The sequence below is a fragment of the Coregonus lavaretus genome (assembly GCF_964263955.1).
Source record: "Coregonus lavaretus genome assembly, chromosome: 5".
NCBI classification, from domain to species: domain Eukaryota; kingdom Metazoa; phylum Chordata; class Actinopteri; order Salmoniformes; family Salmonidae; genus Coregonus; species Coregonus lavaretus.
This window is the reverse complement of record NC_139992.1, coordinates 67591965-67718865: the sequence shown is the minus strand read 5'-3', so window position 1 is coordinate 67718865 and position 126901 is coordinate 67591965. Positions and strand designations below refer to the sequence as shown.

The following is a 126901-nucleotide window of genomic DNA, read 5'->3' as shown; positions in this document are numbered from 1 at the left end:
CTCTCTCTCTCTCTTCTCTCTCTCTCTCTCTCTCTCTCTCTCTCTCTCTCTCTCTCTCTCTCTCTCTCTCTCTCCCTCTCTCTCTCTCTCTCTCTCTCTCTCCTCTCTCTCTCTCTCTCCTCCCTCTCCCTCTCACCTCTCCCTCTCCCTCTCCCTCCCTCCCTCCCTCCCCCTCCCTCCCTCTCCCTCTCTCTCTCTCTCTCAATTTAAGGGCTTTATTGGCATGGAAACATATGTTAACATTGCCAACCAGTTTCTTTATTAATGCACTTTTTAGGGAATGTTCCTTTGCACAGAACCCTCAACACATCTGACATCTGTTTGACATTCATGCTTGTCCATTTCTTTGGCATCAATCATTAGCTTGCTAAGAGCATCATAGGTGTTAGGCCTGTGAGGACAGTCTACTAGAGTCTCTGCTGAAATTCTTTAATGCAAAGCTGAACATCTGTATCTCAAAAGGACATAAACTGCATTAAAACAGAGTGTGTCTGCAAAATACTGCTCAAGAAACATTGATATTCAAAAACACTCCCTTTGAACTCAAAGGATATAGAAACAGGACAATGTTGGCCTAATCGTGTTCGCTCTTTGAAGTAAGACATCACTATTAGGTGAAAAAAGGTAAATGTGCTCCCATGGAAAATAAAAGCTTTTCATAATTTGTAAAGGCTGGAGCTCGAGATATCAGAAAGAAGGCGGTAGTATGACACGTGGTTGATATTAATGTTTTTAGGCTGGCTGTAGGTTTAATGAAAACACAGTGTTTGCAGCAACTAGTTAAAATGGCAAGGATAACATCAGTGGTAATATTAACCACATTAAAGGAGTCCTCTGTTGCACCAGATGCAGATAGATTTAATGAGGGAAAAACAAGAGGGAGCTGGGGATTATGAAGAGGTATTAAACAAAACAGTCCTCAATCCTTTACTTAACACACACACACTGAGACCTGCTCTGTCTGGTTGGTGTCCACCTGTCCGTCCAACACCACCATGACTACTTTTCCCATCCATACCATGGTAGACATATTCTAAGCTAAGAACAAACAGTGTAACATTGTTTACCGGATACATAATCAAGTACCTAAGGTTGTTACATCCACGGTTCACCTCCTCTCATATGCTCAGGCAGGCAATCAGCCAGGGGACTTAATTGGCAGAGAGAAAGTAACACCCACTTACAGCACCATAGTCTAACCTTGTTATTAAAACTAAGTAAGCCTATTTGAAATTCCTTTCCATGGTAAAACAGGGCCAAAATAATCAAGGGAGCATGATCACACTTAATTGATTCAGTGTACTTTTAAGACGCACTACAGGGTGCTGTGGTGACCTATTTCAGACGGCTCTTCAGTGGAACGAAATATCCCCAGTAAGGGAGTAATGCACAAGCAGTATTCTAATTACTGTTGGATCCGCCGCTGTACAACCGGAGGTGAAGTGCTTTTGAACTAACTGCACAATCGCCAACACCACATTATACTGAGGCCTTTTTTTGTGTGCAATTTTGCAATTTCCATATGAATCCCTCTCAGTGCAGTGTTGAAATGTAAAATACTGTAATACAATGTAATGCAATGTTTAAATCTCAAAGGGCTTTTCATTTATAAACTTCTCTGGTAGAAAAGGTTTACAATTTGAATAAAAAATTATGCTTTTAGCTTTGACATTAGAGGAACTAAGCAGATCTTATAGGTCCTTGAAATTTGGTCAAATAAGAGTATACTATTTTCTGTAGCTGCCCCTGAACAACGGTAGGGCTTTTCCCAATCAAGACTGGATTCTGCTTTATCAACCACCAATAATCTTGCAATTCACTATTTGTATTTATTAAGGATCCCCATTAGCTGTTTCCAAGGCAGCAACTACTCTTCCTGGGGTCCAGCAACATTAAGGCAGTTATATACAATTTAATATACAGTATTACATGACATTACATTTCATAACACTTTACCCAATACATTTAGTGTGTTCGCTCAGACCACTACTCCACTATCACATATTTACAATACAACATCCATGTGTACGTGCGTGTAGAGTGTGTGTCTTATCATATGTATGTGTGTCTGTGCCTGTGTGTCTCTTCACAGTCCCCGTTGTTCCTTAAGGTGTATTTTTATCCGTTAAAAAAAAATCTGATTCTACTGCTTGCATCAGTTACCTGATGTGGAATAGAGTTCCATGTAGCCATGGCTCTAAGTAGTACTGTGCACCTCCCATAGTCTGTTCTTGACTTGGGGATTGTGAAGAGACCTTTGGTGGCATGTCTTGTGGGGTGTGCATGGGTGTCTGAGCTGTGTGCTAGTAGTTTAAACAGACACCTTGGTGCATTCAGCGTGTCAACACTTCTTACAAAAACAAGTAATGATGAAGTCAATCTCTCCTCCACTTTGAGCCAAAGGAGTATTTACATGCATATTATTAATGTTAGCTCTCCGTGTACATTTAAGGGCCAGCCGTGCTGCCCTGTTCTGAGCCAATTGTAATTTTCTGAGGTCCCTCTTTGTGGCACCTGACCACATGACTGAACAGTAGTCCGGGTGCGACAAAACTAGAGCCTGTAGGACCTGCCTTGTTGATAGTGTTGTTAAAAAGGCAGAGCAGCGCTTTATTATGGACAGACTTCTACCCATCTTAGCTACTGTTTTATCAACATGTTTTGAGCATGACAGTTTACAATCCAGGATTACTCCAAACAGTTTAGTCACCTCAACTTGCTCAATTTCCACATTATATATTACAAGATTTAGTTGAGGTTTAGGGTTTAGTGAATGATTTGTCACAAATACAATGCTTTTAGTTTTATGAAATATTTCATGTTCTGTTAGACAGGTACAGTTGAAGTCGGAAGTTTACATACACTTAGGTTGGAGTCATTAAAACTTGTTTGTCAACCACTCCACAAATTTCTTGTTAACAAACCATAGTTTTGGCAAGTCGGTTAGGACATCTACTTTGTGCATGACACAAGGAATTTTTCCAACAATTGTTTACAGACAGATTATTTCACTTATAATTCACTGTATCACAATTCCAGTGGGTCAGAAGTTTATACACTAAGTTGACTGTGCCTTTAAACAGCTTGGAAAATTCCAGAAAATGATGTCATGGCTTTAGAAGCCTCTGATAGGCTAATTGACATAATTTTAGTCAATTGGTGGTGTACCTGTGGATGTATTTCAAGGCCTACCTTCAAACTCAGTGCCTCTTTGGTAGACATCATGGGAAAATCTAAATAAATCAGCCAAGATCTCAGAAAAAAAGCCGAAGAACACCATCCCAACCGTGAAGCACGGGGGTGGCAGCATCATGCTGTGGGGGTGCTTTGCTGCAGGAGGGACTGGTGCACTTCACAAAATAGATGGCATCATGAGGAAGGAAAATCATGTGGATATAGTGAAGCAACATCTCAAGACATCAGTCAGGAAGTTAAAGCTTGGTCGCAAATTAGTCTTCCAAATGGACAATGACCCCAAGCATACTTCCAAAGTTGTGGCAAAATGGCTTAAGGACAACAAAGTCAAGGTATTGGAGTGGCCATCACAAAGCCCTGACCTCAATCCAATAGAAAATTTGTGGGCAGAACTGGAAAAGCATGTGTGAGCAAGGAGGCCTACAAACCTGACTCTGTTACACCAGCTCTGTCAGGAGGAATGGGCCAAAATTCACCCAACTTATTGTGGGAAGCTTGTGGAAGGCTACTTGAAATGTTTGACCCAAGTTAAACAATTTAAAGGCAATGCTACCAAATACTAATTGAGTGTATGTAAACTTCTGACCCACTGGGAATGTGATGAAAGAAATAAAAGCTGAAATAAATAATTCTCTATACTATTATTCTGACATTTCACATTCTTAAAATAAAGTGGTGATCCTAACTGACCTAAGACAGGCAATTCTTACTAGAATTAAATGTCAGGAAGTTTAAATGTATTTGGCTAAGGTGTATGTAAACTTCCAACTTCAACTGTAACTCTTTATCCACAATATAGCAGGGGGTGTAAAGCCATAACACATACGTTTTTCCATCAGCAGACTATGATCGATGTCAAAAGCCACACTGAAGTCTAACAAAACAGCTCCCACAATCTTTTTATCATTAATTTCTCTCAGCCAATCATCAGTCATTTGTGTAAGCGCCATGCTTGTTCAATGTCCTTCCCTATAAGTGTGCTGAAAGTCTGTTGTCAATTTGTTTACAGTAAAATAGCATTGTATCTGGTCAAGCACAATTTTTCCCAAAAGTCTATGAAGGGTTGGTAACAGGCTGATTGGTCGGCTATTTGAGCCAGTTAAGGGGGCTTTACTATTCTTGGGTAGCGGAATTCCTTTTGCTTCCCTCTAGGCCTGAGGGCACACACTTTCTAGTAGGCTTAGATTGAAGATATGGCAAATAGAATATACGCAGGTATGAATAACATTATTAGTACATATTAGTACAGTATGTCTCACAATGTGAAAGAAAGACATACAACGTGTAAGCTAACCGTTTAAAGTCCCACAAAACCTTAATGCAACTCGACTTAGTCCTGACCCTTATGGTAAGTAGTCTTGCTCTCTGATGGCCACCTAGGGCTTCTGAAAACCCAAAGGAATCAGAGTAGAACCTGGACTGACTGTGGCTGGTCCTGCTATCTAGGCAGAGCTCTAATGTTTTTCCCACTGAGTATGTATAAGGAGGAAGGGATCTTCAGTCATACCACCCTACTCTTCCTATTAAGATCAAAATCTTGGATTGGGCCCTGGGGTGTCAACAAAAGGAGATGCAGTAAATGATATGCAAATTGAAAAAAACCCACTACAAATCAACTTGCCAGCCCCGCATTTCCGACACATCTTAAAAGGAAATTCCTATATTTAGGGTGTAATTCAGAGTTACGACTAGCTCTGTGTCAGTGAAAGACGTTTTTTGGAGAATCTAGTACACAGCATCTAACTATAGAGAACTCCTTGGTATAATGATAACACATAACATATTACAATCATTATTGAATAATTCACTACAAGGGGTTGAATAATTAACTGCAAAGGGTTAAATAATAACATTGACTGTTCACATTACAGTATATCTCTATGCTCTCAATCCAGCTTTTCAGGGAGAAGACTTGATAACATAATTGTTACACTTAATTTAGCATACCACAGTGAACAGATAATTGATACACTTACCATGACACTATTAGTCCTTTCAAACACTAGCCCTGGTCTGCACTGACTGAGGATGATGGGCACCTGTCTAGTTCTCAGAGTCCGGTTCCATGCCAGATTTATAGCTGTACTCTCTATATAGAGCAGTTTTCCTACAGTATCTACTTTGGCTCAAGCTTGCTGTTAGGGGAGTCTTAGTCAGGGTCTATTGTTCAATATTCTGTGACAATGAAACTTTATAGAAAAAAATATTCTTTAATTAGTATTTCCACAAACGTACATTGTCATTGACTTTTAATTTATTGATGCAACATCTGTACCATTTGTCATGATTTTGAAAGACAAATATTTCTTCTAACATCAGTCTCTTGTGTGAACCAGATTTTAAAAAACTAGCCCGAAGAGGAATGAACGACACCATAACTAATCCCTACATTACTGGAGCCTATCTGCTTAAATTGAGAGGTGTGTGGGGGAGGTGTCAATGTACAAGTAACTGCTGATGTAACACATGGTAGCATAACTGTATTCATGAGAAAACCTTGATTGTGGAGTTTATGTTAATCTAAATATACACATACCTGTACATGGGGAGCATCATTAGTCATTCTTAAAAACTAATAGACATTTGCTTTGGTCTCTTGTTGTACATCACTGGTACTTGTAATACATGGTGCATATGGAGGAAATGTTCTTTCAGTGTGTGTCTGGCTAGTGCTCTTTGACTCTTACCGGTTGACAGGGGTTGTAGCTCAGTTCTGACTGAAGAGTGGCCCTCTTGACAGGGCCCCAGTCGAGTAGTCTTCCTCAGGGATTGACTCCACCGTTGACAGTAATTTGTAGTACTCATCCTCTCTGTCTAGCACTTTGATTTGGCTGTGATGTTCAAGACAGGAAGAGTACGAGAGGGAAAATGTTAGACTGCTCTTTTAAAACATTTCAAACAGAAAATGTAGTCAGTTTAATCCCTTTAATAAAAGCAATGATATCTAACATAGATAAGGCAGTGAGGAGTTAAGCCTCTTCTATAGCACATTGACTTGGTAGCCTATAAACCTGGCTTTCAATTACAAATAGTCAAACTGTCAACAATTAAAATTAACATGCTGACAAAGCCTTAATATGTCGCCCTCTCTAATGACTCAAAGGAGCTCGTAAAAATCTTTGTTATTTTCAGCGCTCCATTTACATGATAGGAAAACAAAATCAATTTCTGGATTCTCCTATTACACAAAGGGCCTGCTCTGTTTAGAGTTGCTGTAAGTAGGAAAGCAGTTATTTACCCAAGTTTTCTCGGCTTCCTCTTGCTCCCCTGGTAATCCAGATTTCTCTGTGGAAAGGGCCAAGAGCACACAGTCAAAAGATGAGCAGAGAGTCATACATTTTTAATTCAAAGTGATTTTGTGTTGAATGAGAGCAGATGCTGATAGTATCAGAAGTCACAGCATATTTTTTTTGTTGATCAAAGGGCTCAAGTGAGCCTGATGAAGCATGCATCTTGCTCAGCTTTGATAAACTACATCAATTATTCACCATGAAGGCAGACATCCTGACATGAAAGCAACAGATAAAGAGCATAAGCACATGTTCAAGACAAGAGGCAGAGATGTGTGGGGGTGGAGCTTGAGGGTCTGGCACAGGTAGATTTAATTGTATTATCATCTGGAACCAAAGTCAGACAAAGGGCTTTATCACCACTTTGAACTCACATTTAGCTGGTTGTAATAGAGACAGTCTTCAGGGCTGTTCAGCAGTTTGTGCTGCTGGCCCCGCCGGCGAGGGGTTCGCTGCTGCAGCTTGAGCACTGGACCTGCAACAGAGACAAATCACTGAGACACAGCACAGAGACATGGCACCCAATGGGATCCTCTCACAACAACAACAACAACAAAATCCCACACTGATACACAGTGCTGTAACAGCCCCAATGGATAACCACAGCCACAATGGATAACCACTACACAATGAGATGCATTCAGATTGCACTGGAACAAAATAAAATGAGGTAATAAACCTCACAACAAATCATGAAGGCACAAAAACCATAAAAGTTGAGACAGGGTGAAAAGAAAATATTCCCACAGTTATGTCAATTGAGTTTATTCCCCTCTATGGGACCCAAGAGGAAAACCAAGCTCTCAGCGCTAACTGTGGCAATATGGCACCAGCAGATCAATGACTCAAACTCAGATCCACTTCTTAGAGCAGATGTAGCATTGCCAATTTCATGTTGTTTTCTTTTCATGTTCAAAGCCACATGATTGTAACTATTCATTATTCATAAATACCATAGATGGTGATATAACATGGTAGGCTTTTGCAATAGATAATGAGCAGGCTTACATGATCACCTGATTAATCAAACATAAGACAATTTAGATCATAGTAGACCTTTTCTACAACTGTACATCCAAGTTTCAAGATTGATCAGTTACAAAAATGTGTTTTAAAACTCAGACACCTTTACAACGAAGCATCTATTTTTTATGCCAGATAGCGTTTCATCTTCTACCCTTCATTTTGGGTGAGACAGGACATTCCTTCATCATCTCCTATTACTTCAGCTTCCCAACCTTGACTTAAGCTGCATTTACTTTTTCCAGCTTAACACTACTTTGTACTCACTTTGAACAGACCTCATCACATCTCAATCCTATACATCAAAGCTCAATAGTTTTTTCCTGTGCTCCTTCTGCTTTCTTGATGTTATTCAAACCAGCGTAGATTTACTAAATTCACACAACTTCGAAAATGCCCATGGAGATGCTGTCATTCCTATATGTCTGCACTTCTAATGTGGATCTTTTATTTATCAGGAGCAGTCAGAAAGATTTATTGTCCAAGTGTCAGGGCACACTTTCTTTCCAATGCTACTGCTTCAAGGTATAGAAATAGGCTGGCTAGAACCACCATTATCATTGAAAACAAAACCCTATGCTATTTTTGTCATAAACTCTTAGTTTTATATTTCTAATTAGAATTACATTAGCAATTGTCAAAAGGAAATCCACAAAATACCCGTAGGTCACTGATCTCTTCATGGTTTGATTCTGAATGTGTAGTAGGTCTACTAGTCAACCTCCTTTGCAAATACAACATACAGTGTATCATAGGAAAATGTCATCCTGTCAAATTTTTGGAAAAAGATGAGCTTCAACCACTTGATGCTTATGTCAATACATCACAGTCAATGTGAAAAGATGTGTCACAAGGTTGATGCTTATGTCAATGCATTGCATTCAATGGGAAAAGATGAGTGTCAACCAATTGATGCTTATGTCAATACATTGCATTCAATGGGAAAACATGAGTTTCACAGGGTCGACGCTTATGTCAATACATTGCATTCAATGGGAAAATATGACTGTCACAGGGTTGATGCTTATGTCAATACATTTCCAGTTAATGGGAAAATGGGAAAAGATGAAGAAAAAAAATGCCTTTTGTGAACTAACACCCGCCTTACTATCTTACATCTCCCGAGTGGCGCAGTGGTCTAAGGCACTGCATCGCAGTGCTAGCTGTGCCACTAGAGATCCTGGTTTGAATCCAGGCTCTGTCGTAGCAGGCCGTGACCGGGAGACCCATGGGGCGGCGCACAATTGGCCCAGCGTCGTCCAGGGTAGGGGAGGGAATGGCCGGCAGGGATGTACCTCAGTTGGTAGATCATGGTGTTTGCAACGCCAGGGTTGTGGGTTCGATTCCCACGGGGGGCCAGTATGAAAAAATATATATATAATGTATGCACTCACTAACTGTAAGTCGCTCTGGATAAGAGCGTCTGCTAAATGACTAAAATGTAAATGTTACTAGCTCTGACTTTGCTGATAGCTACTTTATTGAGGAAAAATGTACTTACTATGACTGTGATATGTGGTTCAAATACCCACGTTAACAAGGTGAAATATCTGTTGATGTGCTCTTGAGCAAGGCACTTAACCCTAATTTGTTCTAGGGGTGCTGTACTGCTATGGCTGGCCCTGTAAAACAACACATTTCACTGCACCTATCAGGTGTATGTGACAATAAAACAATGTATTTTTATTTTATTTTATTCTCTCTCGCTCTCCCCTCCCTCCTCCTCTCTCTCTCCCTCCTTCCTTCACCTCTCCCTCTCTCTCCCTCCCTCACCCTCATCTCAATTCAATTTCAATTCAATTTAAGGGCTTTATTGGCATGGGAAACATATGTTAGATAATAAACAAAAGTGAAATATACAATAAAAATGAACAGTAAACATTACACTCACAAAAGTTCCAAAATAATAAAGACATTTCAAATGTCATATTATGTGCAAATAGTTAAAGTACAAAAGGGAAAATAAATAAAACATACATATGGTTTGTATTTACAATGGTGTTCTCTCCCTCTCTCACCTCCCTCCCCTTATCACTCCCCCTCCCTCCTCTCTCCCCCTCCCTCCTTCACCCTCTTCCTTTCTCTCTCTTCCTTTCTCTCTCCCCTCTCTCCCCCTCTCTCACTCTGCCCACTCTCTCTCCCTCCCCCCATTTTCTCTCCCTTCATCTTTCCCTCCCTCCCCTTCTTCTCATCTCTCTTTCCCTCTCCTTCCTCTCTCCCACCTCCACAGACAAGATATCGATGCATAAATATGTGACAAGGGCACTGACACAAGTCAACACATTGCATTCAAGGCAAAAAGGTTGGTGATACAGCTACAATGGGTAAATTGGTGAAAGACAGAGACAGGCAGGCAGGCAGGCAGGCAGACATGCAAACAGAAAGACACACAGACAGACAGACAGTTTCAAGTCTTTTATTAAAATGTTTTACCAATATCCTCTTCAGAATTAATTCTCACAAGGCTCTTAGTTTCTAGAACTGCAAGACCATTGTGTCCAATTGAGGTCAAAACTGCTTTTGGGTCGATTGACTTCAAATTTCATATGCTGGGTCATGATGGACCCCATGTCACAAATATATCAAATTTGGGAAGATTCAACCTCTATAACTCTTCGAACAGCCCATATGACCCCCAATTACGTCACTTCCTGTAATTGCAGGAAGCTGAAATTCAATGTACGGCCTCATGGGGACACTCTTTAACAATGCCCTGAGTTTCAGGCTCTTTACGTTAACAATTGACCATTCTACAGAGGATTCGTTTTTGTGTAACTGCAGGAAGAGAATGAGGAACCATGCTGAGAATGAATTAAGCCATTTCCTGTTACCACAGTAATGCCACAGTAAGCTAAACCTCAACACAGGGCATCCCTATAAGTTCCCGATGGGTTGTGTGGAAGGGCGGTTAGCTAGCTCAATTGCAGTCCACAGATGCGTTTTGGTTATGTGGGGGCTTGAGTCTTCCCAAATTATATATATTTGTAACCGGGGGGACCATCAAATGAAATTTGAAGTCAATTGACCCAAAAGCATTTTTTACCTCAATTGGACACAATGGTCTTGCAGTTCTATAAACTGTCTGTCTGTCTGTCTATCTTTCTGCCTTCGTCTGCCTGCCTGCCTGCCTGCCTGCCTGCCTGCCTGCCTGTCTGTCTGTCTGTCTGTCTGTCTGTCTGTCTGTCTGTCTGTCTGTCTGCGTCAATGTCCTGTCTGTGGAGGTGGGAGAGGAGGGAGATGAGAAAAGGGGGAGTGGAGGGAAAGAAGGAGGGAGAGAATGGAGGGGGGAGGAGGGGGGGAATAGTCTTGGCGTCGACGAAGATGGCGGCCTCGCGACTAGCTCTTAGGAAACTTTGCGGTATTTAGTTTTTATATGTATTATTTTTTACATTATTAGCTCAGAAAGTGTTTTGTATCATAACATACAGCCGGGAAAAACTACTGGATATCAGAGCGGCGGTAACTCACCAGCATTACGACCAGGAATACGACTTTCCCAAAGCAGATCCTTTGTTTGCTCTCCCCAGGGCAATTGAACTGATTCCAGCGGCTGACCCAAAACATCGCTGGCGGAGGAGAGGCACTCGGAGCGGCCTGCTGGTTCGACTTAGGAGGCGCACACACCACCCACCGCTTCCAAGTATACTACTCGCTAATGTTCAGTCTTTGGATAACAAAGTCGACGAGCTCAGGGCAAGGATTTCTTTCCAGAGAGACATCAGGGCCTGTAACATACTTTGTTTCACGGAAACATGGCTCTCTGTGGATATTCTGTCGAAATCGGTCCAGCCAGATGGGTTCTCAGTTCATGGACTTTATGCAAACTGGAAACCACATATCCTGAGGCTGCATTTATTGTAGCCGGAGATTTTAACAAAGCAAATTTGAGGACTAGGCTGCCGAAGTTCTATCAACATATCGACTGTTGTACTCGGGCTGCTAAAATCCTCGACCATTGCTATTCGAACTTCCGGGATGGTTATAAGGCCCTCCCCTGCCCTCCTTTCAGCAAATCTGACCATGACTACATTTTGCTCCTCCCTTCCTATAGGCAGAAACTCAAACAGGAAGTACCCGTGCTAAGGACTATTCAACGCTGGTCTGACCAATCGGAATCCACACTTCAAGATTGTTTTGATCACGCGGACTGGGATATGTTCCGGGTAGCTTGCAAAAATAATTTAGACGAATACACTGAAACGGGACTGAGTTTATCAGGAAGTGTATAGGAGATGTTGTGCCCACTGTGACTATTAAAACCTACCCTAACCAGAAACCATGGATAAATGGCAGCATTTGCGCAAAACTGAAAGCGCGAACCACCGCATTTAACCATGGCAAGGTGACTGGGAATATGGCAGAATACAAACAGTGTAGCTACTCACTCCGCAAGGCAATTAAACTGGCAAAACATCAGTATAGAGACAAAGTGGAGTCAATTCAACGGCTCAGACATGAGACGTATGTGGCAGGGTCTACAGACAATCACGGACTACAAAAGGAAAACCAGCCACGTCACCGACATCTCGCTTCCAGACAAGCTAAACACCTTCTTCGCCTGCTTTGAGGATAACACAGTGCCACCAACGCAGCCCACTACCAAGGACTGTGGGCTCTCCTTCTCTGTGGCCGACGTGAGTAAGACATTTAAGCATGTTAACCCCCCGCAAGGCTGCCGGCCCAGACGGCATCCCTAGCCGCGTCCTCAGAGCATGCGCAGACCAGCTGGCTGGTGTGTTTACGACATATTCAATCTCTCCCTATTCCAGTCTGCTGTCCCCACATGCTTCAAGATGGCCACCATTGTTCCTGTACCCAAGAAAGCAAAAGTAACTGAACTAAATGACTATCGCCCCATAGCACTCACCTCTGTCATCATGAAATGCTTTGAGAGACTAGTCAAGGATCATATCACCTCTACCTTACCTGTCACCCTAGACCCACTTCAATTTGCTTACCGCCCCAATAGATCCACAGACGATGCAATCGCCATCACACTGCACATTGCCCTATCCCATCTGGACAAGAGGAATACCTATGTAAGAATGCTGTTCATTGACTATAGCTCAGCATTCAACACCATAGTACCCTCCAAGCACATCATAAAGCTCGAGGCCCTGGGTCTGAACCCCGCCCTGTGCAACTGGGTCCTGATCCTCAACACTGGGGCCCCATAAGGGTGTGTGCAGAGCCCCCTCCTGTACTCCCTGTTCACCCATGACTGCGTGGCCACACACGCCTCCAACTCAATCATCAAGTTTGCAGACGACACAACAGTAGTAGGCTTGATTACCAACAATGACGAGACAGCCTACAGGGAGGAGGTGAGGGCTCTGGGAGTGTGGTGCCAGGAAAATAACCTCTCACTCAACGTCAACAAAACAAAGGCGATGATCGTGGACTTCAGGAAACAGCAGAGGGTGCACCCCCCTATCCACATCGACAGGACTGCAGTGGAGAATGTGGAAAGCTTCAAGTTCCTTGGCGTACACATCACTGACAAACTGAAATGGTCCACCCACGCAGACAGTGTGGTGAAGAAGGCGCAACAGAGCCTCTTCAACCTCAGGAGGCTGAAGAAATTTGGCTTGGCACCTAAAACCCTCACAAACTTTTACAGATGCACAATTGAGAGCATCCTGTTGGGCTGTATCACTGCCTGGTACGGCAACTGCACCGCCCGCAACCGCAGGGCTCTCCAGAGGATGGTGCGGTCTGCCGAACGCATTACCGGGGGCACACTACCCGCCCTCCTGGACATCTACAGCACCAGATGTCACAGGAGGGCCAAAAAGATCATCAAGGACATCAACCACCCGAGCCACTGCCTGTTCACCCCGCTATCATCCAGAAGGCGATGTCAGTACAGGTGCATCTAAGCTGGGACCGAGATAATGAAAAATAGCTTCTATCTCAAGGCCATCAGACTGTTAAATAGCCATCACTAGCACATTAGAGGCTGCTGCTGCCTATTGAAATCACTGGCCACTTTAAGAAATGGAACACTAGTCACTTTAATAATGTTTACATATCTTGCACTACTCATCTCAAATGTATATACTGTATTCTATAATATTCTACTGTATCTTAGTCCATGCCGCTCTGTCATTGCTTGTCCATATAAGTATATATTCTTAAATTCCATTCCTTACTTAGATTTGTGTGCATTGGGTATATGTTGTGAAATTGTAAGATACTACTTGTTAGATATTACTGCACTGTCGGAGCTAGAAGCACAAGCATTTCGCTACACCGGCAATAACATCTGCTAAACACGTGTATGTGACAAATACAATTTGATTTGATTGATTTGGAAGACAGAAAGGGACAGGGTGAAGGAGAGAGGGGAGAGAGTCAACAGACATACAGAGCTGGGAGAGAGGAGGGAGAGAGGGCGAGAGAGATGAGGAGGGGGAGGGAGGGGAAGAAGGAGGGCGAGATAATGGAGGGGGGAGGGAGAGAAGGGGGAGAGGGTGGGAGGGATGGGGAGAGAGAGGGTGAAGGAGGGAGAGGAGCGAGAGGAGAGAGGGAGAGCGATAGAGAGAGGAGGGAGAAGGAGAGAGAAGGGCGAGAGGGGGATAGGGTGGAGGGGGTGAAAGAAGGGGGAGGGAGAGAAGCGGAGGTAGAGAGAGATGTCTTTCTTTTTTTTCTTTTTTTTGGGGGGGTAGATCAGCTTAATATTGCAGATAGATTGTAACTTCTATCAATGTAATTGTCTGCATCACTTCCAATCGCCCATGTTTTTTATATATATACTCCCCTTTATTACTTTTCAACCCCGCCATCCTTTCCCTACTTGGGGTAAATTAGTGAACAACAATGCCCAGGCCTCTACTTCAAGCCTATACTTACTATCTTCACCTTATGGACACAGTCAATTTTACAATAATTCTATTTTATTTGTTTTTTTTGTTTTTGCTCCTGAACTTCTTCTACTCTCAACCTCTCTGATCATTTTCATGATGTCCATCCGGTTTGCTTCTATATGCCATATCTTTCTAACTGTGCTCTTTCCCAAAAGCTCCCAACATACAACCGATATACTTATTATGGACACAGTATGCTTACATTATTAGTTATCTTGTTATTATTTGTTGTTATTTGTTATTAGTCCCATCCTTCAACTCCATTCAATACCTCCCATCTATCTCTTAACACCATCCATATAGGATTTCTATTTGCCATATATATTTCAACCGTACTGTGATGTTTTACAAAAGTTCTGAACCTTTCTATTCTCATTGCTTCTACAGATTGTGAATTAAAAATAAACATTTTTGCTAAAACTATTATTATATTATTGATCGATTGACTATGACTTTTCAGATCACCCAGTAATGCTATCTGCAAGGTTAGCTCCAGGTAAATATTGCAATCCTTTAGCCATTCCTGGACCTGTGTCCAAAAACAAGCTACAAACAGACAGAACCAAAACAAATGATCTAATGATTCTGTCTCTTCACAGCAAAATCTGCAGAGCTGGGAAGATTGTATCCCCCATATAAATAACATTCTATTGGTAGCAAGAATTGTATATAATAATTTTAATTGAAAGATTCTAATTTTTGAATCCGGTGTCGTTTTGCGTGTCAGTTCATAAACACTATGCCATGGGATCAGTACGTCAAAAGGCTGCAATTATTTGGTTGTAATTTTGGGTAGAGCCGACATTTCCATATGTTTTTGTTAGCTGCATGTGCGACATAACTCCACCAGTCCTACCGATGATATCATTTACAAAGATTATACCTTTTTTAAACATTCTGTCAAAAAATAACGTTTTTTTGTCAATTAGTATATTTGAATTTAACCACAATATTTGTTGCATTATTTGTTCTGTCGTTTCTGGAGGATTAAATTGGGAGAAGGAGAGAGAAGGGCGAGAGGGGGATAGGGTGGAGGGGGTGAAAGAAGGGGGAGGGAGAGAGAAGCGAAGGTAAAGAGAGATGATAAATTCAATCTGGCGTGGCAGAGTGTGCTCAGATTGCGTTCTGGGTGGTCGTAAACTCAGAGCGTTGTCAGATTGTCAGTTCGTAAATTTGAGCATTCAGAGCGCACACTGGCCGCTCTGGCCAAGGAGTAGGGTTGATCAGAACGTTCTGACCTCACAACAGCAGTCAAGCACCCAAGCTAACTGGCGTTGGCTAGCTTGCTAGCTACTTCCAGACAAAAATGAGGGAACAGCTCACTCTGACCATTTTACTCGCCCTAGCAGAGCTGGTTAGGCTGTTTTTATGTTATCCAGAGCACTGGTGACTGCAACTGTGCTGCTGGCAACAATTTAATCACGCTTTTTTGCCAACGTTTACTGACACCGGCCATATTCAACAGGTGTTGAACGTTCGTAAATTCGTCAGTTATTCTGCGCTCTGGCACACTCAGACGAGTGCTCTGAAATCTGAGTAGATAGCCAGAGCGAATTTACCAGCTACTTCTATCGACAGTTGTCGAAGTGACATCATGAACATTCTATTGAAATGGTTACTTGCATAGTGGAGTCTTTTGTTTAGACATGTAGCTAGCTACCTAGCTAGCTAAACAATGAACCATAATCCCAACTCATAACTTTACTACCCTGCATGATTCTGCAGGAAGCTAACCAACTAGGTTCAATTTTAGCTAGCTAGCTAACATTAGGCTATAACTAGCAATGCAAATGGCTCTGAGATACGAATAATATTACTACACAGATCATACACGTAACGTTAGCTAGCGAGCCAGCCAGCTAATGTTAGCTAGCTAGCTAACAGTACGCTTTAACTTGAAATGAAAACGACTTTCTGACTAAATTAGAAACGTGTAATATCTGAAAATGTAGCTAGCTAGACTATCTTACCTGTATACATGGATGGACGCTTCTCCCTCTCTGTCACGGATGCCTTGGTTGCCTTAGTTTGAAGATGTAATCCAGAGACAGTTGTTTTATACAACAGCCTTCTGAGTGTTCTTTTTTCGACTCTGTCTGCATATTTGCAATCAAACGCCAGAATTTTCTCAATTTCCTTTGCTATCATACTCTAATTCCACTCAAACTCGGTCCTCCCCAAAGTGGAGAGCAACACCTTTGCAGATCTACTATGTGATATCTTTCAAAAAAGATGCGTTAGAAAGGATTACCTACACATACTGACCAGCTCATGTTATAGACAGAAGTGTGCTACATGGCAGACCAATCCGAACTCATCTCTCAGAATGTCCAGCCCCCCCATTATCTCAGCCAATCATGGCTAGCGGGAAGGTCCCTGTCTTTTCCTGTGGCTAAACCAACTAGGCTCGTAATTTAACAATTTTATTCGTATTTACAGATGGCATACAAGTTTGTTCTTAAGGCACATGAAAGTTCACATGTTCCAGAAGGCATTTCTGCCAAAAAACGCATTTTGATAAATAAATAAAAGTACGTTCAAATGGCTCTCCTGTGAAGTAGTGACACGCGACATACGACTAGTTTCCTGAAATGAGTCACATATGCTCAATTGTTTGACGCTCATCTTTTCCCAATGGCACCGCAAAGCTTGCTGGGAGCATTGCCAATTGACATAAGCATCAATCGGTTGAAATCTAACTTTTTGAAAAAACGTGACAGGATGACGTTTTGAGGCTGATACTGGGCTGGCAAATAGCATTTTGCAATTTATCTAAACAACCATTAACTCACTGGTTGGAGCGTTGTGCTATCGGTGTGGGAATTGCGGCTTCAACCCCACAAAAATGGAGCATCTACATGAGAACGTTTGATAAAGATTAAACAAATCACCTATTCCAATAAAGCTTTGCACCTTAGGTTTTTACAAAAATATTGTATGTGGGACATTGTTCTGCTAATGATGTCTGAAATGAGTTTGATAAGCACATTTTAATTCCCTTGAAACTGAATCAAAGCACTCAATTAAGAACAATGAATCCTGACAGCCTTGAACAAAGTGTCATAATGTAATCATACTGCAGAATATTGTAACTACAGTACATAGCAGCATGAACAAAACATGTTAAGAAAATAAAAAACAGTAGTTATGCTCTAGATAGCTAGTTAGCTTGGTTGCTGACATGCAATCTTGATCGTTTACATTAATTTTCTAATCAAAATTCCACCCAAGTTCTGTTCAGTCAGATATTCCCCTTTCCTTTAAAACAAAGAAACGAAGGACATCATAGATGTTTATGGCAAAGGAATTATTTCTTTATAGCATTAGATGCCTGAATGGAGGAGATTTATGTTTGGGGTCTGAGGTGAGATGCTTTCTCTATTTACTTTAGACCCTCTATCCTGAGTGAACGGCTGTAACTTGTATACAGCTGGATCCCTGTGTGTCTGTGCAGTCCAGGAGTCAAAACTCACAGTTCCAACATCCCCATTTATCCAGCCTGACCTGCAGTGATTAAAGCATGTAGCAGATCAGAGGACGGGTCAGGCTTCCCATCTAAAGCATGTAGCAGATCAGAGGACGGGTCAGGCTTCCCATCTCCGCCTTTGTTTGGGAAATCACTGCCATTTGATCCAGGCCAGCCCCAGAGGAATGCTGTTCCTGCAGATACCTTACAGGCACTGAGGCTGCCAAACGGACTTCTGGTATGAGAGCATTTTGGAACCAGGTAGGTCTGGGAAGAGGTCAGAGAGTGGCTTACACCAGGCCTGCTAAATTATGGTGGGCACCGTCTGATGTTTGGGGTGGGGAGGATTAATGGTCAACAGAGAATACAGAAGCACTGCAATTCATACAATATTGATTTTCCCTATCAGAAAAAAAGTCCCAGCAGAGTTTGCTGTTCTTTGCAGCAGACTTACATATTGTACATCCTTGCATCTCCAGATAAAAAGGATGAGAATAATTTTTGAGATAGGTACTTCTTTCATTTTCAAAGAGGTTCAGATTATTCATAATACATCTCTACATATTATACCAGTTCTAAATCCCTTGAAAATCAGAATGCTCCTCAATACCAACATAAAGGAGCTGCTAAAAGGGATTTTAGCCGAATAAATTAAGAGACCTATCGATTTACTTCCTGACATGTTGGGATCACCTTACTTCTCCCAGACCACAGTTAACCACTTGGGCTTTGTTTATTCAGATGGAGGGAGCCGAAGCTCCAAAAGGCATGGATTATAAGGAAAAATCATCAGTGGAGTCCTTTGATGTCTAAATGAGGAATGTGCAGCCCAGACCCCTCTCTTTCCCCTGCAAACCCCCTCACACACACACACGAGCACACATGCACGCGCAAACACACAGACACACGCACACACACACACCGTTTATTGCTAACAGAAAGTCCCTGAATAGATAGCCAGCTCTAGTCAAACTTCAAGAGGAGTTCCAGAGCTTTTTAGGACTCCTGTCATTTATTACCAATGTCTTCATTTGGGACATCGTACTTAAATGGTAACCCATGTGCTTTGAATTATAAGGCACACTAGGAAAATCACAAGGTTCTCCAGATTATGCTCCAAAGGGCAGTTCCTGCATCTGTTTTTCACTAATGCAGGCAGAGGATGTTGTTACTTACAACCAATTTTTCACACTGAAATCAATCATTTTCCACTGACGGCAGATTTGGGGCTTGACTCCTGAAGATATCTTAATATGCTGGGAAAATCATTTGTCAATCATTTGTCAGACTTCTGAATGATGTATCAGTGCAGCCCTCCAGGTTAAGCAGTGAGTGCATGTTGGTATGTTGCACAGGGGAAGTCGCACAGTTATTGGGAAACCATCCCATAAAGTGATAAACCAAAGTAACTGAAATGTACTGTGTTGGGTAACACACATTCTTATAACCATTTCTAAAGGACAACAACTTTAACAATCTGGATATCGTACTTAAATGGTAACCCATGTGCTTTGAATTATAAAGGCACACCAGGAAAATCACAAGGTTCTCCAGATTATGCTCCAAAGGGCAGTTCCTGCATCTGTTTTTCACTAATGCAGGCAGAGGATGTTGTTACTTATAACCAATTTTTCACACTGAAATCAATCATTTCCCACTGACGGCAGATTTGGGGCTTGACTCCTGAAGATATCTTAATGTGCTGGGAAAATCATTTGTCAATCATTTGTCAGACTTCTGAATGATGTATCAGTGCAGCCCTCCAGGTTAAGCAGTGAGTGCATGTTGGTATGTCACACAGTCATTGGGAAACCATCCCATAAAGTGATAAACCAAAGTAACTGAAATGTACTGTGTTGGGTAACACACATTCTTATAACCATTTCTAAAGGACAACAACTTCAACAATCTGGATATCCTAAAAGTTCAGATTGCGAAAAAAAATTCAAAACAACCCGAGCCACTTATACGATACTAAAAGAAAAGTTAGAATATAATCTTATACCTTGCTATACTACAGGTATGTTTGAACAGATTGTTCTGTAGAAATTGTGATGAGTAGTTTGGAAGTACATCCTGTTAACTACTCTCACTGGCATTAAGAGGCTCATGCTAGGTAGTGGCAGACAGGAGGAGTCCTTCCTTCCATTAAATTGAGCCTTCCTATCCACTCCAAATCTCGGCTACGCGCCTGTAATTTGCCTAAAACTGAAGAAATGTGTTAGGCATCTGGTTCAGCCTCTATGATGTGTGGAGACAGACAGATAAATCAAAAGGCTAAGAGACTGTGAGAGGGAGGGAGAGCATTTGTCTAAGGAACACGGAGAGGGTGGATCATTTGTCTTGCAGATGTATGTTGATATGGTGGTGGTGGTGGTGGTGAGGGTAGGGGCTGGGCTGGGGGAGTACAGCTAGTGAGAGGACATGTGGTTAGTGGTGTCAGAGTGGTTGGTAATGAGGTAGTTGGATGGTAGGAAAGTGGGATGGATCAGTGAATGTGGGTTGTAGCACATTGCAGCCGGGTAATACCATGGCCTAATACCGGGTTCCCATTCATCACTTACAGTTGCAGCAAAGCTCAGGGTGCCAACCAGATCAATACACATTGACTAGTACACACTATATAGTTGAGGTACAGAACCATAAGTAATAGGAAACCTCAAAGGTACTGAATGTATTACTGCTGATGATATCTGGAAATGTGCATGTACACCCTGGCCCATCTACTGTTGCTATCCCCAATTCTGACTTGTGCTCTGATATCTGCTTCACTGATTTCTGCTCTCGTAAAAGCCTGGGCTTTCTGCACGTTAACACAAGAAGCGTATTACCTAAAATTGATCAATTGAAAGTGTGGGTTCACAGCTTCAATCCAGATCTGTTGGTCATTACTGAGACGTAAGAAAGAGTGTTTTGAACACTGATGTTAACCTTTCTGGTTATAATCTTTTTCGGCAAGACAGATCTTCTAAAGGTGGTGGAGAAGCAGTCTTTACCAAGGAACACCTTCAGTGCTCGGTTGTCTCCACCAAGTCTGTCCCCAAACAAATTGATTTGCTGGTTTTTTAGCATTAAACTTTCAAATAGCTCTTTGTTGACTGTTGCTGGGTGTTATCGTCCACCATCAGCACCGGCCTGTACCCTACCTGCCCTAAGCTCTCTCCTGGCCCCTTACACTAAGTCTGAATTTGTCCTGCTAGGTGACCTAAACTGGGACATGCTTAAACCACCTGACCAAGTCCTAAAGCAAAGGGACTCCCTATATCTTTCTCAGATTATTACCAATCCCACAAGGTATGACTCCAAACACCCAGAAAACGCTAGTCTCCTTGATGTTATCCTCACAAATAATCCTGATAGGTATCAGTCTGGTGTTTTCTGTAATGAACTTAGTGATCACTGTTTTACAGCCTGTGTTCGTAATGGCTGCTCAGTTAAACGACCTGTCCTGACTTGTCATAGATGCTTGCTAAAAAACTTGAATGAGCAAGCCTTCCTTCATGACCTGGCCTCTGTAAATTGGTATAGAATCAGCTTGATCCCCTCTGTCGAAGATGCTTGGACCTTCTTTTTTGATATTTTCAGTGGTATTGTTAACAAACACGCCCCCATAAAGAAAATGAGAATTAAAAACAGGTTCAGCCCCTGGTTCGACCGTGATCTGGCAGAGTTACTCCACCTCAAGAATTCCATTTGGCGAAAGGCTCGGCACACGCTTACTCAGGCTGACTGGCTCTCGTTCAGGCAAATGAGAAATAAGTGCACTCAGGCTATCCGGAAGGCTAAAGCTAGTTACTTTAAGGAGCAGTTCTCTCTCTGTGGGTCTAACCCCAAGAAGTTCTGGAAAACGGTTAAAGACCTGGAGAATAAACCCTCCTCCTCACAGCTGCCTATGTCCCTTAATGTTGATGATGTGGTTGTTTTTGACAAAGAGCACATGGCTGAGCTCTTTAATCACTACTTCATTAAATCAGGATTCCTATTTGACTCAGCCATGCCTCCTTGCCCGTCCAACATTTACTCATCTCAACCATCTTCTAATGTGACTAGCCCCGATGCGCCTCCCTCTTTTTCTCCTGCCCCGCTACAAAGTTTCTCCCTGCAGGTGGTCACGGAGTCCGAGGTGCTAAAGGAGCTCCTTAAACCTGACATGAAAAAAAAACATCTGGGTCAGATGGTTTAGACCCTTTCTTCTTTAAGGTTGCAGCCCCTATCATCGCCAAGCTTGTCCCTGACCTTTTTAACCTGTCTCTCCTCTCTCGGGAGGTTCCCATTGCTTGGAAGGCAGCCACGGTGCATCCTTTATTTAAAGGGGGAGATCAAGCTGATCCTAACTGTTATAGGCCAATTTCTATTTTACCCTGTTTATCAAAAGTGTTAGAAAAACTTGTCAATATTCAGCTGACTGGCTTTCTTGATGTCTATAGTATACTCTCTGGTATGCAATACAAGTTTCCGCTCAGGTTATGGATGTGTCACTGCAACCTTAAAGGTCCTAAATTATGTCACCATTGCCCTTGATTCTAAGCAATGTTGTGCTGCTATTTTTATTGACTTGCCAAAGCTTTTGATACAGTAGACCATTCCATCCTTGTCGGCCGGCTAAGGAGTATTGGTGTCTCTGAGGGGTCTTTGGCCTGGTTTGCTAACTACCTCTCTCAAAGAGTGCAGTGTATAAAGTCAGAACATCTGCTATCTCAGCCACTGCCTGTCACCAAGGGAGTACCCCAAGGATCCTAGGCCCCACGCTCTTCTCAATTTACATCAACAATATAGCTCAGGAAGTAGGAAGCTCTCTCATCCATTTATATGCAGATGATACAGTCTGGCCCCTCCCCGGATTTTGTGTTAAACGCTCTACAACAAAGCTTTCTTAGTGTCCAACAAGCTTTCTCTGCCCTTAACCTTGTTCTGAACACCTCCAAAACAAAGGTAATGTGGTTTGGTAAGAAGAATGCCCCTCTCCCCACTGGTGTGATCACTACCTCGGAGGGTTTAGAGCTTGAGGTAGTCACCTCATACAAGTACTTGGGAGTATGGCTAGACAGTACACTGTCCTTCTCTCAGCACATATCAAAGCAGCAGGCTAAGGTTAAATCTAGACTTGGTTTCCTCTATCTTAATCGTTCCTCTTTCACCCCAGCTGCCAAACTAACCCTGATTCAGATGACCATCCTACCCATGCTAGATTATGGAGATGTCATTTATAGATCGGCAGGTAAGGGTGCTCTCGAGCGGCTAGATGTTCTTTACCATTCGGCCATCAGATTTGCCACCAATGCTCCTTATAGGACATATCACTGCACTCTATACTCCTCTGTAAACTGGTCATCTCTGTATACCCGTCGCAAGTCCCAATGGTTGATGCTTATTTACAAAACCCTCTTAGGCCTCACTCCCCCCTATCTGAGATACCTACTGCAGCCCTCATCCTCCACACACAACACCCGTTCTGCCAGTCGCTTTCTGTTAAAGGTCCCCAAAGCACACACATCCCTGGGTCGCTCCTCTTTCCAGTTCGCTGCAGCTAGCGACTGGAACGAGCTGCAAAAAACACTCAAACTGGACAGTTTTATCTCCATCTCTTCATTCAAAGACTCAATCATGGACACTCTTACTGACAGTTGTGGCTGCGTCGCGTGATGTATTGCTGTGTCTACCTTCTTGCCCTTTGTGCTGTTGTCTGTGCCCAATAATGTTTGTACTATGTATTGTGCTGCTACCATGTTGTGCTGCTGCCATGTTGTGTTGCTACCATGTTGTTTTCATGTTGGGTTGCTACCTTGCTGTGTTGTCGTGTGTTGCTGCCATGCTATGTTGTTGTTTTAGGTCTCTCTTTATGTAGTCTTCTGTTGTCTCTCTTGTTGTGATGTGTGTTTGGTTCTACATTTATATAACTTATATGAAAGGTTAAATACAAATTTTAAAAAAGGTACTGAGCCTTCCTATTTTCTTTTCCATTTCCTACCCTACTCTTCAAAAGACCAGGTTAAGAGTCTTTCCAGACGCAGCGGTAAATGGTCTCTGTGTTGTGACTCCTCTTTATCACTGTCTCACTCCTGACATGTATGTTTACCAGAACTATAATCTTCAAAAAGCCTGTTAACATAAGTAGCTCAGCTTTCATAAACCATCAAGTCAGCCTATGACTGATCCTCAGCACCATCCTGTTTACCACACTGTGGAGCATAAACAGCACTCTGATCATATCGCATGTTGCTCGCAGAGCCTTTCGTCTGCGTGACTCATTTTGAAATATTATTCATATTGTATTCATATTCAGGCCGGTGAGACAGGTAGAGAGAAGTTATGTACTGTAAGTGTTCTGTTTACATGACTGCGCCTCACTGAACTTTCTCGGTGACAAAATGTAGCAAATCAAAGGTTGACACTTAAGACATGTGAGGAACGGCTGTGTCTGTGGAGTGCTTTAATTCCCTCCTTCCCTTCACAAAAGACAGTCCCTTAGCCCAGTGTTAAACATACACTGAAACAGACATCTTTTAAACTGGGAGTATTCTCCTCCTGTCTTGCTTTGTTTGTTTGTTTTGAATCACAAAGGGGGATGGCCTAGCCCACACAGCACAGCTGGGCTACGTCAAATTACTTACTGTAGAAGGGACTTAGCGTCCATCAAACTCAGAGAGAGGTTCCAGGTCGTGCCAAAGAGGTTTTGGCCAAATGCAAAGCGAATTTTAATTTCCTGGGCTAATTTTGAACTTTCTCTGTTGGTGTCCTGAAACACTCCAGGTTCACCTCAGCCCCAGAATATAAGCGATCACCAGGGGCATCAGCAGGATGAGACACAGGAAGAAGTCTGGTCTCCAAACATCTGGCAGGGCCAGGCTTCCATCACTCGCTCAACCTCAGGATAAAAAAGGCCTCAGATCTGCAGGGATCAAAGTGTGCCCTGGGTGCCTGAACCACCATGGCCTCCCTCAACATATTCAAATATGGTTTCCTGAAAGCAACTGGAGCCACAAGCAGACCTCAGAACATAAACGGGGAGGAAAGGGATAATGAATACCTGAAAGTCTGTGTGTTCTCTGCACACATCAGAAGTAAAGCATTAGGAAAGCCCATGGCTTATTGAAAAATTAAAAGTTTTTATCATTGTATTTAGCATTTTACCCAAAAACGGTTCCCCTGCTCTCAGGAGAGGGGAATTTCATGGACCTAGCTAGTTACAATGAATATTTTCCCAAACACTGTTCCCAATTTATAATGGCATTACCGCTTAATTATTTTTGCTATAAAGCAGGGAACTACTACTCCTTCCAGCATTTCCCTTCATATTCATATCACATGTCATGAATTCTTAAAAGCAGTCCCTCGTCAGCGGCAGTGATGCTTCAGAGCGGGGGTCACCTGTATCTGGCATTACCGAATTAGCCACTATCTAACCCAAACCCTGCTGTGGCGTACTGACACTAATCCCACGCTGGAGAGCCCTGTCTATGTTATATTATCATGTCTAATCCCCGTAATCTCCTGACCGCGCTGCTAAACGGTATTCCACCTCTGTCTCTTACCTCAGACTCCTAATAACATTAATGAAGGGCCGAGCCCCCATTACCCAGACAGGCTAGCGGTGGGCTGGGTGACGGCCGTAATCAGCAACTCCCTGCTCAGCCACCCACTCAGCCTCCCAGGCAGCATGAATTAATGGAATTCAGCGCCTTGGGCAAAAAGCAAACCAAACATATGTTCAACAAATCAGGGTTTGTGTTTTTTCTTGTCACCGTTACTATGTGGGTCTATTAGAGACATTGATGGGATCTTTAGTGAATGGCTTGGCGTGTAGGAGAATGAAGCTTTGAAGTGCTTGTGCTTCTAAAACCCCTGTGATGAGACATAGTTTATGATGAGCTGACCCAGCTTATTAAAATACCACAGAAATGATTACTCATAATACTCCATCCCTTTGTTGTCAACAAAAAATGGCAGGAAGGATTGGTAGGGATGAAAGGTTGAAAGGGGTTTTGTATTCAAAATGGCACTTTATCCATTAAAGCAGGATTTCTCCTGTCTCCTTTTGTAATTACCTGCACCTGTCAGCTGTGTGCTCGGGCTTACCTTGTTTACACTGTGTGTCTCGCAGACTGCCTGTCTCCCTGCAAGGCGTCACTACTGTGTCTTCTCTCCCTTTGTCTCTGCTGTCTTCTCTCACTTGTCTATCATGGTTGTCGGGGGAAACCTTTAAAGAAGAGGCATAAACACAGCCAGAAGAATACTGTAAATGGAAACAGAAAATACACAGACAGACAGACAGACAAGTAAAAGCAGGCCGCCTATTTATTATTGGTTCTTAGTCATGTCTTATTGTTTCTTAGTCAGTCACTGGATTCAAATTTTGTATTTACTGTTTTGACAGACACATTTACTAGAACCCATAAATGTGTTTTGCAATGTTAATCACATGCTAATGCAATCGCATAGGCCCCTCTATTACCCCTACCTTCCTGCAAATAGCAGCACACTGACTTAATTGTGAGGGTGAAAATAACAGCACACACAGACATCCTCTCATATTTTTTTTTTTTCTTTGAATAAAAGAGCTATAGGAAAGTATTAATCTGCTTAGCATTTCTAAGTACATCCTCCAAAGGATTTTGCTTTTTTAATCTTACATATGCTCAGCAGAGTTACTGGCAAAAACTGTACGTTTTCCTCATTTCATCCTTTCAACATCAAATGGTGAGCAGCAAAAATTGGATCAGACTTCAAAGACTGTGATGTGCTCCAAGTCTCGGAGTGGCTCTTCTATTTCACATATTGAATTCGAGCAGGATATCAAAGTGGTACCAAAGAACCTCAGGTCTTTACTAAAAAAGGGCTCTTACATCTGTAGAAAGAGGAGCGCAAAGACAAATCACCTCAGGGAACAGCAAGCATTTATTCTCAGCCGTGAATTTCCAGCCTTTTGATTCTTCCATTCCGTACCACCCTGTCTCTCCTCTGAGATGGAGTTTGGAGCAAGAGAAGTCTTTTGTCTCAAGGACTCAAAAAACTCTAACAAATAATCTATGTTCAAGGGGCTTTGTAGAAGTATAGTATTATGAATACATACCTGAAGCCAGAGCCACATGCTAAAAATATTAATTTATCTGATATAAACTTACCTTCTCTCTATGATCATTGAAAATGTGTCTGCCATCATATCTACAAAAGGTGAAAAAGAGAGTTTAGAGGACTCATCCTAAACCCCCTATCACAATAGATGTCATGTGGTACAGTATAATGATATTCAAAGTATTATGTAAGAATAACCATCCTTCATCTTGTCTCACTGTTACAATTTATCCAACTCTTTCATACGATATAGACACACTATTGAACACACAGGAGCAATAGAACAAGGATGGGGAATATTATTCAGGTTGGGCAGTATGATGCGATAGAAACCTTAGGAGATGGACACAAACATAGACAGTGTGCACTGAGGGATATAAAAGCCATAAGACTGCTGAACAATTAATAAAATGTCTACCCGGACTATTGACATTGACCCCCCGCCTGTTTTTATACTGCTGCTACTCGCTATTTATTATCTATGAATAGTCACTTTACCCCTACCTACATGCCCAAATTACCTCGACTAACCTGTACCCCCACACATTGACTCGGTACCGGTACCCCCTGTATATGGCCCTGTGTAGCTCAGTTGGTGGAGCATGGCGCTTGCAAGCCAGGGTTGTGGGTTCGATTCCCACGGGGGGCCAGTATGAAAATGTATGCACTCACTAACTGTAAGTCGCTCTGAATAAGAGCATCTGCTAAATGACTAAAATGTATATAGCCTCGTTATTGTTATTTTATTGTGTTACTTTTTATTTAGTAAATATTTTCTTAACTCTATTTCTTGAACTGCATTGTTGGTTAAGGGCTTGTAAGTAAGCATTTCACGGTAAGGTCTACACCTGTTGTATTCGGCGCATGTGACAAATACAATTTGATTTGATTTGAAAAGGGGAAAGTAAATTGTCTAGGTAAGAGCACACAGATCTTAAAAAGGAGAGAATGTGCCAGATCACGTCAAAATAAATCTATATGGAGCGATTCCAACACTGATTAAACAGAATTGTTAAGTTGAGTTTTGAAGTTTTCTCACCAGGGAATATGATTGTAAACATGGAGAAAAATTCCCAGAAGAAAAACTCAGCCCGGGTATACAACAAGCATAACATTTTCAGATGTAGAAATCTAGTGAGAGTCTGGAGAGATGCATTGCCTTGACCGACAAAGTCAACAAAAGTTGAAATGAATAAAGATTTCAGCTCCTCCATCAAAATGGGGGATCTGTGCAGCAGTTGGCAATATACAGCCAAACCCAACCCACTGGGCACACCACGTCATTTCAACGTGGACATTTGGGTAATATTTGGTTGAGACGTTGATCAATGAGATTTCAACTTTTATCCACCCACTCAAAAAGAACAGCCAGAAATTTTTGTTGAATTCCCAATGTGTTATTACTATGCTTTTGACCATCTAAAAGCACAACCAAATTCCAATGGAAAAACAATGTCAGATTTTTGGAATTAATACATCATCTTAATGTGTTTTCACTGTGCTTCATCTAATAGCACAACCAAATGACCTGGATTGCAGTTGAGATTAAATTATTTTAATTGTACATTAAAAGTACATAGTGCCAGTGATCAATGATGTTCAAGATTCTGTGCAGATTATAGAAATTGTTAATATCTCCACAGACCTGCAACCTTTGCATGCTATGTTGAACATCCACGCTTTCTATGATTACATAAGACATTTATAGTTATAGTAGGCTAACCTCAAAATGTGGCCAGGTATGTGTTACTCATTTTAAGGTTGAATAAATACTGTTACATTAGTTTGTAAGATAGCCTTAACTTTAGGCTATTTACTGTATTACAAAAGTAATATTGAATTGTGTTTGGTTGACAATGCAACCAAATATCAACATTTAAAAGAGATGTATCTAATGCTTGGATAGTTTCATTTGAGCCACTGGCTTAATCTTATTCTTTAACTTGTATTTTTGGTTTAGTTGGAGACGTGAATCCAACATATAATTTGTTAACTTTAATAGGCTATTTACTGTAGGCTATTTACTGTATTGCAAATGTCCAAAGTATTTTCCACTATCACGTTCCCCAGCAAGAAAACCAAAAATGTTGCTCAAGCAGAAGGGGAACTAACAAAGAGTCACTGACAACAACCAAAACGAAACAGGTAGGGTTTTAGGAGTGGTTCTAAAAGACACTCATGGGAGGTGTCCAATGAAAGTTGCATAGCAACAACAACTGGGACCGAAAAAACACCCACCATGAGAACCCACAAAATGTCCCACTAAGAGGCAAACAAAAGAAAAACCCACACCAAACTTTAAAGACAGGAAGCAAACCAAAAAGGTGGAGCAAAACGAAATCAGATAAAGGATTGTTTGTCTAGAACTCAAAATAGGGAGAGCCAACTAAAGGTGTTAACCCTCCGCATCTATCAAAACAACTGGAGCACTGGGCCAGCCACTCTTAAATAGCACCTGGGCCAGCATAGGTGAAACACCTTCCCACTAACGAGATGGCAACCTGCACAGGTGTAACACATACTGACTAACGAGGTGACACCAATCGGTGTGCCCTACGTGCTAACGAGCTACACGTTCTAAAGTCCAACCTCAAAACATAAATGGAAAAACCAAAACCTGTAACACCACGTAAATTCCACATCACAATACGTTGACAAATTACGTTGAAACAACATTGATTCAACCAGTTTGTGCCCAGGGGAAAGTATTGCCTATGTATTTACTTTCAGTTCAGACCCTTAAAGGCCCAGTGCAGTCAAAAACATGATTTTCCTGTGTTTTATATATATTTATACACTATGAGGTTGGAATAATCCTGTGTAATTGTGAAAATGATGATAATGCCCTTATAGTGTAAGAGCTGTTTGAAAAGACCCGCCTGAAATTTCAGCCTGTTATGGTGGAATGGAGTTTTAGCCTGTCTGGTGATATCACCAGGCAGTAAATTAGTTAATAGACCAGTAAGAAAGATAGGGCCAGACCTCTCTGCCAATAACAGCTAGTTTTCAGTTTTCCCCTCCCCACTCAGACCACTCCTGGACAGTCCTAACAAAACTATTGCTTGAGAAATGGCTATTTTTGTTTCTTTTTAAAAAATTTAATCAAAAATAATCATAGTAAGGTACTTAATTGTTACCCAGAAATTATTTGATATTGAGATCAAAACGGCTGCATTGGACCTTTAACATTTGAAGATTATGGAATAAACCAATACTATTCTAAATACTAAGGCAAGAGAGAGTAAATAGTAGACTTGAATGAAAGAACAAGTGTTAAAGGAGAGTGTGAGAGTCAGCTAGGTTGGATTTGCGAGTAGCACTGGCCAGACACCATGTATACTGCTGTTCAGCTGCTGCTCTCCTGCTTCACACATACTTCCTTAATGACTAGCCTGCCATTCGCTGAGTAAACACAAACTGCGTTCAGCTCTTACATCTGGAGACCAGTTCAGAGCCCAGCCCCGTTTGTGGTCAGACAAGTGCACTATCTTGGTGGAAAGATATTTATTACATTTATAAAAAGGAGGGGTGGTGCAAGAGGAGGAGCTTTCTCTAGTGGTTGAAACAACAGTACATTAAAGAGGGGAGGAAAGAAATCTGCCTAGTAGAACTCAAGTTGAGTGACTGGTATGCAAACCCCTTTGCCCCATGACTGTGGTCTCTACCGGAGGTCCTTTTGTAAGAACTTGAGAAAGAGCTTGGCAGGGGTGCACACCAGACTCATATCTAATGACCTTCAAAGGCAGAATATCATCCCTCTATAAGGGACATTGCGGAGGATCCTGCTGTCTGTGTGGCTGAACTTTGGAGCATCCTATTCATTAGGGCCTAACGGATACATAAACACAAGCAGAGATAACTGTTTTAGATGAACGATAACACTGGTAAAGAGATGAAGAAACTGACCCAAAATGCATGTCCTCTGTGTTGTGGCCTCCTGCCCCTGGGTGAGATCTGTGCCTCTGGATTCCATGGTCTTTATGTACTCGATATTATCTGTTATTGAAATTAATTTAGCAACTTAAACTAGATGACACAAAGCAAAAGGACACAATATGTTATTTGGAATAGTTTGAAGAAAAAACACCCATTAGAAAGGTTTGGGCAATTACTGACTGGCAAAAAAGAAAGCCTTCTATTTACAATTGAGTAAACAAAGATGTTATCCAAGTGTAAAAAAATGAAACCAGTTAGTGGTACAAAAGTTACATCCGTTTTTCATCAATACAAAAAGGAGGGTTTACATTTTCAAAACAATATGTGCTTAAAAAGGGGAACCTCAGCTCTAATGGATGGTATTAAATGGAGCATGCCACATTATTCAGTCAAAGGGCTTTGTGTTTTAGTTGTAAAATTACACACAGTGGAAAACAATGTTGCATTACATTGTTGAGCAGTTCTATCTTCCATGGTCTAATCTGATCGATGGTTAGCAGCCCCCCAGGCCCTGTTGAGATCTGAGGAGCCACCAGGCTCATACATTTGAAAGACATCTGTTTATAAAAAAAATGCAAATGCAGCCCACCTCAAAGGCTATAAGTTGCAGTCAACACACAATGTGAGCGTGTTGGAGTGTTCCATCGGGGGGCTGAGGCCCCATTATGTTATGTTGGGCCCTTTCCACAGCCCTCCTGCCCACACACAAACACATCAATGTGCACTTCTACAAAGAGATAGCGAGCGAAGGCAGACAGTGGGGCTTTTCTCACACCAAAAAACCTGTTTACCCATTCCACAATGTTATTTACAAGTGTTTTAATGGAGGACAATTACACAAGGTGTGCAGGCGACTGAGATGCTCTGTGTGCCAGATGAGGGCAGCCCTTAGGAGACACATAAAACAACACCAAGTCTCCTCCCCAAGCCCTCCTCTTCCCTCCTCTCCCCTCCCCCCTTGGCACCCTCCCTTGTCCTCCAGTGAGAGGCTCAAAGGAGTGGGAGAGGCCCACAAAGGTTAATGTGCTCACTTTGATCTTCGTCAAGGCACACTGAGTAAGAATTAATTTACATTTCAGATGAAAAGGTTGACAGTATAAAAGGCATCTTGTTTCTAGTATGTGAGAGCAGTGTAATAGACTGGGAATTTGAGAGAGGAAGTTGTGAGGAAACAGAAGGGATAAGCCCCTCTCTTGCCTTTACTGGGAAAGAGATGAAAGGAAAAAAGGATCTCAATATGCACTGTTCTTCTGAAACATGGAGACCAAATCCTGCCCAAACTTTCAAAAGCCTTTCTTTATACATTATTAATTAATGATTACTGTTTCATGGGATGCTTATTGAGATCAAAAAGGTATTTCATCAAACCTTACGATTTTCAGGCCTTTATTCATTTCTCTTAAAAATATAGAAAGAAACCCCCAAAGCACATAAACTGGACATGGAGAAGTATGTGAAAATTCCAGAAGTGCCCTATTGAGTGAAAATTCAGAAGTGCCCTATTGAGTGAGTTGAGTACTTCTGAGAACAATACAACAATATCTCCAATGCTTTACCTGATTGTATGCAAACAGCTGCATTTTACCTCTTCGTTCTGGTTTGCTTGAGATTATGTCGGGCAGTGTGGTCCCTCCAGAATACAGAGAGAAAAAAGCTACTGATCAACCTCAGTGAAACAACATACAGTGGCTTGCGAAAGTATTCACCCCCTTGGCATTTTTCCTATTTTGTTGCCTTACAACCTGGAATTAAAATTGATTTTTTGAGGGGTTTGTATCATTTGATTTACACAACATGCCTACCACTTTGAAGATGCAAAATATTTTTTATTGTGAAACAAACAAGAAATAAGACAAAAAAACTGAAGACTTGAGCGTGCATAACTACTGGGATTTTTGCCCATTCTTCAAGGCAAAACTGCTCCAGTTCCTTCAAGTTGGATGGGTTCCGCTGGTGTACAGCAATATTTAAGTCATACCACAGATTCTCAATTGGATTGAGGTCTGGGCTTTGACTAGGCCATTCCAAGACATTTAAATGTTTCTCCTTAAACCACTCGAGTGTTGCTTTAGCAGTATGCTTAGGGTCATTGCCCTGCTGGAAGGTGAACCTCCGTCCCAGTCTCAAATCTCTGGAAGACTGAAACAGGTTTCCCTCAAGAATTTCCCTGTATTTAGCGCCATCCATCATTCCTTCAATTCTGACCAGTTTTCCAGTCCCTGCCGATGAAAAACATTACATTTTAGTCATTTAGCAGACGCTCTTATCCAGAGCGACTTACAGTTAGTGCATACATTTTTTTCTTCTTCATACCCCCTGTGGGAATCGAACCCACAACCCTGGCGTTGCAAACGCCATGCTCTATCAACTGAGCTACATCCCTGCCGGCCATTCCCTCCCCTACCCTGGACGACGCTGGGCCAATTGCGCGCCGCCCCATGTGTCTCCCGGTCGCAGCCGGCTACGACAGAGCCTGGATTCGAACCAGGATCTCTAGTGGCACAGCTAGCACTGCGATGCAGTGCCTTAGACCACTGCGCCACTCGGAGGATAAACATCCCCACAGCATGATGCTGCCACCACCATGCTTCACTGTGGGAATGGTGTTCTCAGGGTGATGAGAGGTGTTGGGTTTGCGCCAGACATAGCGTTTTCCTTGATGGCCAAAAAGCTCAATTTTAGTCTCATCTGACCAGAGTACCTTCTTCCATATATTTGGGGAGTCTCCCACATGCCTTTTGGCAAACACCAAACGTGTTTGCTTATTTTTTTCTTTAAGCAATGGCCTTTTTCTGGCCACTCTTTCGTAAAGCCCAGCTCTGTGGAGTGTACGGCTTAAAGTGGTCCTATGGACAGATACACCAATCTCCGCTGTGGAGCTTTGCAGCTCCTTCAGGGTTATCTTTGGTCTCTTTGAGTTTTGGTGGGCGGCCCTCTCTTGGCAGGTTTGTTGTGGTGCCATATTCCTTCCATTTTTTAATAATGGATTTAATGGTGCTCTGTGGGATGTTCAAAGTTTCAGATTTTTTTTAAATAACCCAACCCTGATCTGTGCTTCTCCACAACTTTGTCCCTGACCTGTTTGGAGAACTCCTTGGTCTTCATAGTGCCGCTTGCTTGGTGGTGCCCCTTGCTTAGTGGTGTTGCAGACTCTGGGGCCTTTCAGAACAGGTGTATATATACTGAGATCATGTGACACTTAGATTGCACACAGGTGGACTTTATTTAAGTAATTATGTGACTTCTGAAGGTAATTGGATGCATCAGATCTTATTTAGGGGCTTCATAGCAAAGGGGGTGAAAACATATGCATGCACCACTTTCCGTTATTTATTTATTTTGCATTTTTTGAAACAAGTTCTTTTTTTCATTTCACTTCACCAATTTGGACTATTCTGTGTATGTCCATTACATTAAATCTAAATAAAAATCTATTTAAATTACAGGTTGCAATGCAACAAAATAGGAAAAACGCCAAGGGGGATGAATACTTTTGCAAGGCACTGTAGACAGCACATACAACACGAGATCCCACTTCAAAACACACCACAACCAGGTGGCAATGAGCTAAATCCCTTTGAACTTGCAGAGCTCTTATTGTCTATTCCCTGAAGCATTGCTTTTTTGGCCCCTATAGGTCACAATGTGGTTATCAAACTCATCTCTTTTACGAAGGCTAGACCAGATTAGGCCAGGTGGATGTATACCTGACTGGATGATGATGGCAACATGGTTTCTCTTCTCCTTCTGTCGGCGGTGGCGCCTCACCCCCAGCCAGCCCTTGATGTAGGCCTGCATCACCACCACCCATGCTATCACCTCTCTCAGCAGCAGATTCAGCTGCACCACATGGTAGTACTTCAGGAACACCTGACACCCAGTACACCCACGGAGCTTAACATTGAAGCACCTCAACCCATGGACAAAGTTGAGATGCCATCCATAGGTTTGGAAACAAACATTACTATAATGTATCTGGCTAATCATCATCACTTTACCTTGGTCTTCCCTAATACCCAGTTTTCTGTTTTGGAATGTCATTGTATGCTGTAGCGTTAAGATTTCCCTTCACTGGAACTAAGGGGCCTAGCCCGAACCATGAACCGAACCAACAGCCCCAGACCATTATTCCTACTCCACCAAACTTTATAGTTGGCACTATGCATTGGGGCAGGTAGCGTTCTCCTGGCATCCGCCAAACCCAGATTTGTCCGTCACACTGCCAGATGGTGACGTGTGATTCATCACTCCAGAGAATGCATTTCCACTGCTCCAGAGTCCAATGACGGCGAGATTTACACCACTCCAGCTGACGCTTGGCATTGCACATGGTGATTTTAGGCTTGTGTGCGCCTGCTCGGCCATGGAAACCCATTTCATGAAGCTCCAGACGAACAGTTCTTGTGCTGACGTTGCTTCCAGAGGCAGTTTGAACTCGGTAGTGAGTGTTGCAACCGAGGACAGACGATTTTTACGCGCTCTGCGCTTCAGCACTCGGGTGTGTCTGAAAAGCAGAATCCACTAATTTGAAGTATGTCCACATACTTTTGTATATATAGTGTATATCGTAATCATATGTTTGCTGTGAATTGGTGTTTTCAGACATATCAGAGACTTTTCCTTCACACAAGTTTAAAATAAATATATTTAAATCTAAATTAAATCAATTGCCATGCATGGATCTGAGGCATGGGTCCACCCACAGTGCACAAAGAAAATGAGACTCACTGACACATGAGCCGCTAACAGAGGCCTACTGTCTGAGCTCTTTTGAACGGACTATGCTCTCTTATTTCAATCACTACACAGATGATGCCCATCAGGGCCGATCTGTGTTAATCAGCTCCATTTAATGCCTCTACTTCATTGTCTAAGGCCTTGACCGTCCTGCCTGTCACCGTTTGCAAAACACCAGCATAGGACAGAGCTGATATAACTGTTTGTTCAGGGACATCAAGGCTCCCAAACTGCTGGTTCATTCCTTGTGTTCTGGTGTTGGTCAAAGAAACAATCGAGTTGGAAGAAAAACTTATTTGAACACCAACACCCCATTCCACAGCCTTTCATTCTAATTCCTGTTGATACCTGTTATTTCTTTGATGGCAAATACAAAGCACACTCCTTGGCAACATCAGACAAGCCTTTGATATGAGAGCACACATTTAAATCAGTTTTCCACTAAAGGTGCAGTTTAACTATTGAGTCTGTCAGTATTATTTCTGCCTGGCTTGGATGGGATGGGGTGGACACAATCGCAAGGTTGCAGTCCTGACTGAGAACAGAAAGTCAGGGACATGCTAGAATATGGTCTCCTATGCTCCAAATAATATATAGGTCCATTCCATCCAGTAACACAATAGGACAGCAGCTTTTGAACACTGCTAAACGAGAATCTAGCCACCCTTTACCACATGCACACAGGCACATGCACACACACACACACACATTAATTATATTTGAGGGTTAACAGCCCATTGTCAGGTGATGCACTCTCACGTTTAACACCAAACTATGTGAAGGTAGCCTCACCAACACTGTCCTAGAATCGGGACAAGCAGAAGAACGGCATGTGGTCATTCAAGGTTTTCTGCAAGAAATCATGCTAAATTAAACATACAATCTTTTAAAAGCTCCCCTAGAGCAGCGGAACTAACCAGCCGTCTCACTGCTTTTTACACAGGCTACAAGCCCAAGCTAATTACATTTTATATCGTCTTAAAGCTCCCCATTGGAGGTGCCTGGAATATTTTTCAAAGGATAATTGATCACACGTAGGTTTCCTACGTTTTCCCAAGGACCTAGTCTGAGTATGTATTTTATTCTTGACAGGATTCAGGAAGGTTTAAATACCTGCTTTTGGGGTTTTTTATGTGGATAAAAAAAATCTAAGCTTAATATTTTATTAGGCCATTTCAATTGAATACATTCTTATACCTCTCACATTGGCAGACGTTGCCAGACATTTGGAAAACAAATAAAAACCTTATCTAATATCCTGTATCTAATAAAAAAACTCAGTAACCCAATTTCATCATTCATGATAACCACCCAGGGAATAATGGGCCCCTATGTCAGATATGGACTCTGTCCAGGACACTGAGCATAAAAACAAACCCTTCATGAATAGTAAAGAAATCAATTAAAATGTCTATCCTCAGCCTCAGAATTCTACCCTTATTTCCCAGTAACGTGAAGTGAACCCACCCAGTTAAGAGAGTTGTACAGTCGGCTGTAGTCTTATGCTATCACTAATGACTGCCAATTAGTGAGCCTCTTGCTCTGCTCAAGTTTTGACTCCTTTCCAATTAAGGAAGCCGTGTTTTGTGTGATGTAGCACACACAGTGCACTTGTTCTGCTCTAACTCTGGGGTTGTGTCAGCACTCAGCAGAGTGCACAGTTAGCGCCCGGCGCCCAGTACAGTGCGGTTGTTACGTGTTAACAAACTCTTGAAACAGGATGCGGTGGGAGTAGCCCTGCTGGTGGATGTACACTGTCTCCAAGATCCCAATGTAGCGCAGCTGCACCCTCTCCTTACAGAAACGCAGAGCCTGTCTGTCATCGTTGGGCTTTATGCAGCGCACAAAGTGGGGCTGACCCACCACCACCTTAGACAGCAGATGCATCAGCGAGTACTGCCAACGCAGTGAGGAGACAAAGCAAGGCGACGGGGGCGGAGCAAACAAGAAAACAGGGATTATTATTTGCATTATGCATTATTTCCTACTGTCATTGTGGAATTCACAGATATCGTGCTGATGCTGTTTTTTCATTGTGTCAGCAAAACAATCTTCTTATTCACTGGTGGATATAAATCAACCCAGAAATTAAAACCCTTTTCTATTTCTGTACTGCATTAGAGGTAAATGAAAAACATTGCTGAAATGGAATGGTTGGGTATAGTGATGATGATGGTGAGGGAGATGCATACCCGGAGGTAGGAGGCCACTGTCTGTCTCCTCATGTTGGTGGTTTCCTCAGGGTGCCGCATCATCTCCATGGTGTCCACCTAAACACAAGCTGTCACATTAATTCCTTCCTCACAATGGGATGGACAAGAATACAGTACATTGTTGCTTGTTCGGTGTTGTCTGTTTAGGGCAGCAGCACCATAAACACTTAAAGTCAACAGTGTAGAGAATGGATGTGTACAGCTGAGGGGCATAGGAGAATTGCAGCTAGCGCTGCTCTGTATAATGAGGCTTGCCATCCCAAACCAGATAGTCCTTCTAATAACGGCTTAACGAGGGCACAATATACGAATTTTAATGGTCCTCGCACATCATGGCTTCATCAAAATGTATGACGCAATCAATATTTTATAGTAAGTCTACACAGCAAGGTGCATATCTTCTTACTTTATTTCATCTTAGCAGAGGGGGAAAGGTATGTCAAACATTTTCTGAATAACATGGAGTAATTGGATGTCCTGACAGTTTACTATGTTGAATGCTGTTCAGATAGAAGTACCAGCAATCGTCCAATTTCTGTTCAACTACTTCTGTTCAAGTATTTTAACAAGGTCTGTCCATTCGTCTGCACTAGTTCAATTTGTTTGCAATGATAACTTTTATGAGCTTCTCATCGGTAAACTGTTTCGAACTTTCCACCGACTTTGATTGAGCTAAAGCGAACATGCATTTTACATCAATCATATTTCAGAGTTTGACTAATCGTTACCATGTACTTTCTTCTCGCAGAGCAGGTACAGTAGTGTAGCTCAGTGGTTCCTTTTTCGGTGACTGTACCACCAACTAAATTCTGCTTTGCCCGGAGTACCCCTGAAGTACCCCCTCATGTGCATTTTACCAGTAGACCTATGGTCTCATGAGTCTTCCCAAGTACCCCCTGTGGATAGGCCAAGTACCTACAGGGGTCCTAGTACCCCTGGTTGGGAACCACTGGTGTAGCTCATAAGGTGGTTTGATGCTTTCCAAAGACAGCATGAAAATGTCACAATGTCAAACCACAGCATAAGTGAACCCTCCACATGTTACCTTTAGTCTACCATTAGAAACAGTAAAAATTGGGTTAAAAATGTAAATTGAGACAAATTCAACACTCATGCAAGATGAGGTAGAAGATAAATAAACAACCATAGGCTGTTCTTACCTTCAATCAGTATTTGGGAGACTGAATACAGGAAGTTGTTGTTGAGAAACATGGAAAGAAAGGAAAAGACAAGAAGTAAAGAATCTGAAATCACCTTTTAAGAGATATAACACCAAAAATCATAATGTGAGAAGTATTTTCTTAATATACAATATTTGACAATTGACAAAATCTTAACTGGACATTCTGATTTACTGAATGCTTCCCCTTAAACAAGGTTAGTTCAGACAGTGAGAGTATTATTTGTATAAATCGCTGACAATTACTTTTATGGTACACTAAGAGCAACAGTGAGGGGGAACGTGCAAAAGTCAGGTTTATTACACTAGTTTATAGGTGAGGTATAACACCAGATAGCCCTTTCAGAGGGCTGTAGCAGGATGTAATTGTTCATGGCCTAACTGTGGCCTCACACTGACTAGCGGCCTTTAACATCCATCAAACTTCTACAATTCAACATGTTGTTCTTTACAACAGGAATTGTTAGAGCAAGCTGTATCAACAGTCAGCATTTAAAGCCTCCTTCCTCACCAGCTGTTGATAGAGGGGACCACTGAGATATGCCTCCTTTTACGATGCATCCTTATAGTGCCAGGGGGATCCCAGTTAAAGGTAGAGCATGGTGCATATGGACTCAAATGGTTCTCAATGTTTAAATGATTCAAATCGATCTGCTACAGTGGACTAACAACTCAAGTAAATACGATGTCAGTCATAACTGGCTGAATCTGAACAATACCACTAGACTAGATAGTGTGGAAATAGACAGCAGATGGTGAGATGAATAGCACCACAAGCAAGAAAGTGAGCACAGCCAGTCACAAGCGAATGCTATGTTGTGTTTGATTTCTACTGTTTGTTTTTGATGCAATGCCTGTGAACTCCTATATAGAGTGATATGGTCTCAACTTGGATGAAATAATAGCCACCACCATTATGTTTTTGAGTTGTATAACGGGTTAAGGGAGAGAGAGCTCACCTTGTGGTGTCCTGAGCTGAGCTGGGGTGGCAGTGACCTTGAGGCAGCAGTGACTCTCGCCCTGGAAGTGGCCAGATTTCCTGTTCAAACCAACACAGCAAAGCAACACGTCAATACAATACCACATACAGGTAACTGCCAAAATAATGGAAACTTGAGTAAATGAGGGACATAAAGTATATTGAAAGCAGGTGCTTCCACATAGGTGTGGTTCCTGAGTTAATTAAGCAAATAACATCCCATCATGCTTAGGGTCATGTATAAAAATGCTAGGCAGGCCATTATTTTGGCCATTATATTGGCTACCATGGCTATGCCCCCATAGGATGACAATGTCCCCGTCCACAGGTCAGAAGTGGTCACTGAATGGTTTGATGAGCATGAAAATGATGTAAACCATATGCCATGGCAGTCTCAGTCACCAGATTTCAACCCAATTGAACACTTATGGGAGATTCTAGAGTGGCGCCTGAGCAGGGACGGCCTGTTCAATAGGGCGATATGGGCGACGCACTGCCAAACGGGAAAAGGAAGGGATTTTTTTTCTAATCAATTATATCACGGCAACAGTAGTTATCAGTGTTGTAATCTATACGTCTGATCTGCCACAGTGCCACACTGCCACTAAATGTCGAATCAGGCTAAAGTCGTGCTTCAAATGGCTCCACCCCCTTTTGGGGCGATTTCAGTCAGATTGAAAATCGCCCAGAACTTCTGTCATAGACTCCCATGTAAAATCTATTTTTTTCAAATTTCAGAGCCTTCAATACAATCTCAATGGGTGTCTGTGGGCTTGCACTTACGCGCTTTCGTCATACGTTACGTAACCATGAACGTAACTGAGAAAAGAGTGGATTGTTTGAAAGAAATTCCTTTTTGTCGGCGAACAAATGAAGATAAATTGGCAACGAAACAATTAGGACCTCCCAGACCAAATTTAATAATTCAACAGGTTTCTACTAAAGGCGGAAAGTCCTACACCCGAGGATTTTCCAAAAATTGGTACGAACGAAAAAAGACATTGCCACTCACTCAACTGGATGACGAGGGATACAGGCTAGCTGTCCGCCGCCACAACGATGAGGTTAGTGTTGATAATCACAAGTTTACTGGATGTGGATATGGTGTAATAAAGGCAGTTTATTCAGAGGTAAATATATCTGGAATCGCGTTCACGGACCCGTTCGTCAAACTCTTAGGGAGCTATAAATTAAGCCCCATTACTTACCATATCAGATAAGAGAAATTGCTGCAGCTACATATATTTTACATCCTGGCCCTACATAGTTCACTATTTGCATCACTTACCAAAATATTACATGTGGTCATATATGCTTGGAAAGTGGAGATGCCATAGAACGTCAAAAAAGTAAACATTGCTGGAGACACATTGCCGTTTTGGAGAAGACATCGCGTTTGCTAGCGAAGAGATTTGTTGTGGCAAATGAACTTGGGCTGGGAATTGCCAGGAACCTCACGATAAGATATATGCATCAGCATTGCGAGTCTCATGATTCTATACGTATTGCGATTCGATACTGTGATTTTATTGCGCACCATATGTCTGTTGCAGAGGGATCAGAAAGCCATGAGAACGAGTTTTGATCAGTCATGGAAATAAAAGTGCTGAAAACAAATTGGCTCCCAATGTGAAAAGATTGAGAACAAGCTATGAAGGAACAATAATGGTGTTTTGGTGCAGGTACAGCCAACTAGCGCTAAAATATTGCGATATTGTCAATACAGTATATCGTAAAGTATCACTATGTAACTCGATTTCTTTCACCCCAATCCCTCAAATTAACGGTAAATAACTGAATTGTTTGCCCCACATTTAGCTAAGATGATTAGCTAGCCAGCTAAAATGTTTTAGTTAGTTAGCAGTCGCATCTACAATAGTTTACTGTCAATAACAGTTTACTGTCTCCAAAAATGACGTGGTGTCTCCAATTGTGTTGACATTTTACAATTGCAATGCGCATCCATGAGTATCCACTTTCTGTAGCTCAGCTGGTAGAGCATGGTGCTTGTAACGCCAAGGTAGTGGGTTCGATCCCCGGGACCACCCATACACAAAAATGTATGCACGCATGACTGTAAGTCGCTTTGGATAAAAGCGTCTGCTAAATGGCATATTATTATTATTATTATTATTATCTGAAGAGAGCCCCGAAACATTGTGTGCAGACATTTTATGCAATAAATGAAGTAGGTTCAATCTAGTAGTTCTGATCTTCTGATTGGTCCTGATGAGTTGGGCGAGGTCCCCTGCAGGCTACTGTCACTGTTGCATTGGCTCTGAGTCGGGTTCTCTGTCTTCAAATGTTCAGCCTAAGAGAGGGGATTTTTGTGTGTGTGTGTGTGTGTGTGTGTTTAACAGTGATGATGTGTGTGTGTGTGTGTGTGTTTAACAGTGATGATGTGTGTGTGTGTGTGTTTGTGTGTGTGTGTGTCCTCAGAGCAAGAACTCGTGAGTTGGAAGAACTGAGAGGCCTATGGCGTGGGTGTTGTCCTTGGCCACCTGCTGACAAGGCTGACAAGATAGGACCCTTTTGTCCATTGTTCTTGGATAGGAACAGAACTTATAACCAGCTCCTGACCTAAATAGATCTTAGCACAACATTTTACTCAACATATCATATTCCATATTCACTATAACAAATATATTTACTACGACATTAGCAAGAACCGCCACATCCTCAGCCGGCTAATCCAGTGTGTGAAGTTTTGCGGAGTGTTTGAGTTAGCTTTGCGAGGCAAAGATGAAACTGAGGGCTCCACCAACCCTGGTAAGCCAACACTTTTGAGATCAGTCAATAAATGCTTCTGGTATTGACTTATATGCTGCCCCTGTCTTCATGTTGTTGCTGGACATATCTTTTTTTAAATGTGTGTAGGTCACCTAAATCATCAGAAAAATTGCCCCTCCTGAGAATTTTTTCAGGAGCCGCCACTGCGCCTGAGACAGCGTTTTCCACCACCATCAACAAAACACCAAATGATGGAATTTCTCGTGGAAGAATGGTGTTGCATCCCTGCAATAGAGTTCAAGACACTTGTATAATCACTGCATTGAAGCTGTTCTGGCTCGTGGTGGCCCAACGCCCTATTAAGACACTTTATGTTGGTGTTTCCTTTATTTTGGCAGTTACCTGTATATATACTGTATATTATACAGGGCAATCCTTTCAATAGAAAAAGTCAACCACTGTAACCAGAGTATTACAGCTGCCATAGAGAGGAAAATCAAGTTAACTCCTGCTTTCAACAAGCATGTCTCTGAGAGCAGGCCAGTTCCATTGTGGACCAGTGTGTTGGGTAATCCTTCAGGTAGACAGAAAGGGCAGTTTAGGACCAGTCTGAGCTGGATTTGATGGAATCAGCAGTACAGCTGTCTGCACAGCGGTGCTACAGTCCCTCCAGCACACAGACGAGAGGATATGAACCAAGCATATGCAAGACAGTCTGAAACATTTCAAAGTTTCTGCACAAGATGTCCAAATGTTTTCTCTGGATATATCTTCAGAGGCTAAACTGTGATTAATAGCAGTGAAAGAAGCCTTTGAAGCAGGATTGGTGACATCAAAGTCCTAATCCATGGGTGGCAGGATTTTTATAATGAGTGGGAAGTATCTTAACACATTTCAAAGGGTTTACTCCATGAATAAACAATAGCTGCACAGATGTGACACACACCTTAGAAAAATACGGCTCCAGAAACAGGAAGCAGCATTAACCAGGCTACAGTGTACACTCCGAGGAAAACCTTTGTTTTTCTAGAAGCAAAAGCTGAATTGACAGAGAAAAAATCATCCTGGATTTCATAGACCCGTACTTCAATAGACCAAGATGAAGTCATTCCTTTCACGATAATTACAACACTTTAGGTCAACTCTCAAGGGCTAATAGCTGAGAATGATTAACCTAAAACAGCTATGGCCTTAAATCATACTTTTCTTGTTCCAACGGACAAACAATCAATTTATATTCTACAGTATGACTCATACAGTTTTGCATCTCTGGAGAGATAGAAATCAATTTGCCATGGATTAATTAAAAGTCAGATCACATCTAACTTTAGAACAGGAACGTCCTGCTCTCGCCAAATGCTTCGCTTCAGGCCAAAGGAATGTGTTGTCACATCACACTCACACACACAGCTGTAGTCAAGACAGCCCACAACATATGATTTGAAACAGCATATAGTAATTTCTTCAACGGTAATAACAATGACATTGTGTTTAGGGTCTGACAGTCACACATTTTGCTCTTCATTTTCTGTAATTTTCTGCAACATACACCATATGATATTTTTTTTACTTTCCCTCGTCTAATTCTTAGTGATGCAGTTATGATGGAAATTTCCAAAACTCTTTGTTTGATCAAACAGTGGCGTGTAACCATGGATGCCAAGGGAAGCCAGACTCCCCCCCAAAGAATGTACCACTTATGTGTTTCATAAATGTCCTTCAATTCGCAAGAGGCTAAATGTATCTCACCGGAGAAAGCATCCGAGCAAACGAAACAGTGCCCCTCTGTCTCAGTATGTGTAGCCCAACTACATAACATTTAACATTTTAACATTTAATATGATGCTGTCTGGTCAGAAAGAGTATGACAGTGTTGCCACACGTAGCTAGCATTGAATGCAAGGGAAGCTAGCAAGCATTTGGCCTCCCTTGAAATAAATAAATAATAATAATAATACCCAATCAGCGTTGAGCTAAACATAGTGAGCTCAGCTGTGAATGGTCCTGGCACACCCAAAAAAAGTGTCAAGGGAAGCCAGGTTGGATTTGGCTTCACACCAATCACATCATCAGAATCCAAATGTCATTGACAGAAAAAAATGGAATTGTTGCATCTCGTTGTGTTGTTGTCCTCCGGTGGCTAGCTAGATAGCTAAAATCGTCCCGTTCCTAAATTAGTCATGGATGGAGATAGGGATTTGGATTTGTGGTTTTATTTAATTCTCCATACTGGCCAATGATTATAACAACGATTCTGATCCAATCATAAATGCATACATTGTGCCCTGGCCTGAGAGGATGGAAGTTCAACATGTAACTAGCTGTAGTAGGCTGGTGCATCGTTGCCCATGAAAGGAAGTTAGGCTAGCAAGCAAGTATTTTAGCCAGGTAGCCTAGGACAACAAAAACTAAAAGTGTGTACTGTATGACAGAGTCATAGACATCTTCGTCAACATGAAAAAGAAGAGGATGGCATTGCTGCCGTTTCTCTACAAGTAGGGTGAGTCAACATGTTTTATTTTACTTGCAAGCAAGCACGCACACAAACACACACACACATGCACACGCACACAAACACACACACACACACACACACAGAAATCAGTACCATGGACAGCCACATCATATTTACAGTGGGGGGAAAAAGTATTTAGTCAGCCACCAATTGTGCAAGTTCTCCCACTTAAAAAGATGAGAGAGGCCTGTAAAAGAAAATCCAGAATATCACATTGTAGGATTTTTAATGAATTTATTTTCAAATTATGGTGGAAAATAAGTATTTGGTCACCTACAAACAAGCAAGATTTCTGGCTCTCACAGACCTGTAACTTCTTCTTTAAGAGGCTCCTCTGTCCTCCACTCGTTACCTGTATTAATGGCACCTGTTTGAACTTGTTATCAGTATAAAAGACACCTGTCCACAACCTCAAACAGTCACACTCCAAACTCCACTATGGCCAAGATCAAAGAGCTGTCAAAGGACACCAGAAACAAAATTGTAGACCTGCACCAGGCTGGGAAGACTGAATCTGCAATAGGTAAGCAGCTTGGTTTGAAGAAATCAACTGTGGGAGCAATTATTAGGAAATGGAAGACATACAAGACCACTGATAATCTCCCTCGATCTGGGGCTCCACGCAAGATCTCACCCCGTGGGGACAAAATGATCACAAGAACGGTGAGCAAAAATGAGAACGGTGACCTAGTGAATGACCTGCAGAGAGCTGGGACCAAAGTAACAAAGCCTACCATCAGTAACACACTACGCCGCCAGGGACTCAAATCCTGCAGTGCCAGATGTGTCCCCCTGCTTAAGCCAGTACATGTCCAGGCCCGTCTGAAGTTTGCTAGAGTGCATTTGGATGATCCAGAAGAGGATTGGGAGAATGTCATATGGTCAGATGAAACCAAAATATAATTTTTTGGTAAAAACTCAACTCGTCGTGTTTGGAGGACAAAGAATGCTGAGTTGCATCCAAAGAACACCATACCTACTGTGAAGCATGGGGGTGGAAACATCATGCTTTGGGGCTGTTTTTCTGCAAAGGGACCAGGACGACTGATCCGTGTAAAGGAAAGAATGAATGGGGCCATGTATCGTGACATTTTGAGTGAAAACCTCCTTCCATCAGCAAGGGCATTGAAGATGAAACGTGGCTGGGTCTTTCAGCATGACAATGATCCCAAACACACTGCCCGGGCAACGAAGGAGGGGCTTCGTAAGAAGCATTTCAAGGTCCTGGAGTGGCCTAGCCAGTCTCCAGATCTCAACCCCATAGAAAATCTTTGGAGGGAGTTGAAAGTCCGTGTTGCCCAGCGACAGCCCCAAAACATCACTGCTCTAGAGGAGATCTGCATGGAGGAATGGGCCAAAATACCAGCAACAGTGTGTGAAAACCTTGTGAAGACTTACAGAAAACGTTTGACCTGTGTCATTGCCAACAAAGGGTATATAACAAAGTATTGAGAAACTTTTGTTATTGACCAAATACTTATTTTCCACCATAATTTGCAAATAAATTCATTAAAAATCCTACAATGTGATTTTCTGGAGGAAAAAAAATCTCATTTTGTCTGTCATAGTTGACGTGTACCTATGATGAAAATTACAGGCATCTCTCATCTTTTTAAGTGGGAGAACTTGCACAATTGGTGGCTGACTAAATACTTTTTCCCCCACTGTATATACAGTGGGGAGAACAAGTATTTGATACACTGCCGATTCTGCAGGTTTTCCTACTTACAAAGCATGTAGAGATCTGTACTTTTTATCATAGGTACACTTCAACTGTGAGAGGCGGAATCTAAAACAAAAATCCAGAAAATCACATTGTATGATTTTTAAGTAATAATTTGCATTTTATTGCATGACATAAGTATTTGATCACCTACCAACCAGTAAGAATTCCGGCTCTCACAGACCTGTTAGTTTTTCTTTAAGAAGCCCTCCTGTTCTCCACTCATTACCTGTATTAACTGCACCTGTTTGAACACATTACCTGTTTAAAAGACACCTGTCCACACACTCAATCAAACAGACTCCAACCTCTCCACAATGGCCAAGACCAGAGAGCTGTGTAAGGACATCAGGGATACAATTGTAGACCTGCACAAGGCTGGGATGGGCTACAGGACAATAGGCAAGCAGCTTGGTGAGAAGGCAACAACTGTTGGCGCAATTATTAGAAAATGGAAGAAGTTCAAGATGACGGTCAATCACCCTCGGTCTGGGGCTCCATGCAAGATCTCACCTTGTGGGGCATCAATGATCATGAGGAAGGTGAGGGATCAGCCCAGAACTACACGGCAGGACCTGGTCAATGACCTGAAGAGAGCTGGGACCACAGTCTCAAAGAAAACCATTAGTAACACACTACGCCGTCATGGATTAAAATCCTGCAGCGCACGCAAGGTCCCCCTGCTCAAGCCAGCGCATGTCCAGGCCCGTCTGAAGTTAGCCAATGACCATCTGGATGATCCAGAGGAGGAATGGGAGAAGGTCATGTGGTCTGATGAGACAAAAATAGAGCTTTTTGGTCTAAACTCCACTCGCCGTGTTTGGAGGAAGAAGAAGGATGAGTACAACCCCAAGAACACCATCCCAACCGTGAAGCATGGAGGTGGAAACATCATTCTTTGGGGATGCTTTTCTGCAAAGGGGACAGGACGACTGCACCGTATTGAGGGGAGGATGGATGGGGCCATGTATCGCGAGATCTTGGCCAACAACCTCATTCCCTCAGTAAGAGCATTGAAGATGGGTCGTGGCTGGGTCTTCCAGCATGACAACGACCCAAAACACACAGCCAGGGTAACTAAGGAGTGGCTCCGTAAGAAGCATCTCAAGGTCCTGGAGTGGCCTAGCCAGTCTCCTGACCCGAACCCAATAGAAAATCTTTGGAGGGAGCTGAAAGTCCGTATTGCCCAGCGACAGCCCCAAAACCTGAAGGATCTGGAGAAGATCTGTATGGAGGAGTGGGACAAAATCCCTGCTGCAGTGTGTGCAAACCTGGTCAAGACCTACAGGAAACGTATGATCTCTGTAATTGCAAACAAAGGTTTCTGTACCAAATATTAAGTTCTGCTTTTCTGATGTATCAAATACTTATGTCATGCAATAGAATGCAAATGAATTACTTAAAAATCATACAATGTGATTTTCTGGATTTTTCTCACAGTTGAAGTGTACCTATGATAAAAATTACAGACCTCTACATGCTTTGTAAGTAGGAAAACCTGCAAAATCGGCAGTGTATCACATACTTGTTCTCCCCACTGTAGCTTACATTGATTGCAGTGGAGGCTGCTGAGGGGAGAACGGCTCATAATAATGTCCGGAACGGAGCAAATGGAATGGCATCAAGCAATGTGTTTGATGTATTTGATACCATTCCACTGATTCCGCCCTAGTTGTTACCATGAGCCCATTCTCCCCAATTAAGGTGCCACCAACCTCCTGTGGTTGATTGGACTAAATCGTTTTTGGTATCTTTTAGTTGTCACTGTATTAGACCAAGCATAGGTGATTAGATGATGTTGAAGTTGAAATTGTGCTGGATTAGTGGAGGCATATGAACTAACAGGTTTTAGAGCAAACAACACAATTATCACAACACATAGGTTGTAATATGGCTTTTTTTCCCTGGCTTGGATTCCCCAGTGATTTTACCCATGCACCGCTACTGCAAACAAATAGAAAATGCACAGAAGCATAGTATTGCATAAATTATGAAATCATGCAGCAGCATACCGCCCTGCATCCCACTGCAGGCTTGCCTCTGAAGCTAAGCAGGGTTGGTCCTGGTCGGTCCCTGGTTGGGAGACCAGATGCTGCTGGAAGTGGGGTTTTAGGGCCAGTAGGACGCACTGTTTCCTCTGGTCAATATATATCCCAATGCCCCAGGGCAGTGATTGGGGACATTGCCCTGTGTAAGGTGTCGTCTTTCGGATGGGACGTTAAACAGGTGTCCTGACTCTCTGATGTCACTAAAGATCCCATGGCACTTATTGTAAGAGTAGGGGTGTTAACCCTGGTGTCCTGGCTAAATTCCAAATTTGTCCCTTATACCATCATGGCCACCTAATCATCCCCAGCTTCCAATTGGTTCATTCCTCTCCCCTGTAACTATTCCCTGTAAATGAGACTGTGTTCTCAGTCAACTTACCTGGTAAAATGTAATTTTCATTGTAAACAACCTAAAACAGGGCTAAGAAATGGAATGACAGAAATTACAATTTTATGTCTGACGAAACACATAAGGGACAGTTCGAAATATACTGGGGGGGGGGGCTGGTCCAACTCAAGGTGTCATAAAAAAAATGCACACCATACCCAACGTAAAAAATATCTTCACATGACCCTCCCCTTGTACAGTAAAAAAAAATGCACACCCTCCCCCCTCACATGAACTCAAAATAATGTTTACGACCACAAATAACAATAACTGTAGCAACCATGTGTTTATAAACGTGGATATCAACTTTGTCACTTCAGCATGTTTTTGTGGCACAGTTGATCCCACGCAGGGCTACGGGCCAGAGGGTTGACGGTTCACGACCACCAGGGACGAGCACACTCTCCCTGCCTGTTTCATTTACACTACAATCAGAGCCAGCTGCAGACAATGATCAGCTAGGGGGAAATCTGATTTTCTACATTTTGATGCCATATCAATAATTATATAAAATATATGTAACACAACCAAGAAACAAAGCATACCGACATCGGGCGCTTCAATATCATGGTTTGCGTTTTCAACACCACAATAAATAGACTATGTCAATCTCGACAAACAGAAAATACAAGGCTTGACTTGACAATCTCCAAATGTCATTAAACTTTTTGGTGTTTTGTAACAGATGTATCTTTCCATTCATCAAATGGCCGCTGCACAGTTTGGATTGATCGATTTTATTTATCAGCAAAAAAATATACATACATACACACAGTACAAAGATCTTTAAAAGTGACCAGGATCACACAATAAAGTCAGGGACTTATTTCCATTGTGGTCCCTATTTTTTAAAGACACAATTACATAGATACAGACACAATTACATAGATACTGACACATTACATAGATACAGACACAATTACATAGATACAGACACAATTACATAGATACAGACACAATTACATAGATATAGACACAATTACATAGATACAGACACAATTACATAGATACAGACACAATTACATAGATACAGACACAATTACATAGATACAGACACATGACATAGATACAGACACAATTACATAGATACAGACACATTACATAGATACAGACACATTACATAGATACAGACACATTACATAGATACAGACACAATTACATAGATACAGACACAATTACATAGATACAGACACAATTACATAGATACAGACACAATTACATAGATACCGACACAATTACATAGATACCGACACATTACATAGATACAGACACATGACATAGATACAGACACAATTACATAGATACAGACACAATTACATAGATACAGACACAATTACATAGATACAGACACAATTACATAGATACAGACACATTACAGAGACACAGACAATAAAAGGTTATACTGTTCACACATTTTCACATTCTTTTAAAAAGTGGTTATGGTTGGTATGGCTTTGAGTTGTTGTGGTAGTTTGTTCCTCTCAACAGCGCCGGTATATAAAAATGTGTTCTTACCAGATAGACTCTTATATTTAAAACAGTGAATATTAGAGTCTCTGGCTCTGGTATTATGCTGGTGGAAATCTCGAACAAATGAAATATAGTTGAATAGGTACCTGGGGGCTGAGTCAGTGATAATTCTGTTGATCAGGCCAAGTTTAATTAATACTACTATTCTTTCCACAGATAGCCAGACTAGCTGCTTACAGTAAATGCTCGACCTCCAGATGAGTGCGAGGTGGGAGTTTAAATACAATTCTTACGAGCTTGTTTTGGCTGGTCTGTGTTGGATAAAGGGCAGGATAGACAGACTGGTAGATTATATTGACCTGTGGTATAGTAAATGTTAGTCCACAGAAAAGCATAGTGCATAAGGGCAGTACCAAAACACCTTGATATAGGAGAGGTGCATGCAAGCAGATGAGGAAGTTTGGCTAGGATGTAAGAAATAAAATAGTAAAACCTGCAAAAGACAATGTAAACCAGGGAAAAAACCCACTACCCTCCCCTGTGCCTAATAAAAACCCACACAATCCTTCCCAAAGCCCCACAAAAAGTTTGACAACCTTCCTCTAACCCCCCTCGAACTGTCCCTAACAATATGCATTGAATAAAATACACAAAAAATTAGGCTTAGCTATATAGAGGGAGTACCAGTACCATATCAATGTGCAGGGGTATGAGGTAGTCAGTGGAGGCTCCACAGAGGATGAAGTGGAGGACCATCCTCCTCAGTGAATTTCAGAAAAATATAAAAAATAGTGAAACATTAACAAAGTTATCATTTTTTGAAAAACTATACTAAATATATTCCAGTTACCAAATAATTGATTATATCATACTGTTTTGCAAAGAAGGTCTACAGTAGCTTCAACAGCACTCTGTAGGGTAGCACTATTGTGTAGCCGGAGGACAGCTAGTTTCCGTCCTCCTCTGGGTACATTGTCTTCAACACAAAACCTTGGAAGCTCGTTGTTCTCACCCCTTTCCATAGACTTACTGCATGAACTGACATACTGTACACCAAATCAAAGGATCAGAGAATTAATCTATTACTGAAAGCATAAGCTACAGCTAGCTAGCACTGCAGTGCATACAATTTGGTGAGTAGTTGACTCAAAGAGAGAGAAAGACAGTTGAACAGTTTTTAACTCATTCATTACTTCAAAAATGAAGGAGAAGCAAGAACGAGAGAGAGAGCTAGCTGTATTTCTTATTTTTTTCACTTTCACTTACTTAGCTAGCAAATGCTTTAGCCTACTCAAACACCCGGCTTAAACAGAGAGGAGTGCTATGTTACCTAGCTGGCTATGGCTATCCAACACTGGAACTCTTCCAAGTCAAGGTAAGCTTTTGGTTTTATTAATTTATTGCCCACCGGTGTAAATGCTAAACTGCTTGCTAACTGTACACTGTACTGCATGATTGTAGCGGGTTTACTAACGTGTTGGTTCTAGTAGCTATGTTGTTGACTCGACGTTAGCTAATATGGTGACAACGATGTAGTCTGTGTGTAGCAGTTAGCATTTATGATATAAAGGTTTGGCTTGGAAAGTTTTTTTGCCTGGTTACAGACAGCTGATCTGTTGTTCTCTGAAGCGAAGGGAAAATGTGAGAGGAGGAAAGCGCATAGATGCAAGAATGAATTATACAACGATCTGGTTGCTATGAAAGTGAACTGCTTTTGCGTGTGATCAGGGGTGTATTCATTCCTCCGATTCTGTTGAAAAACGTTTCTTAAACGGAACAAAATGGGGATAAACATACCTGAATTTTTCAACAGAAACTCTCGTTTGCAACTTTTGGACTAATGATTACACCCTAGATCAGCTACAGTGGGGAGAACAAGTATTTGATACACTGCTGATTTTGCAGGTTTTCCTACTTACAAAGCATGTAGAGGTCTGTCATTTTTATCATAGTTACACTTCAACTGTGAGAGACGGAATCTAAAACAAAAATGCAGAAAATCACATTGTATGATTTTTAAGTAATTCATTTGCATTTTATTGCATGACATAAGTATTTGATACATCAGAAAAGCAGAACTTAATATTTGGTACAGAAACCTTTGTTTGCAATTACCGAGATCATACGTTTCCTGTAGGTCTTGACCAGGTTTGCACACACTGCAGCAGGGATTTTGGCCCACTCCTCCATACAGACCTTCTCCAGATCCTTCAGGTTTCGGGGCTGTCGCTGGGCAATACGGACTTTCAGCTCCCTCCAAATATTTTCTATTGGGTTCAGGTCTGGAGACTGGCTAGGCCACTCCAGGACCTTGAGATGCTTCTTACGGAGCCACTCCTTAGTTGCCGTGGCTGTGTGTTTCAGGTCGTTGTCAAGCTGGAAGACCCAGCCACGACCCATCTTCAATGCTCTTACTGAGGGAAGGGGGTTGTTGGCCAATATCTCGCGATACATGGCCCCATCCATCCTCCCCTCAATATGGTGCAGTCGTCCTGTCCCCTTTGCAGAAAAGCATCCCCAAAGAATGATGTTTCCACCTCCATGCTTCACGGTTGGGATGGTGTTCTTGGGGTTGTACTCATCCTTCTTCTTCCTCCAAACACGGCGAGTGGAGTTTAGACCAAAAAGCTCTATTTTTGTCTCATCAGACCACATGACCTTCTCCTATTCCTCCTCTGGATCATCCAGATGGTCATTGGCAAACTTCAGACGGGCCTGGACATGCGCTGGCTTGAGCAGGGGGACCTTGCGTGCGCTGCAGGATTTTAATCCATGACGGCGTAGTGTGTTACTAATGGTTTTCTTTGAGACTGTGGTCCCAGCTCTCTTCAGGTCATTGACCAGGTCCTGCCGTGTAGTTCTGGGCTGATCCCTCACCTTCCTCATGATCATTGATGCCCCACGAGGTGAGATCTTGCATGGAGCCCCAGACCGAGGGTGATTGACCGTCATCTTGAACTTCTTCCATTTTCTAATAATTGTGCCAACAGTTGTTGCCTTCTCACCAAGCTGCTTGCCTATTGTCCTGTAGCCCATCCCAGCCTTGTGCAGGTCAACAATTGTATCCCTGATGTCCTTACACAGCTCTCTGGTCTTGGCCATTGTGGAGAGGTTGGAGTCTGTTTGATTGAGTGTGTGGACAGGTGTCTTTTAACAGGTAACGAGTTCAAACAGGTACAGTTAATACAGGTAATGAGTGGAGAACAGGAGGGCTTCTTAAAGAAAAACTAACAGGTCTCTGAGAGTCGGAATTCTTACTGGTTGGTAGGTGATCAAATAATTATGTCATGCAATAAAATGCAAATTAATTACTTACAAATAATACAATGTGATTTTCTGGATTTTTGTTTTAGATTCCGTCTCTCACAGTTGAAGTGTACCTATGATAAAAATTACAGACCTCTACATGCTTTGTAAGTAGGAAAACCTGCAAAATCAGCAGTGTATCAAATACTTGTTCTCCCCACTGTAGATGCAGGCAAGATTGTACAAGGCGGTATTGAATGTGTCAATGTCAAATTTCTCTCGACCTGTGCACCTACGTTGTAAACTTTCATTCATAGGCTAGGTTGTAGCAACCTCATGTTGGGTATAGGGAAAATGTGAGTATCATGTAGTAAGTAGCCTAAACCTATCCATGTTACATTGAGCTGGGTGAATGGAATATGAATGACAGTCATCCAATATGCTGTAATAGAAATAAGGCCATGCTCATTAAAAAAAGTAGCGTCCTCCCTAATCTTAAAAGGCACCGACTGCCACTGAAGGTAGTTGAGGTAGATATCTACATAGGCAGGGGTAAAGTAACTAGGCGTCAGGATAGATACATACTTTCACACTCATCATATACGCTGCTGCTACTCTGTTCTTCATTTTTCTCATATTATTATTATCTATCCTGATGCCTAGTCACTATACCCCTGTTAGTATGTACCTACAGTATCTACAGTGAGGGAAAAAAGTATTTGATCCCCTTCTGATTTTGTACGTTTGCCCACTGACAAAGAAATGATCAGTCTATAATTTTAATAGTAGGTTTATTTGAACAGTGAGAGACATTGATTTGCATTTTAATGAGGGAAATAAGTATTTGACTCCTCTACAAAACATGACTTAGTACTTGGTGGCAAAACCCTTGTTGGCAATCACAGAGGTCAGACGTTTCTTGTAGTTGGCCACCAGGTTTGCACACATCTCAGGAGGGATTTTGTCCCACTCCTCTTTGCAGATCTTCTCCAAGTCATTAAGGTTTTGAGGCCGACGTTTGGCAACTCGAACCTTCAGCTCCCTCCACAGATTTTCTATGGGATTAAGGTCTGGAGACTGGCTAGGCCACTCCAGGACCTTAATGTGCTTCTTCTTGAGCCACTCCTTTGTTGCCTTGGCCGTGTGTTTTGGGTCATTGTCATGCTGGAATACCCATCCACGATGGTCCCAGCTTCCTTGAGATCATTGACAAGATCCTCCCGTGTAGTTCTGGGCTGATTCCTCACCGTTCTCATGAGCATTGCAACTCCACGAGGTGAGATCTTGCATGGAGCCCCAGGCCGAGGGAGTTCTTTTGTGTTTCTTCCATATGCGAATAATCGTGCCAACTATTGTCACCTTCTCACCAAGCTGCTTGGCGATGATCTTGTAGCCCATTCCAGCCTTGTGTAGGTCTACAATCTTGTCCCTGACATCCTTGGAGAGCTTTTTGGTCTTGGCCATGGTGGAGAGTTTGTAATCTGATTGATTGATTGCTTCTGTGGACAGGTGTCTTTTATACAGGTAACAAACTGAGATTAGGAGCACTCCCTTTAAGAGTGTGCTCCTAATCTCAGCTCGTTACCTGTATAAAAGACACCTGGGAGCCAGAAAACTTTCTGATTGAGAGGGGGTCAAATACTTATTTCCCTCATTAAAATGCTAATCAAATTATAACATTTTTGACATGGGTTTTTCTGAATGTTTTTGTTGTTATTCTGTCTCTCACTTTTCAAGTAAACCTACCATTAAAATTATAGACTGATCATTTCTTTGTCAGTGGGCAAACGTACAAAATCAGCAGGGGATCAAATACTTTTTTCCCTCACTGTACCTCAACTACCTCATACCCCTGCACATTGATATGGTACTGGTACTCCTTGTATTTTTATCATTTTTAACTGCATAGTTGGGAAAGGGCTCGCAAGTATGCATTTCATGGTAAAGTCTACACTTGTTGTATTTGGCATATGTGACAAATAAAATTGTATTTGAATCCATAACATACACATTTGTGACTCGATTCAGGAAACTAGGCATATGTCGCACGTCACTACTTCACAGGAGAGGCATTTGAACGCAAACATAAATTTTTTATCAAAATGCTTTTTTTGTCAGAAATGCCTTCTAGAACATGTGAACTTTCATGTGCTTTAATAACAAACTTGTATTCCATCCGTAAATACGAATACAAAATGTAAATTACGAGCCTAGTTGGTTTGGCCACGGAAAAAGACAGGAACCTTCCCGCTAGCCATTATTGGCTGAGATAATGGATGGGCTGGACATGCCGGGAGATGAGTTTGGATTGGTCTGCCATGTAGCATGCTTCTGTCTATAATGTGAGCTGCTCAGTATGTGTTGATAGTTCTTTTTTTACCGCTGCGTTTTTGAACGATATAACGTTAGCCGTCGAGAACTACAAAAGTTTTGCAACTTTTCTCTATAACATTGATGGCCTGAATTTAGCAGGCACTATCGACATATTAGTTGTAAAAAGTGATGTGTTACTTTCTGCACACGCCACGGTCAGTGTGAACCTGGGTGACTTGACACAACGCTGGCCAAACAAGATGTAGCTACAAACAAAACTGAGTTAAATTGTTCCAATCTGCCGTGAACCATTCAGCCATGTATATGGGTAAGAGTCTAGATACATTTAAAGATATTATACGTTTCTAATTTTGTCAGAAAGTCGTTTTCATTAAAGTTAAAGAGTACTGTTCGCTAGCTAGCGAACGTTAGCTTGCTGGCTCGCTAGCTAACGTTACATATATGATCTGTGTAGCTATATTATTTGAATAAGAAATCCATTTGCATTGCTAGTTATAGCCTAATGTTAGATAGCTAACATTGAACCTAGTTGGTTAGCTACCTGTAGATTCATACTACAGCTATGACAATGTTTGTATTGGTAGTAGTATGAGTTGGGATTATGCCGGTTCATTGTTTAGCTAGCTAAACATGTCTTAACAAAAGACTCCACTTCACCAGATGATTACATGAGCCATCAAGTTAGCCAGGTGTGTCTGGGGGTGATTACGGCCATTTATTGTATTTCATGTACGTGTACTTGTCTAGACAATAGTGACCCATCCACTTAGCTAGATGTGGCTGGGGGGTGGTTATAGCATTTCCTTCACATGACCCATCAATTTAGAGAAGTGTGTCGGGTAAGCATCTTATAATAATTATAAAATATTTATAAAATATTTGTATCTACTCACTTTCTGTTTTTGATATTGCTACTGTGCAAGTAACCATTTCACTGTACCGTTTACACCTTCTGTATCCTGTGCATGTGACAAATAAACTTAGATTTTATTTGATATAGTGTGTGTTTACCAGAGATGGTAATGTGAAGAACAGCATGACCTGCACCAAAGTCAGATTAGGATATAGGCTAAGGACTAGATAGTGTATTTTCACCTGGAGTTTTTCATATTTTAGGCTGCTACTTTAACCACTTTCATTCTTGAAATCTTTCGTTATTTACTAAACTACTCTGTTTAGCACATGGCCTCATGTGAATCTGTAAAGAAATGGGTGGGGCTAAGGCTTAAGAGGGTGTGAACGATGCTGAATGTGTATTTTATTTATTATTTAGACAAAGAAGGGCTCTCCAGTAGGTGTACCAAAACATTCAGGGACATTTTCTCAAAAGTGGGGTTACAAGTTCATCAACTTTCAAAGCAGAATTGCTTTGCCATTGCTCCTTAACTGCAGTGTATGATATACAATTTTCTAGCTCTGAGTCTCTACTTTTATCCAATGTAAAAAATATATATATGTCAAATGTTGCTACATAAGACCGAATTGAGGCGGTCAGTCACATTTGAGATGAGCTCTTCCGTGGAAAAATAAGAGCGAAACATCTTACAGTCCTCAGCCAAACACACAAAAACGGATCTCTCAAAATGGTGCCCACAGATAAATGGTGTCAGGTAGCTGCTAGGCCAGTGCAGAAGCAGGGATGCGCTCCAATTAGCCCCAAGTAAAGCTGGATGGATTAATTGGAGTCGGTCTTGTGCAAATGAGGAGTACTCGCTCCTCTCCCCATTAGTACTGCTGGGCCAGATCATCTGAGCACATTTGTCATGATGAATTAGCGGCTGAGTGTCGAATGGGCCCGTCAAGTGTCGCTGTGCTTTCACGCCTCTCACTTGCATGACACCACCAAGGGGAGATGAAGGGGCTGTGTTTTGATGATGAGGGAAGCTATGACAGTTGTACCTAAGCCTCGCAACGGACACTCTCACTGCTTTCTACTCCTCGGCAGCTCTTATTAATTCATTCTCCTTGTGATTCCCTATTCCCTTATGACTAGATGATTAGTGCATGGGTTAACTGTCGCTCCGCTCAAAGATTTACTTTCTTGAAACATGCTAGCACCTGAGATGTCCAGCATAAAAGCAAACCTTAAATCATAAGGCTGTAATAAAGTCAATGGCAGATTGAGATGAAACAGTGGGTTTCTGACCATTGGCAATACTAGCGTAGCATTGATAGTGAGCACATACGGAGTGGGAAGGAGTCACCGCTGCACTTTAAAGGCAATGGAATCTGTTTTTACATCAAGTATGTAGGCTCATGCCTTTTAATGTGCATGGGCCATCAGCAAAACATTTTGTCAATCGCTCAGGTAATTCACCTCTCTGACTAAGCCTGCACCTTTCCACTAAATCTTCCTTTTTAAAACCAGATATCATCCTCTTACTAAAAACCCACCATGGCTATTCTCAATATTCAGAGTCATCATCACAACTGCACAAAACGGTGTGTATTCACCAGAGGGTTAATCACTAGAGGCTGTAGGGGTGTTGTACGCGGAGAGGAGGAAGTGAGGGGGTCCATCTCCTATCAGGTCATTCTGTCTTAGGGAACAGGCGGTGTTGGAGGATCACACTGATCTTTTCTGCTTCATGCGTGTTGCTCTTGGTATGGGCAGTCACCACAGATACACAGAGGGAGAAAAGGAGAAAAAGCCTTCCCTGGCATCTGTGGATTCACTTTGAAAATTAAGCCCAGCAAGAATCCTATAGAAAAAAAGCTCAAGCTGGCAGTTGTATTGGGTTTCTATTGACAAGAATAGTCAATGTGCCTGGGATTAAAAAGCAATCCTGGGTTAAATATGACACCTCCCTACATTCTTTTATGAGTGCCAGTGCGTGCCTTGTCCTTCAGAAGCTGTGGATCCAGCTGTCGACACAGGGGACAATCAAAGTTGTAAGAGAGCAGCCTCGCAGAGCTGAGTTTGCAGAGGCTTGGTGGATATCTCTCCTTCTCTCCCGCTCTCATTTTTGAATAAATGTGATCTGGAAACTCAAGTCAGCAACCAAGAAAATGAGATTATGGCAGCCATAACCCCCCCACCCCACACACACACACACACACCCCATAACCAGCACCATTTACGCCCAGAGACTAATCCAGAGGCTGTTGATGTTAAATGCCATCCACTACTGTCAAAGCAGATCAATCATCACAAGCATGGCGTAATTGGCTTTTAGTGACACATCATAGTGTTGCATTATCAAAGAATGTTCTACCATGTGCTGCTTGCTCCCTGGTATTGAAGTAAAGGGGCATCAGAATCTGACTGCTGACTCAAAACATTCCCTGTGATTAGAGAAACTATACAAAAGTATTACTTAAGTTTCTCTGCATGGAGTGCATGCGTAGACATATACAGTGCATTCGGAAAGTATTCAGGCCTCTTCCCCTTTTCCACATTTTGTTCCGTTACAGCCTTATTCTAAAAAACAGAAATACTTTTTTTACATAAGTATTCAGACCCTTTGCTATAAGACTCGAAATTGAGCTCAGGTGCATCCTGTTTCCATTGATCATCCTTGAGATGTTTCTACAACTTGATTGGAGTCCACCTGTGGTAAATTCAATTGATTGGACATGACTTGGAAAGGCACACACCTGTAAGGTCCCACAGTTGACAGTGCATGTCAGAGCAAAAACCAAGCCATGAGGTCGAAGGAATTGTCCGTAGAGCTCAGAGACAGGATTGTGTCGAGGCACAGATCTGAGGAAGGGTACCAAAACATTTCTCCAGCATTGAAGGTCCCCAAGAGCACAGTGGCCTCCATCATTCTTAAATGGAAGAAGTTTGGAACCAACAAGACTCTTCCTAGAGCTGTCCGCACCACCAAATTCAGCAATCGGGGGAGAAGGGCCTTGGTCAGGGAGGTGACTAAGAACCCGATGGTCACTCTGACAGAGCTCCAGAGTTCCTCGGTGGAGATGGGAGAACCTTCCAGAAGGACAACCATCTCTGCAGCACTCCACCAATCAGGCCTTTATGGTAGAGTGGCCAGACGGAAGACACTCCTTAGTAAAAGGCACAAGACAGCCCGCTTGGAGTTTCCCAAAAGGCACCTAAAGGACTCTCAAACCATGAGAAACAAGATTCTCTGGTCTGATGAAACCAAGATTGCACTCTTTGGCCTGAATGCCAAGCGTCACGTCTGGAGGAAACCTGGCACCATCCCTACGGTGAAGCATGGTGGTGGCAGCATCATGCTGTGGGGATGTTTTTCAGCGGCAGGGACTGGGAGACTAGTCAGGGAAAGATGAACGGCGCAAAGTACAGAGAGATCCTTGATGAAAACCTGCTCCAGAGCGCTCAGGACCTCAGACTGGGGTGAAGGTTCACCTTCAGGCAGGACAATGACCCTAAGCACACAGCCAAGACAACGCATGAGTGTCTTCGGGACAAGTCTCTGAATGTCCTTGAGTGGCCCAGCTAGAGCCCGGAATTGAACCCGATCGAACATCTCTGGAGAGACCTGAAAATAGCGTGCAGCAACGCTCCGCATCCAACCTGAAAGAGCTTGAGAGGATCGGCAGAGAAGAATGGGAGAAACTCCTCAAATACAGTTGTGCCAAGCTTGTAGCGTCATACCCAAGAAGACTCGAGGCTATAATCCCTGCCAAAGGTGCTTCAACAAAGTACTGAGTAAAGGGTCTGAATACTTACGTAAATGTGATATTTCATTTTTTTATATTTTATAAAAATCCCCAAATCTCCTAATATCTGGTTTTGCTTTGTCATTATGGGGTATTGTGTGAAGAATTTTTGATTAAGGCTGTAACGTAACAAAATGTAGAAAAAGTCAAGGGGTCTGAATACTTTCCGAATGCACTGTAGATGGAGGACTAGGTTGGAATCCTGGTGAAGCATAGAGGAATGCAACCCAGTGGGATGAAAGGCAGACTACTAGAAGAGAACAAAGGGCACATTGTGTCATCATGCTGCATGTCTGAAGGAACATGTCATTTCTTAAGAGAATGTCTTAACATGAAGAGAGGAACATTGTACTGTCTTGGAGTTGTGAAAATGTTGAACAAATATGTAGCTTTAATGTCATACATTTCAAACATCAGAGCGGAATTAAGTGCAGAAAACTCAATGGAGTTAAATGTACTGTACTGTTGATGCACAGTGTGCACTAACTTGGAACATACAGACTTGTCTGAGACATGAATAGAAATCATTTCTAATGTATTAAAATCATTCTGTGATCACTTCTTATATGTTTTAAATGTAAGCTTGTGTATTTACAATGAAAGGTACATAGGTCTACAGTATTGGCCTAAGGTTGCCACTACAAAGAGGTGACTACAAGGCTACATGGCTCATACCACAGAACTATAGATAAATATACAGTATGTTAATAGTGTTTTAGTATCCTAGAGACCAGTCTCCCATCCAATACACATTTGCTAAATAGCCATTATGAATTGTATGTACGTTAATATGCAAGTGTTTAAGTTAATACACATTAATATTATAAATCCACAACACACCATTTTACTTGCATGTTTTCACCAATAAGCCAAGGATACCTAATAATTCAAAACATACACAAACGATCCTGACACTAGTCGTGTTTATATTACTGGGTTATTACTGTACGTACAACATGGTTTATGTACATACATCCTAAAACCCCAGAGAAATACATCATTCATATTAATATAGTGTGGGACAGAAGAAATATACTGACTGCTGAGGAGGTACAGTACATCAAATCAAATTTTATTTGTCACATGCGTCAAATACAACAGGTGTAGACTTTACCGTGAAATGCTTACTTACGACAAAAATGCAGAGTTAAAAAGTAAGAACATTTTGCTAATAAAATGCAATTGAAATAGTAACACAATAAAATAACAATAACAAGGCTATATACAAGGAGTACTGGTACTGAGTCAATGTGTAGGGGTACGATGTAGTTGAGGTAGGTAGGGGTAAAAGTGACTAGGCAATCAGGATAGATAATAAACAGTAGCAGCAGTAGCAGTATGTGAAGAGTGTGAAAGAGTGTGAAAGTGTGTCAATGTGTGAGTGTGTGGAGTCAATATGCATGTGTGTGTGTGTGTGTGAGAGCGTATGTTGTGTGTGTGTGTGTATGTGTTGGAGTGTCAGTTTAGTGTGTGGGTTGATTCCAGTGAATATGCATAGAGCCAGTGGAATAGAGTCAATGCAAAAAAAAGGGGGTCAATGCAAATAGTCCAGGTAGCCATTTGATTAACTGTGGCTTGGGGGTAGAAGCTGTTCCGGAGCCTTTTGGTCCCAGACTTGGTGCTCTGGTACCGCTTGCCGTGGGGTAGCAGAGCGAACAGTCTATTACTTGGGTGGCTGGAGTGTTTGACAATTTTTAGGGCTTTCTTCTGACACCGCCTGGTATAGAGGTCCTGGATGGCAGGGAGATCGTCCCCAGTGATGTACTGGGCTGTACTCACTACCCTCTGTAGCGCTTTACGGTCGGATGCCAAGCAGTTGCCATACCAAGAGCCAATCAAGATGCTCTCAATGGTGCCGCTGTATAACGTTTTGAGCATCTGAGGGCCCATGCCAAATCTTTTCAGCCTCCTGAGGGGGAAGAGGGTCTTCACAACTGTGTTGGTGTGTTTGGACTATGATAGATCCTTAGTGATGTGGACACAGAGGAACTCAAAGCTCTCGACCCGCTCCACTACAGCCCTGTGGATGTGAATGGGGGTGTGCTCGGCACTCCATTTCCTGTAGTCCACGATCAGCTCCTTTGTCTTGCGGACATTGAGGGAGAGGTTGTTGTCCTGGCATCACACTGTCAGGTCTCTGACCTCCTCCCTATAGGCTGTACAGGCCTACCACTATTGTGTCGTCGGCAAACTTAATGATGGTGTTGGAGTTGTGCGCGGCCACGCAGTCGTGGGTGAACAGGGAGTACAGGAGGGGACTAAGCACACACCCCCGAGGAGCCCCCGTGTTGGGGGTCAGCGTGGTGGATGTTTTGCCTACCCTCAACACCTGGGGGCGGCCTGTCAGGAAATCCAGGATCCAGTTGCAGAGGGAGGTGTTCAGTCCCAGGGCCCTTAGCTTAGTGATGAGCTTGGAGGGCACTATTCCGTTGAAAACTGAGCTGTAGTCAACGAACAGCATTCTCCCGTAGGTGTTCCTTTTGTCCAGGTGGGAAAGAGCAGTGTGGAGTGCAATAGAGATTGAGTCATCTGTGGACCTGTTGGGGCGGTATGCAAATTGGAGTGGGTCCAGGGTGTCTGGGATGATGGTGTTGATGTGAGCCATGACCAGCCTTTCAAAGATGTGAGTGCTATGGGGCGATAGTCATTTAGACAGGTTACCTTGGCGTTCTTGGGCACAGGGACTATGGTGGTCTGCTTGAAACATGTAGGTATTACAGACTGGGTCAGGGAGAGGTTGCCAGCTGGTCAGCACATGCTCTCAGTACGCGCCCTGGTAATCAGTCTGAATGTTAACCTGTTTAAAGGTCTTACTCACATCAGCTATGGAGAGCATGATCACACAGTCGTCTGGAACAGCCGGTGCTCTCATGCATGGTTCAGTGTTGCTTGCCTAGAAGCGAGCATAGAAGGCATTTAGCTCATCTGGTATGCTCGCGTCACTGGGCAGCTCGTGGCTGGGTTTCCCTTTGTAATCTGTGATAGTTTGCAAGCCCTGCCACATCCGACCAGCGTCAGAGCCGGTGTAGTAGGATTCGATCTTAGTCCTGTATTGACGGTTTGCCTGTTTGATGGTTCGTTGAAGGGCGTTGCAGGATTTTTTATAAACGTCCGGATTGTTGGAGGGCGTTGCAGGATTTTTTATAAGCGTCCGGATTAGTGTCCCACTCATTGATAGTGGCAGCTCTAGCCTTTCGCTCAGTGAGGATGTTGCCTGTAATCCATGGTTTCTGGTTGGGATATGTACGTACACTCACTGTGGGGATGACGTCGTCGACGCACTTATTAATGAAGCCGGAGACTGATATTGTGAACTCCTCAATGCCATCTGATGAATCCTGGAACATATTCCAGTCTGTGCTAGCAAAACAGTCCTGTAGCTTAGCATCCGCTTCATCGGACCACTTCCATATTGGTAATTCCTGTTTGAGTTTTTGCTTGTAAGCAGGAATCAGGAGGATACAGTTATAGTCAGATTTGCCAAATGGAGGGCGAGGGAGAGTTTTGTATGCGTCTCTGTGTGTGGAGTAAAGGTGATCTAGAGTTTTTGCACCTCTAGTTGCACAGGTGACATGCTGGTAGAAATGAGGTAAAACTGATTTAAGTTTTCCTCCATTAAAATCACCGGCCACTAGGAGCGCCGTCTCTGGTTGAGCATTTTCTTGTTTGCTTATGGCCCTATACACCTCGTAGAGTGCAGTCTTAGTGCCAGCATCGGTTTGTGGTGGTAAATAGACAGCTACGAAAAATATAAATGACAACTCTCTTGGTAAATAGTATTTGATTTGATTTGATTTGTATGGTCTACAGCTTATCATGAGGTATTCTAACTCAGGTGAGCGGAGCCTCAAGACTTCCTTAATATTAGAGATCGCACACCAGCTGTTGTTAACAAAGAGACACACACCACCCCCCTTGAGTTTACCCGACGCTGCCGTTCTATCCTGCTGATGTATAGAAAAAACAACTAGATTTATATTTTCCATGTCCTTGTTCAGCCACCACTCAGAGAAACATAGGATATTACAGTTCTTCAGATCACGTTGGAGTCTTGAACGGAGCTCATCCAGATTGCAAATTCGCCAATAGAACGGAGGGTAGAGGCGGTTTATCCACTCGCCAACGTGGTCTCGTCAGGTATCTCGCACGTCGGCCTCAATAACGCTTCCTTTTTCGAGTGTCAGGGATTTGGGCCTGGTCCGGAATGAGCAGTATGTCCTTTGCCACCGACTCATTGAAGTAGGTTAGTAATCACTGTTTTGATGTCCAGAAGCTCTATTCGGTCATAGGAAACAATGGTGGAAACATTATGTACAAAAAAAGTTAACATCAGCTAAAAAAAACACAAAATCGCACAATTGGTCAGGAGCCCGAAAACGGCTGATATTCCCTCCAGCGCCATTCTGCAAACATACAGTAAGTATACTGTTAATCTATATGATGAGCCATGCACCATAAAAATAAAATAGTCTGCTCTGGCAGAGTGAGGGCTGTCATATGGTGCCATGCTTGTGTGCAGATGTGCTCTGCTGACACTAACCCTAAGGATACATACAACTCCTCTGACTGCAGGCCTCCCAGGCCCCACCAGACCATACACAGCTCAGCCAATTCAAACACTCTGATCTGAGGGATCTGGGAAAGACCCTGGCTTGGAGGAATTTGTCGATGCAAATACATCCCATTTCCTCTGACAAAACACCACCACATGGCCAAGCCTCAAGGACCCTGCCTGATGAGATTCTGCTAGACTCAAGAGGCCCCACTATTCAGGTAGGGAAAGCTTTTCACTTTCTGGGGCTTTGATGGTTCCCCAAGACACTCTACATGTAATCACATCTTACTTATCAATATGCAACATTTCAATTTATTTAAACATTTCTAGACCAGTCCATTCCCAATTAGTAATATTTACTGACAATACTAAAATGTTCCAGGCAGTCAAGTGTTCACAGTATCTCAAATCAAATCAAATCAAATTTTATTGGTCACATGCGCCGAATACAACAGGTGCAGACATTACAGTGAAATGCTTACTTACAGCCCTTAACCAACAGTGCATTTATTTTAAACAAAAAAGTAAGAATAAAACAACAACAAAAAAGTGTTGAGAAAAAAAAAGAGCAGAAGTAAAAAATAAAGTGACAGTAGGGAGGCTATATATACAATAGAATAAAGTGACAGTAGGGAGGCTATATATACAGGGGGGTACCGTTGCATAGTCAATGTGCGGGGGCACCGGCTAGTTGAGGTCTTATATCTTCAATCATTTTGAATTTGAGACATTTGAAGAACTAACAGTAAGTGTTACATGCTTTGGTTATTTTAACTCTGAATTATAATTTGATAATCACATTTGATAAGACAGATAAAAGTATAGTCAATGAATCTCTATTTGTTCCGGACCCACCAATGTCCTTTCATCTCAAATGTCAACAAGGCTGACACCTAGTGGTCACAACAAGAGCCATCCGGTTGGTATTCACAACTCCGCAGCATAAAACTAAACCACCCGGTTTAAATAGATTTTCATCTGATCCCACAGATAGCAGTAATTTCACAGATAACACTGAATCTATAATATGAACTAAAATGCAAATTACATTCCTCCAGATTTTACCCTGAAGAATATAATTATCATTTTCCTCTGCTATTTGTCACTTAAAAGGGAACTCAAGCTTTTCCCACTTGATAAGCAGAAGTAGATTGTCTCTAAGCTCTTATCTTAAGTGATTATCTGTACTTTCATGAAGTGTCATAAGAAGACAGGACCTCTATATCAGAGGGATGTTGAAGATTGAGTGAGGGCACCCTGTGGACATTCTCAAAACCAGTGAGAGAACGGGAGACAAGATACAGAGTAAGAGTCCATGACAGTGGCTAGATCACAACTAAGCAGCAATATAACTATTTTACTGCAGTCAATCATGGAAATCTCAACTTGTTACCTATTACCTACTGTGCACTTGACCCAATGACATTGCTGTAAATACACTATATATACAAAAGTATGTGGACACCCCTTCAAATTAGTGGATTCGGCTATTTCAGCCACACCCGTTGCTGACAGGTGTATAAAATCGAGCACACCGCCATGCAATCTCCATAGACAAACATTGGCAGTAGAATGGCCTTACTGAAAAGCTCAGTGACTTTCAACATGGCACCGTCATAGGATGCCACCTTTCCATCAAGTCAGTTAGTCAAATTTCTGCCTTGCTAGAGCTGCCCCAGTCAACTGTAAGTGCTGTTATTGTTAAGTGGAAACGTCTAGGAGCAACAACGGCTCAGCCGCGAAGTGATAGGGCACACAAGCTCACAGAACGGGACCGCTGAGTGCCCAAGCGCGTAGCACATAAACATCGTCTGTCCTCGGTTGCAACACACACTACCGAGTTCTAAACTGCCTCTGGAAGCAACGTCAGCACAATAACTGTTCGTCGGGAGCGTCATGAAATGGGTTTTCATGGCCAAGCAGCAACACACAAGCCTAAGATCACCATGCGCAATGCCAAGCGTCGGCTGGAGTGGTGTAAGGCTTGCCGCCATTGGACTCTGGAGCAGTGGAAACGCGTTCTCTGGAGTGATGAATCACGCTTTGCCATCTGGTAGGCCGATGGACGAATCTGGGTTTGGTGGATGCCAGGAGAATGCTACCTGCCCGAATGCATAGTGCCAACTGTAAAGTTTGGTGTAGGAGGAATAATGGTCTGGGGCTGTTTTTCATGGTTCGGGCTAGGCCCTTAGTTCCAGTGAAGGGAAAATCTTAATGCTACACCATACAATGACATTCTAGATGATTCTGTGCTTCCAACTTTGTGGCAACAGTTTGGGGACGGCCCTTTCCTGTTTCAGCATGGCAATGCCCCCCGTGCACAAAGCGAGGTCAGTATAGAAATGGTTTGTCGAGATCGGTGTGGAAGAATTTGACTGGTCTACACAGAGCCCTGACCTCAACCCCATCAAACACCTTTGGGATGAATTGGAACGCCGACTGCGAGCCAGGCCTAATCGACCAACATCAGTGCCCGACCTCACTAATGCTCTTGTGGCTGAATGGAAGCAAGTCCCAGCAGCAATGTTCCAACATCTAGTGGAAAGCCTTCCCAGAAGAGTGGAGGCTGTTGTAGCAGCAAAGGTGGGACCAACTCTATATTAATGCCCAGGATTTTGGAATGTGACGTTCAACGAGCAGGTGTCCACCAGTGAACTTCAGTGAATTTTTTCAACATAAAAAAGTATCATTTTAAAATAAAACTATACTAAATATAATCACGTCACCAAATAATTGATTAAAATATTTGAAGGTCTGCAGTAGCCTCAACAGCACTCTGTAGGGTAGCACCATGGTGTAGCCGGTGGACAGCTAGCTTCCGTCCTCCTCTGGGTACATTGACTTCAATACAAAACCTAGGAGGCTCATGGTTCTCACCCCCTTCCATAGACTTACACAGTAATTATGACAACTTCCGGAGGACATCCTCCAACCTATCAGAGCTCTTGCAGAATGAACTGACATGTTGTCCACCCAATCAAAGGATTAAAGAATGAATCTAGTACTGAAAGCATAAGCTACAGCTAGCTAGCAATGGAGTGCATAAAATGTGGTGAGTAGCTGACTCAAAGAGAGAGAGATGACAATAGTTTAACAGTTTTGAACAAATTAATTTATTCCAAAATGAAGGAGAAGCAAGAGAGATTACCTCCATTATTTATCTCGACCTGTGTGCACCTATGTTGTAAACTTTCATTTATAGGCTAGGTTGTAGCAACCTCATGATGGGTTAGGGAAAATTAGAGTATCATGTAGTAGCCTAAACCTATCGCTGTTACATTGAACTGGGTGAATGGAATATGAATGACAGTCATCCAATATGCTCTAATAGAAATAAGGCTATGATTCATGGGAAAAAATTATCATCCTCCCTCATCTTAAACAGCACTAACCGCCACTGGTGTCCACATACTTTTGGTCATGTAGCCCCTTTGTGTGTTTATGCTGTACAGTCGTGGTCAAAAGTTTTGAGAATGACACAAGTATTGATCTTCACAAAGTTCGCTGCTTCAGTGTTATGAGATATTTTTGTCAGATGTTACTATGGTATACTGAAGTATAATTACAAGCATTCCATAAGTGTCAAAGCTTTTATTGACAATTACATTACGTTTATGCAAAGAGTCAATATTTGCAGTGTTGACCCTTCTTTTTCAAGACCTCTGCAATCCGCCCTAGCATGCTGTCAATTCATTTCTGGGTCACATCCTGACTGATGGCAGCCCATTCTTGCATAATCAATGCTTGGAGTTTGTCAGAATTTGTGGGTTTATGTTTTGTCCACCCGCCTCTTGAGGATCGACCACAAGTTCTCAATGGGATTAAGGTCTGGGAAGTTTCCTGGCCATGGACCCAAAATGTCAATGTTTTGTTCCCCGAGCCACTTAGTTATCACTTTTGCCTTATTGCAAGGTGCTCCATCATGCTGGAAAAGGCATTGGTCGTCACCAAACTGTTCTTGGATGGTTAGGAGAAGTTGCTCTCGGAGGATGTGTTGGTACCATTCTTTATTCATGGCTGTGTTCTTAGGCAAAATTGTGAGTGAGCCCACTCCCTTGGCTGAGAAGCAACCCCACACATGAATGGTCTCAGGATGCTTTACTGTTGGCATGACACAGGACTGATGGTAGCGCTCACTTTGTCTTCTCCGGACAAGGTGTTTTCCGGATGCCCCAAACAATCGGAAAGGGGATTCATCAGAGAAAATGACTTTTCCCCAGTCCTCAGCAGTCCAATCCCTGTACCTTTTGCAGAATATCAGTCTGTCCCTGATGTTTTTCCTGGAGAGAAGTGGCTTCTTTTCTGCCCTTCATGACACCAGGCCATCCTCCAAAAGTCTTTGCCTCACTGTGCATGCAGATGCACTCGCACCTGCCTGCTGCCATTCCTGAGCAAGCTATGCACTGGTGGTGCCCCGATCCCGCAGCTGAATCAACTTTAGGAGACGGTCCTGGCGCTTGCTGGACTTTCTTGGGCACCCTGACGCCTTCTTCACAACAATTGAACCTCTCTCCTTGAAGTTTTTGATGATCCCATAAATGGTTGATTTAGGTGCAATCTTACTAGCAGCAATATCCTTGCCTGTGAAGCCCTTTTTGTGCAAAGCAATGATGACGGCACGTGTTTCCTTGCAGGTAACCATGGTTAACAGAGGAAGAACAATGATTTCAAGCACCACCCTCCTTTTAAAGCTTCCAGTCTGTTATTCTAACTCAATCAGCATGACAGAGTGATCTCCAGCCTTGTCCTCGTCAACACTCTCACCTGTGTTAACGAGAGAATCACTGACATGATGGCAGCTGGTCCTTTTGTGGCAGGGCTGAAATGCAGTGGAAATGTTTTTTGGGGATTAAGTTCATTTTCAAAACTTTTGACGACGACTGTAGATAAGAAAGCCGTTGGACGAGCTGAACAAAATTAGAGAGGCTTTTAGGCCTAATTGACACCATGTCTGTAGCCATGAATGGTGAACCACGTCTCTGCTGTCACTCAATACTTTGGAGTACCAAAGTGCAGTGAATTCTCCACCTCATTATACTGAATTTAATATACAAATTTTTCATGCTAGTGTATATTTTGGCAATCAAGTAAAGAGGAGGATGGCTGTGGGCTCACCTCTTGCACTACATCCCATTATAGCCTATAGACATTGCACTTGGATTTCTATTGGAGGCTAAACTAAGGTACCCATCGTAAATTGGAGCTGCTCTTAATTCGACTATAACTGAAAGCAGTAATTTACAGGTGGCTCAAAAGGAAGCAAAGCACATAATATGGCTTAACTGAAGGAAAATATGAAGTGCTGTATCTGGTAATTGAACACATCCATTAGCATGCCGGCTCAGCCAAGTGACCACTGGCACCAGCTACGGCTAATGGCGAGGATATTACCACCTTTATTTAACTAAACAGAAAAGACTGGGAAAAATAGTTGCTTATATGATCTCTAAATACTGTTTCTTCATCCCCTGGGTATTTGTAAACCTTATCACAAAAACATCCCACTGCAGCACAATCTGTTGATAGCAGCAAGCAGCAGGAAACCAAAAGGGACAGCTTAGTGAAAATAAAAACAGAGCCTTCCATGGAGAGCTGAGCCTCTCATGAGATAATGGAGACTGGAGAGTTATTCACACACAGTATCGCATTGCACAGAGAGGGGCTTTGAGTGTAGGAGGACCAGGATGCCGCTGTCTCTGCAGAGAAAGGTGTCTTTAAAAAAAAAAAGCTCCTTACCTGAACGTTTACTGAGACATGAACAATACTAGATTCAAACACACAATCATACACTGAGTGTCCAAAACATTAGGAATGCCTTCCTAATATTGAGTTGCACCACCTTTTGCCTTCAGAACAGCCGCAATTCGTCAGGGTATGGACTCTACAAGGTGTCGAAAGCATTCCACAGTGATGCTGACCCATGTTGACTCCAATGCTTCCCACAGTTGTGTCAAGTTGGCTGGATGTCCTTTGGGTGGTGGACCATTCTTGATACACACGGGAAACTGTTGAGCGTGAAAAACCCAGCAGCGTTGCAGTTCTTGGCACACTCAAACCGGTGCGCCTGGCACCTACTATCATACCCTGTTCAAAGGCACTTAAATCTTTTGTCTTGCCCATTCACCCTCTGAATGGCATACATACACAATTCATGTCTCAATTGTCTCAAGGCTTAACAATCCTTCTTTAACCTGTCTCCTCCCCCTCATCTGCATGTTTTGTACACTCATCGGGACCCCAATACGTTTCTAGCACAATGTATGGAATATGGGGCAGTAGTGTAATAACAAAGGAGTAAACTGCTGATGATAATGAATTCTAAAACACTTTTATCGAAAGTCTTGCGACCTACCTGTTTTTGTTAATGGACTTGAAAACAGCTGCTGCAGAAGTTTGTTCTCTGATGTTCTCAGAACCACAACGATGTCTGCAGGGAGAGTATCTCGGTTCTTCTCCAGAAACCTGTTCACGTTGTACAAGACCTGCATGACAGCAAAGGGATAATCAACTCCAACCACACCTGACAAAAAACGACCTATCCAACTTTATTAGTGAGCAAACACCAATGATACATATGATTCTAATCCATACATACTGCACTGGGCCTCAATTCCCAGAGCCTTCATAGCATTAAGATCATTGTTAGAATGATGGGCGGCAGATAGCCTAGTGGTTAGAGCGTTTATCAGTGTTTTGTTACTTGTCATGTTTTGTGTTTTTTGTGGACCCTAGAAAGAGTAGCTGCTGCTTCTGCTAAAGCTAATGGGGATCCAAATAAACGTGCTTGTTTGGGAAACACTTTAAAAAAGTTGGCTCGTAAATAATGATGCATCTGGTACAATCGTCGCAATGTTTAAGTTACATCGCAACTGGGCAACAAGACCCTGATCCATAACTTGTCAGCTAATGCTGAATTCCAAAGCAGAGCTCAATACGTTTTGGTCTCCAGTAGTACTTGTAGTGCAGATTGTCCTCAAATGTATCTGTAGAGAAAACATATTTGAGGATAACATTGAAAAAATAGCATTGTTTTTAGAGCAGGGTTGTTTTAGTACACATTGACTTGACCTTGTCTCCTTGTGAGGCCTTGTCTTACCCACCAGAGCAGGGTTGATTTAGTGCACATGAACTTGACCTTGTCTGCTTGTGAGGCCTCGTCTTACCCACTAGGGTCTGGTCGGTGGCCTGGGGGAACCGGCTCTCCTCATCCAGCAGAAAGAGCAGGCCCATGGGCTTCTGGAGGAAAATGTCCAGAATGGGACGGTTGTCCTCATACTCCACCAGGCTGGCATCCACCCCCTCGCTCTTGTACTCCATCTAATTAAAACACAGAGAATATAGAACAGTCCACAGTTAATGATTTCACAAAATAACCCAATTAAACAATCTAGGCTAAATAGGATTTTGACATGTTTAAAAAAAGTTCTTAATCAACAGCACCACTCCAGTTCTTCTTCTATGGCTGAAATGTATTATAAAGTCAGTTGCTGAAATTATACAGAACTGTTCTGAAATGACAAATAAAGCCACTTACTAATTCATAATTGAGTTCCATTTGCAAATAACCCAGAGGCATATCACATTATTGCATCTGCTTAATTTAGATCAAAAAGTTATTTTAAATATATATTTTACTAATAAAGTGGAACCAATGGATCTAAACCGTCCTCATGTTTAAATCATTAACTCAGAATAATCAGCTTCTGTGTACCACTGGATTGAAGCCATTTTCACATTATTAAAATCACTTTTCCGCTAAGCATTAACCCTACATCGAAGGCAACTAAAACGTATTCTATGTAACATGACAAATCATGCAGGAAAGTTGCCTAGTTAAGATACAGAAATTAAGTATGCCTAGTTAAGCCTTGGTATACAAATGCTTCCAGTACATATACTGTAGAGTACCGTTTAAGAACACAACCTCATTCTTACACTTCAATTATTGTCTATTCATTATACTGAATAAAGTGATCACTTCATAAATACCAGCTTTCTCTCTAATTCCTTTGAGAGGAATTGCTAGAGAGCAAATATTGAGACAAATTAATTTCTATACAGTGTCGTCAGTGAAAATGAAAAGCTCCCACAATCCAGGGTAAACAGCTTCATTAAATCAATTAAGAGAATAATATCTAGTAGGAGAAAAAAAATAAAAAAGAGTAACGTCATATAAAAGCTATGAAGAACATAACACTGAATTACAGTGTTTCATTAAGAGACACTTCTGTGATTGATGAACAAGCTGGCATACTGTATCTGGATGTTTAAAGGAAAGGTTCACCCATTTTGAATGCTATATTGTTTTTTGTGCATCTCTGAGTGATGTTCTATCAATTCCCTGGGTCATTTCATGTTTTCCTGTGTATCTGAGTTATTGGCGTTCAAGCAGACAGAAATCCGTCCTGTATGATGTAGCACCGTGATAAAGTCGCTCTCACTACATTGGAAGTTAACAGGAATACGACTTTTAGATCGCAAAAACGTCTATCATACATGTCAGACTTCAATACTGGCCGATTGTCTTTGGTATTATTGTGTGTAGCTACGTTTGCTAACTAGCTAGCTAGCTAGCCAGCCAGCCAGCCAGCCCATAGAGAGAGCATTGCATTGTGGATTTTGTAGTCGACTTGAGCTGCAACAGATTTCCATAACGATTTTCATTTTACATTTACATTTTAGTCATTTAGCAGACGCTCTTATCCAGAGCGACTTACAGTTAGCGCATACATTATTTTATCGAACCCACAACCCTGGCGTTGCAAACGCCATGCTCTACCAACTGAGCTACATCCCCTGCCGGCCATTCCCTCCCCTACCCTGGACGACGCTGGGCCAATTGTGCGCCGCCCCATGGGTCTCCCGGTCGCGGCCGGCTACGACAGAGCCTTGATTCGAACCAGGATCTCTAGTGGCACAGCTAGCACTGCGATGCAGTGCCTTAGACCACTGCGCCACTCGGGAGATTATCCATGTTGCTATCAACCTTATTATAACGCCAAAATGAAACATTTGTTCACAAAAATAATGTTCTCACATATTAGTGTTATTTAACACTGTAAATTAAAGGAATTAATGGTTTTGGTGGATTTTGACATTAATATACAAAATGATGCTCAACAATTTTTTTAAATATGTGCTGCAATAAAAGGACATCTTCAGTGTAATCCAGTCTACCTTCATTTGTTATTGTTAATGGGCTCCTCCTTGAACTGGAGAAGCAATCTATCTAGGCTGTGTCCCTAATGACACCCTATTCCCTATGGCTCTGGTCAAAAGTAGTGCCATTTTTTAAGCATACCTCGATTCTAGAACATGAGCCACCCTATCTGCAGGCTCACCTGTTCCAGGGCAAAAATGTGCTGCTTGAAGTAAAACTGAATCTGCTCATTTGCAATGTTGATGCAGAGTTGCTCAAAGGAGTTCTTCTTGAAGTTCTCAAATCCAAAGATTCCCACTTTCGTGCCACTTTCTGCAGCACTTCAAAGGGGAAAAACAGGACAGACGAACATAGTTACTCTTGTGTGGAACTGTCTGAGCAAATCCCAAGCAACCACATTGACTTATGAAACTTTAATGATGAACCAAGTTCAACCCAAATATATAATATTTTTGATCTGAATGGCCAATTCTACTGTTATGGGGAAATCATAATCACTACAATCAATGAATCATAACATGTTATGATTAACAAGGGTTGTACAAGAGTCTGTATTTAACTGTGATCTAGACAAGTCTTTAGGTCTACACTAAACACAGATCTTACAACAGAGTGATTTCACTCCGGTATTGCTAAAATGGAGAGACACCATTTCCCATAATCCCTTCAATTACCAAGACATTAGAGGTCAACTTTTGTCTTGGTTAACAAGTTATTAATAGCAATAACAGAGTGCACAGATGATTGAAGTGGAAACAGACCCTGTGGGCCTTGTGCAGCTCAGAGACAGCAGATGATTCCCTGACAGTCCATGCTCACATTTATGAGGGAATTCTTTTGGATCAATGAACAACCCTTTACAGTCTTTCTGAAGTCTTTTTAATCATCTGAATATTATTACTCTATCAAAAATGTATTCAACTTCTTTTGTGCCCTTTCTTGTCTCGTGCTGTCCATTAATATTCTACTCCCTGTGTTTGGTTCTCTACCCAGACGTAAAGGTCACTAGAGCTTAATAATATACAGCAGCACTATTTCCAAATGGCACAAAGAATTCTGTACACAGAATTTACCTCCTGTTAAAAAGAGAAGAAATGCTATCGATATTTAGAAAAATGTACCTACAGTTGAAGTCGGAGGTTTACATACACCTTAGCCAAATACATTTAAACTCAGTTTTTCACAATTCCTGACATTTAATCCTAGTAAACATTCCCTGTCTTAGGTCAGTTAGGATCACCACTTTATTTTAAGAATGTGAAATGTCAGAATAATAGTAGAGAGAATGATTTATTTCAGCTTTTATTCCTTTCATCACATTCCCAGTGGGTCAGAAGTTTATATACACTCAATTAGTATTTGGTAGCATTGCCTTTAAATTGTTTAACTTGGGTCAAACGTTTCGGGTAGCCTTCCACAAGCTTCCCACAATAAGTTGGGTGAATTTTGGCCCATTCCTCCTGACAGAGCTGGTGTAACTGAGTCAGGTTTGTAGGCCTCCTTGCTCGCACACGCTTTTTCAGTTCTGCCCACAAATGTTCTATAGGCTTGAGGTCAGAGCTTAGTGATGGCCACTCCAATACCTTGACTTTGTTGTCCTTAAGCCATTTTGCCACAACTTTGGAAGTATGCTTGGGGTCATTGTCCATTTGGAAGACCCATTTGCGAACAAGCTTTAACTTCCTGACTGATGTCTTGAGATGTTGCTTCAATATATCCACATAATTTTCCTTCCTCATGATGCCATCTATTTTGTGAAGTGCACCAGTCTCTCCTGCAGCAAAGCACCCCCACAGTATGATGCTGCCACCCCCGTGCTTCACGGTTGGGATGGTGTTCTTCAGCTTGCAAGCCAACCCCTTTTTCCTCCAAACATAACGATGGTCATTATGGCCAAACAGTTCTATTTTTGTTTCATCAGACCAGAGGACATTTCTCCAAAAAGTACGATCTTTGTCCCCATGTGCAGTTGCAAACCGTGGTCTGGCTTTTTTATGGCGGTTTTGGAGCAGTGGCTTCTTCCTTGCTGAGCGGCCTTTCAGGTTATGTCGATATAGGACTCGTTTTACTGTGGATATAGATACTTTTGTACCTGTTTCCTCCAGCATCTTCACAAGGTCCTTTGCTGTTGTTCTGGGATTGATTTGCACTTTTCACACCAAAGTTCGTTCATCTCTAGGAGACAGAACGCGTCTCCTTCCTGAGCGGTATGACGGCTGCGTGGTCCCATGGTGTTTATACTTGTGTACTATTGTTTGTACAGATGAACGTGGTACCTTCAGGCATTTGGAAATTGCTCCCAAGGATGAACCAGACTTGTGGAGGTCTACAATGTTTTTTCGGAGGTCTTGGCTATTTTATTTTGATTTTCCCATGATGTCAAGCAAAGAGGCACTGAGTTTGAAGGTAGGCCTTGAAATACATCCACAGGTACACCTCCAATTACCTCAAATGATGTCAATTAGCCTATCAGAAGCTTCTAAAGCCATGACATCATTTTCTGGAATTTTCCAAGCTGTTTAAAGGCACCGTCAACTTAGTGTATGTAAACTTCTGATCCACTGGAATTGTGATACAGTGAATTATAAGTAATAATATAATATATAATATGCCATTTAGCAGACGCTTTTATCCAAAGCGACTTACAGTCATGTGTGCATACATTTTTACGTATGGGTGGTCCCGGGGATCAAACCCACTACCCTGGCGTTACAAGCGCCATGCTCTACCAATTGAGCTACAGAGGACCACAGTGAAATAATTTGTCTGTAAACAATTGTTGGAAAAATTACTTGTGTCCTGCACAAAGTAGATGTCCTAACCGACTTGCCAAAACTATAGTTTGTTAACAAGAAATTTGTGGAGTGGTTGAAAAACGAGTTTTAATGACTCCAACCTAAGTGTATGTAAACTTCCGACTTCAACTGTATTTCTCTTTGTGTTATTTGTTTTGCAGAAAACAGCAGACAAGGCAAATAAAAAAACATTTTCACATCTTCGCTTTTAAGTGAGCAGTGAAACTGTACCTCGTCAGTGAAGCCAATGATGCGGAAGCAGTCCTGAATGGCATCAAACTGTTCCTTGTACAGTTTACTGGAGACTGTCCTGCATCACTTTGCCATGTTGATTCTCAATATACCTGGACAGATATACAGTGGGGAAAAAAGTATTTAGTCAGCCACCAATTGTGCAAGTTCTCCCACTTAAAAAGATGAGAGAGGCCTGTAATTTTCATCATAGGTACACGTCAACTATGTCAGACAAATTGAGGGAAAAAAATCCAGAAAATCACATTGTAGGATTTTTAATGAATTTATTTGCAAATTATGGTGGAAAATAAGTATTTGGTCACCTACAAACAGCAAGATTTCTGGCTCTCACAGACCTGGATATAAAATCCATTCATTTAGATGGGTTGTTGGTGGCCCATAAGGGTGTTCCCCAGGGAGATCTCCACCATTATTACAGGCTGTGATTGCACTTTATCTCTGTTTGACCTTTCACTCTACAGTGGGGCCTGCTGGCAAGAGGTCAGCACAGAGGCAGCTGGGTCATTGGGATAATGCAACCCCCCTAGGGCCCATCGGAGGGATGTGTGTGTGTGTATTCAAATATACATGTAATCGAGATTAGCTAGATTATTCAGCACTTTTGTCAAAAACAACAAGCTCTAAAATAACTGTTATCACCACTAAAATATTGCACCCAGATATTCCAGTCAAGTTCAGATACTAAACCTAATATGAACAATGAAATGGGCAAGATCTCATTCACAAAGTGCAGTGTTTCCCCTATATGCATTTAGTGGCCGCCACTGCAAAATGTTAACCAAAAATGTATTTAAAATATATATATGTATTTTATTTTTTAATGAGGGGGGGGTCATTTTCAGGATGGTAAAATGTTTTCAGTGTACACTTAAACGACTGAAACCAGATATAAAGTATGTCGAAAATATAATGGAGGAATCTATTTTTTAATAACATAATCTTTGAGAACTAACAATCACCAAAATAAAAACTAGACAGTCATGAGAATCAAAAATGTCAAAAATGTTATGGCATGGGCCCAAATATTTGTAGAATTGCAGGAAACTAGCTTTAAAACAGCTCAATGTTGTCTCTGCGGCCAAGAGGTGGGCCTCTAAAACCGCGTCATTGGCTACGCTCACTAGAGGCTCATAATTAAACCTGCCTGTCTCCTGTCTGTGCACTGTGCTGATGATCTTTGGCACCAGTGTCTAAACTGGGAAGGCACCTGTTATTTTACTCTAAGCCTGTAATCTCACTTTCACAGTGGACAGAGACATAGGATCACCGCCTCACCACACACACACACGCACACACACACACACACACACACACACACATCGTATGCCAGATAAAAATCTTTGCAAAATTCTTAATTCAGTGATAATGCAAGGTTGAACAGTAAGGATTTTCCACAAGTAAATCAAACTGAGACAAAAGTGTTTTATTCCCTCATTGGTTTAATCATATGGGTGGAGGAGTGCTCTGTACTAAATGCTTGTCCTCGTCACACTGTTAAAAGATCCATTGGGATAAAACACTTTTATTCATCTGACTTTGAGTCAGCACAATCACTCCTATCAAATTAGTATCACTCCCCTAACTTCTCTTTAATCACATACTTTTCACTACCTTGACTACACATCATATCTGTTACACTGGTTTGAAGGGACAGTGGAAGGAAATGAAACTCTGCCACCCACTGGTGAGAAAACACATCTCATCTCATCAATTCATCCAGTTCACTCTGTCTTGCTCCATAACATAGTTTCTCCAAAGGAGATGAATTCATCAGCAATAACAGATATATAACTTAGCTGGGCTGAAACATTTACCAGATGTGATCTCAGAAAGATACATTAATGAGTTCTGCAGTGGGGATTCTTTTAGATTTTTTTTTTTAGCAGATGCTCTAATCCAGAGCGATTTACAGAAGCAATTAGGGTTAAGTGCCTTGCTCAAGGGCACATCGACAGATTTTTCACCTAGTCGGCTCTGGAATTTTTCAGCTGAGAATGTTAGCATTTCTTTGAGTTAACAACACACTTACTTGGTCTTAAGTTTGCAGCCCAGGTCTTGTTGCTCGCAGATGAGTGTGGACAGCTGTTGGCCAAGAGCCATGTCTTTGCCATGGGCCTGTTTAATGAATGGGTGTTCCAGAAGGCGGTCACGGACGGACGAATCTCAAAATCCTTTATCAGACACCTGTGAAGCGACAGAATGCAATTACAACATCACAATACATCATAAAGGAGATAGAAAACCAACCCTGGTTCAACCTTTTCCTGGGTTTAAATCAAACCGTCTGATAACTAATTCACCTGGTGGATCTTTACATTTGAGTCGACGTCAACACATGAACAAAAACTAAATACACAAAGAGTACAGTGACCTGAACATTTTACAAAGCTAATTTCTCTGGATTATCTGACACAGGTGTTCTCAGTAGGGTGCTTCTATGGAGCTCCTCATCAGTGCTTCTGTGTCTGGGTGACTGAACACTGTCCCCTCTGTGAGCACCACATGGTCTGGTCATCACCATGGCCCCCAGTGCAAACAGGTCTGTTTCTGGCACAGCCATGGATGGCCTCTATCTGTTATGTGCCATGTTTACTCAGAACCCACTCTTTGTCATAGTGGTCATATATAACTATTCTACTGCCTTCACATCTATGATGTCTGTTCTGAAAATTCATTCCTAGAATTCATTAGTGTCAGCACATTAAGCAGAGGTTCCAGCCATTAGCTGAGCTGCGCAGCTGGGATGCTAAACATCAGGCCACTTTGTTTCAAAAGGCAGCTCCTTTGGCTGCATGGGGACACTGGTGATGCATTTATAATCCAGAACAGCGACAGTAGACACCCGCACACACACACACACGCACGCACACACACATGTACACGCACACGCACACACACATGTACACGCACACGCACACACACATGTACACGCACACGCACACACACCATGGTGTATACAGCCAATTTATCGTTACTCATTGTGTATTTATTATTACTTTTATATTATTTCTCTATATTCTTTCTCTCTGCATTGTTGGGAAGGCCCCGTAAATAAACATTTCACTGTTAGTCTACACCTGTTGTTTACGACGCATGTGACAAATAACAATTTTGTCTGGCTGATAGCTGGAGAGTCCTCACAAACATTGTGCCAGGCCTGATAACATTGTCCACCCTCCACACATTGTGGCCTGGCGGGCTTTGTTTGAGGAGATTATTTCTGATCTGATATCATACAATCCATTACCTCATACTACTGAGAGAGAGCACGATTAAAAAAACACCCAATAAAATGCATTGCATCTGAATATGCAAAGTTAAATAAAAGGGGGATTTTAAAAATTGAAACATTATTATAACATGTTTCATAAACATTGTATTGTAAGAATCAAGTAATGGTTGTATGAGGTGTGTTCTCTCGGAATGAGAGATAATAATTTAGCTTTTTAAGCGAATCAATAAAGGCGTCAGCATTCCCAATAAACGAAGCAAATGGCATAGAAATCAGATGCTATAGGGTACCTGTTACTGTTCATGTGGGCCTCGAACCGTCTCTTTCAGCTCTCCAGCTACACCAAATCAATAAATAACGAGGCACACAAAGGATGCAAGGTATAACATCATTAAAGTAGTGTTTTATGTGCATTATGAAACCGAAAGTCTGTATGATAGGCCTTATGATAGAGGGGTTCAAGCAAAGCTTTACCAGTATTTTAAGGCAGTAGTATAGCACCAACTATAGATTGGACTCAGCTACAGCTTCTAATCCATCTCTGACAGACCTGGTGCTCTGAGAAATGCATGACTAACACAAATAAATGACTCTATTACCACTAATGGTTATAGGTTCACAGCTGTACTGTTTGATGTTTTCATTATTAATAATGAATGAATAACCACTGCCTTTCAATCTATTCAATCTATTCCACCAATAACAACACAGAAGGAAGACAAAAATCCCCACCCACAAATAACCCCTGAAGAAATTGCATTTTCTCTCTCATTTACGCCTTGCTCTCTGCTCCAATTTGCACTGCATGCTAGATATTGAGGTTGTTTATTCGGCAAGACTATTATGGACCAATGTTTACATTATTTGTTTTGCACACTGGAGGGACTGATTACTTATCTCGTCCTGAAGATTAAAACTGATAATTCAGTAGAATTCGTTTTTTCCTCTGTGACAGATTTATGGAAGTGAAATGTGATGAAATATGAGGAAGATAAAAGGGTTGATACAATCTAGCTTCAAAAATATCAATTTCAAGTCCTTCCATTTCCAGTGATCAAAGGATGCCCAGAACCAAATGTGTAACCAGTGCATTCTACTCCTGTGGTAAAATGGGAAAACACGCCATTGAAACCCATTAAAAAATTATAAGTCACATTTCAAACTACTTTTGTATTGTAATAGGCTTGTGTTGGTTAGAAAGTAACAATTCATATATTTTGTTGTCATCGCCATTAACTAACTGCATTGGTGCCAGTTTGTTGCAATCACTTCAAATAATAAATAAATAAATAAACATGCACAATAATAAAAAAGTGATCTAAAAAAGCTGCCAGTAGTAGCTAAATTCTCCACTTACATTTTTGTAATTTAGCAGACGCTCTTATCCAGAGCGACGTACAGTTAGTGAGTGCATACATTTTCATACTGGCCCCCCGTGGGAATCGAACCCACAACCCTGGCGTTGCAAACACCATGCTCTACCAACTGAGCTACAGTTCTCCCATTGGAATATCCTCCCACTATCAGACCCAGCATCCTCACTGTAAGAATTGAGAAATACTATTTAGCAGGAAGCACTGGGCGATGAAGTGACTGAAGCTTCTGCACCAGTCCTCTCGATTGCGTAATGTAGGGGAAGGGTTTCTGAAACAAACACACACAACACAAAAATCATCATTCCTGGATATGTAGTTATTTTTTAAATATTGAACTGAAACGTTTAAGTTATTGATGTTGTTGTCATTGGCATAAACACGATCGTTCTCATGAGACTGGAGCAGCAGCATGGTTGAGTATAATCTGAGTGCTGAGTATAGCCATAAGACCTGAGAGTTGGAGTGAAGTACAGTACAGGCTGGTGGAGAGAGAGACAGCCAGGCCAGAGCTACGGTAGGCAGCAAGAGAAAAGTGACAAATGAAAACAGCTCCTTAACTGTCTGGCAGGAAGCATCTGCCAGCGGGAGCCAAAATTATTGGAGCCGGTAATACCTCTGTCAGCAGCATTTAAAGAGACCATCTATAACGAGGTAAGTACCTCAATACTAGTTCAGTGGTTGATACATGTATGAGGATGGAGCCAGGGCAGTGAGAAGGCTCAAATACAGGGCATTATCATTTATACACTATACAAAGTTCAAAGCATGCTCACCAAAGAAAATAAAATAAATAATGTAATGGGGAAGATGGTGATTAAAGTTATGTTTACAATAATCAACAATATGATTTCGCTCATGAGTGATACTGTAATATTGGATAGGGTGCATTTATAAATTTAAATGGATAATCCACCCCAAACCACTAATTCCTATGATTAACAGTGTTAAATAACAGTAATATGTGAAACTAATATTTTGTCGTTATAACAAGGTTGGTAGCAACGTGAAAATCGTTGTGGAAATCTATTGCAGCTCAAATCTGTTGCAGCTCAAGTCGACCCACAATGCAATGCTCTCTCTGGGCTGGCTAGCTAGCTAGCGAACGTAGCTACACACAATAATACCAAAGTCAATATCAGCATGTGAAGTAGCTAGCTAGCTGTAAAATCGCCTAAACAAACTGCACTATAAATTTAGGAGTATATCTCACTGACTTCAATTTGCAGGTCGTCTCTGTCCAGAGCGAGTGCAGAGTGCGCTGCTATGGCAACAACTGCCCTTTCCTACGTTTCCCACAGACATGCAGGGAGCATTGCGAGATGGTTCTTGAAGGAGAAACTGAAACATTTGGTACACTGTTTAGATTGAGCACATCTAAGCGAAATAAATACTTTGTCATGATGATATAAATGGACGAATGGGTTCTAGACAAGTATGTTCATACCATCTATTGGCTGATTTGGTGATCTGGAGCGCAGGCAATTGTTTTAAAAGCATTATGAAATGTGATGGTGTGTTATCCCCCATCTCCAGGGACGAGAACCATGTAGCTATGACGCGTTCCTACCCGATTTCCTGATTTCACAGAAGGATCACTTAGAAGTTAAATCATGGGGAAATGTTTTATTTTACCCACTGATAGAACATAGGCTTTCACCAAATTGACAGGAGTTTCATGATTTTTATTTTGGGAGTGGATTATCCCTTTAAGCTTTCACAATTAATCTTCAACATATCATCAACTAATTTATTAAATGGAGACAGCGACTCTGAAGAAAAGCTATGTACATCTAAACCATGAAAAAACAACCAAGAACAAATGGTTCTAATGTCTTTGATAAGAAAACATAATCAAGAACAAAGCTATATGCTACACATAAATGAGAGCCTATTAAACATCTTTATTTTTCGAGAAAATGTGTCATTCTTTCCAGCACTAAGTGGCTGGGGTTTATGATAGGGATTCAGACAGACAGTCCTTTCTGAAGTGCAGATCAAAGCCTAGTAACTGACTGCTTCAATACAAAATATAATATGAGCCTGCAGCTATGCTCTTGCCTTGATGTTGTACCGCTGCACTGCTTATATATTACAAAGTCAATACACCAGCACATTGGTGATAACACTGTCAAGTACCCTCATTGTACTTAGCAAATTCAGGCATCTTTTTTTCTTCCAGTATTTGTGGGAGCACTGACTCATATTGTAAACACAATTGGCTTATTTAAATCTAGGCCTGGGCACTCCTCGTGTTGTCAAACGTGTGTCACAGTGGATTGAGGCAAAATCAGTGGTTGTCAGCACCATTTTTTAAAGCCCTAAGTCTGCTACTAAGCTCAGAAGAAAGACAAAAAAAAGCATTCCCGTGTCCCAAATGAATATTGTATTAAAAAAAAGAAGAACAAAAAAAAAGAATGGGGAGTATGATACTTTGTATGCAGAGCTCATAATTCTGCCCATTTTCCTAATAGACAGAAAAACGGTTGGATAATTTACATGAATCCTGACAGCCAAAGTCATACAGTAGATAAAGTTATAGAGTATAGGAATACACAGTGCATCATTCAACTGTGGAAAAGTAAAGACACTGGTAGCCGTTGAACTTCGAGGGGCAACAGCATGAAAACAGTCAGCCTGATGGCCTTTAAAGGGTAAAAGTGCAGCAGTATGAGAAAACATAATAAAGACTTTGTCTGTGGGCCACCCGCTCAAACACCAGCTCATCTATCATCTGAGAGCGCCAACAGTTCTGTTGAGCACACATGAGTGAACACGGAGAAGTGTCACCAACACATAGTACTGTAGGATGGACTGGGAGGGAGCATCACAGTGTGCCTGCATAGAATAACTACATTAGAAAGATAGAGGCATAATATTCTAAACAATGACTCTTCTGTTCCTAGTGCTTTGTACACTCAGTGTTTGTGTTGTGTCGGAATGTGTGTGTGTATAGTGTATGTGAATGTGTCTGGGTTTTGTGTGGGAGTGTCAATGTAGTATGTGTGAGTGAGTGTGTATACACTGAGTGTACAAAACATTAGGAACACCTTTCTAATATTGAGTTGCACCCCCTTTTGCCCTCAGAACAGCCTCAATTCGTCGGGGCATGGACTCTACAAGGTGTCAGAAGCGTTCCACAGGGACCCTCTGAATGGCACACATACACAATCCATGTTTCAATTGTTTCAAGCCTTAACAATCCTTCTTTAACCTGTCTCCCATTTAACCCCCCCTCCCTCCATTGATTGAAGTGGATTTAAGAAGTGACATCAATAAGCGATCATAGTTTCCACCTGGATTCACCTGGTCAGTCTATGTCATGGAAATGTTTTGTACACTCAGTGTATATTGTCTAGTGAGTGTGCTTAGTAGGGTCAGTGCAGATAGTCTGGGTAACCATTAATTGACTATTTAGCAGTATTATGGCTATTTAGCAGTCTTATGGCTTGGGGGTTGAATGTCTCAGAGTCTGTTGGACCGAGAGCCGATTCTCCTGTAACGTTTGCCGGACGGTAGCAGAGTGAACAATTTATGGCTTGGGTGGCTGCAATCTTTGGCAATTTTACAAGCCTTCCTCTGACACCATCTGATATAGAGGACCTGGATGGCAGGGAGCTCGGCCCCAGTGATGTACTGGGCTTTCCGCACCACTCTGTAGCGCTTTGCGGTCGAGGGCGGTGCTTTTGCCATACCAAGCGGTGATGCAGCCAATCAAGATGCTCTCGATGGTGCAGCTGTAGAACTTTTTGAAGATCTCAGGGCCCATGCCAAATCTTTTCAGCCTCCTTTGAAAAACAATTCCTGATGCTTTGTGTTAAAAAGACCCACAGAAGAGAGATACAAACATGGGACGCGTACAGTACAAGATCAGCAATATTCATAGAGACTATCAATCTATGATGGATCGGCCAGTTGACATGTAGTCAACAGTAATTATCTGCCACATACAGTCCAAAATGCCCAACGTGAAAAATCTGTGCCAGAAGCTGAGTTAACATTGAAACTGACTTCTCAATCAAAAAGTCACACTGTTTGTAGAAGAGTAAGTATACATCTTTCACCTCAACCCTAATCCCAACCTTTCATGGGCATCAAAATGTTACATGGGCTGAATGCATACAGTATACAGTACACTGAAGCATGCATGAGAGCACCAGCTGTTCCGGATGACTATGTGATCACGCTCTCCGTAGCCGATGTGAGTAAGACTTTTAAGCAGGTCAACATTCACAAGGCCGCAGGGCCAGACGGATTACCAGGACGTGTACTCCGAGCATGTGCTGACCAACTGGCAAGTGTCTTCACTGACATTTTCAACATGTCCCTGACTGAGTCTGTAATACCAACATGTTTCAAGCAGACCACCATAGTCCCCGTGCCCACGGACTCTAAGATAACCTGCCTAAATGACTACCGACTCGTAGCACTGACGTCTGTAGCCATGAAGTGCTTTGAAAGGCTGGTCATGGCTCACATCAACACCATTATCCCAGAAACCCTAGACCCACTCCAATTTGCATACCGCCCCAACAGATCCACAGATGATGCAATCTCTATTGCACTCCACACTGCCCTTTCCCACCTGGACAAGAGGAACACCTACGTGAGAATGCTATTCATTGACTACAGCTCAGCATTCAACACTATAGTGCCCTCAAAGCTCATCACTAAGCTAAGGATCCTGGGACTAAACACCTCCCTCTGCAACTGGATCCTGGACTTCCTGACGGGCCGCCCCCAGGTGGTAAGAGTAGGTAACAACACATCTGCCACACTGATCCTCAACACGGGGGCCTTCAGGGGTGCGTGCTCAGTCCCCTCCTGTACTCCCTGTTCACCCATGACTGCGTGGCCAGGCACGACTCCAACACCATCATTAAGTTTGCAGACGACACAACAGTGGTAGGCCTGATCACCGACAACGATGAGACAGCCTATAGGGAGGAGGTCAGAGACCTGGCCGTGTGGTGCCAGGATAACAACCTCTCCCTCAACGTGACCAAGACAAAGGAGATGATTGTGGACTACAGGGAAAAAAAGAGGACTGAGCACACACCCATTCTCATCGATGGGGCTGTAGTGGAACAGGTTGAGAGCTTCAAGTTCCTTGGTGTCCACATCACCAACGAACTATCATGGTCCAAACACACCAAGACAGTCGTGAAGAGGGCACGACAAAGCCTATTCCCCCTCAGGAGACTGAAAATATTTGACATGGGTCCTCAGATCCTCAAAAAATTCTACAGCTGCACCATCGAGAGCATCCTGACTGGTTGCATCACCGCCTGGTATGGCAACTGCTTGGCCTCCGACCGCAAGGCACTACAGAGGGTAGTGCGTACGGCCCAGTACATCACTGGGGCCAAGCTTCCTGCCATCCAGGACCTCTATACAAGGCGGTGTCAGAGGAAGGCCCTCAAAATTGTCAAAGACTCCAGCCACCCTAGTCATAGACTGTTCTCTCTGCTACCGCACGGCAAGCGGTACCGGAGTGCCAAGTCTAGGTCCAAAAGACTTCTCAACAGCTTCTACCCCCAAGCCATAAGACTCCTGAACAGCTAATCATGGCTACCCGGACTATTTGCACTGCCCCCCCACCCCATCTTTTTACGCTGCTGCTACTCTGTTAATTATTTATGCATAGTCACTTTAACTCTACCCACATGTACATATTACTTCAACTACCTCAACTAGCCGGTGCCCCCGCACATTGACTCTGCACCGGTACCCCCCTGTATATATAGCCTCCCTACTGTTCTTTTATTTTACTTCTGCTCTTTTTTTCTCAACACTTTTTTGTTGTTTTATTCTACTTTTTTATAAAAAATAAATGCACTGTTGGTTAAGGGCTATAAGTAAGCATTTCACTGTAATGTCTGCACCTGTTGTATTCGGCGCATGTGGCCAATAAAATTTGATTTGATTTAGCAGATGCTTTTATTCAAAGCGACTTAGTTACGCACGCATACCATTTTCATATGGGTGGACCAAGCGGGAATCAAACCCACAACCCTTGGCATTCCAAGCGACATGCTCTACTGACTAAGCCACACAGGATTTAGTAAATATCATTGAATGTAATCTTGAATGTCAAGATCACAATACAAGAATCACAGTTTACATTCTGCTAAGAATTCTGTTAACATTGATCTTTGATCCAAGGCCTGCTTTCTGTGTGGCTGATGGTCAGGTGTCAATTTCACAATCTGAGCCCTGAAAATGGATGAACAGTATTGGTAAAAGAAAACAGTAAACATTGTATTGATGTCTTTCACCCATGACTGTTCTGCTCTGCTGCCTTTACATTACCTGTGGCTTTTGGCTGGTGTATTGCCTCTCACCAGAACACTGGTTGGAATTCCGTTCACTTGCCCTATGATTTAATTTGCCTTTGTTGCCTCTGACAAGCCATCATTTACTCCCATCATCTTCCTCAGTTCTCGTCTCCCTTCAGACAGATACAAGCCCAGTTATATATATTGCTAATATCCACTGGGATCTGGGTGAATCAACAGAGCCTTGGACTTCTTTGCCAATTACCTTTAACCTTCACATCCTTCTCCCTATGACTTTACACAGGACTTTACTCAGGGTTTGGCTAATATAGCATGGAGAATATTGGCTCAAGCAATTAACCTTCCCACATATTAAATATCTGAGAGCATCGTCTCAAGTATCTGTAATTAATTCTGCAGTTAACTGTTTTACAGCTTTACCCTTTTACATGCTCCATTACCCACATTCATGATAACCATGTGCCGCACATATATTACATACCATATAGCAGGCAAAATTACATCCAAGCTTCTCATCATCAAATGGGCTGGGGCATATAATCTGTTTCCGTAAGTGGAGGATCTGTGCTTGGCTCTTGGAGGTCTATCTGAAACTGATTGAATCCTGGGCCCGCCTTAGTTTACTGTTACAGATGTAGGATCTTAATTTGATCACCCTGTTGCATCAGACCTTTCCTGCAATGCAGGAAATGTAAAACGTGTAGTGTATTTGAGGTTTAAACAGGCTTCTGAAGTTTGTCATTCCCTTATGAAAAATGTATCAAACCCTACAAAAATTTCAAAACATCCACACAATAATTCGCATTTCCTGTTGCTGCAGGATTATTTTCCTTCTGTAGCAAACTGTCTCCAATTAAGATCCTACATCTGTAATACTGATTTACAATGGTGCTGGAATCAATAAAATTATTTGTATCTGATGCTATATGTGGACAGGAGGACCAAGCAGCAGGTATAAATGGAGTGGTGGAGCAGAGCAGCTTCCCAGACAGCGATCTGAACTCCTCTCACCACTTCACACTGGTCGCTGTGAAAGGGATACCATCTGTGCAAGTTCCCACAGCAAATCTACAGCTCTATCACATGGCTTGCAGTAGTCCTGCCTGTGTTCAGCCCCAGTGTCCCTGCCCCCAGAGGCCTGACTACGTTAATTGTGCTGTTGTTTTATCTGCACAGTCCACACCCTAAGGCAACTCCATCTGTTGTACGACATTGAGGAGATACTGCAGTACAGCGAGGGGCATAGAACTCAGCCAGCCAAAACAACCAGAACCCTCTTCGCTCTCAACCCAAGGATTACATACTACCAGCTACATCACAAAACCATAGGAAATAGATGGACAGAGATGCATCAACTAGATTTAGACAGTGTCACTGAATATGCAGTTATTACCATATTTCATAAACCCATCCATTGTTTTTTTCTTAATGCTTATACCCAATGGTGACCATGTTTGGAATGGTATGTCCTACTCCTAGGAATAATCTTGGGATTTACACAGTAGATTAATACACTGTGCCATTGAGTGGACTGTGAAATGGAAATACAGGATTGTGTGCAAGGTCATACGATCTAATGTCATAAGGAAATATAGCATGTTTTAGTGCCAGTGAAATTTTTATGAAACCTGTTATTCCCAAGGACAATGCTTTATCAGGAGAAGCCACCCTGATTATGGCTTTATGAGATAGTCCATTTAAAGAGCCACTGAAGCATGTGAAACACTCGCAGGAAACAACACCCACAATCATTAAATCTACCTCTTTACAATCATTAAGGTAATTCATAGTGTATTACTATAATTTCTGTGCTCATCAATGTGCAGAATAAAAGTGCAACACACAGATACACAATTTCTTCTGTTTCGAATAGAATCCACATTCGACAGGCAGACAATGTCAGGCAACCTCCCCTTATAATTTTGACGGACATGCTGCATTGATGGGGAAATATATTTGAAACACATGACATGTTAACAGAATCATTTCACGGTTCAGTGTGCTCACACTTTGATTTATCCTGGAGCCGCCCAGCCAAAGGTCCCAATTGAAAAGATTTATGGGCCAGGGCCAAGTATCTATTTTGATTTTGAAAAAGAAACCCCAGTCTCAACAACGGTAGATTGCTGCACGAGTATAACTCTATTCGTATTCCAAATCACTCATAAAGTCAAACGATTTCAGAAAAAGGTGATATAGAAAAAGGGATGAATGATAAAAAAAAAGAGAAATGCCCTTCCTTTGTTTATCATGACCTGTAGTAAATGGTATCTAAGGGACATTAACATCCTTAACACAAAATACAAAACCTGTTCTGGGACTGTGTTAATAGCTTCATCTCTTTTAGGTGTTCATCTTTCTATCAAAACAGGCCAATCCCCAATTCGGTACTATACAGAATTTAGGAGCTGACCATTTGTTCATCCCACTGAAATGGTTCCATCCTATCAACTCAGATGACTGAATGCATGCCTCATCCCCGACCCGGCAGAGTGTTATTCCAGGCTCTGTGATTTGGGAGCGTTCGTTTGACCAGGACAGCTTCCTCTGATCCTTTAATTGTTGTGACCTGTTTTACATTCACTTGAGTTTGGTGTGATAAACCGCTGCTGTGGCTACCATAATCCTGCGACACGACGCATGCTAGTTTCTCATCAGGTTTGGTGGGTTGGAGATAACATTGTGACGTGTGGCTGGTGACATCCTAATCTCAATGTGAATGGCGCTAATCACCAATGAAAATTGCAATCAAAAGGGCACGTCCTCACCAAACTGGGAGATAATTGTGCGACTGTGCCGATAGCAAAAGGTCAATCACTTGTACCATCAAAGCTTTCAAGTAATTATTAATTAGAAATTGTGTTTACATTAGAGATTTTTTGGATTAAATAACAGTTAAGGGTAAGGCCAAATATTGTTCCATTGTCTCCTGAGTGGCGCAGTGGTCTAAGGCACTGCATCGCAGTGCTAACTGTGCCACTAGAGATCCTGGTTCGAATCCAGGCTCTGTCGCAGCCGGCCGCGACCGGGAGACTCATGGGCGGCGCACAATTGGCCCAGCGTCGTCCAGGGTAGGGGAGGGAATGGCCGGCAGGGATGTAGCTCAGTTGATAGAGCATGGCGTTTGCAACGCCAGGGTTGTGGGTTTGATTCCCACGGGGGGCCAGTATAAAAAAATATATATATGTATTCACTAACTGTAAGTCGCTCTGGATAAGAGCGTCTGCTAAATGACTAAAATGTAAAATGTTGATAAAGTTTATCATTCTACAATTTTCTATTTAATTTACAATCTAGCCTTTTAGCTTGGAAACACGCATTGTAGCACGCTATTTATTTTCCTGATTTAATGTATTTCTACCAGGTCCATCCTGCATTTCATGACCACAAAATAACATTAAGAATCTTTACAATTTCTTGACATATTAGCCATTTCATTATTTTCAGAGAAAGGGCTCTGCGATGATCCACTCCTAAATTCAGTTTGCCATTGTCCTCCAGCCAAAAATCTAAAGCTTTTTATGAAAGTGTACGCCGCTGTGTGTCTGATCTGTCCCTGCCAGCTGTGTACAGAGGGAGCCCTCTAGTGCCTTACCATGGGATCTTGAAGAGGGCTTTGACGGGGTGCATCTCAGACAACGGGGGTCTCCATCAGCCAGCTCTATGGCTGTGATGCCCAGCGACCACACGTCACAGCGGGCGTCATACGTGGAATCATACTGCTGCTCACAGGCGATGACCTGGGATGACACAGGCAGGACAAGCATGACACAAGCAGGTGGACACTTCTCATGCAAGTTGCTGTTTCTTGCTGTAGATGATGATATGAAGATAATATATTAGCAACAGTGAGGTAGTGACTTCGTATGGGTACCTAAAGGCTTTCATTGTTTCTGAAGCTGAAATAAGATGAAATAACAATGCAGAAAATCAACTCATTTTAAAATTGTCTGTGTTTAAAATACACATTGTAATGTTGATTTAAAAAGGTTAGTTAAATTCATTAATCAGGTGAGTACATACTCACTTGTTTATCTCTCTCTACAGTCCATATAGCACATCTAATGCAACTCATTGGTGTCATCATGTAGGATATTTCTGTGCTAAAATGTATTCGGTGTTCTCATGTAATTGCAAGTAAAGGAGTTTAGTGGCGCATGTAAAAAAAAAGCTAACCTCAGGTGCCATCCAAAAGGGAGTGCCAATGGATGTGTTTCTTTGCAAACGTGCACTCGTCAGCTAAGCAGAGACACCTGAATAGAATTTAGGCTATTTAATATAAAACACAACATCCTCAGGTCATCCGTTTTTGGGGCAAAATCAAGATTTTATATATTATATCACATGACCTGTTATAATTACATTCACAGTTGTTTAATGTGATGTATATTTGTGTGCATATTACATGAATGTGAATTACATAAACAGAGGGAAAGTGTGTGAATAAATCAATAGCAATATGGCATATCATTTGGTGTGACAACCTGCCATACCACCATAATAATTTCTAATTAAGTGGGACAGATTTTTATCAGCAGGATTCCACTTCATTCTCAGCACACAGAGGACATAAACATGCCCGGGGCAACTCAAAGTCATTTGCCAGAACAGCTTTCTTTTCATATGCAAAGGATCAAATAATGCAATTTAAATTGGCAATAATAGCCTTAGGTTAAGCTATGGTCCATGAAATACAAAGATGTTACATAGGGTCAGTAACAAAGACATGGAACGAGGACTGCATCACAGCATTGATGCCCATATGTTTGTATTTATCTGATAGTCTTTACCAATAATAACGTGGACAAATAAAAAAAATGAATTAACCGTCAACTATCAATGATGAGTCATCTGTTAAAGGCCCAATGCAGTCAAAAACGTGATTTTCCTGTGTTTTATATACACTCACCGGTTTATTAGGTACACCACCCCGTTCACGAAAATGGATCACTCCTACAGAGTCACGTGGCCGTGGCTTGCTATATAAAGCAGGCAGACAGGGATCGAGGCATTCAGTTACTGTTAGATTACACGTTCTAATGGGCAAAACGAGTGACCTAAGCGACTTTGAGAGTGATATTATCGTCGGTGCCAGGCACGATGGATCCAGTATCTCGTGATCCCATTGCGTCAGAATGGACCAACATCCCTGTGGAACATTTCCGACACGTTGTAGAATGCCCCAAATAATTCAGGCTGTTCTGGAGGTAAAAGGGGGTCTGACGGTACCAGATGGATGTACCTATTAAACTGGCCGGTGAGTGTATATTTCCACACTATGAGGTTGGAATAATACTGTGAAATTGTGAAAATTATGATAATGTCCTTTCAGTGTAAGAGCTGTTTGAAAAGACTGCCAGAATTTTCAGCCTGTTTTGGTTGGATGGAGTGGTAAATTAGTTAATAAACCAAGAGAGTTTCAAACCTCTCTGCTAGTTTTCAGTTTTCCCCTTCCCACTCTGACCACTCCCAAACATTCCTAGCAAAAGTCTTACTTGAGAAATTGTTCTTTGCTAAGAAGATATTTTTGTTCATTTTTGACCATTTTAATTGAAAACAATCCCAGAAATGATTTGATATTGAGATTTTAAAAAAGTCTGCATTGGACCTTTAAATGAAGGCCCAGACAGAAGTAACAGAGCTCACAAACAACTTCCCAGAGCCTCCCTTTAAAATGCATGTATCTCTTATTCAAACCATCAATTGGCCAAAGTGCCCCCACAACAGGAAAACAAAGCCATTACCAAAGTCAACAAGCTTGACTCCTCCCTCGGTAGTCAGAAGGATGTTGTTTCCTTCGACGTCACAATTAATAATCTGGTTGTTGTGTAAATGCTGGAGACCCTGGCAGGCGGGAGGAGGAAAGCAAATGGGGGGTTTAATAAGCATCAGTAAAGCCATTATTAACTGTTTGTGATTAGTACCATTTGAATGTGTTTCAAACAAAGCTGTCTACTGCCATGCATATTATTCCCACACCCTGCCCCCTCAATCCTCTGCCCACTGTATGTGGATGCCACACCCTTCTGTCATTAGGCATTTTACAGTTGGCCATCTCACCAAGAGGGCGGCGTATAAAATGTATGCGATAATGGTCTCCAGCAGTTGCTGGCCTCGCATGAGCAGTTCTTTGATGATATCTGTGACTGAGCCCCCGTTGCACAGCTGTGTGTGTGTGTGAGACAGAGCGAGATAAACAACAGTGGCTCCTCCAATACTCGCCACTCTAAAATTATGATTAATTACCAGAGCCATCCCTCCCACACATACAACTACACTGGAGTCACAACTCCTTCTTGCAAAGCTTTTAAACTTGAGATTTTTCCCAATGTAGGAGGGTGACCTCCTCTCAGCTCTGCGATGGATTTCACTCCAATCATTTAAAGTAAATCTACTGTTTGTGATCCTTCTAGTGCTCAAAGAGACAACAACAAAGATGGGCCATAGTCTACTGTAAGACTGTGTTGATCATATTGGTGGAAATGTAACACAGGAGATAAAGTGCAGCTACCTATACTGGGCACAATCAGACACTGTCATGTTTGACAAGCACACACCACTGGGTTATATTGCCTCCAATGACAAAGTCCTACTGTATGAGCCCTTAAATGACTAATTGCATGTAGTGCGGTATTGTACAGTATACAATATTTGACTGGACTGTAAAGCTGGGCAAAGTCCTACTTTATAAGCGAGACAGAAAGACCCAGGGGATCTCACCTCTAGAACAAACCAGAGCTGTCCCTGGTTGGACAGGGTCCTCAGGATGTTGTACTCAGCCTCAATCTCCTCATCAACATCCTTTGTCAAGGAGGACACATTAACATCAGTCACACAACATTTTGACTGAACACCAACACACAAGTCACAAGAAGGCAAAACAAACTGCAGAGAAACTATTTACATTTCTAAAAAAGGATGTTGAAATGAAATTTAAGGGAACTAAAACACCTTCAATCAGAGCCCAGAACCATTAAACACAGGGAAACTAACTCTTGGTTAGAAGTACCAATGAAGCTTCTTCTATATCAGTTTAAATATCAGTGGAAGTGAAGAGAAAGCGTCACAGAGGCAGAATTCCTCTTCCTGGATGTGTGAACGATACTGTCAGCAGTCTAATCAAGGAGAGGGATGAGCAGGGAAGCAGCTACATCTTCATACCCGGCCGGGGAGCTGCAGCAGGGGGCTAGCAAGAGCCGCAGGAGGGATTGAAACACTGACACAATCACAAGCAAGCACTCAGCTTGAGTCTCACAAACACTACATGGCTCCACTGCATGGCCCCCAGCCTCAGCACGACAGACAGGTCTGCCAGCTAGCTGCACATCACTAAGGTAGTGGCATACATAAAGGGGGAGGGAGATGGTAAGGACGACTGTGGGAAGTGGATGTAGAAATGGATGAAAAGGAGACCGGTGGGGAATTTACTTGGGAACAGTAAACACAGGGACAAGTACAGGGGGAGGCAGGTACAGGGAAATAAGCAAAGGAACTTACTCTGTTTGTATGCTTGGTATACTGAAAGAAGCCAAACAATAGTCAAGAAAAACAGAGATTATTTCCTTTATTAATTTGTTTGTTTAGTCAGGGTTGACATTTCTGGCGAAAACGAGGAAGAGGCCCTAAACTTGCTAAAGTGGCATATCGATTGATTGTGGCACTTTTGCATTTAACTTACATTGATTGGGTCCAGGACTTAACTGCTGCCTGACTCCCATCTTTCCTGTTGTTCACTCTAGACTTTTCCATAGTTTCCTTTACCAATGGTCTCTGCAGTATCCCAGTCACCCGATGGATCCACCAGGCTCCCCAGACGGATCATACTGGCCTTGTAAGGGTACAGTCCATACAACGACCTCCTACATAGAATTATAGAGATCCAAGAGAAATGCTTCATTCACATACACACATGTTGGAACTAAATTAAATGTGTATCCCTGCCAACACTTTCTCCTCTCTATGGGAAGCTTTGCTAATCAAGGAAAGATAGCAGGCAATGTGTCAGTATAGCTTAGCTTCAAAACATTTTGCATATGGCTTTGACCACACTGATCTACATGCAATGCTTCACCAAAACACACGTTCTCACTACCGATATATCAACACTAAAGATATTAACAGCTTGCTATATATTATGTTATACAGTAGACAACTAAACCACTGATTGAGCTCAATGACACATCTATTTGGCCAAGGGACGCACTTAACAGGTTTAAAGCTGCCGAAGAGAAAGCAAAATTCAAACCAAACGATGGTACTTACATTGGGAGTGTTATTTTCTGCTGACTCATTTAGCCTGGACAGTGCACACAAACGACTAAAGTGTCTAACAGTAAAACAAGACCCATACAGATTACGCTTGCTTATCCCCGAGAGGACATGTAACAAGTAGCATTGCACTGGGACCCTGAATTAGCACGCACCACAGGGACCCTGTCGATGTCCAGGGACACTCCACTAAGAACACTTAAATCTCTTCAGCATCAATTGGATTGGCCTGAGATTACCTTGACTGGTGCTTTTCTCTACCCCACCCCCAGGCTCCACACAAATCAAACTGAAAGAGCTTACTAAAATATAATTTTCTATCTGACTTTGGTGTCTTTATTCCATGACAGGTGGGATATTAAGTCATATTAAGTAATCGCATAATGAGGGGCGATTTCCTGGACACAGATTCAGCCTAATCCTGGACTCAAGAGCATTTTCAATGGTGATGCTCCATTGAGAATGCTTTTTAGTCCAGGAATAGGCTTAATCTGTGTCCTGGAAACCGCCCCATAATATCATAAATTAAGGATAAGTCACTATTATCAAAGCAGAAGGGTTAGGCCTGTAATAAATCAGTCTGAGGTGTATAAAGTGAGGCCATAAACAACATGACAGACATGATGTTTCAAAGGTGCAAAGCAAGAGGTGCCAAAACATACACCTGAGTGAGTAGTAGTGCGATGTGATGGATCAGAAAAAACATTTACATATGTATGTACTCCATATTCCCTGAATGATGGATATTCTCAATGAGAGGAGTTCAATTCTCACATCTCTTCAGTTTGTCACATAAGTGCAATGTATCACAGAGGTTGACTGACCCTGTGGGAGATGGGGGAGTGTTTATTTTGAGCACCGGTTGACGTGAAAAACGTCAACGATATTTGGACCACCAGGGCTCTCTCTGTCACTGCACCAGCTTGGATAGATTTATGAATTGGCGTAGAAGCAGGGTGAGTGATGGCTTGACACTAGATGGATATAACTGATCTGAAACATGCAGCGCAAAGTGGTGACTGATGTCCTTCAATGTGTCCTTCCTCAAAGAAAGCAAACATAACGTGGACAAGGGGGAGAGAATAGACTTCTTTGAAAGTCTGCATGTGTAACACTAGGCGAGACCACTCAATCATTTTCCTCCCTGTCTGACTTCAGATAAAAGACAACGCTATCATCATTGATCAGCCGGAAATTAATCTAACAGCTCAGTCCCGTTCAAATATAGTAAATCACACATGCCTCGTGTATCAACAAGGTGAAAAAGCTTTTTTGGAGCCATTGATTACTCTCAACGAATGGGACATATTTGTTTCTAAGCATCTGTGAGTCTACTCAGCACATTGCATACATTGTGGTTCTCCTGTTGCCCAGACATCTGTGTCAGGCTATTGTAACAACAGTAGGCTCATATTGCTAGAGAGCAGCTGTGTGGTCAAGGTGGCTGGCAGCATCAGACACCAACTCTCCAATATCAACTTTCTCCTGGTGTTCAAGCCGCCGATCTAAATTAGTGGGATATTGCCAGTCCAGCTGGTATTATTCTCAGGAAAATACTCAATTGATGGCTAAAATGTATATATATATTTTTTTGTAAAAGGTCAAAGTTTAAAAGCTATATCAGAACATAACTAAAGACACATGTAACACTATGAATGAAACTAAATACTATGTTATGTAACCATTTACACCGCTCTAATGTCTCCTCTTGAATTTCAAACATCACACTGACAGTAAGCACTGGTAACAAAACAACAATGCTAAGACAAATACTAAAAAGAAGACCTGTCAATATTACATCATCCATACACAGTCCAAAAACCCATATCTCCTTTATCCTCAAATATTACATAAAATATATACTGTATTACTCTAAATCTAAAACTGAACTCTCAAAAATATTTTCAATAAAAGCTTAAATAGCCTATCGTGAATTGAAAAATCATGCATGCCTTGCTTGTAACAGTTGATTCCCTATCACATTCTGCTAAGTGTGTCTCTGTGTCTATCCTAGCAACATGTCCCTGACCAAATCATGCTAATCAGCCGTGATCAATTATTCATCCAGTAGTAATCAGCAATGCGATCTAGTTCTAAATATTCAGGTGCCAGATGTATCCAGTCATAATAGAGGCAGATCAAATCAAATTTTATTTTATTGGTCAAATACCCATATTTAGCAGATGTTATTATGGGTGTAGCGAAATGCTTGTGTTCCTAGCTCCAACAGTGCAGTAGTATCTAACAATTCACAACAATACACAAAAATCTAAAAGTAAAATAATGGAATTAAGAATAACACAAAAAATGTTCTGGGCTAATACTGTAAGAATTAACACGTAGCCAGGCTCTAAAATAGAACTTGGTTCTATTTGTGATGCTCGATGCGCTGCAAGTCCCGCCTCTCCCATCTCCTCATTGGTTTTTAGGAGCATATACCCACATGGGTGATCGAAAGATGAACGAAGGTCCACACTCCAGGTGGTAATGCACCTTAAAGTTGGTTGCCAACCGCCATATAAAATCCAAAGAAGAAGAAGAAGCCTGAAGGAGGAGAGAACTAGAAACTCACTCGGTTTACCCTTTTATCTGTGGATTAATTGTCGGAGTAGAGGACCTTGTGTATTTCAGGTAAAATAACAACCCAATGTTTATTTCCCAGGACAAATTAGCTAGCAACAGCAAGCTAGCTAGCTAAATTGCCATACATGTTTAATGGTTTTCGACCTGTCCCTAAGTTAATATAGTTGGTTCAGAGTTCGTTTTGATATTTCAACTTGCGTGTCCTGATTTCGTCTGGTGTGGGTGGACAAAATCAACATACTGGCGATGTGCGGTCTGGTCAGTATGTAAGCGTTTTTTCAGTGTAAAATGTTTTATTATAATAATTGGGGATGGAAAAACGCTTTCAGTGTAAACTTAAATGACTAAAACCAGATAAATGATGTGGCCTCGTGACTAGCTCTTAGGAAACTTTGCGATATTTTGTTTTTTTATGTATAATTTTTTACGTTATTAGCTCGGGAAATATTTTGTGTCATTACATACAGCCGGGAAGAACTATTGGATATCAGAGCGGCGGTAACTCACCAGAACTACCAGCATTACGACCAGGAATACGACTTCCCCAAAGCAGATCCTTTGTTCGCTCTCCCCAGAGCAATTGAACTGATTCCAGAGGACGACCCAAAACATCGCCGGCGGAGGAGAGGCACTCGAGGTGGCCTGCTGGTTCGACTTAGGAGGCGCGCACACCACCCACCGCTTCCGAGTATATTACTCGCTAATGTTCAGTCTTTGGATAACAAAGTTGATGAGCTCAGGGCAAGGATTTCTTTCCAGAGAGACATCAGGGCCTGTAACATACTTTGTTTCACGGAAACATGGCTCTCTCGGGATACTCTGTTGGAATCGGTCCAGCCAGAGGGATTCTCAGTTCATCGCGCAGATAGGAATAAATATCTCTACGGGAAGCAGAAGGGCGGAGGTGTGTGTTTCATGATTAACGACTTATGGTGTAATTGTAGTAACATACAGGAACTCAATTCTAGGTTCACCCGACCTAGAATACCTCACAATCAAATGCCGACCATATTATCTCCCAAGATAATTTTCCTCCGTTATAGCCACGGCTGTTTATATCCCCCCTCAAGCCGATTGTCACGATCGTTGAACGGAGTAGACCAAGGCGCAGCGTGATGAGCGAACATACTTTATTATCAAAAGTGATAACACGAACAAAACAATAAACGATAACGTGACGTCCTAGGTTAAACACAACCAACACGGAACAAACCAAAAGGAACAAGATCCCACAACTACTGTGGGAAAACAGCCTGTTTAAATGTGGTTCCCAATCAGAGACAACCAGCAACAGCTGACACTCATTGCCTCTGATTGAGAACCACACTGGCCAACATAGAAATGAAACAACTAGAACTACAACACAGAACATAAACACATAGAATCTACACACCCTGGCTCAACATATAGAGTCCCCAGAGCCAGGGTGTGACAGTACCCCCCCCCCCAAAGGCGCGGACTGCGACCGCGCCTCAACATAAACCAAACAGGGGAGGGCTGGGTGGGCATTCCTCCACGATGCGCACCCCTGGCTTGGTGCGTGGAGCAGGAACGGGCCGGACCGGGCTGACGATGCGCACCCCTGGCTTGGCGCGTGGAGCAGCAACGGGCCGGACCGGGCTGACGATGCGCACCCCTGGCTTGGTGCGTGGAGCAGGAACGGGCCTTACCGGGCTGACGACTCGCACCCCTGGCTTGGTGCGTGGAGCAGGAACGGGCCTTACCGGGCTGACGACTCGCACCCCTGGCTTGGTGCGAGTGGCAGGAACAGGCCGGGCCGGGCTGGCGACGCGCACCGTAGGCTTGGTGCGAGGGGCAGGAACAGGCCGGGCCGGGCTGGCGACGCACACCGTAGGCTTGGTGCGAGGGGCAGGAACAGGCCGGGCCGGGCTGGCGACGCACACTGTAGGCTTGGTGCGAGTGGCAGGAACAGGCCGGGCCGGGCTGGCGACGCGCACCGTTAGCTTGGTGCGAGGGGCAGGAACAGGCCGGGCCGGGCTGGCGACGCACACCGTAGGCTTGGTGCGAGTGGCAGGAACAGGCCGGGCCGGGCTGGCGACGCGCACCGTTAGCTTGGTGCGTGGAGCAGGAACAGGCCGGGCCGGGCTGGCGACGCGCACCGTTAGCTTGGTGCGTGGAGCAGGAACAGGCCGGGCCGGGCTGGCGACGCACACCTTAGGCTTAGTGCGAGGAGCAGGAACAGGCCGGGCCGGGCTGGCGACGCGCACCGTTAGCTTGGTGCGGGGAGCAGGAACAGGCCGGGCCGGGCTGGCGACGCGCACCATAGGCTTGGTGCGGGGAGCAGGAACAGGCCGGACTGGGTTGGCGACGCGCACCACAGGCTCGGTGCGAGGGACAGGAACAGGCCGGACCGTACTGGGGACACACACCACTGGCCCTACGCGGGGATCAGGAACGGGCCGGACCGGACTGGTAACACACCCCAGTACCTCTCGCCGTGCCTCTACACTTTCCTTCCCCTTTGTGACCAGCGGCCCCCGTAACCTGGCGGCCTCCTCTGCCAACCCGCTGGACCGCTCTATTGCGGCCTCCTGCTGCCCCGTCGTCCACGGCGTGAGCCCCCCCCCTAAAAATGTTCTGGGTGTCTCTCCTCCCCGTGGACCAGGCCTCCCTATCTCTCGCCAGACTCTCACCCCACTGCTCCAAAGTCCAACCTCTCTGCTCTTCACTTGGCTTGGCCCAGTCGAGACTCTTCCTCCACTGCTCCCAAGTCCACCCTCTCTGCTCTTCACTTGGCTTGGCCCAGTCGAGACTCTTCCTCCACTGCTCCCAAGTCCAACCTCTCTGCTCTTCACTTGGCTTGACCCAGTCGAGGTTGCAACGGAGATCCGCTAGAGATTCCCCTGGCGATGGCTCCTGGACACGCTGCTTGGTCCAGTTTTGGTGGGATCTTCTGTCACGATCGTCGTATACAGAGGACCAAGGCGCAGCGTGATGAGCGAACATACTTTATTATCAAAAGTGATAACACGAACAAAACAATAAACGATAACGTGACGTCCTAGGTTAAACACAACCAACACGGAACAAACCAAAAGGAACAAGATCCCACAACTACTGTGGGAAAACAGCCTGTTTAAATGTGGTTCCCAATCAGAGACAACCAGCAACAGCTGACACTCGTTGCCTCTGATTGAGAACCACACTGGCCAACATAGAAATGAAACAACTAGAACTACAACACAGAACATAAACACATAGAATCTACACACCCTGGCTCAACATATAGAGTCCCCAGAGCCAGGGTGTGACACCGATACCACGACGGCCCTCAAAGAACACTGGACTTTATGCAAACTGGAAACCACATATCCTGAGACTGCATTTATTGTAGCTGGGGATTTTAACAAAGCAAATTTGAGGACTAGGCTGCCGAAGTTCTATCAACATGTCGACTGTTGTACTCGCACTGCTTAAAATAAAGTGGTGATCCTAACTGACCTAAAACAGGGAATTTTTACTAGGATTAAATGTCAGGAATTGTGAAAAACTGAGTTTAAATGTATTTGGCTAAGGTGTATGTAAACTTCCGACTATTCTACTGTAGTCCATGCCACTCTGACATCGCTAGTCCATATATGTATATATTCTTAATTCATTCCTTACTTAGATTTGTGTGTATTGGGTATATGTTGTGAAATTGTTAGATATTACTTGTTAGATATTACTGCACTGTCGGAGCTAGAAGCGCAAGCATTTCGCTACACCCGCAATAACATCTGCTAAACACGTGTATGTGACCAATAACATTTGATTTGATTTGATTTGAAAAGATAACGGACCTATATTTTTAAAATAATATAATCTTTGAGAACTAACAATCGCCAGAATAAAAGCTAGACAGTCAGGGAGAATAGAAAAAACCCAAAACGATTAATTTAGCAGTATAGATTTTGTTATTATGTTTGAGCTGAAGAACACAGCATAACGATGGCAAAATGCATAGATTTGCAGAAAATGTGCTTTAAAACTGCACAATTTTCTCTAAGCTCCAAACCAGAATATGTAGAATCGAAGGACATTTGCTTTAAAACTGCTAAAATTAATCTCAGCTCCATGGAGAAATTTGTAGAATTGCAGGAAATTGGCTTAAAAATACCTTGATGGAGGCCTCTAAAATGTTCTCTAAAATTAAGCTGTGCCAATGGGCTGACCGCGCCCACTGCCACGCCCCCTGCCACACCCACCACCTAAGCCCCTTTTTGATCCAGAAAGAAGCCTGACATTGCAGTGTGCTGCAATGTATTGTACTCATTTGCTGAATGGTTAGCAGCAAAACCAAGACATTATTTCACATGAGCAACGAACACCAGCAGTCATGTTTCTATAGAGTACAAAGCCCAGAGGGGAACACACAGAGGTGAAAGACGATCACACAGACTGAACACAAAAGATAACCTCTGCCTCGCTTCTACAACAGCTTCCGTTTCATACAGATAACTGTCAGTACATCATGAATAGATCAGATTTTAAATTGAACTGACGTTATTGAATCTACTCCATGCAAACAATTAATCCATCAACACAAAATGTAAACTGTTTTCATATAAGCCCAAATTCAAGAGATGTATATATTCCCTACACCCAAGTATTTTGTACAACATGTGTAATAACCACAAAATACTGTATATCCTAACAACACAGCAATGAGAGAGAAAATGTTCCAACCATTCTCCCATATGGATGGCTATGAGACAAACCAATGGCTGGGACTGGGAGACAGTGAAAGAGTGCTCTCTCAGAAAAGGACACGAAAGCTGCCTGTTGGCAAGGCTCTGGTTACTCATTGTCTACAACACTGTATCAACAACATGTGAAAAAAAGAGATGTCATACAGAATGCAATGCTCTTAATGTATGCAAACAATGCAGTTGGATGCCCCAGCCAACATAATAATGTACACTGAGTGTACAAAACATTAGGAACACTTTTCTAATATTGAGTTGCACACCTTTAGCCCTCAGACCAGCCTGAATTCGTCGGGGCATGGACTCTACAAGGTGTCGAAAGCTTACCCATGTTGACTCCAATGCTTCCCACAGTTGTGTCAAGTTGGCTGGATGTTCTTTGGGTGGTGGACCATTCTTAATACACACAGGAAACTGTTGAGCGTGAAAAACCCAGCAACGTTGCAGTTCTTGACATACTCAAACCTGTGCACCTGGCACCTACTACCATACCCCGTTCAAAGACACTTAAATATTTTGTTTTTCCCATTCACCCTTTGAATGGCACACATACACAATCCATGTCTCAATTGTCTCAAGGCTTATAAATCCTTCTTTAACCTGTCTCCTTCCGTTCATCTACACTGATTGAAGTGGATTTAACAAGTGACATCAATAAGGGATAACAGCTTTCACCGGGATTCACCTGGTCAGTCTATGTCATGGAAAGAGCAGGTGTTCCTAATGTTTTGTACACAAACCGGAACATTTATTATAAATGTATAACATAGGTATGTGCGCTCAGCCTCATTGATGGATAAAGCCAAAAGCATTTGCCAGGAGTTTACAGCAATGCACTCAGTATTGGAGCCAGTAAATGTCACAATATGACATACAACATATTTTCCCCTAGCTCTCCAATGTGTTTAATCAGGTACAGGTACTGCATAGGTATATTTTGCATGATTCACCAAAGCATTATGATTCTTCATAGGTGCAGCCAGAGAGTGTGTGTGTACATGGTGGCAGTTACAGGTCTCTCTCTCTCTCTCTCTCTCTCTCTCTCTCTCTCTCTCTCTCTCTCTCTCTCTCTGCATGCTGGGAGTGTTTGGTGCGTGCTGGGAATTGTTTGAGTGCTAAGTGCGAGTGTTGTGTAGAGTTAGATATCCTGGGTTTTCCTTTTCTTGGTGATATCCTTTTTTCTTCTATGCATGATTAAGGTTATTATTTATATTTTCTTGTTGTGGTAGAATTAAGTATATTGTTTTTCGTGTCGAAATTACCCTGATTTTGGTGGGGATGGCGGGCCGAATCGGGACGCCGTCCCTGTCACTTCGGCACGGCTTTAGGTGTGTTACTGAAGCTACTGTCACGGTGGAAGAGGTTCTGGTCGCCGTTGGAGAGAAGGTAGGATATGAGAATGTTGCTTATGCGTCACGGATGAATAAAGCGGTGGTGGTATTTCTTAAAGAAGAGCGCCTTGTTGATCGTATGGTTGAGCATGGCATACTTCTTAAAGGAATGTTTATTCAAGTTACGCCGCTTTTTTCTCCGTCAACAAGGGTAACGATTTCAAATGTACCGCCGTTCATTCCAAATGAGCTATTGGAGCGCGAGTTATTGCGCTTTGGGAAGTTTGCAAGTTCAATTAAGGTTGTCCCATTGGGTTGCAAACACCCGGCGTTGAAACAGGTAATGTCGTTTCGGCGACATGTGTTTATGTTTTTGGACTCACCGGAGCAGACTTTGGAGTTATCGTTTAAAGTCAAGTATGACAATAGACTGTATATGGCTTATGCTAGTACGGGTAGTCAACGGTATTTTGAGTGTGGGGATGTTGGTCATAAGCGACATGCTTGCCCGAAAAGGGAGAAGGCAGAGGGAGGGGCGCAGGTGGTCCTCGTAACGCCTGGGCCCACTGATGTTGGAAGAGGTGGGCTGACAGTGGTAGAGCAGCCACACGCATCTGTTGCTGAGGAACAAGTTGTCCGTGTTGAGGGCACAGAGGTGCAACTTGTACCAGAGGGAAATGTTATGCAGCAGAAAAAAATTGTTGTAGAAGGTAAGGATGGATCTGAAGGGCCATTTCCTCAGACTGGTGAGGAGGTGCCCAGTACGAGTGCTGTGGTACAGGAGGGGGTACATGTGGAGCTAATCTCCCAGGTAGTGGAGGAGATGCCCACTACAAGTAATGGGTTACAGGAGAGGGTTCATGTGGAGCTAATCTCCCAGGTAGTGGAGGAGATGCCCACTACAAGTAATGGGTTACAGGAGAGGGTTCATGTGGAGCTAATCTCCCAGGTAGTGGAGGAGATGCCCACTATGAGTGCTGGGGTACAGGGGGGGCTAGTCTCCCAGGTAGTGGAGGAGATGCCCACTATGAGTGCTGGGGTACAGGGGGGGCTAGTCTCCCAGGTAGTGGAGGAGATGCCCACTACGAGTAATGGGGTTCAGGTGGGGCTAGTCTCCCAGGTAGTGGAGGAGATGCCCATTACGAGTAATGGGGTTCAGGTGGGGCTAGTCTCCCAGGTAGTGGAGGAGATGCCCACTACGAGTAATGGGGTTCAGGTGGGGCTAGTCTCCCAGGTAGTGGGAGGGATGTGGTAGAGGGGAGTCAGTGGTCTGTGGCCTCAGTTGAGGAGGATCAGGAGAAGGATATGGATATCTCTCTTGATACGATATCAGCTGGTGAGGACTCAATTTACGATCTAGAGGAGGTAAATGGGTTTCTGGATCAGACTTTTGGGAAATCTGTCAAATTGGCAGATTATTTTGATGTTGATAAGTTTGTGAGGTCAGCTGTGATGTTACAGAAGACGGTGGGGTTAGACCAGTTGAGTGAGAAGAAGCGGTTTCGCTTGAGGAAATTTGTTACTGCTGTTGCAGCAGCAAAAGGTGGTGGGAAACGTGGTCAGGTTAAGAGAAAATTTAAATAATGATGATGATTATGCCTCATAGGGTGTTCTATTCTCTTTGTCTGGTTTCTCTGTGGTATCTTCTGCTTTTCCTTTTTATTTTCTATATGGAGGTACTAAGGGTAGGTTCTCTCAATAATAATGGAGGAAGGGACAGGAATAAGAGGGCTTGGGTATTAGAAGTAATAAAACAGAAAAGGCTTAATGTAGTTTTCCTACAGGAGACACATAGTGATGAGGAAAATGAGGTTGACTGGGGTATGTGGTGGGAGGGACAGCATATACTCAGTCATGGTACTAATTTCAGTGCTGGGGTGGCAATCTTGTTTTCTTCAGGCTTAGGGGTGACTGTGGTATCTACAACAGAGATTGTCAAGGGTCGGGTTTTATTGGTCAAGGTGGATGTTATGTTTTTTTTGTTGTTTTTTTGGAATGTTTATGCTCCTAATGAGGGTACAAAGCGTATTGTTGATTTTGATAAAATAAAGGAAACCTTAAGACAGTGTGACCAAGAGGGGTGTATGGTTTTAGGGGGGGACTGGAACTGTACAGTGGATTTTACTGTTGATCGCACCGCTGAAGAACCTCACCTGCGGTCAGCAATTTGTCTGTCTGGTCTATTAACTGAGTTTGAGCTTTCTGATGTGTGGAGAGTAAAGAATGCAAAAGTTAGGCAGTACACATGGCTAAAAGTTAATGAAGGTCATGTCAGTGCAGCAAGGTTAGACAGGTTGTATGTATCTGAGCAATACTGTAGTAGGGTTGGAAGGTGTGACATTACTCCTGTGGGTTTCTCTGATCACCATATTGTCACTGTTGATATTCACTTGTCCTGTCCACGAAGGTCATCATCTTATTGGTATTTTAATGTTAAATTGTTACATGATGTCATGTTTTGTGAAAGGTTTTTGTTGTTTTGGGAAAAATGGAGGGTTACAAAAGGGAATTTTGAGTCTTTGAGACAATGGTGGGAGGTTGGGAAGGCCCAAATACGATTATTTTGTCAACAGTATACTGCTCTGTCTCGAATTGAAGTTAAAGAGACTATCAGGGCCCTTGAACAGGACATTAAATCTATTGAATTGAAGTTGCTCACTCAGAATGACCCCGGACTAGTCATGAACTTACTGGACAAGAAACATGAATTGAGGTCGTTTCTGCATGAAAGAGTGAAGGGTGCCTTGATTAGGTCTCGTTTCGCTTCCCTCAAGGATATGGATGCTCCTAGTGCTTTTTTTTTTAAACCTAGGACAGTCGACATTGCAACGTAAACAGATGGTCTGCCTTCGTCTCCCTGATGGGAAGGTGACCACGGATGACAGTGAAATGTGTCAACATGCCGTGGATTTCTATTCTGCCCTCTATAAGGCGGAGGATTGTGACTCTCTGTGTACTGAACAGTTGTTACACGGTCTTCCTCAATTGGGATCTGAGCAAAGAGTCGCATTGGACTCTGACATTACACTGCAAGAGCTGTCCACAGCAGTTATGCAGCTCTCAACAGGCCGAGCCCCTGGCATTGATGGTTTACCATCTGAGTTTTATAAGCACTTTTGGGGGTCTATTGGGGAGGATTTTTATGAAGTGGTGTGTGAATCTTTTCATGAGGGCTCTCTTCCTGTATCTTGTCAACGTGCGGTACTTTCACTGTTGCCAAAAAAGGGGGATTTGGCTCTCATAAAAAATTGGAGACCTGTTGCTTTGCTGTGTGCAGAATATAAAATTGTTTCTAAATGTCTCTCAAACAGGTTGAAAGAGTATCTGGGATTGTTGGTCCACAAGGACCAGTCCTACTGTGTACCTGATCGCTCTATTGTTGACAACTTGTTTCTAATAAGAGATGTTTTAGACATTTGTAAACTGTCTGATGTAAATGTGGGTTTAATTTCTTTGGATCAGGAGAAGGCTTTTGATCGTGTGGACCACCAGTACTTGTTTAAAACAATGAAAGCCTTTGGGTTTGGGGATGTTTTTTTGTCTTGGATGAATTTACTGTATGCTGGGGCCTCGTGTATGGTGAAGGTGGGGGGTGGTTTGAGTTGTCCCATCCCTGTCCAAAGGGGCATCAGGCAGGGATGCCCAATTTCAGGGCAGTTATACAGTCTGGCGATTGAACCAATGCTTTGTTTTTTAAGAGCGAAGCTTACTGGTTTCTCTGTGCCAGGTGTAATGAAGGGTCCCACGATAGCACTGTCTGCGTATGCAGATGACGTGACAGTTTTTATTACAGGGGGTGAGGATGTTAAGGTTCTCTCAGACGCTTTAAAGGTGTATGAGGGGGCCTCCTCAGCTAGAGTCAATTGGGGAAAGAGTGAAGCGCTGTGGGCAGGCCAGCTTCAGATGGGGTCCGCTCCACGGTTACCAGGGGGGCTTCAGTGGGGCAGAGATGGGATGAAGACTTTGGGGGATTTTCTAGGCTCCGATGTCTTTCAGAAAAAGAACTGGGAGGGTGTAGTGGAGAAAGTGTGTGCCAGATTGTCTAGGTGGAAATGGGTGCTGCCCCAGCTGTCTTATAGGGGAAGGGTACTGGTAGCTAATAATCTTGCTGCCTCTACCCTGTGGCACAGACTAATGATTTTACAGCCACCAAAGGGTCTGATACAAGAGCTTCAGAGGACCCTTGTCAATTTCTTCTGGTCTGGACAACATTGGATTAAAGCTTCAGCCCTGTACCTGCCACTGCACGAGGGTGGGCAAGGCCTGGTGGACATTTCTTCCAGGATCATGGCTTTCCGGCTTCAAGCAGCCCAGAGACTGTTGTACAGTGACGGTTCTAGCTGGGTTGACACAGCCTACACATTGATGAGGAGAGCGGGCTGTTTGGGCTTAGACAAGCACCTTTTCCTCTTAAAGCTGGAGGGGGGTGAGTTGCCTGGCCTGACTCCATTTTATGAGTCTGTTATGCAGGCTTGGAGAGTTCTGGTCAAGTCCCGTAAGGCCTGCACGCCACCAGGGATGTGGCTTTTTGAAGAGCCTCTTTTTCACAACACTGCCATCCAGTCCCGTGTTCTGGGTTCAGCTAGCCTACGTTCATGCCTGTTAGGCGTGGGGTGTACTAAGCTGGGTCATCTGATGTGGAACAGGAATAGGTCGTTGGAGGAGCTGGGAGAAAGAGCGGGGATCCGATCGTCTCGCCTACTGAGGAAGGTCGTCGCTGAGGTCTGTGATTCCTTGCCAGTACTTCATCTGCAGTATGTGACTGACACTTCCAATTCTGATCGGTGGAAGGAGGGTCTGGATTATGTGTTCCCTGCACTGATTGTTAGTGCTGCGGCGGGGGCATTCGAGGAGGACGTGGGGATGCTGCTTTCCTTCGATACCCCGGAGCTGGGGGAGTTCAAGGAGGTGGGAAAGAAGGCCATGTACAGAATATGTGTAAAGGTGTCCCATGCCTCTTCCCTGGAAGGGGTAAAATCGACGAGGTGGGCGGGTGTGCTTGGTCCAGGTGCCTCCCCAAAAGGCTGTTGGCAATCATTATACAAACTGCCTATTGATAAGAGGACAGCTGACCTCCAATGGAGGATAATACATGGAGCCATAGCCACCAACATGTATCTGGTACACCTGGATCCTACTGTTGGGGAGGGGTGTCCATTCTGTGCTGAGTCTGAAACTCTGGCACATCTGTTTTTACAGTGTCCCAGGTTGGTCGGGATGATTGACCTGATCACTAATTGGTTCTCAGCTCTGGGAGAGGTTTTCTCTTCCCAACTGTATATATTTGGGCCAAAGTACAGGTTTAGTCAGAAAGGTGTTGTGTTGCTTAATTTTGTGTTAGGGGCAGCAAAATTAGCCATATGGAAGACCCGAAAGAACAGTATTCGGGGACAGGGGTCTGTGGATGTGGTGGGAATGCTGGAGGGAATGTTGGCAGCAAGACTAAGGGTTGAGTTTGCCTATTATAAACTTGTCAACAATATTGATCTGTTTATGAGTATATGGGGTATTCAGAGGCTGTTGTGTTCAGTTACTGTGAGGAGGGAATTGGAGTTGTGTTTTTAATTGATGTGTAAATACGGTTTTGTATGAGTATTTATTGTGTGGTGGGCTCCCAGACCCAATAAAGATTATTTAAAACTCTCTCTCTCTCTCTCTCTCTCTCTCTCTCTCTCTCTCTCTCTCTCTCTCTCTCTCTCTCTCTCTCTCTCTCTCTCTCTCTCTCTCTCTCTCTCTCTCTCTCTCCTCTCCTCTCTCTCTCTCTCTCTCTCTCTCTCTCTCTCTCTCTCTCTCTCTCTCTCTCTCTCTCTCTGGTTGAGGTCTGGGGATTTTGGAGGCCAGGTCATCTGATGCAGCACTTCATCACTCTTCTTCTAGGTAAAATAGACCTTACACAGCCTGGAAGTGTGTTGGGTCATTGTCCTGTTGAAAAACAAATGATAGTCCCACTAAGCCCAAACCAGATGGGATGGCGTATCGCTGCAGAATGCTGTGGTAGCCATGCTGGTTAAGTGTGCCTTGAATTCTAAATAAATCACAGACAGTGTCAACAGCAAAGCACCCCCAGAATCAGACCATGAAGGCCTGATTCACGCAGTCTCCTCTGAACAGTTGATGTTGAGATGTGTCTGTTACTCGAACTCTGTGAAGCATTTATTTGGGCTGCAATTTCTGAGGCTGGTAAATAATTAACTTATCCTCTGCAGCAGAGGTAACTCTGGGTTTTCCATTCCTGTGGCGGTCTTCATGAGAGCCAGTTTCATCATAGCGCTTGATGGTTTTTGCGACCGCACTTGAAGAAACTTTCAAAGTTCTTGAAATGTTCCATATTGACTGACCTTCATGTCTTAAAGTAATGATGGACTGTCGTTTCTCTTTGCTTATTTGAGCTGTTCTTGCCGTAATATTGACTTGGTATTTTACCTTGTCACAACACAACTGATTGGCTCAAACGCATTAAGAAGGAAAGAAATTCCACAAATTAACTGTTAAGAAGGCACACCTGTTAATTGAAATGCCTTCTAGGTGACTACCTCATGAAGCTGGTTGAGAGAATGCCAAGCGTGTGCAAAGCTGTCATCAAGGCAAAGGGTGGCTATTTGAAGAATCTCAAATATAAAATATATTTTGATTTGTTTAACACTTTCTTGGTTACTACATGATTCCATATGTGTTATTTCATAGTTTTGATGTCTTCACTATTATTCTACAATGTAGAAAATAGTAAAGAGAAAAGAAAAACCCTTGAATGAGTAGGTGTCCTAAAACTTTTGACTGGTAGTGTAATATCCGGTGCTTGACTTGGGCAGGAGCTCACCGAAATTGAGTACTGGCACCTATTTCAGTCCAAGTCAAGCTCTGAGGATATCATACTACAGGATGTATAATAGCCTGATCCACGACCATCCAGACCGCTACGCTCTCATTTCATTTAGCGAAACAGAATGTAAGCTTGCGAGACTTCAGGATGGTTGTACAGTATGAGACTAACTGTATGAGATGTAGCGGTGAAAGCCAAAGTGTGAAGAACTGAGTATCTGATCTGGTCTCTCACCATATCCTGCCGTGTAGCTGGAAAACTATATGGCCTTGAGGTGATTTTCCTCAGTGTTCCATGTCCCCTGAGCATTGAGTAAAAACAACACACCTTATCGTCAATACTATACATGTATCCCATGTGCGCTGTATTTGATCATTCAAGTGTAATAGAGAAATTACTCTGACTAAAACTTGCATATAGGTTGATATGAGTTTGTAAAAGGTTGTAGCCAATGCATGCAGTAGCCAAGCCTATACAGGAGGCCTGTGTGAATGCAAGTGGCTCGGTATTGAGTGATAGGGACCATTCATATTTGGCCATGAGTTTCATCTAGTATTTTCTCAAAGCCTCTATGTGAGCTTCATGTCAGCTTACAGTTTTCAATCACTCTCTGCAAGGTACTGTAGGCATATGTTTGTTTTTGGTCCTGCTGCCCTCACCATAGATATCTATTTTAAAGTGATAAAATAACAACAATGAAAAAGATATCAAAACTGAATTTCCTTTCAAACTACTTAAATTTAATTTCAGACTATTGTAGCCATGTAAGTTGAATATATATATTTTTATTGATGCCTTACCCTGTCTTTGCTGCTTCTGCATGTCCATTTGTGAACCCGAACCCTGAAAATGATTTAAATGATAGAAAATACACAAATGAGAACTTATCAAACATCTTGACAGTGGCATAGGTAACAACCTAATAACAAATGTTCCTTTCAATTTGATAATTTTCGGTACATGACATGGTCAGTTCACAGGTATCTCAACTAACCATACTATGACTAAAGTTTTCAGCATAACGTAGACATGCTGCATCATCCAGTTAATAGGCTCCATTTTTTCTGTATTTTACCTTCCATAGCAACATATCCAAACTGATTTTCTCGGTTTTCTCACTAACCACAGTCATTAACCGGGATCCTTGGGACGTCCCTACCCCCATTGAAGTTGATATGTAAAATGGTTAAATTTAGGGATGATACCTATGGTGGGTATTTCAGTGCTCGTGTGATAAGCGCGTGCGTCTATCTCAGAATAAGGCCTTGGCCTAGCTAACTATTTCACCAATGTTTAAACTCTTTGTATTCCCTGCTGGTATCTTCTGGATGTCTGACAAATTCCATTAATTAGAGATGATGCCATGACATAGAGACTTTGTAAAGTATTGGTAATTACGTTGGAGGCCTTTTGTCTTTGCAACTTCAACCCACTTTAACTCCAGTACACAAATCTGTTGCTGTCATAGTTGGCATGTGATACCCTCATTGCCCTGCAACGATGCATTGTCATTGGCCTATCTGCCCAAAACATTATCCTTTAAAACATTTGAATTTAACTCTTTAACCAAATTGCACAGCATCCTTTATTCCTAACTACAAATACATGTTTTCCACAGGCCACTGAGACTGAAAGTATGGGCTAAATTTGAAATGATAGCCCTTCCTGTAAAATGTACAATCTGTACAATTATTTTAGATTTCAGATTGTACATTATTAAATCTAGCTCATATATTCAGTCCAAGCAGACAATGAGTTAATGATCCATAGTGCTCCCAGTCCCAGAGCAAAGATCTGTTCTACAGCCACCAATTGTGCAAGTTCTCCCACTTAAAAAGATGAGAGAGGCCTGTAATTTTCATCATAGGTACACGTCAACTATGACAGACAAATTGAGATATTTTTTTCCAGAAAATCACATTGTAGGATTTTTTATGAATTTATTTGCAAATGATGGTGGAAAATAAGTATTTGGTCACCTACAAACAAGCAAGATTTCTGGCTCTCACAGACCTGTAACTTCTTCTTTAAGAAGCTCCTCTGTCCTCCACTCGTTACCTGTATTAATGGCACCTGTTTGAACTTGTTATCAGTATAAAAGACACCTGTCCACAACCTCAAACAGTCACACTCCAAACTCCACTATGGCCAAGACCAAAGCGCTGTCAAAGGACACCAGAAACAAAATTGTAGACCTGCACCAGGCTGGGAAGACTGAATCTGCAATAGGAAAGCAGCTTGGTTTGAAGAAATCAACTGTGGGAGCAATTATTAGGAAATGGAAGACATACAAGACCACTGATAATCTCCCTCGATCTGGGGCTCCACGCAAGATCTCACCCCGTGGGGTCAAAATGATCACAAGAACGGTGAGCAAAAATCCCAGAACCACACGGGGGGACCTAGTGAATGACCTGCAGAGAGCTGGGACCAAAGTAACAAAGCCTACCATCAGTAACACACTACGCCGCCAGGGACTCAAATCCTGCAGTGCCAGACGTGTCCCCCTGCTTAAGCCAGTACATGTCCAGGCCCGTCTGAAGTTTGCTAGAGTGCATTTGTATGATCCAGAAGAGGATTGGGAGAATGTCATATGGTCAGATGAAACCAAAATAGAACTTTTTGGTAAAAACTCAACTCGTCGTGTTTGGAGGACAAAGAATGCTGAGTTGCATCCAAAGAACACCATACCTACTGTGAAGCATGGGGGTGGAAACATCATGCTTTGGGGCTGTTTTTCTGCAAAGGGACCAGGACGACTGATCCGTGTAAAGGAAAGAATGAATGGGGCCATGTATCGTGAGATTTTGAGTGTAAACCTCCTTCCATCAGCAAGGGCATTGAAGATGAAACGTGGCTGGGTCTTTCAGCATGACAATGATCCCAAACACACCGCCCGGGCAACGAAGGAGTGGCTTCGTAAGAAGCATTTCAAGGTCCTGGAGTGGCCTAGCCAGTCTCCAGATCTCAACCCCATAGAAAATCTTTGGAGGGAGTTGGAAGTCTGTGTTGCCCAGCGACAGCCCCAAAACATCACTGCTCTAGAGGAGATCTGCATGGAGGAATGGGCCAAAATACCAGCAACAATGTGTGAAAACCTTGTGAAGACTTACAGAAAACGTTTGACCTGTGTCATTGCCAACAAAGGGTATATAACAAAGTATTGAGAAACTTTTGTTATTGACCAAATACTTATTTTCCACCATCATTTGCAAATAAATTCATTAAAAATCCTACAATGTGAGTTTCTGGATTTTTTTTTCTCATTTTGTCTGTCATAGTTGACGTGTACCTATGATGAAAATTACAGGCCTCTCATCTTTTTAAGTGGGAGAACTTGCACAATTGGTGGCTGACTAAATACCTTTTTTCCCCACTGTATCTGCACATTTCTGTAACAATTCCCTGAGATCCTCTAGTGGCAACAAGTTGATCAATCTGAATCAATTATGTAATTAATGTGTTTTTCGATTAAAGTATGTTTTTTTGGGCTTCTCATGATGTAAGCCTATGTGATAATGTAATTTGGAAACATTGTAAGCACTGTACCAATACATTTTCTACATGAAATAATACAAATTTGACAGAGTACAGAAGAGAGGCTGCTTATAATGGTGTTGTAAAAAGTGAGATGGGCTTTTCCCATATGACCCGAGCTGAGAGCAGAATGTTGACCGGGTGTCTGAGGTTGGGAGAAAGAATATCTGTGGTGAGGGTGGTTACCTGTAACTCATAGCTGAATATAATTATTTTCCACTTAAACCATTCAGTTTCTTCTTCTCCCAGCTGACTGCATGGTTGACTGTAAGAGCAGGATGTACATTTTCGTGCTAAGAGGCATACTATTAAGGGTTACCATGGAGCGAACCTCAATTTTGATTTGATGGCCAGAGTAGACCCAGGAAGCACAAGGGGCTTTGCTGCAGGCCAATTATGTAAATTAACTGCACTGAATAGAACAGGGAAACAAACCCACCTGATAATAAAATATAACATGATAGATTTGTTCCATAGGGAAATCTGAAATACATTAGCATGGACAATGAAGATAAATGAGTCAGAGTGTGTTTATATTTTATTCACATATGTTACATTTTGCAATAAATGTCTAAGTCACACTTTCTGAGCCAACTCAGAAAGTCTGAATCAGCACCTACAGTAATGTACTGTATTCTTTCTTATTTTCATTCATACAGGAGAACACACAAAAAGCTTTTAATAAGCATGTACACCCATCACTCGTTGGATTTTATAAAGTGGGCACTGCAAAAAAATGAGGGAAGGGAAACTCACAGTACACATAAGCAGCATGCGTTGGATTCAAGAAGAAATAATTTAAGTGTTTTTTCCCCCTAAAATATTCCTCCTTTGAGCACGATGTGGACAAGCAATTCACAAAATCATTTGACCAGAATAAATCACCCAGGGATCTGAATGTGCTGTTTTTCACTAAAAAGGTAACCTACTCTTTCAGGCACAATTTGAGAAGTATCTATCTACTCTTCCGGTTGGAGACATGGTAATTGAAACTAAGCATTTAAGACACCAAACTCAAAAAGTGTGATTAAAACAACGTCATGACCATTGTATATTATGGGTATTGAAGTCCGACGTCTAATGTTGGAATGCATCCATGACCCAAGAAAATATCTTAATTTAAACTTTGAGAAACTTAGGCATAGGGGAAATAGTCTTCCTTATAAATATAGCTACTTTATTTCTAACTTTTGGCAACCAAAAGCAAATAAACAGATTGGTTATTTGACAGTATAGAAAACAATATATTGTACCACGAGTGTGGATTAGGTGAATGACATCAATTTGTTATGTTAAAGTTAACACTATTACACTTCTCAAAACCAACTAAATTACATCTTATGGAGTTTCACAAAGATAACATTTTGAAGAGACCAAACGCTATCTTCATCAATTTCCCAATTACTCGTCTTTACCTTTAGTTATTCAAAGATAGGGTCTTGCATTATGCGCCCATATACATTTCCCAATACATTTACTCTAACTTTACAGAGCAACTAAAAGGAAATGTGAAAGGCCAAAACATTATTTCCCAAGTCCTAACAAAAAAATATTCAACTGTACTATCTAAAACTGCAAAAGTCTTCATCAGCACAAAAGGATGAAACTATACCCATTCCCTTACAGAATGCCATATCAGTAGAATAACTTCTATGCATTTTGAGTCACCAATTTCAAACATTTCAACTAAACTATAGCAAAATCCCAATGCACTTGAAATGATTCTGAGCAATGGAGGTCTTGGAAAAAGAGCATGCCAATTACTGTAGACAGATACTCCGCACCAGTCTTTTATGTGTACTCTACAGTGGTCAGACTGGTGAGTGAGCATTGAGTTTCCTCAGGGACCTGGCCAGAGGCTTAGTGAAGGCAGGACTGCAAACACCAATAGAGATGACGACCATGTGTCTCCCTCAACCTTGCAGTGAGCTGGAAACAACTGGTTGCCAGGCATCTACCATAAACGTAAAGCCTTCACATTTCTTAGAAAATAAAAATCTTAACAAAAAGGTAAAATTACTTATTTGAACAATGAGCAGCAGCATTTATTTAAGTATTAAAAACGTTGTATTCTAAACTACAGCTAAAAAAATACCTGAGGATGAATTGCAACTAGACTGTAAAAAATAGCCTTTGCTTGACTGCAATAAACTGTGTTGATGAGTGGACTTGTCGCCTACCATAATGTCCCAACAAACACACCGAGCAAACAATTTGCAATAACATTGCTATACTTATCAAGAGCTTTAAACCCATGCCAGCAGTACAAAGTCGGAAAAATTAGGGATATGCACCAACTCATACATTGTGACAAAGATGATTATCATTAACCTTACCAGGGGCACATTTGTCTGTTTGTATATCTAAGAAATATCCAGTAGTTCGAACTTATACTGTTAGCCAATCAGTGTACAAATACTCACCAGAATATGACTATTTTGAGCTGGGAAAAAAACAATATTTCTGGCTTAAAAACCTCTTCATAACCAATCTGTTACAAGGGCAAAGTTGTTCATTCGACCCATTTAAATCAACACAGTAAATCACTTAAAAACACACACTGTTAGTCTTTAGGCATGATTGTACACAAAACTTCATATAAACCAAGGCTGTGGCAGTAACACCCTCACTGCATGTTTGTTTATATCACATGATAACATTCCCATATGTTTTACAGAGGCAGACACATAAACCAAAGAGATTCTTTCCCACCAGGGTGTGGGTTCAGGTGACCTTACAGTCCATTGTAGTGAGGCCCCCAGCGCTTGTTGATGTGATCGAAGGTGTGCGAGACCCACTGTTGCTCCAGCACTTTATACCTCTCCACACATAGAAACAGGGGCTTTCCACGGCTGTAGGAAACGGAATAGAAAATGTGATTTCAAACAATGTTGTTTTCTTACAGTTTTCAGCATAGTCCCCCCACATCAACCATTCTAGTGAGAACCTGACAAGATGATTGTGTGATATATGAAACTGAAGTGTAATGCTAAGTGTGTATGGAGTGTATTCGTACCGTAGATCGCGGTCCTCCTCTCCATGGGCATCCAGGTAAACGGAGCCCCACAGGCAGAAGCGGTGCCCTCGAATGATGATGATGACCGAGGCGTTGATCAATAGGAAGATGCCTGTTGCGGCGCCACAGTGTTGAGAGTGCTAAAGACAGACACAAACAATCTCTTCACCAAATCACAGTCATCTGTACACAGCAGCGCCACCTAAGCATGCACGTTCTTATTTTGCACAATAGAGTAATAATACCCATCAATAACCCACAAAAATTATTTGTAAAGACAGTATAAAATCATGCTGTTTTTTTCAGATATATTCTAACATGGACTTTGAAAAAGCAGGGCCACTCACCCAAACACATTCACAGATCCCCTGCTGCTTGCAGCACAGCCCTTTGAGGCAGACAAAGGTGCCACAGACGAGGCAAAGCGCTGGGTCCTTTGGCACTTTTTTGCAGGCAGTGCAGGCCTTCTTGTGGTAGTACTGGAAGATGGTGTTGTAATTGTCAGGTAAGTGGAGGAGGTGGGGGGATGCCCATTGCAGATCCTGGACAAGCAAGGTCTGGATGGAGAAATGTACCATGTCAGTCACAACATTATTCCAATTTTGAACCCCAACTTTGTGCCCTAGGCAATCCTTTGTAACAGCTTGGACCGCATAGTGCAGGCTTTTTAGACAATGGGAGCTGGGGCTTTATTTAGCTCACTATTGTGCTGTGTCCATGGTAGGCCTAAACTTCAGCTGCCCATAACTTAAGAAAGCCAATCCAATCTCTCAAGAGCTGAATCTGAAGTCCCTTTAAATTAACCATGTGCTCTTCTGCTCGCTCTCTAATCTCCTGTCAATAGACTCTTAATAAGCGGACTCATCGGCCCGGCTCAGCAGCCTTTAGACATTGAAGAAAATACGACAGCAATTTTTTTCCTGCTCCTCTAAGCATCACCCCAAGAAACACAGAGGTTACTGTACATCCCTTTCAGTTTGGGCATTGTGTCCCTCCACTTGCTACTGTCTGTTTTAAGCCTTCTACTGAATAAATCCTTAAGAGTTCCTATATGCAACAATTTCTGTATGCCCTTCAGCTCCAGGGTGCAACAATAAATAATGTCCACAGTTGAAAGGTATGTGGAAACCATCCAAAATGGCAGTGTGAAGCGATGGGAGGTTTCATTGTGTGATGTATGGCAGAAAAGGCCAGTGCTGAATGACAAAGGTAGGGTGTGAAAATCCATCACTCTCAGAGGTGAAGAGGGGCTATATTCAGCACCATGGCTAAAACATTGTGTCAATTGTACAAAAAAAACATAGTGAAAAAGAATGACACCACCATTGGTGCTTTGGAGACGTTATACTGGAGAACGATTGGTGGAGGGAAGTGCTCAGCCTCAAACCTACCATTGATTTCTCTGCATGAGTGTCGGAGAGCCCTGTGACCTCCGAGCACCATTGAGTCATCAGGTTGAAAGCGCTGACCGTCCAGTCCAGACATGAGGCACTGTACATGGGGTTGGATGGTTGAGGGGCTGGGGCAAGGAGCCCTAGACAGCCGGCCAGGCCTGAGAACTCTTCTTCCTCCTGAAATAGAAGAAATGGTCAGTATGAGTTCAAGCCATGGGGTTGGAGCAGCTACGGCACAGACAGACAGACAGAGGCAGGCAGAGAGATGGTGAGGTGCGGAACAGTAGCCATAACAGTAACCGTACTGGGCAGCCTGACAGGTTGTCCCCATAAAGGTGGTGCTGCAGGAGACAGGAGAGGCGGAGGTAGGGCAGACAGAACTGCTGGAGGCTGTACTCTATGGACTGTGGGGACCACACACTTGTGCTCAGCTGGGGAAGGAAGCGCAGGAGTAATGCCTCATCAATAACCTCTCAACAGATAATGGGGTGATATAGATCTCCTTCAGAGAGAGCACAGATATCAAAGTGTTAAATGGGCAATTTATCATGTAAATATAATAAAACCAAGAGAGATGGAGCTAGCCAGGTACTGGGAGTTTGGCAGCTTTGTTTGAAACATGAAATTGTTCATTATCTTTTTACGAAACTTGATATGGTTTACCATGGATGGCTCTTCGGTGTTCACATCATACACAGTCTTCACCTTGGACAGCTCAGTGATGACATGGCTGAGAAGAGCTTCATAGGACTTCTCGGCATTGAAAGCATTCTGTGGAAGTCCAAAAGTAGTGGAGAGGTGACACATTGAGAGTACACAATACTATAGTATGACAGTAGTTTGAAACAATTAGGCTCTTAGGAGTCTCATGCCACTCGAACAGCTTCATATGATATTCAAGCAGTCCATTGTCAAGTGTGCTGCAGTGTCTCCAACTCCTGTACCTCCCTTCAAATGTGCACTTTATCATATAATAATAACTTATGCAGAATAAGCAGAGAACAATAATTATTTTCATGCAATAAAATATTTGACCGTTGATAAGCACCAAGAAATTACCAGATGTGTGTTCTGATAAAATTAAACTGGTTTGACTAATATTCTATATGGCGTAAAGCTGCTAGCATTTATCAAGTTAACGGTGGGAGAATGTAAAACAGCAGCCAGTCTTATCTAGCCTGGCGTTCTCTGTCATAGATTTATAGCGGGAGGAATTTCATGTCTTTGGATTTCCTTCCTCTGGACTCGGGATCTCGGTTGAGACGGTCTTTTTATCTACAGCAATTTAAATACAATGACATCCTTCCAAATATGGCCTGTGTTAACAATGAGGATTTCCAAGCCGTCTTAATGACAGCTCGTGAGCGGGTGCTGCATTGTGGGGGAAGATAGATAGAAAACACCCTAAAGGGGAGGCATTTTGCATTCCAGCCAACCACTCGCTAATACAGATTTAATAGACTGAAGATGAATAGCCAATTAATGCCACACATCTCCGGTAATCACTCTCTCTTTGATAATGATGATCGATATATCTACAGCCCAAACTGCTTAACGGAACTCAGCCAGGGCTTAATCTTAATTTGCATTTTGATTCACACATTCATTTGCCACGGATGTAAAAAGGTCCAGGGGATAACAAGTATAAAGTATAGATTAGATGCACTGGCTTCACAACATAGGGGCCCTTTAACTTGGTAGAGCACAAGGCAGCAGTACGGGGAGGAGGGTGTTATCTCCATTACCTTCTTGAGAGCTCCAGACGTGCTCCAGGCCTGCCTCTCCTCGGGGCTGAACTTGGCTGAGAGAGCAGCCAGGGCCTGGGTGTACTGCAGGTTGTACAGCATCTTCACCAGACAGATGAAGTGTTCTACAGGGACAGTGAGAGGAGATGCACAGACCCAGGTTAGGTGCACTAACATTGGAGGAACAAATATAGTGTTGGAATACTTGCACTACATATTCTTGGTCAGACACAAGGCCGACTGTTCCATTGATTTGAGAATTATAACGGATTTATAATTAAGTTGTTGCCATTCTCATTGGAATAACCACATATGGATGAAAATCTGTTTATCATAAAAACAGGAATATGATGGCAACTAAAATTTACTTAGGAGAATATGCAAATACTGCCCTTCATTTGCATTTTTACAATTATGGATGTGAATAGAGCATCCTAGCAATCAGCCAAAATAGGAATTCACAACAGCCAATATGTGTTATCTACATAGACCACTTACTGAGTGGAACAATACATTTATACTTGATACAGAAATACATGATCTCTTCCCAATTACTATTTAGAACAGCTTGTTAAATAGAAAGCAGTTTCATTTATGATCAACCGTAATAAAGGAATGACTTAAGAGAGGCCTAAAATGCCCTGTAAGAGCTGGACAATCAGGGTGCCTACAAAGAGGTTGACACCCTTTTTATTGTGCTAGAAGACAAGTCAATAGGTTGGGTTTGGTCTCCAGCGGAATGGCTCTCTCCCTCCTGTGTTTATAAAGGCTCATCAAATAGACTGGTAATTAGCAGGTGGAAGTAGGTGTTGGATTTGAAGTGACAGAAATACAATGAGCGCCATTATTTGCCCTCCTCAGGAGAGTGGTGGTGGTGACAGGTCCACTGTGCTGGCCATTGTGTTGCGTCGGCACATTAACAAGACAACACCTTTACTGCCATGAAGGACACACAGGCTGTTAGGAACTCCACGCCCCTTCCACCTATCCACTCTAAATGTGACAAAAACCCAGGCATGTCCTGACCACCATGCCCCGACTTCAATAAAATACTTAATTCACGCCCATCTCTCATCGTGATGTGTTACAATCAATAATCCATCCCACAATGAGGGCCGTAATGCTTATTTTGGCTTAATCAATGGGGAATTGAAAAAGATACAAAGTCCATCTAAAAGCTAATAAGACATTGAGTGCCGTTTTCCCCAGCAGACTCTGAAGGGCAATGTAAGGAGGTGTTATTCAGTCAATAGGGCTGAGAGCTCTTAAAGCTGTGAAATAGCTTTCGTTTGAGAAAAAAACCTGTCACAGACATATCCCCTCACAGATAACCAATGGCTCTTTATAACTCGCCATGTACAACTGCATTGTATTGTATATAGGTTTAACAGAGTTGATGATCTATTTACATTCCTCCCGTTGTGATGCTAGGAGAGATCTTCAGGCCTCACACCGCCTCAGTGTCCATGGGTTCAGTCAGTTCAGTCATCACTGAAATGATCAGCTTTGTGTGGTATGGCACCCATTAAGTAGGCCTATTCAATTTGGCCTCCAATGTGGTGGCCCTCCCCTCGGGCATGGGGCTGAGCCTCGTTCAGCTGGAGATGAAGGGCATGTGAAGGGTGCACAGCCTCCATAAACAGGGCTATGTCATTCTGCTCCTCACAGCCAAATACAAAGGGAACGGGGGAACATTCAGTCATGATTAGGACTGATAATGGTTTGTCCTTCTGACCCAGCCACTGAGAAACCTCCCTCTGTGGCCTCATTAACTCACCTTTCCCTCCCATCCCTTTGGACTGATAGGGAAAACACAGTCAGCATAGTAAGGACAGTGACAGCACCTTTGCATAGCGGCTGTGGCATGGTCAACACAAAGATGATCAGCAGAGATGGGCAGTCTCTGAACAGCATGGGTACTTCTGGCCTCTCGTCGTCCAGGCAGCTGTAGGGAACAACACACGTCACCTTTTATCAATACAAGCACAAAGTAAGGCTTTTTAAGACATGTTGAAAAACATACAGCACGCTCATTAAGACAGAGTTAAGAGTAAAGTATGCAGTTAAACAAGAAACAGTAAGTACCCATAAAGGTCTTATTATTCGCAGGGGTGGAAAGGGGCCAGAACACACCGGAAGCCCGTTCCAGGAATGAATTGAGGGGGAACGTACATTCAATTTGAATATGATTGTGGCCCGGGTGGATCCTGTGTCTGGTCTAGAGCGTGAAGTCACGAGCTCTGCTGGTCAGCTACTGTGTAGTAACCTACCGGTGCCAAAAGCCCTGGTCTGCCCTAGAAAGCCTAGGTAAATTACGATCACCAGAACGGCCAAACCCCCCAAAAAATTTACTGCTGTTTTGGGCTCTAAAATTAATTTATTATGATCAAGTTCGATCCCCACTGTGAATTATAAAAAAAAAAGTTGCTTGTCCTTAGAGAGATGGAGATCCTTCCTCAATACTTGTATTGCGATGCAGAACGTATGTGGAGAAGTCCTCATTTATAACGTTGAATGGTTAGAATGCAAATCAAAATGATCCTGTTTAAAAGGTTGACACAAATTTCTCAAAATCAATTCTGGCCATTTCAACCCCTGATTATTCCCAATAACTTGGCATTGGTAGGGGCATGTTAGAGAAACCATAACTGGAGCAAGGTTATGGTTATGTACACACTATACATATCCTATTGCCTTTTTATCTTCTCAGAGCCAAGAGCAAAGCCTTGAATATATCCGCTGCACTTAAAAATGTTGCTTAAAACAATGACACTTTCTAACTGCCCTCTTGGAGCCCTCCACTTTAATGCAGTGGGGGAATGCAAAGCATATTTCCTTATATCCCGTGACCCACTTCTATAATGCAGCTGGAGCCACAGTCTACATTGTTGTCGCCGTCTCAATTTAAAATGGCTTGTTTTCTTCTGGCTGCCCATAGAGAAAGCCTCCAACCTACCTTAAGGAGGCCTCCGGGGATTTCGACTGAAAGGAGTCATACTTACACAATAATGCATTCCATTTTAAGGCACTCGACTGTTAATTCTAGCATGCAACAGAAAACCTTTGATGCAAGCAATCTGCGTTTCATTCCCTCTAATTCAAAAGACTAACCTACAGTATACAGCATTCACAGCTAAATGTTTATTTGACATTTCAGTCAAATCCAGATTACCAATAACTACAATGAGCAATGTAGTCTTTTGAAAACGTTTTTCTTTAACCAAACGTAAAACGCATCCACAAAAATGGACATATGAGAAAGGATATGAAAAAAGTGAATATCTAGGTCACAGTCTAGGAAGGCAAGAGCATCGTCATTCCCTGTCCCATTTAAACAGAGATACACGGCCGCCTGAGGGTGTCAATGACATAGCTGCCTTCTGAATACCTAACAAGGTATTTTTAACACAAAATTGCTCCGCCGAGACACCTGCCTGGCTCGAAGCAGTTAAATACTAACAGGTGTAAAGGCTGTCTTGGGAGGGAGAGAGGTCGTTAGCTCATCTAATAGGGCGAAGTGTTATACGAGTGGGATGCTGATAGCCCTCAAGACTGTAAACCTTGGAAGCCAAACTATTGACGCACGAGAGCACATCTGATCCAACACAAACAAACCATGTGGAGAGAGCGTGAAGGGGAGATTGCTTTGTTAAATGTCTCTGTTTCTATGATGCTGTGAAAGATGACGCTGGGCGGGGAGGGCTGAGATGTTGTGTGGGGCAGTAGCTTCTCGGCGCAGTGATTGTGACAGGATCGTTTCGCTCTCTGTGGAGCACCCGGTAATTTGCCAGATGCAGCAATTATTGGCATCTATGGCAACCACACATGGTACCTTCTCTGTTTGTAGCTCCTCTGTCTGGAGGAAAAGCAGTTAGGGCCAGCAGGATGTGGTGGTGTTGAGTGTGAGGGGAAAGTGGCACTGTGATTACAGGCTGTGTGTGTGTGTGTGTGTGTGTGTGTGTGTGTGTGTGTGTGTGTGTGTGTGTGTGTAAGGGGCTGTGCTAGACTGGGATCAGGAGAGGGTTATAGGGATGTCAGTTGAGGTGGATCTGCAGGATTCGGGGAGAGGGGTTCAGTGCGTGTGGCTGATGCAGGGCGTGTGGCTGAGTTTGTGATAAGATAGCAGTATGTGTAGTGGGATTGCAGGACGAGGAGAGGCCAAAGTAGATTACAATGTCTGTGTGGTGTAGCTTCAGGATGGCGGTCACTCACTCGTCTCTGCTTGGAGCCACCTGGGTCAACCTGGTCCAGGGGTTGTATGCAGAATCAATGCTGTACAGACGCATGTGCATGGCAAGCACGTGGAACAGCTGATCTGAAAGACAGATGAGAAAACACATGGATTTAATGGTCAGCCAGATAGATCAGAACACTGGCACAGAAATGAGACAGCTACTTTAACTGTCCACCTGCATGTCAGTAGGCCAGTGCCCACTATCACACTATCAGTGAATCAAATGACAAATACAGTTGACTTGAACTGATTGCACTGAGCGTAATGGTTTGGCTGGGGGAAAGCAGGCCAGATGGATAGACTGCACTACTCTGCTCCCAGCTATCCTCTGGTCAGGAGTCCCACCTGTTCACTGGAGCTAATGGAACATGAAGAGCGCCACACCTGTCTCACACTTGTGCACGCACACACTAAAACTTATCACCTCCTTATCACAGTGTCCTCCTCTTCTCCCGAGTGGCGCAGTGGTCTAAGGCACTGCATCACAGTGCTAGCTGTGCCACTAGAGATCCTGGTTCGAATCCAGGCTCTGTCGTA

At 42.6% G+C, this 126901-nt stretch overlaps 1 protein-coding gene and 1 pseudogene across 4 annotated transcripts in view; both read right to left on the bottom strand.

Annotated features, from left to right (window-relative positions):
• Positions 1–5902: 5902 nt before the first annotated feature.
• LOC311129327 (myosin-IIIb-like) lies at positions 5903–113276 on the bottom strand (annotated as a pseudogene). Its single transcript has 25 exons — positions 113239–113276; positions 96406–96586; positions 95448–95528; positions 94788–94892; positions 94472–94571; positions 92904–92980; positions 92323–92467; positions 82634–82699; positions 79853–80007; positions 74955–75093; positions 72777–72930; positions 72509–72596; positions 71966–72095; positions 39938–40017; positions 37778–37855; positions 37282–37481; positions 36378–36387; positions 34556–34718; positions 32405–32485; positions 30819–30908; positions 26963–27002; positions 25917–26037; positions 6860–6960; positions 6434–6480; positions 5903–6026 (listed from the first exon to the last, which is right to left on the bottom strand). The product of its transcript is annotated as a myosin-IIIb-like (transcript).
• Positions 113277–116495: 3219 nt separating this feature from the next.
• The window catches only part of LOC311130101 (E3 ubiquitin-protein ligase ubr3-like), a 62675-nt gene continuing 52269 nt past the window's right edge, over positions 116496–126901 (bottom strand). For all 3 annotated transcript variants that reach the window (XM_084162772.1, XM_084162773.1, XM_084162774.1), the window contains exons 31-39: positions 126343–126445; positions 123975–124075; positions 122131–122255; positions 121049–121156; positions 120691–120816; positions 120383–120562; positions 119339–119548; positions 118992–119131; positions 116496–118827 (exon numbers count right to left, since the gene is read on the bottom strand). In XM_084162772.1, the coding sequence (XP_084018898.1) occupies positions 118710–118827; positions 118992–119131; positions 119339–119548; positions 120383–120562; positions 120691–120816; positions 121049–121156; positions 122131–122255; positions 123975–124075; positions 126343–126445 (1211 nt within the window). In that variant the 3' untranslated portion in view covers positions 116496–118709. The remainder of the gene's footprint in view (positions 118828–118991; positions 119132–119338; positions 119549–120382; positions 120563–120690; positions 120817–121048; positions 121157–122130; positions 122256–123974; positions 124076–126342; positions 126446–126901) is intronic.